The sequence below is a fragment of the Cydia amplana genome, chromosome 12 (assembly GCF_948474715.1).
Source record: "Cydia amplana chromosome 12, ilCydAmpl1.1, whole genome shotgun sequence".
NCBI classification, from domain to species: domain Eukaryota; kingdom Metazoa; phylum Arthropoda; class Insecta; order Lepidoptera; family Tortricidae; genus Cydia; species Cydia amplana.
In genome coordinates this window covers 17,824,231-17,968,409 of record NC_086080.1, presented here as the reverse complement: position 1 = coordinate 17,968,409, position 144,179 = coordinate 17,824,231, and the positions used below count along the sequence as shown (strand labels likewise).

The 144,179-nt window shown below is 37.6% G+C and overlaps 3 protein-coding genes across 4 annotated transcripts; 1 reads left to right on the top strand and 2 right to left on the bottom strand.

Moving 5' to 3' along the window:
• Positions 1–50,815: 50,815 nt before the first annotated feature.
• LOC134652772 (ecdysone oxidase-like) lies at positions 50,816–62,069 on the bottom strand. Its single transcript, XM_063507933.1, has 4 exons — positions 62,065–62,069; positions 53,643–53,706; positions 52,869–53,051; positions 50,816–52,450 (listed from the first exon to the last, which is right to left on the bottom strand). The coding sequence occupies exons 1-4, from the start codon at positions 62,067–62,069 to the stop codon at positions 50,816–50,818; spliced, it is 1,887 nt and encodes a 628-aa protein (XP_063364003.1).
• Positions 62,070–85,278: 23,209 nt separating this feature from the next.
• LOC134652645 (ras-related protein M-Ras-like) lies at positions 85,279–92,914 on the bottom strand. 2 transcript variants are annotated; one of them, XM_063507809.1, is made up of 6 exons: positions 92,790–92,914; positions 92,577–92,671; positions 88,881–89,034; positions 87,168–87,321; positions 86,190–86,352; positions 85,279–85,424 (listed from the first exon to the last, which is right to left on the bottom strand). In XM_063507809.1, the coding sequence occupies exons 2-6, from the start codon at positions 92,613–92,615 to the stop codon at positions 85,341–85,343; spliced, it is 594 nt and encodes a 197-aa protein (XP_063363879.1). In that variant the 5' UTR covers positions 92,616–92,671; positions 92,790–92,914; the 3' UTR covers positions 85,279–85,340. The 2 variants fall into 2 exon arrangements, with proteins under 2 accessions (XP_063363879.1, XP_063363878.1); XM_063507808.1 differs by having other exon boundaries at positions 92,577–92,908.
• Positions 92,915–103,981: 11,067 nt separating this feature from the next.
• On the top strand, positions 103,982–139,985 carry LOC134653148 (rab9 effector protein with kelch motifs-like). Its single transcript, XM_063508476.1, has 7 exons — positions 103,982–104,061; positions 129,947–130,114; positions 133,785–133,936; positions 135,094–135,286; positions 137,024–137,170; positions 138,048–138,206; positions 138,684–139,985. The coding sequence occupies exons 2-7, from the start codon at positions 129,952–129,954 to the stop codon at positions 139,589–139,591; spliced, it is 1,722 nt and encodes a 573-aa protein (XP_063364546.1). The 5' UTR covers positions 103,982–104,061; positions 129,947–129,951; the 3' UTR covers positions 139,592–139,985.
• The last annotated feature ends 4,194 nt before the right edge of the window (positions 139,986–144,179 follow it).

Genomic DNA, 144,179 nt, shown 5'->3' with positions numbered 1-144,179 from the left:
GATGCGGATGTCAAGATTAGGTACTTAGAAAACGTCAAATATTACATTTTTAGTATTTTTTTATTAAATTGAAACGAAACGTTTAGTATTTGAGCAAGAATATAGGTGCGTTATATTACTTGGCCGACTTTTCTGGATCTAGACGATTTCGTTATAGGTAATTGTAATATCTGTGGTACTAGTATCCGAAACAAACGTTTCAGTATAGAACATTTCCGAACGTACTTTTAAAACATTGAGATGTATTGTCAAATAGGTGACCACACCCTCTTTCCTAGAAGCTTCCCTAACTATCAGTACTTGCTGTAAAAGTAACTTAATTAATATTATAATAAAAACATAAGTGTTCCTCAAAACCTGCGTTTCACTAAACTCCAAATACTACATGGCGCAGTCGTACAAGAGCAAAGCTCCAGTTAAAATAAAATAATAAGAATATAATAAAGACAAAGAAGAAATTGAGTCAAGATGTCGGGCGTCGAGTACCGCATGCCGGCACCACTAAATCTTGAAGTAATCGAAGACCTTTATCCACAATGGCTTAGATTTAAGCAGGCGTTTAGAATATTCGTCTCAGCGGCTGGTTTGGAAAAAATCACGGAGGCCAGAAAAGCATCAGTTCTACTTAACTGTATCGGTCAACCGGCGCAAGAACTGTACTTTAATACTTTAAAGAAAGAAGATACAGAAGATACCGCAAAATTAGAAGAGGTAATAACACTTTTTGAAGAATATTTTAAACCGAAGTCAAGTGAGGTAATGAACACATGGCAGTTCAACAAAAGAATACAAGAAGAAGGAGAAAGCTTTGATTCCTATTACACAGAGCTTCGAAGAATTGCTAAAAATTGCAATTTCGACAAACAACTGGACCGGATGTTAAGGGACAGAATCGTAGTGGGCATCAGAGAGCAGCGAGTTCAACAAAAACTGTTGGAAATAAAAGATCTAACACTTGAAAGAGCAGTTGATGTCTGCAGATCGGCGGAGCTTTCCCGGGAACACGCGCGGGTCTTGGCAAAGCAGACCACAGCGGAGGTGGATGCAGTACAGAGGCGTTCACCAGCGCAGCACTCTAAGCCATCTCAGTCACCACCAAATACTCAAGCTAAGTATAACCTAAGCTCGTTTAATAATAAAAAATATAAATGTAAAAAATGTAACACAGAGCATGGCCCTCGGGCGTGCCCGGCCTATGGCCAGCGTTGTGAAAATTGTAACAGGTTCAATCATTTTAAAGTTGGGTGCAAATTAATCAATCAGATTGAGTGTTTTGAGCAGGAAAATGAGGAAATGATCTGACTAGTTCGGGTGTGTCACTCAAGTAGCGAATGCAATTGTGAGTGGACAGAGTCTTTAAAAGTCAATAACAAGTCTGTAATTAATTTTAAGTGTGACACAGGGGCACAGGCAAATATTTTGTCATTAGAAGATCTTAAAAAAGTTGTCGATGATGAAAATAATATAAAACTGTCTGAGACAAGAAGTATTTTAGTGGCTTTTGGAGGATCACGCATTGTTCCTGAAGGAAAAATAACATTAACACTGACACTTAATGATGTTCAGTATAGTACACAGTTTATAATAGTAAAACAAAATGTAAAAGCCATTTTAGGCCTGTGTTCCCTGTTCAAGCTAAACTTCATTCCAAATAAAAATATAAACACAATTGATAAGTCTCAATGGGATAAAAATTCGATTTTTAAAAAATATGGTAAACTGTTTCAGGGTGTTGGAGAGTTTAAGGAACCTCTGGTGCTCCACACTCAACCGGATGCAGAACCTGTGGTGCGGCCGCCGCGTCGGGTGCCTAACGCAATCAAACCCCGGCTTGCGGAGAAATTAAGATCGTTGGAAGAACGACAGATAATCACCAGGGTCGAACATCCTAAGAATTTTGTGAGTAATCTTGTGATTATCGAAAAGAAAGACAAATCATTGAGAATATGTCTAGATCCTAAGGATCTTAATAGTGTGCTAGTCAGGGAATACTATTTAATACCTACTCTTGAGGAGATTGTCCCCAGACTGTCAAATAAAAAATATTTTTCAGTGCTTGATCTATCGGAAGGATTTTATAACATAAAATTAGATGAAAAATCCAGTGATCTTTGTACTTTTAATAGCCCGTTTGGCTGCTACAAATTTAATCGATTGCCCTTTGGGTTGTCTGTAGCACCTGAAATTTTTCAGAAATATAATGAAAGGGCATTTGGGGACATTCCTGGAGTAATAATTTATTGTGATGATTTATTAATATGTGCTGACAGTGAAGCGGAGCATGATGCAATTTTAACAAAAGTGTTTGAAAGAGCTAAAAAACATAATGTGAGATTCAATAAAAATAAATTTCAATATAAAATGAATGAAGTCAAGTATTTTGGTCACATCTTTTCTCATGAAGGTATGAAAATTGACCCCGACAGAATAAAAGCCATTAACAGTATTAAAAGTCCCAGTAATAAAAAAGAGTTACAAGTGTTTCTAGGAATGGTAAATTACCTAAGAAAATTCGTTCCTAACCTGGCTAAAATTGCATCACCACTCCAATTACTTCTTAAGAAAAATGTAGATTGGTTATGGACAGATGTACATGAAAATTCGTTTAATAAAATAAAATTGCATGTCACCGAGGCACCTGTTCTGCAGAACTTTGATGTAAAACAACCGGTGGTTATACAATGTGATGCCTCAAAGGATGGCCTTGGCTGTTGTTTACTTCAAAATGGAAAACCTGTTTGTTTTGCATCGAGGAGTTTAACAGCATCAGAGAGGAATTTCTCACAAATAGAAAAAGAGCTTTTAAGTGTAGTCTGGTCAACCAGGAAATTCCATTACTATATTTATGGGCAAAAGTGCATTGTTCTTAATGATCACAAGCCACTGGAAACCTTACTTAAAAAATCCATACATGAGGTTCCATCGCCCAGACTTCAAAGATTAAAATTAAAATTACTCAAATATGACATTGAATTTCAGTACCTTAAAGGTAAATTTATGTATATTGCTGACCTGCTGTCACGTGCGTTCATGACCGGTAATGAAACTGATGAACCATACATGTATGATGTCATTCACTGTGTCGGCCTAGCAAATAACTTGCAGTGCACTAATGAATTTAAAAAAGAATTAATTTCTGAAACTAATAAAGATACAGAATTGTCATGTCTTAAAGAATTTACTAAAAATGGATGGCCAGATAAAAAACATATTCCTGATAACATGCAATATTATTTTAAATTCAAAAACGATATTACTGTTGATGATAATTTGTTATTTATGAATCATAGATTATTAATACCTAAATCTTTACGGACACACATAATGGAAAAATTGCATGAAGGCCATCTTGGTATGACTAAAATGAAAAATCTAGCTAGAAGTCTGTATTATTGGCCCAAAATTGATGAACATCTAGATAGTTTTGTAAGACAGTGTTTTGTTTGTCAAACTTACCAAAATAACAACACAAAAGAGCCACTATTATGTCATAACATCCCAGACTTACCTTTCTCAAAGCTAGGAACAGACATAATGGAATATAAAAATAAAAGCTATCTAGTGATATATGACTATTTTTCTAAATGGCTAGAAGTAAAACCAATAAGTAATAAAAGTGCCAAGACTGTCATAAGTAGTCTTATAGATATTTTCTGTATATTTGGTGTACCAAGTGAGATAGTCTGTGATCATATTCCCTTTGACTCACGAGAATGTAAAAATTTTGCTAATATATGGGGATTTAAATTTACCTATACCAGCCCTAGGTACCCACAGTCGAATGGTATGGCGGAAAGAGCTGTACAAATTGCTAAAAAAATACTTATTAAATGCCAGGTGGACAACACAGACTACAGGGTAGCGCTTTTACAATATAGATCTTCTCCTGTTTGTGGCACTAAGTTTTCACCAGCTGAGTTGTTAATGAATAGAAAAATAAAAACTAAATTACCTGTAACATCTACATATTTAAGACCAAGACTGAATATTAATATTAGAAGTGAGTTTCATAAGACTGTATCTAGAAATGTAATTAACTATAATGCTAATACCAAAAGTAAAAATAATTTTGTTGTTGGCCAGAAAGTCTGGTTTAAGAAAGACTGTAATAGTAATAAGTGGCTACAAGGCCAAATTGTTGAAAACAAGGGACTGAGGTCCTATGATATTATAAATAATAATAGTAATGTTAGGTACACTAGGACTTCTTATCATGTTCGACCTGGGTGATTGGTAGTCTTCCGGTGCTCTGCTACTGGTTGAGTGTGGGGCTACATAGATCCTTATAGTGTGTATGGTACTTATCATAGATACATTATTAGTCATAAGGTAGTATGTAAGTACAGTTGCATACTGATTTTTTAAAAATACAACTATGTGTAAATCTAAAACCAAATTTGTAGTATAGTATTTAGTTAAAACTTAGACTTTGTATGTATTTTCATTTATAATGCAGAGTTACTTAAAAAAAAAGGGGAAAGAGAATGTATAATTTTTAAAAAAAGAAAGGGGAAGATGTAATATCTGTGGTACTAGTATCCGAAACAAACGTTTCAGTATAGAACATTTCCGAACGTACTTTTAAAACATTGAGATGTATTGTCAAATAGGTGACCACACCCTCTTTCCTAGAAGCTTCCCTAACTATCAGTACTTGCTGTAAAAGTAACTTAATTAATATTATAATAAAAACATAAGTGTTCCTCAAAACCTGCGTTTCACTAAACTCCAAATACTACAGTAATGACGAAATTACCTAGCACTTACGCCGCCGCTAAGACGATCCATACCGATTGCTCAACATCCGCATCCGCATAAGCTCCGCATCGATTTTATGCGGATGCGGACGCAGATGCGGATGTTGAAAATAATGCGGAAGTTCCGCGGTTGCAGATGCGGATGCGGATGTGCGCAACATCCCTGACTGACATCATAATGATAACTTAATGATGTCATTCAGTCATGAAAAAAAAAACGTATTTTCAATTATCGCAGACGAGCACGATGGCACAAATGTGTGCCCTAGGTCATTGAGGTCATCAGTGGGCCTAACCATAACCTAATAAAACGCCAACCTAAACTGAAATAATGAATGGAAATAATCACGTGACTTTTCGTAGATCCCGATATTTTTTTTCTATTCGTGTAGCGTTTGTCGATGTATGATTGTCATCTTCGCCAGGCTCCCAGGGGCCTTAAGGTCACATTATTTTGGTCCTACCGAGAATTAGACTCGCATCGTCTCGGAAAATAATATGAATACAATTCATATTCGCTCGTTCACTTCAAAATGAGCGTTCCTTCAGTCGTTCACTCAATCCGTCACTCAGCGAACGAAAACGCTCGGGGCTTGAAAGAAATTACACATTTGAAATATGAATTAGGCAATTCCACGATGATGTGGTGCGAATATACCAATGATAACAGTATAAGGTCACATACAGAATGTTGCGGCTCCTACCAACGACTCTACAGACGCATAGCGAACCATTAGGCTCTGAGATACACGCTCATGTGCGCGTCACACACGCAAAATATATTTTTCCATACAATTTAATCTTAAGTAGGTACCTCTGTGGACCAGAATAGAAGCTTTTTAAGTATCTGCGATTTTTATTTAATATTCAAGACTCCAAACTTGAACAAGAATATTCACTACTGATACTTACAATATTCTAATAACTTCACGTTGTATTTGTAAATGGTATTCCAGTCATTATGATATTTCGCAGCGGGTAGTTTAGCTTCAACATGAAGCAATCACGATGCCCCAGACCGCCGTTGCAGCTTGCTAGTGCCTGCCAGAGTTAAATGAGTAGTATCTCTCCACCATATTAGTCTCTCCATCATCATACAATAATCACTAAAGTAGGTACTTGTAGACTTGTCGGCTCAGTCTAGTCTCATTCATTGTACCAAGGAGACGTTTCCAAAGTTAGGTAAGTACCAAATTTCTATAAGAAAAGATCTCACAAATTTAAATTAAGTAAACAATGAAAACATGTCAAGACCTTAATAAATACAGGTTTTATTAGATATTATTTCTGCCTGTCTAATATGTGATATACAATATTCCTAAATTTCCTAATAACTTTTTTGAAAAAATTCCACAAATATTTTTCTATGGAAAATTGCTTTAATTCTCGCGTGTGTGTCCAGAAATTTCAGACAATGTGCCTGCAATTTTGAGAATATCTTGCAGCTTGCAGCTTGCTCCAGCAGCAGTCTAGATGACTTCAAAGTCAAAAGTTCAAATTTGAAATTCACACTACTAGGAAATTTATAAGCACGTACCTATTACTAGGCTATTAGCCATTTAACATAATACAAATCTGATTCATTTAGCCAAACATTTAACCAGTTCTATAATAATTGCCGACTGCGATTAGCTGACTATAATAATTTCCTACCAACCGCCACAGTTAAACGGTAGACCTATAAAAAAAATCATTTTAATAAATATATTACTATGCTTATTTCATAAGATAAAAAAAACATTGAGTAAAAAGCAGCTTAATCGAAGCGAAGATGAACGACTTGTCTTTCCTCCCTACTGTGTCTGTCTCTGACTAATTAAAAGCTGCAGCACTGGCCACAACTGCAACCTCTCTGTCTAATGACAATCACTGCACCGTTGACCCTCCACGCATAACAGACGTAAGTCATTAGAAAATCAGTTCTAATTTGGAATCTATTGCCCGAGGGTACGGTACACAATTGAATGAGTTTACAAATAGTTATTATGTCTGTGTGTGATGACGCAGACGCCCGTCCCGCTTATTTTTTTAGTAAGTAGGAAATATTTTTCATCGTGCACCATAAAGTGCACCAACGACAATGATACAAAATCTATGGAACGACAAGCACGCAGTTGTACTGTAAATACTACAATTATAAAATTAAAATAAGTCATTTTACTACGTCTAAATAACAAGTCTTCATTGAAGATCCACTTAGGCATTCCTGTATTACCTGGAAAGGAGCCTAGACCTCAACAATAATAGATAACGAAACTGCAGTAGCAATAGGCAACTGCATTAAAAGCAACGGTATAGATTTACTCTCTCTGCTTAATGGCAAACACTGCACTGCAGTTTTAATGAGTAGCTCGGAAAAGAGCGACTCGCTCCTCATTATCTATTGTTACAGACAAAAGAATAAGAAAGGCAGACATTAATACGGTACGAATGGCATGATTAATATTGATATTCTTTGGTTCTACTTATTCCAACTTTCAAGTTATAAGTAATTACATTTTCATCACTCTGTGTGTACAACGTGTACAATGTACAACCCCGAAAAGTACCTGATTCTTTACTTAACGTCCAACTACGGCAAGTTAAGCCGCTTCTTATGGGTATGGAAATGCTGTGTATATCTCTATCTTGGCAAGTTATGATAAGATGATGATGGTGTGAAACTAGGAGACTGAAAGCTGGGTAAAATATTTTATAATCCTGTAAAGAAAAAATTCTGACATGAAATCCATATCATCGTGGAATACATATTTCAAATGTGTAATTTCTTTAAATAAAAACAACTTAAAATTACAATTAATCTAAATTAATACAAACATTTAACATGAATGTAGTATTATGATCCCGGGTTTACACTCTTTGATTGTTCTGTTTCTGGCCGTTTTTTATACAGTGTAAGTCTAATACGGGCAATAAATTAAACCAGATATAGAATTTACCCTTCTTATCATTAATTAAAATTTTTTTTAAGTTACACTTAATTATGACCCCGTGATTAATTTTTTCCACATGTACCGAGCAGCAATGTACTGCAAACATTAAGAAACAGAAGATGACATGACATTACTAGATACGAGCTTTTTATAGTAACTGCCAACAAGCGTTGACAGTTACTTTAAAAAGCTCGTATCCCGTAACTTGTGTGGTGTATTACATTGCGGGCCGAATTATTTTGTATGGTTAAAATTTTCAATGCATTTCTAAGTAAAATCTATCTCAATATACTTTTTAGGTCCTATGCTAACCACCGTTTAAATATTCGCCCGTATTGGATTTACACACTGTATAGAGAACTGTCAGACAGCGTTTGAGGGACTACTAATTCTTATGATTAATTGCGAACGTTATTACTTACAATAATAAACGCAAGTTCATTAATTCAGAATAATAATTCATTAAAGTTTTGCGTGAAATTTTAGGTAATTATACGAAGCGATTTAACAATTACAAGGTGATTAAGTATTAATATACACTCATAATTACGATAAATAACTTTTACTTTCACTCAAAGTGAAATTTTAAACGTTGCGAGAGTTTCAATGTACAAGGACTAAACGAACATTGCTACCGAAAAAAACACAACATTTTGTTTTTGTTAAAAGGAGACACAATTTTACGAGGTTTCAGGTCACGTTTACGCTGGTTCGAACAATGGATGCTCGGTAAGCGTTGAGAACCAAAATAATGCCAATGGGCTGGAAGTTACTATTATCGTTATACCATTACAATACTTTGTTTCATGTCCTGTTGTAATTGAGCCCCATTTACCCACCATTGGCCACCCGCATTACCCCCTTTTATGTGTAAAATTAACACTGACCGTGAATAGACGTTGTTTCCTTGAAATAGGATCTAGAATGAACCAAAACTGTATCGAAGTATGTATACCTGATCAATGTAGCGATTCGTGGTGGTTTTGAGACGATTACTAGTACCGTCTGTATCAAAATATTTGGGATGGGTCACTGATGTAATTTAGATTAACATGTTTCGATCCATTAGGAGGGTCTTCATCAGCGAGTTTCATCTGCTACTTGACACGGTGATCCCTCTATTTCAAGGCAATTATTTTTTTACACGTAGGTATAGTCGGTCAAGCCGGATATGTCAGTAGCAATGTAAAGCAAACTAAAGTATGGTATCCCTAGGAAACGAACAAAAAGCAGCAATGTACATTGAACAACGATAAAATGTGAACAAAACAGTTCCACAGATAAGATATAAATGACACACGATTTTTGAATAATTCAAACGTAGTGTTGCTAACCCGCGATTTTTCAAATTTTCCGCCTTTTTCTACTGACAAGATTTGGTTGACCCAGTATATCTAATGTTTTCGTAGTTAGGAGTCAATGTAACACGAACCCGTCACCAAAAAGCGGCTATAAATGATTTATTATTATTATTCTAAAAAGAAATTAAGAGAGAGATAGAGAGAGAGAGTAGTTTTATTTAACACCACAAACATTAATGAACAATGAATTTGTGTTACTTATGTAATTTTGTTGTGCTAATAAATATTTCTTATTCTTATTCCGAGATTCATTATTGGTAGGTAGGTACATTCGAGTAGGCAGTAGTACTAAGTAGGTACCTAATTAAGTTGACATTGACATTCATTAAAAAACAACATGATGTTAAAAAAAGGGTCACGACTCAGCATAAGTAATGTTACAATTTTACTGCAACGCTGGTTTTCAGTCGGACCTCGACACATAACTGAACACTGGACCGTGGTTCAAATCACAGAACAAGTGGAATGGCGATGCGAGCAGGGTACGTGTCGCCGCGGGGTTTTGAGCAAACGCTCGCATGCTACTCGCCCGCGCTGACCGAAAATGAAGTAATCATGCCTTTTTGCGCCACAATAACGTTCAGATTAAGAAGCCAGACGTCAAATCTGTTTAAAGGAGGCGTATCCATTCACCACGCACACAAGGCGCTAGCTAGTTTTTACTACAGTTGCGCGAGTGTTAGTAAATGTGGAGAGGAACGAGCGGCGACACCGGTTCCGATACTAACTGTGCGCGATAGCCATTCTAACCTCTTTAATATGTTCTGTGGTTCAAATCTTCGGACTGGTCCCCGGTGCGCGGATAGAGTGAGTGTGGTGTGTTGTGCCGTAAACAATAAATTGAATAAACATTAAACATAAACGGATGGTCGCAATTTCTTTGTCTACCCCGAAAAAAAAATAAACTTTTTTTGGTAGTTAAGTGTTGTTTACCCATATCCCCGTTTACATTTTGCAGGGACGTCAGAATTAAGGTAAGAATTATAAAATTAAATCGCGGTAGATTTTATCGCATTTATATCACTAGGTTAGCTGGAAGAGATCCCTTATATACAAAGAGTATAAGGACAAAGAAGAAGAAGATACAAACGAAAACAATTTGTCTGAGAAATTAAACAACGCTTGAGGCTTGTAGGGCATATATTATTATTCGCGGCTGGCGCATGACATAGCTGAGTCTTCTGTCTGTAGGTATATTACATAGCTGAGTCTTCCCTATACCTACATAACAAAAACAACATGCTTAAATTACATGGAATTTAGCATTCAGAACATTTAGCTGGCCACCTACAACTTACACGACACGACAACTAGCGGAGAAAATTATATCGCAGTCTTTACGGTTTACTGGTCGCTGTCGGTAACAATTCGCATATCGCAGGTATTATAACCCCACGGATGGTGTAAAAGGGGTCCGCATCCCAAACATGAGCTGACACAAGCACGACCTTTGCCCTGAAAATTAATTCCAAATCAGATCCTTTATAAGCGATATCAGACCTTCATAAGCGGGTTATCATAGCGGGCCACAGATATTATTTAAACAGGTCACGCAATGGTCACAAAAAAATTGGAGTGAAACTCCCTAGTGTCAGAAAAGAGATTTAAATTTTCAACCAGGCTATATATTGTATGTACCCACATAGTTATTAAAAGTGAACTGTATAAATAGGAGAGCACGAAAAATTGAAGACAGTGTTAAGGCTGTATGAATAAGATTGTGTATGATGTATGATATTATAGCAAATTGCAAGAGGCGGAATAAAAAAGTAAACTTTCACTTCTCATGCTCGTTGGTGTTTAAAGGCCCGATTCGGATTTTGTAATAAGTAGACATCTATTAGATATCTTTTAGACATCGCCAAGATACGATAACAATATCTTTAAGATCTAACCTGTCAAATTTGACATTTCCGCGATTCTGGAGATACTCTTGAACGATTTCCACAAGATATTAGGTACTTAGAGATCTAATTCACATCTAATAGATATCTAACACGATCTGTCGTAAAAATGACATTGGTTGAGCGAATTGCGCTGCAAATTAGAACTAGTTGAAATCTAAACTATAACGTATCTAGAATGGATCTAGTACGTGTCGTCTCTTGTGAATATCTTGAAGTTCGAATACGGCAGTAAGTCGCGTGTAAGCGGCATAAAGTTGCATTTTATGTTCTTGTGCATAAAGTAAAATCATCTACCCTTATTAACTTAGTAATAAAGTCTAAAACCACTGCCACCACTGCAGCTAGCTAAAACATGAGTGAATTAATACACAGGTACCAAAATGTCACGTTTTCCTTGCATTTCATAAAGTAATTCATCTTTTCCTGATTGCATTACACATGCCATCTATTCATACACATATCTGCACAGTAAGGGTGGGGGTGGGAGGGTCAATTAACGTCCGAAACACAATGCCCCATCATCATTGAACGAATGAATTGAATGGAATAAAATACCATTCACGTCTGAATGATAGCCCCATTATTGTGGAAATCGCAATAACATTTTCATTTGAATCACTGGCCTTATTCAATGTTTGGACAGAGATTTTGAAATACTATTATTACTGTTATCTCAGTTACGATATATACCATGACAGCAAAATAAATCATATTAAAAAAGGAGGCCAATTCAAACGTACATTTTGACATCAAATGATACTGATCGTATGTACTGGTGCGGTGCGAATGAGACGTACTTACTAATGTCAAAATGTAAGTTTAAATTACCCTCGAGAATTATTTTAGATATAGGAAAAAGTAGCTGTTTATTTGTTACTAAGGCAACTTTTGAGAATTACATACAACTAGAATTTTCCCAGAACTTTTAAGTGATTAATATTAAAGGAGGAAGCATTGAAAACATTTATTTCAAGCTACAAGGCTCATAATCAGTTGTCTTATTGCTACATCACAAGATACATAAAAAAAGAGACAATGGAGGACGAAAATTAAAAAAAAAATACTTCTACTTAAATCAAAATTTTCTGTCGGAATACCAATCCACATTCTCCGTCATTCTCTCTCATTTATCAAGTTGCTTTGTTTCAATCCTCTTAAATAAGCTCAGAGTCGTTAATTCTACCCAAAATCCGCCTTTAATAAGCCAGCCTTTCTTCCCAGTTCGCTGTCACGAGAATTGGGATCAGTTTTTCTTTGTTTCATACTTAGGTAGGTACTTCAGGTAGACTTATCATCATTATTACTATAATATACAATTATAATAGGCGTCATGAAAGTCATGAATGGCAAACGTACTCGAGGTGAGAATACGAAAAAAAATAAAGAATATTTAGACACACCTACAAACTTCGACTCGAATTCCAAAACGACCATTCGACCAAAATTACGCCTTAACAAAACGTAGTAAATAAGAAAAAAAACAATCTGACGCCGGTATTTCTATCAGTATTAGTTTCTGAGATACAGAAAGCTGCCTAGAACCTAGAGTATCTACCTTATCTAGATAAGGTCACATTTGAAGATTTTATATATTTCCCTATAAGCTTAATTAGATACCTAATAGTGTTATGATGCTACGCTAAACTTCAGCACTATTTTATAGTGTTTAATTAAAAAAATCGAAACCAAAAACTTTAGGCACTCTGAGTGTTGCACTCAGTTCTCGCCCGTATACGAAAGTTTTGAACACATAAGCACTATGCCAATAGTAGGGGATATACGATCGCCGCGCCGTAGTCTGATGGGCTTAGTTTTATACACGTTTCTGGTAAAATTGGACAAGGATTTTCCTATTTGAGCAGTGATTTTGTAACATGAACTGAGGTTAAATATTTAAATAAAAAAAGTTCTTAGCAGTTTACATTAAAAAGACATAGACAACAAAAGGATGCATTCACTCACGCCTGGTCATCCGGCGATGGATAGAAAAAAGTGTAATTAACAAAATAAACAAACAAAAGAACAATAAACAAAAGAATTCTAAAACCTATCAGCGGGCTGAGCGCGGTCGCATTTTTACCGCATGTCACCATGCCTGTCACGTTCTAACAAGTATGTAAGTGTGAAAGCGACAGGCATAGTGACAGGCAATAAAAATGCAACCATGCTGCAACCGCAGATCTGCAGAGCTGTGAGATAGAAGCTCCAGTCTTTTTCGTTTTTTGCGTCCGTCTCTGCTCCATATCCAATATTGTTAGGGATACTACAGAGCTTCTCGTACAGACTACGCATTACAAAATGCGATAAAAATCATTTTAAAAAGAAAGAATTGCAGATGATCAGCACAAATTTAGCTCATATTTCACTACCCCTGGAATTATATGTTTGGTGATATGTATTGTGTAGTACATTAAATAACCACACATGTTAAATAAGGAGGTGACAGAAAAAAGCAGTTTACCCTCTAACTATTGCGACCACTTAGCTGAGTGGTCTTCCAACCGAAGCTGTCTTACATATTTTATGTGGCGTCTTCTCTGGTCTCCTCAGGGAACAGATGGCGTTAGTAGGGCTATTTCTATTCTAAGCGCCATATATTCCGTACATCGCAAGCATAAAGTTCCAAATGTTAGTGGCGATGATATTGTTATGCAACTCCTAACCAACTCTCATTGGACTTCAGTCCCCAGGCACAACACCCGCCTAGAGAGAGTACTCCCTTTTACCCTCTTTCTTCTTCCTACACATGTATGCTTCTTCTGGTATGTGACCTGTGGCAGTACCCGTATAGTTGGTCGAAAACGGCGTGTTTTGTGGCCGCTGGCTACGGATAGTTAATTGAGCCTGTAGTCTCTATCAAACCGATTCCGCAAATATATACCATCGTTTAATAATATTTGTACGTGTTGCCTAGCAATGTGCAAGTTGCAAAACATTCTCTTAATTTCCAGAATTTATGGAAACATGTGCCTATGAGAAAATTCTCATGCAAGTTTTCAATTAGAAAATTCCCGTTCAGATTAAGGATTATTACTCAATGTTCTTAACTGTTGACGACTGCTTCATTTAATATTTACGTTACTCGTTGGCGTCTATTTCAAACGGCATAGAAACCGAAACTAACTATAAGAAGGTTTGGCAATAAGCGTGCAAAAAAATACCGAAAACATTTTCATGGGAAGTTTGTAATGTAGGAAAATTCTCTTTATCACATTGCTAGTATTGCCTGATAGTTAATTGCCTAATTATTCTTCGTAGTTTTTTTAATTAAATTTGTAATAGATTGTCTTTATTTCAATAATATAAATACGTACAAAACTTAAGAACTAAAACCCGTTCTGAGCCATGCCGGGTCCAAAGGTCCCCATCACACTAGCAGCGTTACCCCGCTGTATGGCGATGGAGACCTGTTTTTAGGGTTCCGTAGCCAAATGGTAAAAAACGGAACCCTTATAGATTCGTCATGTCTGTCTGTCTGTCTGTCCGTCTGTCCGTCTGTCTGTCCGTCCGTATGTCACAGCCACTTTTCTCCGAAACTATAAGAACTATACTGTTGAAACTTGGTAAGTAGATGTATTCTGTAAACCGCATTAAGATTTTCACACAAAAATAGAAAAAAAACAATAAATTTTTGGGGTTCCCCATACTTCGAACTGAAACTCAAACATTTTTTTTTTCATCAAACCCATACGTGTGGGGTATCTATGGATAGGTCTTCAAAAATGATATTGAGGTTTCTAATATCATTTTTTTTCTAAACTGAATAGTTTGCGCGAGAGATACTTCCAAAGTGGTAAAATGTGTGTGTCCCCCCCCCCCTGTAACTTCTAAAATAAGAGAATGATAAAACTAAAAAAAATATATGATAGTTTTTTTATACGTCATAAATCGCCTAAATACGGAACCCTTCATGGGCGAGTCCGACTCGCACTTGGCCGCTTTTTTTTGATTTCCATTAGGTAACTACGGTACCTATAATGTATAAATCATAAATTGTCACGAATAAACTACAGTGGGGTCTGAGAGGCAGCATGTTAAATATTCCTATAAAAATAAATAAAAAAAGCCGTTCAATTCCATATCACTTAAAGCACATAGACAGTAAAAGTAGGTAGGTATTGAACAATGTGAAGTTCCGCAACGGCAAACACACAGTATTTAATGTCCGTCCATATTTGCAGTAATAAAGTACCTACGTCTCGCCGCTCGCCGCTAATATTTGATCAGTTTATGATTCAGACTAGACGACAGACAATCTTCGTCTCGATGACGTTTAGATAAGTTGACAGACATTTAGAAGAGAGGCAAAGTGCAGTGACCAGTACGGATATGATGGTCGTTCTTGTCTACGTGACAGCGTGATAAAACGGTGTCCGTCACTTTCTTTCCCACGGTGTTAAACAGTGACAGTTATTTTATCACGTGGATAAAGATGGATAAAGCTATCCATAATAGGCTGGCTGTTCGTTCCACAGTTTAGCACATAGAGTCTGGCTAGCCAAAATTGTTGACAGTTATTTCGTTGTTGTATCACCAATTGCCTATGATTTCAAAGAAAGCTAAAAGTCAGTTGTCAATTTATGTCATTCATTCAAATTGTTTGCGGTTTATAAGGGGTTTATTTTAAATATTATTAATAATGTCTATACTGAGTGACGTCCGCATAGTATTATTTAAGCTCGTAAATAATTACGACAATGTGCGAAGTCGACGTGTTGCGTTGTATAACGAAAAACTGCAATGTTTACAAGTCCTAAACAAATTGAAACAAATTGGGAGGTTGGTGCTCTATAAACATTTTGATACTTAGCATTTAGCATATTTGGCATAGTACTTATGTAATTTTTTTGGTGATGGATTAATATTATGGTATTATCGAGCTAGGTCTTATTTACACTACATTTCATTTTCGCCTTGTTACACTAGTATATGGTGAGAAAGTGTAAACATATGTGTTTATCGTTGACAGTACTTTACACAGTGGTAGAAATTATGTGAGCTGACTTTGAGTGCACGTCATCGTATATTTAACTTATATCCGTAGGTACCTTACGTATGCACAGAAAATCAAAAATATTTTCTAATATCGAAACTATAACTCCTACTACACATCAAAGTGTGACCAGCCCAAGATTTTTTGAATTTCCCGCCAAACATTTGTGTAATATTTCAGTAGCCAGACTCTACACGAAAATGATTGTTTTTAAATGAACCCCCGGCACATACCCCCCGAAAAGGAGTTTGGACGCCTAAATTTTGATAGGACTCGGCAGATCCTCATTTCTAGTGCCAAGATAAAGGTCATAAACAAAGTTTCACGGATGTACATATTTTGCCGCCAAAATACACTACTTTTCTTGTGCTATAACTGTGCGAGGCATTCTTGCCTTGTTTCTGGAGAAACGCACAGCTAGGCCATTTTAAGTTGTCCCCTACACTTTTTTTTTTTAAATTTGTGATTATCTATGTTATTTCTACTCAGAATCACGAGCTCTTTCTATCATAATAGGAGGAAAAAAGTGTCCCAAGGTTTTTATTTCCATTCCGTTGCCATTTTTCATAGACTTTGTATGGCGGTCACGGAATGGAAAGATCGAAAAATGGATGGAATATTTCGGACACTTTTTTTCTCCTATTAGGGTCAAAAGAGGTCGTAATTCTGAGTAGAAATAACATAAAAAATCCCAAATTTGAAAAAAAAAGTGGAGGGGACAACTTTAAATAAAATGGCCCACCTGAGGATTGTCAACCGTCAAAGTGATGAAGATGGAAATGTGGTTTTACTGAACGCCGTTTTATTATTTCCTCTTATTGGCCAGGATTTTAGTGTCGAAACAAAGCGAAGGTGATAAATGGGCATCCGAAGCGTCGCAATTAATGGATTTTGTTGGAAAAGTAATTCGATTCAGTTTGACTCTCGCTGTCAATCCAAGAGGGATAATTAAGAATTGCTGACAAAGGCCGGTTTTGTCTTGATGGCAGTATAAAAGTGAAAAGAGGGGTCTTTTTTGCATTTGGCAAGCAATTATATGGATTAAACTTACTCGAAATGCGATACGTACCAACTACATACATATTTTAAGGCAACATCGTTTCAACAATTATTTTCGATATCTTTCTTGACTCTAAAAATGTGACGGAATGGACTTTTGTTTTTAATTTTTATCGTGTAAAGTACATGCAAAATGACATTGAGTTGTAAGTCCGTTATGGGTATTTTTTAAATGCCGCGACCTACAAGTAAATGGCGTAGAGGGTGTGCTACGAAACTCTGTAGCTCGAGCTACAACGCCACGTAGAATTTGCTACGAACGTAGCCACTATATTATCGTACTTACTAATATTTTATTAGCTAATAAGTTTGCTATAGTAGGAATATCAACGAAAACATATCCTGTAGGTGACAGGTTAAATAAAAGACGTAATTTCGCAAAATCTGAGGCCAAAACTATGGTACGAGCGAGGAGCCAACGCGGCGGGTGTGAATTTTGGAAATGTACTACTACCTAACAGTTACATATAGGTGCAGCGCATGACTTGGGCTCGCTACCTTCCATTGTTTTTATGTAGCTTTAATTAGAATAATTTACACTAGATGGCATTGCATGTACCAAATTTAACCAATTAAAATTAAAGTAATAAATCTAGGATACAGTCTACATTACATACATTCGTCGCCTACAATCCCACCCCCTTAGTGATGACTAGTCATCACGAGCCATCTCTGGTGCAAGTAAGGCGACGCAAAATTCCCGTGCGCGTGCGGACATCGACTACGCGAGTACGCCCATCGTTACCGGGGTGTGTCGCACTCACTATTCCGTGCCGCCATGATCCACGATCTAAGTTAGGTTCGACTAAAATAACATAATCTCCTACCTGTAAGGAACGCCTTTCGCGCGTCCACTTCTGTCACGGAAGAAGTGTTGGCAAGTACTCCTTAAGCCAACGTGCCCAGAACATATCAGTTAGACGTTGTGCTATCCGCCACTGCCGTTTCAGCTGGAGATCCTCGTTGTCGTACTTACCAAAAGCTGGTCCATTTGATGACGTACCAATCAAAAAATGATTGGGTGTCAGAGCTTCCGGATAATTAGGGTCCGTCGATACGTACGTGATTGGACGGCTGTTGACCAGGGCTTCAACCTCTGCCATCAATGTTGAGAGCGTCTCTGGGCGTGGTGCGCGTTCCTTGAGTACTGCTCGCAGGGCTGATTTTACAGTGCGCACCATGCGCTCCCACGCGCCTCCCATCTCTGGAGCGCCTGGCGGAATAAACTTCCACTCGATTCCTCTCACGAGTCCATCATTGCGCAGTGCGTCGCGGTCTAGTTCAGCGATGCTGCGTTTCAATTCTAAATCGGCACCTTTCAGATTTGTCCCATTATCGCAGTATATCACGGTAGGGGTACCTCTGCGTGCTATCATCCGTCTTAAACCCATTATGGTCGAGTCGGTGGTAAGGCTTTCCGTTATTTCAACGTGAACAGCTCGAACTGTCAGTTTAAAATTAAAGTAATAAATCTAGGATACAGTCTACATTACATACATGCGTCGCCTACATATCCGTTGGAATGTAAGTTGTTAGTGACAACTTATACTTTGGCTTTCAACCAATAACAGACGTTGAAAATTATGAATTAAGTGTTTTACATAACTACATTATTATACAAGGTAAATAAAACTGGCTAGACATGATATTTAAATATTTATGAAATGTAAGTAAATTCTCGCGATACCTATACGAGCACCTTACCTTCTCTTCCAACAAAATAAACTTTACGAAAAAATAATTCAAGTACTTAATTTAGAAAGTAAACAAAAAGTTCAATTATTTGGCGTAAGTGCGCCGTAACTGAAACAGATTTACGTCGCGATTTTATCAAATAAACTTTTATTGCATCGTAAAATTGGAAACATTCTTCAAACCACAATAGAGTTTGATAAGCTGTAGCGGTGGAGTAGCGGGTGTAATGCATATAGGGTGGAATTTAAATCGTAAATGAGGTTCGTTTATTTTTTTAGGGTTCCGTACCCAAAGGGTAAAAACGGGACCCTATTACTAAGACTCCGCTGTCCGTCCGTCCGTCCGTCCGTCCGTCCGTCCGTCCGTCCGTCCGTCCGTCCGTCCGTCCGTCCGTCCGTCCGTCCGTCCGTCCGTCCGTCTGTCACCAGGCTGTATCTCACGAACCGTGATAGCTAGACAGTTGAAATTTTCACAGATGATGTATTTCTGTTGCCGCTATAACAACAAATACTAAAAACAGAATAAAATAAAGATTTAAGAGGGGCTCCCATACAACAAACGTGATTTTTGACCGAAGTTAAGCAACGTCGGGCGGGGTCAGTACTTGGATGCGTGACCGTTTTGCTTGTTTTGCTCTATTTTTTGTTGATGGTGCGGAACCCTCCGTGCGCGAGTCCGACTCGCACTTGGCCGGTTTTTTAAGAGCCGGACGAATCTAGCCGCCGCCACACAATCAAAGTTACGCTCTCATTTTAGCACTTTACATTCTGATTTTGAATTTGACATGAAAATTCAAGTCAAAAATACTCGTTTTCGTTGCTAGAAATTGTAATACAAAGAAATTAGAGCGAGTACAAGTTTTACATACAAAACTACTACTTGATCTAATTTCTTGGTATTCGGATTTTTGACGGCGGGTTCGTATGATTCTTAATTGGCAGATTATAAATGAGCTAATTCAGTGTGAATTGTACTAAAAACTCTATTCTCTATTCATTCATTTTAGAAAGCTTTAGCGGAAAATGTTGAACGGGTTTGATTCACTACTTTAAATTATCCTGTATAATTAGATACATGTGTAAGTATAGGTACTTTACGGTTTCACTTTGTAAATGGTGTTTTTATATTGTAGCGGGCTTGCGAAGACAGCTTATGTTATTAGTTATCTCTTTTGATTAGATTCTCCTTTATTTTGTACATCACTGCTACAACCGTCACTAAAAATAATTTGAGTGTATTTTTCATAGCTGAGATAGGTATAACTCTGAAAGAACGTTACAAAATTATGAATACATCTCTCGCAAATTCATATTCGAACTAATTGTATATTCCGTATACCACCTGGTACAGAATATAAAAAATCCGCGTTATATTGATGTACATTTTTGGATGTAGGTATGTACAAACCATTACAAATTCAAATTGGCTTTCTGAAGCGTATTGGTTCGATGAGCTTGAACCGACAGAAATCGGATTAAGGGCTGTTTCCTCTCATCGCCTTGCCGAACTGAGCCGGAGGCCGGTTCTGATTGTGCCATTTTATATGGTTTATTTTAAATCTTAACTATAAAACTCCCAAAAAACTCAAACGTATTAAAATTATTTTGAACGGATTAATCACGTAAGTATCCGAACTAATATTATAAATGCGAAGGTGTGTCTGTTTGTCTGTTACCTCTTCACGCTTAAACCGCTGAACTGATTTAGTTGAAATTTGGTATGGATATAATTTGAGTCCCGGAGAAGGACAAAGGGTAGTTTTTATCCCAGAAATCACTCGCAGTACTTACAGTCAAGGTCGTATCATCATATGGAATTCAGTTATATGGAATTGATAAAACAAACAGGATCGGCCATCGGGTTAAGTTTTCGAACTACTTACTTTAGATTCAATTATTAATTTTGGATTACTCCAAAGATTGTATTACGCGTTAAGCCGCAAATTTAAATCTTGCCAGTTTTAAAGGCAGCCTTTATTTTCAGAATGGCTATTATGTAGATTTTTTTCAGTTCCCATAAACTTAAGGATAGGTAAGGTGCCTAATATTTAGTTGTTACTTATTTTGCCTGTACGGCTAATCAAATCAAATTAAATAATCGGCACAATTGTTAGAGTTTCCAAAGAATATTCCAAAACTTTATACAGAATTACAGATATTGAAGATGCCAATATTCAGTGGCTTATACAATACGAAGAATCATACCAGCGAAATAATATCATCAATTTGCGTCGCTCGCAACTGACGGTAAATTTATTTCCCTCCAGGTAGCGTTCTTGTAGATAATCAGTAACAAAGTGGCTCGCTGTAGGTAAACAAGGGGATATTCCAATTGTTAGACGCACGGTTAAGGCTGAAAGTTACAAACCAGTGTAAAATGCGCTCTTGTCTTCAAAATAATTCATGCTAGTAGAGTTTATATAAAATCGAAATGAATGAGAGTCAGTTCATTGAGAACAGTAATTGCTGCTGCATTCATCATCCGAATGTCACCTTTAAGGTCGCGTCACATCAATAATGAATCAAGCAGAATCAGGGAGGTAAAATAAACGTGGTAACGAGGCTACTGTGATGGGCACCTTTGTATTCGGTTCAACTCGCCGTGGTCTTTGATTAAAATGTTATATTTAGGGCCACATGCGCCATCCAGGGTTAGCCACTACCTCGGGGTTACCCGCAGTTACCCGTACAATTTAACCCTGTGTTAACAGTTAACTCCGATATATACAAATACAAAAATACATAGAAAACACCTACGACTCAGGAACAAATATCTGTGCTCATCACACAAATATTATATGCCCTTAGCGGGATTCGAACCCAGGACCGCGGCTTCACAGGCAGGGTCACTACCCACTAGGCTAGACCAGTCGTCGTATTTATTAATTGATACGTCTCAAGGTCCCTTCTCACTGGTTCTTGTAGTGACATGACTGCAAGTTAGCGCAACACTCTTCTGTGTACCGGTAAGCAGGTCAGAGAGCAATTTATGCCGAGGGTCGTCCACTCCGAGCTTTATTTAATTCTTCGCTAGCTTTGTTCACAATTCACAAAAGACTTCAAAGTATAAGCTCGTCCTCTTTAAGTTGGCCTCCCAAAGCCTAAAAACTGTTAAGGTTCCGTCACACAGGCGCGTTTTCCGGGCGGGGCGTGAGCGGGGCGCGCTGCGCTATTTATTGTTACGCACTGTCGACTAGTCGCCGCGCCGGCGACTCGGACGACTTAATTTCATGTAATCATAGTGCTACAAGACATTTGTAGAAACTAAATTAAATGGAATTGTGGCTACACCAATTTGACATAACGATTACATTTTTGTAAGAATTTTGTTCATTTAAAAATACCTACTCCTGTGTTAAACCAGTTATTTTTAGAAGAAAAAAATAGTACCCTACTCGATATTAAACTTTCGTGAGACATATTTTAAACTGTTTATACGACAACGGTTTCACTTACTTGAATTTTTAGTCGCTATTGGCGACATGCTTCGGGCCCTTCGGGGGTCCTTCCTCAGGCTCGAGTACCCTACTATTTTTATGCATAAATAAAACAAAACGTAGGTAGTTAAACTCGGAAAAATATTAACGTGTTGTTTTAAAGGCGGTTGGCCATAACAATGTCTAACATATGTCCGTACCATAATCAAGGTTCACAGTTACGCCGGTTCTTTTAAGGAACGGTGCACTAAATGTGTAAAGAACAGTAATGGTTACAATGGTGGAATATCGTATAATAAAACGTTCGGTCGCACGCGACGCTCAATCTTGATTTGACTCGGGTGCCATTCGGTGTTGTATTTTACGGTTTGTGCATGACAACGCCCATGAATCTTGCTTGTTATTTCCACTAAATACTTACTTATAGGGATTTGATAACATGTACGGAAATTAAAATAGCATCACCTGTTTATAATAATTTTTTAAACAGATCATAAATGCATTCATAAAGAGAAATTACTTAAATCGAATTGTTCACAAATTCACCTAAGCCCATCTCGCCTTAAACTTAACTAAAGGTTTAATTTATTCCTTTCTTGGAACTTGTAACTCGCCGAATTAAGTTAGGTCTGAATTCGTGAAGAATTCAGTAGTTCCGTGGAACAAATGGAAAGCACGTGTGGAACTCGGCACTTGACGGCACTTAACCAACTGTAAGTGCAGCTAGGGTTGCCAATTACTAATTTTAAAATTTCTAGGTAGGTACTTTATTTATATATGGTTTTTTTGTTATTTTGCAGTGCGTTCCCATTTCTGATTTCTGATAAAATAGTTATAAAGATCTTAATATGGAACAATAAGTAACAAAAATATAAAATGGAATTATCTTAAAAACAGTGAGAATACAGCGCTAAATATTCTTTTCTACCAATCATCCTCTCTATAATTTCTCTATCTTTTTAATTCGCTTTATCTTTGTAATCTTTTCAAAAATATAAAAAACGGTCTTAAAATTCGTTTTACTAGCGTTTTACCTTTAAAAATGCTTGGTTTTAACATAATATGTCAGACCATGTCCAGAAAAACTTAAAGTGTGTCAACCCTGCATGCAGCCGGTGCATCGCATAAAACCACTCGCTCTTAATCCAGCCACAACGGGCGCACTAAGTACTTAAAAGCCGAGAAGTATGTAGGTACCATAAACTCAGGTAACTTTAGTTCACAACGCACAACTGGTTCTGGCCTCGAATGTCCAATTTTCCAAATGTCCAGTCCCCGTGCGTCCAATTCCTTGAACGACCAATCCCCGTATGTCTAATTACCTGAACGTCCGATCCCTGTATGTCTAATTACCTGAACGTCCAATCCCCGTATGTCCAATTCCTTGAATGCCTCCTCCTCGTACGTCCAATTACCCGAATGTCTAATATCTGATTCCCTGTACGTCCAATCTTTGTATGTCTAATGACCCAATTGACCGTTTCGTCTGTGATGAAACATCAGAACCTGGCTGGACGTCTAGTAGAGTAACAAATAGTCCGTTTGCCTACGAAATTCGCCACATATTGTTGGCCTACTATTCAGGTGACACTAAAAACCGTTTATTTACGAAATTGTAGAAAATTAAGAAATAAAATCTTTTTACGAAAATAAAACATGGCTTTTATCTATATTTTCTGAATTTTTATAATAAGTAGATGCATTTTTTCAAAGCATTGATATAGAATAAGAGAACAGGATACACAATCAGCCCAAAAAAGTGGGGCCCAGCTGCCCGGGCAGCTTACTGTCGCATTATTTTGTGGCATGGCTCAAACTGATACGAAAATATTGCTGTGTATAGATCCCATATCAAGCAGACGCACTAATAATAGTTATACCTACATATATTAATAGGTAAGAGTCGTACCCGACATGCAATTCTTATCGCTATTCTAATGATCAGTAAGATAAAAAGTAAGTTAAATGAGTGGTAAATGTACATTTCCATGAACGCATAAGACCGTGAAGTACCGTAAAATGGGGTGAGTAGGGTCAAAACTGAAATTCAAACCTCGATAACGTTTTATTTTTACATATGAAAACTGAATGGAGTATATAATTAGTGTTCCGGACGTTTGTATTTTAGTTTTTATTTTATTTTGGGTAGTTCCATTTCATAACTTTGGCGATAAAGAGGAAAACCCACCTTACCCCGTAGTGCCTCGTATTTGGGGTTAGAGGGGTTTTCATACAAAGGTGATTTTGGAAGATTGTTGGATCGATGTTTTTTTATTATGCGTATTACTATAGCTCCATTTTAAATTGGAATACATTATTTTTGTAGCAGTAGCCTTAAAATCCCTTCTCACCCCCCTCTCAAACCTTCTCTCCCCATCCATAACCCACCTCTCCCCGCGAAACCTACTCACCCCGTTTTACGGTAAGTAAAATAAAGGTATCAACTAAAAAGGTATCCGTTGGTAATGGTACACAAATGAATAAAATTCAATACTAGGTATATTTTTGAAACGGTACCGTTAGAGTAGTTTCGCACTACGTCCGATCCGACTCCGTGAAACCCAGTACCCGTTGTTGTAGCCGTAGATCTATTTCCATGGTGATATGGACATTCAGGGAATTGGACATTCGATAAACGGACATTCGGGAATTAGACATTCGAAGAAAATGGACATTTAAGGAATTGGACCTTCGAGCAAATGGACATTCCGGGAATTGGACCTTCGAGCAAATGGACATTCCGGGAATTGGACCTTCGAGCAAATGGACATTCGGGAAATTAGACATTCGAGGAAAATGGACATTTAAGGAATTGGACATTCGAGGCCAGAACCGCACAACTGTGGTCCAAATTCAAGTCCGTTTAAAATAGGGTATTTGACTACTAGTCAAGACAGTTTCCTTTTTCGAACTGTCTATACGATTTTGCTACTATGGAATTTATATGAAACACTAGCATGATATTGATATGTGACATCACAGTCAAATTACCTAGGTACTCTTTATAGTTTTATACGGGTTTTACAATAGAAGTTTTGTCCAAAAATAACTACTGTCCACGTCTCTCTATTAATCTTCTGGTGCTTTATTTCATGTATGTTGTAAAATAATTTAATTTAAATACAGTCAAATACCCTACATGTAGATACATATTTCGTCATACATTTTCTATGTTAAAATCTAGGGAGGAACGTAGTCCCCGCGTTTGTATGGAGAAGCATCACGTGACGTCATCCCTTTTCGTCCTTATCAACCATTGAAATGTAGTGAGGCCACACAGCTGATCACAGCTGATCAGCTGACAAATAGATAAATTATAATTCTTTTCACGCTTCAATAATAATCGGTATTCCAATGTAACTCGAGACGACACAATTATGATTCATTGCGATTTTCCACATGATTGAACTCAGACAAAGGATGTAAATTAGTATATAAGGCCAACAGTTTCTATTAAAGTATTCATTATTTACCCGACTATAGTGGTGTTACTTTCTGCCCTTCATCCTCATATTTCATGGCGACCCTGCCAGTTGGGCTGCTCGAGGCAGCCCCGGCTTAGACGTCACCTAGCCAGCCAGCCAGCCAGCCAGCCAGCCAGCCAGCCAGCCAGCCAGCCAGCCAGCCAGCCAGCCAGCTAGCCAGCCAGCCAGCCAGCCAGCCAGCTAGCCCAGCAGCATAAAATAAATACACGAACGAAGATCGCGCCGACCAGCCCAGCCAAGCCGAACCAAGCACCAACCCGAGGTCATGAACAGCCAGCCCGCAAAACCTACCAAAAAGGAAAGGTCATCATCGCTCCGAAGGAGGCGTCCAACAGCGCAAGCACTAGCCAAGCTGACAGCTGCACAGGGACAATGATAACGATAACGATAACGGTAGATACCACGGGACAGAAAACCGCAACAAGATCAGTCCAGTGGGCCACAAAACAACCTGGTTTTCAACGTCGACCCCAACTACCAACTCGGCCGGACCATCAACCGCCTCATGGACATAGCAGAGTCAACACTTCCAGGAAGCAGAACCGAAGCCGATACGCATGCCGCAGCCAAGCGAACATGACGACCAAAACAGCATCGAAAACCATAGAAGACGAAGGAAAAGAATATGAAAACTAACAAGTAAGCAAGCACACCAACTACTTAAGATTATTATTTTTTCTCGCCTTATTAAAATTATCAGTTTAAATTATCATTAAGTATAATATTAATCAAATCCATAATTTATCTATCTATGGGAAGATAGATCTATAATCTTAATAATGTATAATCTATTCTTTAAATATGCAGATTCGTCTGCGAGCGATATTCCAAATTCTACTATCTATTTATCTATTAATACAATTTTAATTAATTTACGATTACTACTTTATGACGAAAAACAAAACATGAATACATGTCAAAAAAAAAATATACATATAAATACATATTCACCAGTAAACCACAAGTAATTAATTTTAAAGTAAACAAAAAACAAAAATATATTTTTCACAGTAAAAAAAAAAATGGTTATATACATACATATAGATAAAATCAAATATCAACAACTTATTAAAATAAAACAAGTAATAAAACATACATATAGATAAAATTAAATATCAACAACTTATTAAAACAAAACAAGTAATAAAACATACATATAGATAAAATTAAATATCAACAACTAATTAAAATAAAACAGCTAATAAAACAAAAACATTTTCTAGTATCCATCAATAATTACACATATAACGCGTCGCATGGTTAACTCAAAAAACTTTACACAATCAGCAACATTAAATAATTAACACGGGGGTGCATTCCATTATTCCCATCTTTGCAATTAACTTAAGTATATTATATATTTTAAAGACCACAATATAAAAAAAAACCACCTCAACAATAACACTAACATTGACGTCATAATAACATCATTTAGCTTCAGTAAAAACGAAACAAATCACTAACCCACCACCACCCACCACTAACACTAACACTAACAAACTAACCTAACATTTCAAAACAAAACCCATTTCCCAAGACAAGGACAAAACCACTAACAAACTAACCTAACATTAACTTTGACTAGCTGACAAACACTAGAATCTACTATTCCACACATTAAACAACATCACTTATGGTCTTTTCAAATTATTATCCAATTTAACATAAAAAAAAGTAGCTTTCACACCATTTGGTTTTCAATAGGTAACATATTAATATATTTTTGCAAAGGCCCTCTTAACCAGTTACAAATTAATTTCGTGTTTTCAAAAAAAAAAAACCCCAATCAAATCATATCACTATTGCAATTAATCAATCAAACTTTTATTGGTAAAATAGAAGTATTTTATATGTCAGCACTTCATTACTATTCCAAAACACATTATTATTTTATACATGAAAACATTACTTACACAGAATATTATTATTATTTTAGGTCAAATAATTTCAGCTTACATATACTTTAATATCTTTAATGCGAATTATAATCTATTTTTTTTAATATTATCTGTTCAATTTAATAATTTGATTTCATTTTTTTTATTGATTAACGATATAACTTATTTCTATGACATGTAGTCAATCTGAGTAAATATTGTGTTTTTAAATCTAAAGTGGATAAATAACAATCTTACATTAACATACATTAACTTACATTTATATATCAATAATATTCAATCCGCGAATCTACTACATAACTAATGAATTATTGCATAAAAATAAGAAAATGCCATCACCCACTCACCACTCTCATATAAGTACTTATAACAACCAAATATAAGGAATAATACAAAAATTTAATTAGAAAAACAATATTCACATCCAACAAATTACCAATAACAACAAAACATACAAAGTAACACAAACATATCAACACTAACTACTAATCAACTTAAACATATGATTAATGGAATGCACCAGACTTGTGAAGGCCGCGTCACGCGTGCTCGTCACACGTCAACCAATACGGAAGCACATGCAACATATGCTATGTCATCTAAAATTTCGAGTACATAGAAACAAGAAAAATAAATAACCACACAAAAAAAAATATATACATTTGACGCATTAAAAAAAAATATATAAAACTAGAAATTATTCACAACACGTAATGTGATGATAAAAGCAAAATTTAGGTATTATACGAGTAGCTATAAAAAAAAATATAATGAAAGAAATAAAATAAAAAGAAAGGAAAAATATAAATAACACATTGAGAGAGCTAAATCAGATAAGTGTTGCAAACAAACAATTAGCCTGATCACCTAAAAGTTATTGCGACTCTTATATGCTTTAAGTTTTCAAAATGATGGTTTCCTTTCAAAACTGGGAAGCTCGTGGAAATAAATAATGTAAGCAAGGTACACCAAGATACAACCAGGCAATAACCCTTGAAACCTAGACAATTCGAGCGAGCTCTCAATTGCAGCGGTCCTTGGGCACACGGAAAGTTTTTTACAGCTGTTCCGATGTGTGAAAACAACTGTCTGGCAATACATATTAACGCGTAATATGTATTAGCGCGCTATAATAAATAATAAATAATGAATTTTTGTATCCTTAATAAATATATTGTATGTAAACAAAGGGTCGGCCGACCGAGAGCGCTATTAAAAGGCGCTGTGTACTTTTTAAAAGACAGGTGACAAGAATCACGAAGTCAGCTTACATTATTAGGTCACAATGCAGACATTACAAAATGGCTCATTGGCAATCGATTCTTAGAATAATAAACAATTTCCCACAAATACCGAGCAAGAATTATGATTTAAAAAAAAAAAAAAAAAGAAGAAAAAAAAACCCAGGAAAATAATAGACACTATAACACTATTAGGTTAGATTTTTTTTTTACTACCAAACACTGAATCCTTGAGACATCATACGGTCGAGTTACCTAGCATGAATGTCTTTGGACACATAGTATGTTTATTAATATAAACATGTGTTAAAAAACAGCCTGTAAAAAAAAAAAATCATATAAAAATCTAAATATAACATTACACTAAATAAATAAATAAATAACAACTCAAACAATACAGAAAAGAAAATAAATATATAATTAAATAAATTATGAACTAAATATATTTAAGAATAAAACTAAATTAAAACAAAGAACATTAACCATATCTAAATTAAACGTAATACTTACATTAAATAAATACCTAAAATTACAGTGATAATGATAAATAAATCAAGTAAACAACAATATAAATACATACTTAATTAAATAATTAATAATAATAATTTTATATTTTACTTTTATATTCATATTAAAAAAAAACCTAACCTAAGATGAAAGATAAATAAAGTATAAAATAATAATCACATAAAATACCTTACATGTAAAATATGAATACAATACACGTTGTATTGTGTCAAGAATATAATAATAAATTAGTGAATTAATGAATAGTTTACATGTCGAAGAGAATTAGCAAAAATAAGTACCTAACAATCTACTTGCCATACCTACAATAGGTCCATATAAAAAAAAATATAAAAAAATGAATAAAACAAAATAAAATAAAACCCACTTAATTTAAAAGTTAGAGTTTGTTCGTCATCAATGTAGAAAAATTCTTTGTAACCACATAGTTATAACTACCCAATGTATAAAGGAGCCATTTACTGTTATTCAAAATCAGGGTACAAATATTAGCATTCAGTAAAGCATACACACACACATTTTTATGAAACCTTTATATTGTCAATGACATATTATCAAAAGTATTATTTAATACTTTTCGGCATCTAAAAAAAAAAAAAAAAAGTCTAAATTAAACCGTAATCATATATAACAAATATTGTAAAACAAATAGACCCATTATAATTTTAACTCTTATCCCATAGACCTTAAGTATAGATTACAAAAATCCCAAGAGGATGCTAGAAATAATTTAATTAAGTCAAAATTATCAAGAAAAACTAATTATGATGTAAAAACCAATCCCATAAATTATAAAACAGGAGATTTAGTATTAGTGAAAAAGGAAAATAGAGATAAAATGGACCCAGTGTATACGGGACTATTAACGGTAATTCAAGATCAAGGTGAAAATGTTAAAATGTTAGTTTCAGAAAAAAAGAATATTTGATGCATAAAAACCGAACAAAACCCTACCATGTATAAATAAAAAAAAAATACAAACAAAAAACAGATAAAACCTAAGATCTAAGCACATGCCGCCATCCAAATAAGGAACCATAAGTAAAAGAGTGTCCTATAACGCATAACATGTAGGTAAAGATAAACACATATAGTAGAATTATAGTAAAATTACCTACTTATAGTAAAATTATTACATTCATGTTATTTATTTCCTCAATATATACTATATTACCCAAGTATTTATTTAGCCTAAACATTAAACCTATCTTCACATATGTCATAGTATCATACAGTATAATATTATAAATACATACACAAACATGAACATATATATATATATATATACACATACCTATATTATTTTCTACACAAACTAAAATAGTCTTAGCCGTAGAGTGTTAAATAAAAAAAATAAAAAAAAATCTATGTCTACATGTTAGTGCAACAATGCATTCAATAGCTATCTTAAAAATATAATGTTAGAAATAGGCATGTAAGCAAATTATGTATCCAGGTAGCAGTAAGATTTGTTAATTTAATCTTTAAGAACCAATATGTATACCATAGAATTAAGTACATATATTTGTAAACCAAAAATAGTTCTATAAATGTACTATTTTTGTCTCAAAAAAAAGGAGAGAGTTGTAGTGAGGCCACACAGCTGATCACAGCTGATCAGCTGACACATAGATAAATTATAATTCTTTTCACGCTTCAATAATAATCGGTATTCCAATGTAACTCGAGACGACACAATTATGATTCATTGCGATTTTCCACATGATTGAACTCAGACAAAGGATGTAAATTAGTATATAAGGCCAACAGTTTCTATTAAAGTATTCATTATTTACCCGACTATAGTGGTGTTACTTTCTGCCCTTCATCCTCATATTTCAGAAAAACCAGATTGAATTTGAAATTTGTTCCTCAGAATATAAATATTTTAAATACCTGAGTTTTCCAAAAGCCGTTACGGCTGATATTTGATAGGGTAGTAGTAATAAAAAAGGGATTTTTGTTCCACCGCGGCTTAACCTGCCGAAAAAAAACCTTTTTTCAGCACAATAGGAAGGCAATTTTTAGCGAGCTTATTCAGCCAGGATTACATACGGCATGGCAGGAAGTAAAAAGGCTTCCGGTTAACCGGACACCGGCTGGCCACGTATTAACATCCCTCCGGATCTACAGGCGTGTTCATATTTGCGTGTTGATGTTTATTTAATTTTAAGCTCTAAATATGTCCGATCTATGCCACTTCATTTATTACAGTGCAATAATAACGTTAATATCGATTTAATAATAATAACATTTTTTCGAACATCTCTGAAAAAGACAGACAATTTGATTTGACCTACTGATCTGCTGATTTGACCTGCAACCCGACTGCAATTTGTATGAGAAATGCAACGTCGGCGGGCAGTTCCCAATACAAGTTGCAGTCGGGTTGCAGTCTGTCTGTACCGGCCCATAATTTAAAAAAATGGAATAAATTATTGGTGGAAATATTTATGAACTAACATTTTTATACACAATAAGTGGTATGGCACATAATAAATTACATTTTATTTTTGACAATATACCAGCCATGTTAATTACCTCAGACACGTAGATTGTGACGTAGACGACGTGTTAAAAAACAATAAATAATTTAAAATAACAACACATTCCACCAAACCTACACCCAGTAAATATGAAAGGAAAAGAAAGAGGAAAAGTTACATCGTTAAAGGTTCCATTGGTCGGTGTCCCGACGGGACGAGTTTCATTATCGAGGTTGGTTACCACTGACAATCCAACCTCTAGACTGAGCTTAGGTCAATTCTTTCATGAAACCGATGCTGCCAAAAATACGGGGGTGCGGGGGGACGAGGTGAGCGAATCCCGTGCCGTGATTGGTCCGTTCAAAGACACGGACCAATCACGGCACGGGATTGACTCGAAGATGGAGTAACGCTACCGTATGTGTGGCAGAGGGGGTAGCGCGACTATGCTATGTCTAGAGGTTGGATTGTCTGTGTTGGTTACATTCCATATTGTGTACAAATACTACACTCTAAATCAAAGTTATACATATAAGTACAATCATGGTCGGCGTCAATAACGTATTCTTAATTCAATTTTGGATATTTCAAATTAGTCATGTTTTCGGAATTTGATGAATATTAACCAATGCTATTTCCTTTGATTTTTTATTTTATTTATAATAAGTTTTTTTTAAATTTGTATCTACTTGTTTCTCGGCCGTAAATCTTAAAATAATCAAAAAATCGAAAACAGTCGAAGGGGTATTGCTATGGTTAATATTATGCAATAAATTTTGTACAAATAATTAATAACATAATGACAATATCCAAGGACAAAAATAGGGATTACGTTAGTATAATAGAGAAGCGGTTGTCTACGTATAGTAGATCCTACTCTTAAAGTGCAATATTACTTTGTGGGTAATTTTCATTTATGGTTAGGTCTCAAAGGATCGGAATAATTGAATTGACAACCTATTTGTAGGAATTTAGTTTCATTTCGCTTGTACATTAACCCTAATAAATTATTTATAAAGATTCAGTCTGTAACACAACCCACCTTAGCAATATCACCCACGCACCGAGCAATAATATTACAGGCAGCCAATTCAGGTTTTACCTATTGTTATAGTTATCTACCTATCTACTTATTACCATAACATATTAAGCAATCAGAATTAGCCTTAGAATTAGACCTTGAAGATTACTCACGCTGATTGGTGCATGCCCAATGAAGTCAAATTCGTGCGTGAGATGTGCGCCAATCACCAACGCGATCGTTAAGGTCGTATCAAAACTAGGTGAAAGCCGTTAGAAATTGCTAAATCAGAATCGACCTCGAGAATTAATTTTCAGATGACTGTTACTGCTTTAGGATAGGGCAGTTTGCACAGTGATGTCAAAATATGATCATTTAATAAAGTTACCATATCTGTCAAAGCCCTCAACTTTCATAATTCAGCCATATCTCTAGACTATCTGGCTCGAGGCGTCGTTGAAACTGTAATATAACTTGAAAAGGGTTCATTAACGTAAATGGCTGTTCGTATAAACTCTGAGCTTGTCATTTTGCATTGCCATTGTTCTACGATGAGTTTTAATTTTAAACTTTTTAAAATCAGTGATTGATAATCAGCGTTTGTACAAAAAATTGTTACCAACTCTGCTCCATCAAGCATAAAAGTTTTACCCAGTCTGAATTTTGAATTTGTTGTGCAAAACAATTGAATGTAGGTATTGTTTTTCTTTTATATTCGCGTTGGGGCAACACCACACTCGATATTAATTATGAAAATCAAATGTTTTAGTGACATAGGCAGTAAGTACCTATTATGTAGGTAGCTAATTATTACTCGTATTTATCCGACCCAGTTATGTCAACTGCAGGTTTTAACAAACATATCAACAGTAACGCTCCAAGTTACCCGTGACTTATTAACTCATCACGCACACGGCTTGAGTGTATTTACTCGAGATACTTCACGTAATATAGAGGAAACGATGCAGTGAATGGATATCATTATGAGGTCGTAACATACATAAATAAGTAGGGGGGAAATAGGCCTAATGCATTATAATTATACCATTTGTGTCAGTCGATACAAAACGGTGATGAGCCAATGCCCAAAGCCTCCTATATCATTACATAAATTTAATTTATTGTTTAATATATTTTTGCTCCAATTCCAATCCCCTGGCGGATGGGCCGCGCGCTGGTGTGGGACGCCACCTGCGCAGATACGCTGGCGGCGTCCTACATTTCAGCCACCAGCAAACAGGCCGGGGCGGCGGCTGACGCCCGAGAACGCTTCAAGGCGAATAAATGTAGTTGTCTCGGCGCACACTACGAATTTGTAGCCTTTAGCGTCGAGACACTAGGTCCGTGGGGAAGGGGGGCTCGGGGGCTCCACAAGGCGCTCAGCAAACGCCTAAGGCAGGCCACAGGTGACCCTCGCGCAGGCAGCTTTCTCGCGCAAAGATTGGCCATAGCAATCCAGCGCGGGAACGCTGCCTGCGTGATGGGCACCTTACCAAAGGCGCAAAATTTTGATAGGTATTTTTAATTTTTTAGCTTTAGTATTAGTTGTACTTAATTCTAGTTTTATATTCCTTCTTTTCCAAGTTTTTATATTTTCCAATGTCAATTACGGTGCCCCAGTTGTCTAATGAATAAGTCGCACCATATAGGTTCTTTTTGTACCTTTTTGGTACGGAACCCTAAAAAGAAACATATTTATTAGTACCATATTCCAATACAAATAGCCACCGATACCGATTACCTGTCATTCTGTCGAGGTAAACAAGCTTCCAGATAGACAAGACATGCCGCCTGGAGCGTAAGTGCAAATTGATACCTACGTTTGATATTTTTTCACACATAAGAGTATTGTGAATTAAGTGCTATGCGATGTAGTTAAATACGATTTGTTTAGAAAAAAATACTCGCAACTCTTTTTCAGTACCCACGTTATGAATTGATAAATCTTATATCTGATTTACTAGCACGTTATTATTTCGCGGTTTCTTTTCTACTTCTTCTTCTTTTCATTCATTCTTTTAAAATAAATGGCTTGAGTGGGACTATTTCGCCAGTATCAAGGTATTGGGAGGCTTAAGTACGACTAATATTGAACGATTAGGTAGTACAAGACAGTGTACGGTGATTTTAATAGCTCTTGTAAAGCGATACTGGACTTTACAAGTATACAAGTAGCACGTGGACTATTGGCCGTTGACTCTAAAATGGCGGTTAAACGCCTTTCAAGATCAATTCAAAAACTCGAATGATACAGCTAATTCTTCGAATTAAATCTGATTTGATGTGTCTATAAAAGATTTACAAAACCAATTGTCTCTACATAAAATATATGAGTTTGGTTCACATCATTTATCAATAACGTCTATTTTCTTTGATGTTCATTAAAATTATATACTTGCAAAATTGTTGACTTTATTAATCCGGAGGCTAAAAGACTTAATAAAGGAATCGACTCGGGCCTTAAACGACTCCGAAGTTTTAAGCACAGAGTCGGTTAAAAACGTGTCCAGTTCTTCAAATTTAGATTCAAAATATGATTTGATGTGTCTATAAAAGATTTACAAAACCAATTGTCTCTACATAAAATATATGAGTTTGGTTCACATCATTTATCAATAACGTCTATTTTCTTTGATGTTCATTAAAATTATATACTTGCAAAATTGTTGATTTTATTAATCCGGAGGCTAAAAGACTTAATAAAGGAATCGACTCGGGCCTTAAACGACTCCAAAGTTTTAAGCACAGAGTCGGTTAAAAACGTGTCCAGTTCTTCAAATTTAGATTCAAAATATTCCACATTCTACCTATATCAGTCTCTCTTTTTCACACATCTTTTTCATGAATATTTATCAGCCCGTGTTTACGGCAAAGAATTATTAAAATGCAAGAAATCTCACGGGCGCGAAGTATAAATAAACACAATTAAGCTTCGCAACGACTTGCTTTGAGATGAACAGCTCGAATAATCGTCGGTTTATTATCATAATTAATGCAAAACTTTAACGGGAAGACTGTAGAAGCAAATTCAACTTGTATTATACATATTATAAATTATAACTAAGAGATAAATACAGTTATCTATCTGCGACCACCTCGGAATAGTCGGAATCCTCTTCGACGGTGTTCAAATCTCTATTATTTGTTTCTTATTTTTAAAAGTAGGTAATTGGTCTAATCAAGATAATGAATTGAAATATTTCAAATCAGATTTACCTTTTGGCAGAATTCTTTAAATGTGCCCTTAAAGCGCGTATAATCCTCACCTATTTAGGTAGGTACAGTTTTGCGCACAAGTAGCACACGCTACTTTTGTTCGGTTTGGAGATAGACTACTGCAATATCTTTAAATTCTGCTTACCTAGTGGAGTAATTATTAATAAGGGCAAGTTTAATACAGATTCCGGTATTCAACTCTATGTAGGTACTCATTCAAGCAAATTCACGTACAGATTAAAGTTTAACTGGTGTAATTAAAAACTTAACAGGTTATTTCGTGGGAGCTACGGCCATAAAGTTTAATGTGTTAATAGTTTTCTCCTTACTTAAGCTTCGCTTTTTTTTTTAAAGGGGAGAAGTATTTAAAGACAGTTAAAAATAGATAGAATGTTTCTCTACAAATTTCATAGCTGATAGGATAGGATAGCTGTTGTACCAAAACGCCAATGTACTCCGCAGAAGCTACGCGTAAGAGGATCAGACGGACTATTATTCAATCGAGTGGAATTAGAGCCTTCGGCGATCCGAGCCAAATGAGGCGGCGAATGAACGGAAATAGACTCTGTTTGTCTTACTTTCATTGTTTAATTCTAACTTAATTAATTTGAAATCAGGATTAATGACTGGTAAGAGTGGTAAGTTTATTTAAAAGCGTTAATTATCGCCAGTGCTGATACTGTCCAATAGCGCCTCACATACAAATAATATTTTACAGTACATATGGGGCTACTTTTCCACACTAGTGCATAAAATAGCACTTTTCGTGCGTATGTCGAAACTTTAATGTGCCATATGTACTGTAAAACATTGTTCGATACACGTGCGAAGGTAATTCGCAACTCGTGTCGATTTAAAACACTCCCTTCGGTCGTGTATTAATTTATCGCCACTCGTTTTTAATTTCCTCTTTTTCGCACTTGTATCGAAAATAAATATTTTATCTGTAATCATTTAAAAAAGTAAGGCTACAAATATAATGATCACCAAAAAATACTTTGGTACCCTAAATAAAAAAATCATGCTTACCAAAAAAAATTACTGAACACCAAAAAACTAAGGCCTAAAATTACAAAAGTACCACCGTTTTAATTACAACTGCACTTCAAATTGTATTCAAATACCAAAAATATTGAATGATTACCAAAAATCATTAATGATCACCAAATCTTTAAGACCAAATTAATGCGATATTTTCACCTAAATAAACCACTACACTATGATTACCAAAAAATGTATACATATTATTACCAAATAAAGTAATATGATGCCAAAATTACTAGGTTTTAACTGCGACCTCTACAGAAAAGAAATGCTACTAGAAATGTGAGTTAGGTTAGGTTTCAACTGCGACCTTTACAGAAAAAAAATGCAACTAGAAAAATGGGTTAGGTTAGGTTTGAACTGCAACCCATACACATAAGAAATGCTACTAGAAAAGTGGGTTAGGTTCTTACAGAAAATAAATGGTACTAGAAAAGTGGGTTTGGCTAGGTTTGAACTGCGACCTATAAAGCAAAGAAATACTACTAGGAAAGTGGGTTAGGTTAGGTTTGAACTGCGACCCTTACAGAAAAGAAATGCTACTAGAAAAGTGGGTTAGGTTAGGTTTGAACTGCGACCCTTACGGAAACGAAATGCTACTAGAAAAGTGGGTTAGGTTAGGTTTGAACTGCGACCCTTAGAGAAGAGAAATGGTACTAGAAAAGTGGGTTAGGTTAGGTTTGAACTGCGACCCATACAGAAAATAAATGCTACTAGAAAAGTGGGTTAGGTTAGGTTTGAACTGCGACCCTTACAGAAAATAAATGCTAGTAGAAAAGTGGGTTAGGTTAGGTTTCAACTGCGACCCATACAGAAAATAAATGCTACTAGAAAAGTGGGTTAGGTTAGGTTAGGTTAGGTTTGAACTGCGACCCTTACAGAAAAGAAATGGTACAAGAAAAGTGGGTTAGGTTAGGTTTGAACTGCGACCCATACAGAAACGAAATGCTACTAGAAAAGTGGGTTAGGTTAGGTTTGAACTGCGACCCTTACAGAAAATAAATGCTACTAGAAAAGTGGGTTAGGTTAGGTTAGGTTAGGTTTGAACTGCGACCCTTACAGAAAAGAAATGGTACAAGAAAAGTGGGTTAGGTTAGGTTTGAACTGCGACCCATACAGAAACGAAATGCTACTAGAAAAGTGGGTTACGTTAGGTTAGAACTGCGATTGTTACAGAAATAAAATGCTACTAGAAAAAGGTGACGAAGTGGATTAATTAATTTAATAGGATAACGATATAAATATTAAATATTTGCCTCTTTTTAATTAAAACGTGGTTCAAATTTCGGTGGTCATTTACTATTTTTGGGTTTACAATGATTATTTTGGAGTCATTTGCTAGGATAGCAAGATTAAAAAATTTGGTTATAATTTTACATTAAAATGGAGTTCTAATTCTGGTGGTTATTTACTATATTTGGGTTTACAATGATTATTTTGGTGTCATTTTCTTTAATAGGATAGCAAGATTTAAAAATTTGGTTATCATTTCACATTAAAATGGGGTTTGAAATTTGGTAATCATTTACTATTTTTGGGTTAATAATGATTAGTTTGGTGTCATTTGCTTTAATAGGATAGTAAAATGTAATAAAATTGGTGATTACCAATTTTTCACATTAAAATGGAGTTACATTTTTGGTAATCATTTATTATTTTAGGGTGGTAAAATATTTTTTTTTTGGTATTAAATTTTACTAAATCTGGTGATCAGTTAAATAGCAGCCAAAAAGTAACTTTACCTACCGCCGCGTTTGTCTGTCTGTAAGTTTGTGGTAGGTAAACTAATAAACTACTGAACGGATTTGTCAGGATTTGTACTCATCCGAACGAAAAGTCATGTGATCATTTTTATAGGTACATTATTAAAGTTTCGATCGGCGTTGCCGCGATAGCAAATGCAGCTGTTGATAAATATCAATTTCCTTGCAGTAAGCCCAATAAATGGCTAATATGGTTTATACTGTAGGTACTAGACGAAGATATTCTTAAGTAATATATATACATAAAAATCAAATTAAGGTCAATTTGTAATGTTGCGCTCCTGCAGAGGGCTCAATCTCGGCATATGAATAGTTAATGCGTACGCGCTGGTGGCGCCGCGCTTGTTCTATAACGGCGGCGGGATAACCCCCGGCCATGATTAAATATTTCTGTGCTTGACTCAAAGAAAATCATCATTTTCATTATTAAACTCTGAACGTTATGGACTCACATATCGTATCTTAGGATTTTTTAATTCATTTTGAGAATACAATATACAAGACATTAGACAAAATTGTGAGTTTTTGCAGGTAAAGTGTGGAACTCTCTTCCACAGTTTCACTCTAAACATTTGATATTCTTCGTTACCGGAACTGTAGGACTATCTGCTCTAGTCTCCTAGACAGTTCAATGATTTAACAAACTAGTAAATTTTGTTATCTATCTATCTATCTATCTATCTATCTAATCTAATACCTTTAAACGAGCAATTCTTGTTTATTTATTTATATATATATTTCGGGGATCTCGGAAACGGCTCCAACGATTTCGATGAAATTTACTATATGGGGGTTTTCGGGGGCGAAAAATCGATCTAGCTAGGTCTTATCTCTGGGAAAACGCGAATTTAGAGTTTTTATATGTTTTTTGAGCAAAGCTCGGTCTCCCAGATATTAGTTTCTGGTTTGAGCAATGCACATAAGATTTCGGAGCCTGTTTTCCACCGCTCAACTTTATAGAAATTTATGCTTGCCTGAAATGTAATAAAATTCCTTGCCTGCCTCATATTTGCTATCTGAACGTTACAGTATATGGTACCGACGTGAAATTGCATCGATGGTCGAAGCACATCGATGAGATATCGAGTTATCGGTCGTTTGTGTCAGGTTTTAACGTTAAAAGTCTTCGAGGGGCTTCAAATTACAGATGGAGAATCTATCACGTATATCAATATTTCATGAGTGGAAAAGAGGCAGACAACAAATGAAAAAAAACGTGACCGTTTTCAAGCCTCATAGCGGTCGCTAACGGCCGCTTGAATGTTCTAAAATGTAAGGTTAGCCGACCGGAAAATACGGAAAGCTGTATTCAGGAGATACGACGACGATATCGTGGAATAATTGTATCGGCTAAGCAGTTTTTAAATTTTTCTCAAAAAGTGTTCCCTTCTTAGTAAAAAGACGTAGTTATAAGTGCTGCTGAGAAGGTACTTACTTTTGTTTATTATGATACCAATTCGGTGAATGGGTATCATGCACGTACCAAGCAAAAGTAAGTGCCCGTTCACCGAATTCGTATCATGTACATAATTTATACCAATTCAAAGAACGCAGATTTTTGTAACGGATGGGTAGGTAACTACGGAACCCTACACTGATGAGCATGGCCCGACATGCTCTTTTTTCTCTTGCCCGTTTTTCATTATTTTTAATATCTGGGAGACCGAGCTTTGCTCGGAAAACATAAAAAACTCAAAAATTAGCGTTTTTCCAGAGATAAGACCTAGATCTAGATCGATTTTACGCCCCCGAGAAACCCCATCACCAAATTTCATCGAAATCGTTAGAGCCGTTTCCGAGATCCCCCCGAAATATATATATAAATAAACAAACAAACAAGAATTGCTAATTTAAAGGTATAAGATAAAATAAGATACATTATCTTATAGATTCTATTGCCCAATCTTATGTCAATGTAAAGAACAAGCCAGCTAATTTGTTTGTTGCTAATCTCAAGTCGCAAAGGCTATTGAATTGCCGTAGCTATACTAATGGCCAAAAAAATTGGTATTATATTGAACAATCATGTATTTTAATTGTTGACCCATTTAGAGTTAGACCCATTTAGTATTAAAGAACCAAAATTAGTTTGCACACTAATTAGTTAAACAGTTAAAGCCCGCCAGCCCACGGCTGACGTTAACAATAATTAATATGAAATGTGGTTTGCAAAATGTGCTAGTTACATATTATTACTTAACAATTCTGTATCTGATTTATTTCATGAGCATTTGATACAGTCAGATGCAGACAGAATTGTCCCGCTTCCCCTACACAGAAGTAAAAAAAAAATTTTCTCAAACATACTCCGAAATGTATGCGTTAATGTCACGAAATGAAGACATGGAGTTGCTCATTTATGGCTCCTTACATTACTTCTTGACCTAAGCCAAGAAGTAATGTAGGGAGTTATTATGAAAAGTTATTTATAAAGAAACTTAAATAAACTTCGCCCACGCAAGGTATTCATTACATAGATTGAATAATTCATTAAAACTTGTTTTGGTACTAAACTTTACATGAATACAATGAACTTGGTTTTACTTAAAGTAATTAATTGTTGTGAATGAGTTTACGTCGTTCTTGACTTTGAACCCTGATTCCAAAATAATTTAAGTAAGCTCCAGTAGCGTATAACTGTGGCTCTAAAGATTTGTAGGAATTCGTTAATTACAGGTTGATTCGTGAGTGAGCAGGACCAATCCTACACACTCACAATTAATGAAATGTTTTCGATAAGTATCGGAGCGGCCATGGTGCTACTTTAGCGTCTTGATAAGAGAGACTTTGTGCAGATATTTGTGAACACCTTGGCCGCTCCGATATATCTGATGGCGACTGGATTGTAAATGAATTAAATGAAAACAAGCACAGTTATCTTAGAAAGATAACATAATACATATGATGATGATGATTATGGTATCCTGTTATCCCTCATCAGGGACAATATCTGGGAGACCGAGCAACAAAACAAAAAAAACTCAAAAATGCGCGTTTTCCTCGAGATAAGACCAAGCTAGATCGATTTTTCGCCCCGGAAAACCCCCATATACCTAGCAAATTTCATCAAAATCGTTAAAGCCGTTGCCGAGATCCCCAAAATATACATATAAATATGTATATTCATATAAATACATTAATAAATATACAAGAATGGCTCGTTTAAAGGTATACATTAGGGCTCTCAGAAGGGATTTCCATTCATTGCGGAATACATAATACATATAAAATACATCACTTTCCTACTAGTAAAATTTAATTTATCAAAAAAGTAAAGTTATTCGGGCATTTTCTATACCAGACTAATTACTGTATTCGTTTAAAGTCATTTGCAAAATGGTTAAAAATGCTGGCGATTTATTTAAACGGACGCCAATCCGAACTTCCATTCCGATATCAAAATGATGTCAATTTGTTATCATTCGCCCGTGAGGTTTGCTCACGCCAATACATGTACGAAACGAACACATAAAATCGAAATGCAAGCGCGAATGATAACAAAATGAAAATCAATTTGATATCGGAATTTATATGTTCGAATTGGCCTGCAGAAGGAAACATTTTTACTTAAGTATTTTTTTATTGTAATAAGGCTATTCATTATTCCATTAAAACAGCAGTCAAATATTTGTTTTCTGTATTTTTTTGCTCTCTTTTACTTCTTGCGTAAACAGTATCGTGAATTGTTTGTGTAAAAGAAATTAAAACAAATATTTGAGAAGTTATCTAGATATTAAAATTCCGTCGGACGAAAAATAAAATTTAAAACAAAAGATTAATTCAAATTGCTGTACCTACTTATCCTTATATTACTTATTAATTCAGAATATATTCAGCAAATAGATCGTTAGTATTGCTGCCATGCATGCATCAAAGTACTACAACGTCAAATCTCTTACCTGGCCAATATCGTAGAAATTTTATTCCTCAGACTGGAGACTGTTTGATTTTACTTCCATAAATATTTAAACCCGTCCAGACTTTACATCTCCCTAGAGTACTTTACCTAGATTATCCGCCGTACGCGCATTTCAAATCTTATTCAAATTTTAACTTTAAAGCTATGCAATAAGATACACAATTGAATGAGTTTTAAAATTTACATACAACATATATTTTAGTATGCTAAACGCGATAGAATCCTGGAGGAAAATTCTAACTAACACAATTTTATGAAATTAATTTAATTTTGTTCCAATTGCGTCTTGCTGCAAAATGTCTTGTTATATTGATACTGCAATTTGTCTAGAAAACGAACCATAAGTAGAGACTCACATAAGTTTAAGGACACCAAGATAATGCTGTCCAAAAACTTAAAATTATCTACAGGTTTCATACCCAAAATCTTAATACTATCTACAAGCTTACTGACGTCCGAATTTATATGAACAATGACTCAAGCCTATTGAGCTTACGAGGGGTCCAGGAGTGATCACCTACAAAATGGCTACACGGCAGTAAAACTAAAACGCAAATTGTCTATAAGGGCCTAGGCTAGGTCGATAGGTAGGTATGTGTAAAATTGCCCTATAATATTAATTTATTTAATAGGTAACAGTTTTCTTGTTTCGAATGCCGCCTCGGTATGCGCGCAATCGTCTCTTACACTTTGAGTGCACATTACACAATAAGTTTTCAGGCTTCATTGGCGTGAAGTCATATTGTATTTAATTTCCCAGTGGATGGAAAGGTTATATTTTTATAAGGAAAAAGTTTAGACGACTATAGTAGGTAGGTAGGTAGGTAGTAGGTAGGTAGAGGTAGGTAGGTAGGTGTTAAGTTCTTTTTAACTGACTTCAAAATTTCAAAGGGACTTGACTTAAAGTCCTATGTCTCCTAAGTGGGGCAGACGGCCGCCACAGAGCGCCGCCATCTAGTTCTGCCTTGGGCTGCGTGCTTCGCCTCGGGCCATGAATCAACTCGGCTGCCACTGAGCTTCGTGAACGAGAAGTGAGAAGTTCAAGATTTCAAAAGTGCAAAAAATGCAAAATGAAATTACTTATGCGTATAATTGGTTGCGAAATGGCATTCGTCAAAATAATTTTCGGCAATGATTTAGAGAACCATTAATATTGAATCAGTACGTAGCTAGAGACTGCAGGACAAAGATAACAAAGTCTTAAACAGGTTAGTTAGGCAAACACGCTAACTATTAAACCAACACCGCCGGCGTTTTGAGTCGAGTGTGTTTGATCAAGCGTTAAACCGTCACGCAGTGTTTTGATTACATTTGACTAACTAATAATTATGTAGGTACCTAGTTATAGCTACAAGTAACTAACTTAATAAGTTAAGTTGTAAGTACTTAACTTTCGTGCTACCCAAAGGTTGTCTGGAACAGATCGCTTTTTAGCGATAAGACCGCCTCTTGTTTTGTTACCTAGTCTTAAGATTGTATTTCGCTTTCTGTATATTTTTTTAACTTTATGGTGCACAATAAAGAATGTTTATTTAATTAATAAGTGCAACCGAGTGTTAAGGCTTGGTCACACGAACGCGGGTCCGCTGTGTGAGCGAAACAGCTCTATGAACATTTTATAGCGATGGGACATTTGGGATTTGCACACCGCCGCGGCGCGCGGATCCGCGTCCGTGTGACCGAGAGGTGTCAGACGAACCCTCCGCCTCAAAGGCGCTCTCGTACAATCGAAATTGCGCTCTCATTTTAAAACAAGCTGAAACATATTATAGTGCTCTATTTTCATTCGAAATAATTGGTATTTACAATTGAGCCTATTGATTACACATGTGGGCCATATTAGTTGTAGTAGGTACCTACGACTCGTATAATTAATATCCACGTATCGACACAGTTTGCAGACAATGCAGCCCAGCTTGTGAACGGATTGATATAGATAGAACAATGACAATAGCCTAGGGACAACATTCATGCGGTCGAGTGCCCGAGGCAAAGGCTCAATTTCCGGCTGTACCGCCATGTTCGTCGGTTTTGTTTTATTAATTTCGATAGTATTATTAAATAAATAAATAAAATTGGTTTTTTCACATACCATACCTATACCTACACCTAGTCCCACAGTAAGCCCAATAAGGCCCAATAAAGCCCAGTAAGGCTTGTATTGTGGCTAGACGATACGACGACATATTTGTTCCCGAGTTATGGATTCTATACATGTGTAGTATATAGGTATTAAATTTGTATGCATGTTCAAGAACACTGTTTTTATTCAGCAAAGGAATGTATGGAAATATGATTTTAATAAATAAGGATTAGATAAGTAGATTTTTGAAGTGAAAACTTCTTTAGCGGCACTGTGCACTTTTTGAGGTGGGGAAAAAATGTTAAACTCGAGACAGATCACGTGACCGTAAGAGGATCACGTGACCGTAAGACGGACACGTGACCTGATCGAAAAACTGTTACATGTAATGTCATTGAGTTTTTCTTTATTGATTTAAATGCCATCTAGTAAGTTTCTCTCTAACTGGTATTAATATAACTCGAGTACTAACAGTGATTTGCTTCAACTCATCATCATCTTCCTCGCGTTGTCCCGGCATCGGCATTTTGCCACGGCTCATGGGAGCCTGGGGTCCGCTTGGCAACTAATCCCAGTAATGGCGTGGGCACTAGTTTTTACGAAAGCGACTGCCATCTGACCTTCCAACCCAGAGGGTAAACTAGGCCCGTTTTGGGATTAGTCCGGATTCCTCACGATGTTTTCCTTCACCGAAAAGCGACCGGTAAATATCAAAATGACGTACATAAGTTCCGAAAAACTCATTGGTACGAACCGGGGTTCGAACCCGCGACCTCCGGATTGCAAGTCGCACGCTCTTACCCCTAGGCTACCAGCGCTTCTTAGGGGTTTCAACTAATGCGACGAAATAACGCTAGATGGCGTTAACCTCAATTATACATAGTGCATTTTGCACTGTTAGTCATTGAGTTTTCAGTTCTGCCGGCACTCCCTGAGTGCAACCCGTTGTTTTTTTTTCAACATTTGCGTGCTGTTTCGGGTGTATACTGGGATTACCTTCTAGCTGTTACATTGTTTGTGATATGCTTATTCAGGTCAAATCTTGCAAGCTAAATTAGACCCACTTCCCATTGTTCGATTGAGCTGAAACTTTACATTATGTAAGCAATGCAGTTACATTGGTACCATCGATCTGATCTTATGATGTACACCGGTGGTGGTCATAGGAAATCTATGATAAAATAACGCAACCCCGTTGTGTTTGGGTTTGTTAGAAATGTATCGATTGTTGAAAGAAAAGTACAGTCGGTGATAAAAGATTGTATCAAAAATGAAATTTAAGACAAAAAACGTATTAATATTATGTAACACCTTGTACCTTTCGTATGCATGCAAATAAACTTTCTACTCTATTATTTGCTGCACGGTTGTGGTTAGCTTATTATAGCTGCATCTCACCCATTTCACATGCATTCAAGTTATAATAAGTAACTCATTGTTTGTTGAAACCCTCGCTTCATAAGCAGACATGTCACACCCACATCTAGATTAGTTTAACTCCAACTGGCCATAGGAAACATCCAGGAAAGTAATTTAGTCGGTAGCTCAGCTCATTCTAACTTGAAACGAAACTCGTTTAATATGAATGCATTCTCTGCAAGCTGAATACCTGGAGCTGGAGCACGATTCAAAAGTAACAACTTGATATGGTTTTGAACTTATTTTGATAATAGTTTTAAATATTATAATTTTGGTAACTCGTGTTGACCTTGACCCCGCACTAGGCATATCAATGTTGTACATTGCAGTGAACTCCGCACTAGGCATGGCCTATATGGCGGGGGTGAAGGTCAATACGAGTTACCAAAATTATAATATTTAAAATTATTATCAAAACAAGTTCAAAACCATATCAAGTTGTTACATTTGAATCGTGCTCCAGCTCCGGGTATTCAGCTTGCAGAGAATGCATTCACATTAAACGAGTAATACGTTCAAGTCTGTTAAACTTTTATTGTCAAATAAAGATATTGTTATCTTGCAGATCGTCTCGGTGAGTGGCGCGTTACTCGCGCCGACTTTTGATATCAGTAACAAATGAAGTTGAATTTTGAATCTGAAATTCTGAATCTGAATAGCGCTTCTAGGCAGTGAGCTTGAAACACCTTTCCATTCCATCTTCAGCTTACCGTGAAGTTACGTGCGACATTTTCCATTCCTCACTACAATCTGATGCAGTTTTCTTACACTTATACCATAATCCTGACAATAGGTATACTGACAATTTTGAACAATCTTTAAATTATATTACAATATTCATAATTAAGTCATTATGCCAATTAATTAATTCAAGCCTATTTGCTCCACCTAAATAATATTATACCTGTAACCAAATTACTTAGAAACGATTTATTTTATTTTTGCAAACATATTTATCTTCAAACACACAGCGCATATAAAAAGAATAATATTATTAAACATTTAATCCTTTGTCGGTTTTCTATTTTTTAATCCTTGATCATTTCAAAGCTGAGAGGAATGGCAACAAAAATTAGAAATAAAAAATTATTTTTCCAACGTAAAATAAGTAAATTGCTATAAGACAAATAATGGAAGGCGTTGACGTCAAATTACTTCACGAAGATGGATTATATATTTCCGCACCCGAATCCTTCGGTGTTATATTACCTATATTTCCACATGCGAATATCTCCACATATCACATTTCCAAAACAAATTGGCTTGTCAGAGTTCCTGTTTGGCTTAAGTGCGTTACGCTTCTACCTTTATTACTTAAGGTGTCAATCCATTTCCGACTGCGAGCAGCAACCACCGCGCCGCGCTTCAAATTAAACCTTTTTTTAAAAAGTGTCCCACTGCTGGGCAAAGGCTTCAAATTTCTCCGATTAATTGCAGTATCCGGTATCCGTCCAGTTGATGAATACTTGGCTTGCCCAGTCCCACTTTAGCCTGGCGGTTTTAACCCCAACGCCGACAATGCCTGTTTTGGCGTGCAAGGTAGTGCTTCGGATCAGGTCAATCCTTTTCACTCCAACCTCAAATTATACCTAAATTCGCTTTATTCATAAAAGTCTGAAAATAAAATCCAACAAGCTGTTGTTAATCGTTAGCTACCTAAGTACCGCTGGTAATCTGGATGTTGTATTTTGTTTAAAACGGAGTTGAAAGTTTTAAATGACATAATATAAGCAGTGAATGAGTCATCACTGATGACCGTCGGATAATTATGGGAACAGACTCTTATTTACTATGATGGATATTTTGGGTGATTTTCATCTGTTTTTCGAAATTATCTATATAAAAAGAGGACGTAATTTCAAATGATAGAAGTGACGGAACGGCAATCTAGGATAAATTTAGAATGATGCGATGCAGTTTCTGCTTGCTGTCAGAAATGGAAGAACACTTTATCAATTTTATTTTGCACCGGGACGTTGATTTGACAGCATTTCATATGAGCTCTTCTTGTTTTTTTACCGAGAATGTAAAACTCATTAGGAAAGTTTCCATTTCGTATTTTGTGGATAATCTACATATATGCTCTTTAGAGTACAAGCCTTTATCCAATAGGTACTGAAATAAATGTTTGCATAACAGTAACAGAATAATTATTTCGTTAGGTACTACTTACACAAAAAATATAACATGCAAACTATGTGTTACCTGTTACAAAATCGGTGTAAAGTTATTGAGCATTTTTTTATGTATTATTAATGCCAGGTATTTTTTGAATTCATCTCTAGGTTCGACAATTTTCTTCAGTGGAATTTGATTAATAACATGATGGCGATGTGTTCAATCTCATCTGACGAATTTTATACTTAAGTGTTCAAATTTCTGGCTAGTATAGTATAGTCCTAAGTCACATAGGGCCATAGGGCATAATGTTTGCGTAAGTATGTAATAGGTATATATACATATAGGAGACCTGCAGCACCAGAGAAAGTAGGTACTTTCTCTGGTGCTTATTACAATCAGGCGATTTGTCGGTTTGTTGGCCTCCTATATGATTAAAAAAAATATTTTTACAGTGCCTAGGATTATTATAATCTGGGACCTAGGTACACTAGACCTACTATGTATTTGTAAATGTTGAGGTGCGAACTGCATTGACACCGCAAGATAGTCCAATACACCGTGTGTGCAGATGCAGATGCAGTGTACACAACAATATAATAGACAATAATGGCTCTAACGCTATCAAAGCGGAATAATATTTGCACAGGGTTTGGCACCGTTAATGCCGATTGCCGATATTATAAATATAAATGTGATTTTGTGTAGAATAGATGAAACCTACAAGCGTATTCTGATTTTAATAACAAGTCACGAATTAGATTTGGATCAGTAATGGTTTTGTAAAGAAGTCTTCTATATAGAAAAAAACCTTAGATCACCTAAAGTTTCTTCAACCTTTAAACATTTATGAAATAGTAATCCATATTTCCTAACCAACTGATTACCTAACCCCCGTCGGTCAAAGGTTGGCTATCTCTGACCTGATTAAAACAAATGGTTCCCGGAGGAGCAATAACGGCTTATCAAAAGCATCCCAATCTTTTCCTGTAATTTGCCCAAATCCCGCTAGATGGCGGTGGTTGAAGGTACTTTATTTTACGTGGATTTAATTCAAGTGGTGCCATTCCTATTGCTTGTAGAACGTGGCCAAGTTTGATAGCTCGAACCAGGAGCCGCCGTATCTGTCAATTCTCTTGATAAAACGACTGACGGTATGAACGTCATAATCGCGGCAGTGATTCAGCTGCAGTTGATATCGGAACGCTACCTTAAGAGTGTTCTCCCTGTGTTTGTTTTTGGTGTCATAAGGCTTTTCTAACAAAACAAATAAAAAATATTAAGTATAAATGTAAATTTAGTCTCTAGCACGTTACTGATAATTTGCCTGTTTTTAAATTGTGCAGTGCGTAAAGCAGCTACAACCCTTGGTGTCACTTAAACAGATTGCAGAATAACACGATTCGCTCTCGCTCGCGTAACCAATAACAACAGGAAAACAGCAGTTACCGAGGCTTGGATTGCCAGGAATTTCATTATTGCTGGCCTGATGAATGGCCCAGCAGTGGGACGGCAATACGGCTTTATAAAGGGAGATAATAAAAATGCTATTTTGGAAAGTCTCCCCATTTTTCGTAAGTATACTTTCAAACTCCATTATTTAATCGTAAGGAAATGAAACATTTTGAAACAATAAATGCCTTAACATTTTTAAAACTATATTGTGAGGCAGAGAGGCGATCATATAAATAAAAGAGGGTCAAACACAAAACTGTTTTCGCGTCTTTCCTGTAGACATACCCAAAAGTTAAGGGCTATAAAGGTAAATTTTCTTACCCATTTTATTGCGGTATACGTTTGTTCTATAGTCTTGTCTGTGATTCAGTTCTTTACCTCACTATATGTATAATTAAAAACAAAATTGTATCTAAATTAAATATTGAAATTGAGTTGACTTTTGAAGGCTGTTTGCCTTTCCGTACTTAGTTCGTTTGTTCATTCCAGTTTGTTACCAAGTCGTAATCGTAACGTTAACGATTCCACGGATATGTAAATCAGGCGCAAGTTCAGTCGAAATGAGACACGGGATTATTTCGACAAAGCTTACCTTACCTGCGAGATTGAGGATTTTCTTTCTCTTTATAAAAGAGTTGATTTGCAAAACGTACATACTTAGTAATCGTATTTTCTTTTTTGTTCCCAAGTTGGATTGGTGTATATTTAACTAGAAGTTGGCATTCACGTTAAAGCCCGCAGATCTCTCCTTAGACAGTGTAGCCACACATTTCGAAGGGTTAAAACTTCAAATAAAGTGTTACCGACATAATGCATGAATGAGTTAATTGATACCTAACCTTGTTAATGGGTAACCCTAAAGGTGGAAACATACCACTTATATGATACCTTGATACCTTACAAGTATTTTTTCTTTCATGACTGAAAGCGATATAAGGAAGCAGTGGATTGAAAATATTAAAGAATTAAAAGAGTTTTTATCAGACAATTTTATTAAGTTACTCGTGTGAGCAGTCGCCATTCAAGATGAAGTCAGCGACGCGTTCGCCAATGGCAATGGCGGAGGCAGCGGTATTGGCTCGCGGCAGCTCAGGCAGCGCGCTGAGGTCGGCCACGCGCAGCCGGTCTACCCCTCGCACGCGTAGCTGTTCATCTAATACAGCTCCTAGTCGCGCAGTTCCCACTGCGTGGAACACCGAGTACGTCATATGCCTGCAGTAGCACGTCCAGTACCCTTCGCGGTCATCTTCATACTCTGGGCATCCATCAAACTTCAAGTGCAGAAGAGACGCGTTGTGCGCCTTATATTCCGGCGTTTCAACCAGATGCTCTAGAATCGTAATGCTACGCAGCATTTCCTCTATATCTCTTTCGTCGCTTAGGTAATTTGGGAATATAGCAGGATCATCAGTAGGATCCGTGCTCTTGAGTCGTACAGTGCCACGGGAATACGGTTGTAGTACCACAGGCGATACAACGAGTAGGGCTTTGTGTACGTTGGCGGCACTGAGCTGACGAACGACATCTAATTTCAAACCGATCGCTTGTTGAACGATTAGCTCGATGCTTTGTAGGAGATTGCGGTCTATAAAGGCGTTAATTATTTGCAGTGATGGGAGGTCGCAGTCAGAACTGTTATGGGTGAGCTTTCGCTGCTCAAAGTCGTAGCATTTGGTGTTTATCAGCGCGGTGGCGTCGGTGAGCCCGTTGGAGGCGAGAGGTCCATCTTTTGTTGCCAGCCACTGCACGCCCTGCACGCCTTTCATTCCTATCACGAAGGGATTTAGCACGGGGATGCCGAGACCCGGATCAGCTTGTACTATACAGAGTGGTAAAACGTGGTCACTCATATTATCGCCGACAGGCAGGTCTACGCGCACGGGGATGCCCAAGCTTTTCAAATGGGCGGCGTGTCCTATACCAGACAACATTAGTATCTGAGGGGTACCGATCGTCCCCGCGGAGAGGATTACTTCTTTCCTTGCGTAAAGACTAAGTTCCTTTTTGAACAATCCGAGCAAATCAAGTTTGTTTTGTGTTATGACCGTAATTCCGGTCACGCTATTGTTCTCATCCAGGATGACGCTGGTGCAACGAGTGCGTTTCGCCACTTTCAGCACTTTCTTGACGTCTTTGAGTGTAAGATATCCACGCGCAGTGCTCATACGTTCGCCTTTGTATACATACCCCTCCACTTGAGTCACCCCAATTTGCGATACAGCATTTACATCTGGATTGAAGGGGATATCTAAAAGTTGGAGACTTTTAATTATTCTCGAATGCCACGAGTTTTGGGAGTCGGCGAAGAGGCCTACTTTCATAGGCCCGTTGGTGTTGTGATAGGGAATAGAAGTAGGTGGTAGCTCGTCCAAATCTTGCAAGCCCTCGTATTTAAGGAAGTATGGTTCGACGTCTTTCCAGGCCCAGCCATCAATGCCGAGGTCGTCGTAATCTCTTGGATTTCCTCGAGTGTACATCATGTAATTGATGCTTGTGGAGCCGCCGAGGCACTTGCCGCGGCTGAAGCGACACGCGTTATTGTCTCGTGCAGAGAGGCAGGACACGTTATTCGGGATAGTTGGGTATTGCCAGTCTATGTTTGAACCGAGCAGCGCCATGGCACCACCGGGGATCTAAAAGGGTGTTGGAAAATAAGTAGCTATTCAAATATGACTTGATGTGATATTGTATTATGTGGTAGCTAATGGTAATGACCATAGCTGTTTGAGATACCTTAAATAAATAAATAAATAATGTTTTAAGATCATAGAGGTAATAAGTGTCTGGCTAAGCTGTTCCCACCTGGGTGCGGTAGCAGGCTAAGCCCCCAATATATGAAGGCTGGACGTTAAGGATGCGACATCATTGCGAACCATTGGTCGTTATTGAACATGCTATTAAAGAGGAAATGTCATGTTTTTATATATAATTTAGTAGGTATGGGAGCGCGCACAAAGAATGAATGAAGCAAAGACTTCAGTAGCGTCAACTGGGATGGGATGAGATGTACATGGAATATTAAGATGTCGTGACAAATGGTTGTAAACTTACGTCGCTGAAGAGATTGGGGTCATCACCAGCTTCCACCAGCAGGACGTCGTAGCCAGCCAAAGCCAGCCGCGACGCTGCCGGTACACCGCCTCCGCCCGCGCCAACAACGATGTAGTCAAACTTCTGCCCATCTGTAAGAAAGGAATATTTTAGCTCATTGTCTACGAATGAATTCCTGGGGGCCTAGCCAAGATGACAACGCCTAATGAAAAGAAAAATGTATCGAGATGACAGATGGTACGAAAAGTCACGTGACTGTTTCTATACATTATTTACTCCAGAGATACTCTCTCCAGGCGAGTGTGGTGCCTCGGGACTGAAGTCCTATGAGAGTTTTGTTTAGGAGTTGTATTTATTACAATTGACATTCGGAACTCCGTTAGTGCAATGTAAATGAATGGCGCTTCATACAAGTTTGCACTCTTTGTATGGAAGTCGGTCCACTAACGCCATCTGTTAGAATGTTTAGACGACAACGGTTTCACTCACTTGAAGTTTTAGTCGCTATTGGCGACATGTGATGTGAGGCGGGCGCCGCGATCAGTGCACGAGTTGCAGTCGCCGCGAACACTCGAGCCTGAGGAAGGACCCCGAAGTTCCCGAAAGATGTCCCTAATAGCGACTAAAATGCAAGTGAGTGAAACCGTTGTCGTCTAAATAGTTTAAAATATGTCTCACGAAAGTTTAATATATCCATCTGTTAGAATGTTGACAGACACAGAGGAGATGCTACATACCCTTTAGGTTAACGGAACGAGGCAGATCGGTAGCGACCAGCGCCAGGCTGTCCCCCACCAGAGCCAGGAGGAACCACGGCAGCGGATGCAGCATGATGACCCTGAAGGAAACAATATTGAGAACACTACATTCTAATTCTAATTTTTAACAAGCAGAAACGTCTGCCCACGCACCCAAGAACCCAACCCAGTAACCCCAACACACTCAAGACGGTAAATTTTCCACTTTTAAATTTATTCTATAAGTAGGTCACATAGGTTCTATAGGTTTATTCTATAGGGTCCATTCTGACAACCGCAACGCGTTAATGGCTGGACCTATGTCAGGCGTGGCTCACTCCGCGATTTCGTCGCTTTGCTACAGGCACAGAATAAATAATAGTACTAAGTACAGAAGACTCACTTTCTAACAAAACGCGTCTGTTACGATCAGCACAGATATGGCCGCTAGGTGGCGACAGCGCCACGCGCGGCTTATGGCTTTCCCCAAAATTGGGGCTGAACGGATCAACGGATGTACTTTTAGCTACCTGTAGCAAAGCGACGAAATCGCGGAGTGAGACACGCCTGCTACAGGTAGCTAAAAGTACATCCGTTCCGCCCCAATTTTGGAGAAAGCCATAAGCCGCGCGTGGCGCTGTCGCCACCTAGCGGCCATATCTGTGCTGGGGGCCGATTTTAGAAATTCGACCGCTCGATTTCATTTATTTCGTTCAGTAATATCTCCAATTCTCCACTACTAGGCATGTAAATTCTACTAATAGAATTGAAAACGGGTGGCCAACACAACTAGATTCCCAATTTCTATCGCTCGTATTTCAAAAATCAGCATTCCCCCGTTTTCCACCGATTTTCGAGTGCCGAAATCGAGCGATCGAAATCCAAAAATCGGCCCCCTGATCGTAACAGACGCGTTTTGTTAGAGAGTGAGTCTTCTGTACTTAGTACTATTATTTATTCTGTGCCTATGTCTTAAGAGACGAGGACCCGCCGCCAAAAAGCCGCTCTCAAACAATCCACGTTACGCTCTTATTTTAAGACGACGTAACATATATCGACGCGGTACGAGATTTCGTTTCTAAAAAAATTTATATACTTACACAGAAAATAGAGCGAGTAAAAGCTTTGTGTTGTGTGTGAAACGTCGACTCGCTCTAAAAAAATTAGGTACAATTTCTACTAAATTCAACTTTGTAGATAGTTATAATAACTGCTATTAAATAAGTAAGTAAGTACATTAAAAGTTCCATTGGTACCTAACTCAGACAAATGATTACCGACTTAAGTATAAAACTTTTAGAAAAATCGTCTTTCGGCCGCGTAAATCTCGAGTCCATTAACGCGCCCCTTTTCAGTGACTTGACTAAAAAAAAAGGGGTTAACCTAAGGCTAATTCTACTTACAATTACATCTAAAAGCTTCTGGCTTCCATATCTAAATTACAATCAGAGTTATACAAACTGAACTTTCCAAGTCCCCAAACAATATGGAAAGAATCTTTAAACCTGAACAAAGAAGGGTCAGACATGAAAAGGTTAAGTTTGTTTGAGATAAGATCCATGAGGCTCGGGATTTTTAGGGTTCCGTACCCAAAGGGTAAAAACGGGACCCTATTACTAAGACTCCGCTGTCCGTCCGTCCGTCCGTCCGTCTGTCACCAGGCTGTATCTCACGAACCGTGATAGCTAGACAGTTGAAATTTTCACAGATGATGTATTTCTGTTGCCGCTGTAACAACAAATACTAAAAATAGAATAAAATAAAGATTTAAGTGGGGCTCCCATACAACAAACGTGATTTTTGACCGAAGTTAAGCAACGTCGGGCGGGGTCAGTACTTGGATGGGTGACCGTTTTTTTTTGTTTTTGCTTGTTTTGCTCTATTTTTTGTTGATGGTGCGGAAACCTCCGTGCGCGAGTCCGATTCACACTTGGCTTGAAAAGTTAACTTTTTCACAACGCCATATTAGGGGAGCCATACGTCTTATTTGCCTTAGACACTGCACCGCAGCGTTTCGTGGCAGTTTTAAATACTCTGCCACGAAGTGCTGGAACAATATACCTCCACCTATAAGGAACTCGCCATCAATTGGTTCATTTAAAATTTAAATGTAAATTTAAAAAACACATTTTAACCTTACAAAAAATATAATTATTGGGTATACTCTTGTGCCATATATCCCTACTAGAACGAACGCCTGCTAAATAATTTATTTCACCTTGTAAGCCAGATAAACCAGATTAATGATTGTTTAGGTACCGTAGTTTGTTATTTTAGTTTTTAATTGAATAATAATTATAGCCTTATTAAATTTACTTGAAACTTTTGCACTTATATAAAATTTGTACCTTAGCGTGTAGTTGCGCTCTCTCGGAAGGGTTTCCACGGAAGACCAGCGTCGAGATCCTTAGATGGTGTCTTGACATTACGCTGAGTGGAGACCTTTTCAGTGACGCTTAATAATAAATTAGTTCTGTTGTCTCATGTAATACCTAAATTTAAGCGTTTTCTGAATACATTTCTTCTATTCTATTCTAAATGACGGATAAGAATTAACGCGCGATACGATAAGGTACGAGTATCAAACGGCATTTTCAATTTGACAGACGATTAAGTATGCTACGACAGACTAAAACAATATTAAAGCTATAACAATATTGTATGGAATTATTATATTCCGAAATAAAGATATTTTATTTTTAATTTTTTTTATAAAATAGACGTAGGGAATGGATAAATAATCTTCCTACCACAAGTTATAATATAGTTAGTTACAATGATACATTTTATATCTTAGTTTTGGACATTTTTTATACTTCCTTCATGACTCTGTATGTTGTATTGGTCTAGCCATTTAAAGGTCGAATAAGGAATTACGCTCACAGTTGTAAAAACATTGTAAAAAGTATGTAATGGAAGTGAGAATTCTAAATTTAAAATTACACTAATATTTTCATATCTTTGCACGTGGCCGCTGGGTGTAAAGAGAACGTAGTGGTTATAAATGTTATAATGCTCTTAGGTGTAAATTGGGTCGTCCTTTAGCGGGGGCTCAAGGTATCATTCGAATCCCGCCGGTGTGAGGCATTAGTAAAGACCTCACGAGGGCGTTATGAGGCCCTTTATTTTACGGCCGGTTAATGCAGACAATATTTATTGCGGAGCTGAAAATGTCCTCAGTAAATTATCGCATGCTCGTTATGTTGCTGTGAAGTTTGGACGAGTCATGCAAGAGGGGTCACGGATACTTAGCGAATATTCACAACAACACACTTAGGGCCGACACAGATGGACTGTAACTCTACTGCAATTTGTATGAGAACTGCACGCCGACTGTACGCCAACTGCAACGTCGGCGTGCAGTTCCTATACAAGTTGCAATCGGGTTACAGTCCGTCTGTATCCGCCTCATAGGACTTAGTTCTGTGACAGTCTCATAGGACTTCTATAGTTACTTTAAAATTTTCAAACGAGACAGACCTTATACAAAAGTTCAATTTGAAATAATAAGTACCGTAAAACGGGGTGAGTAGGTTTCGCGGGGAGAGGTGGGTTATGAATGGGGAGAGAAGGTTTGAGAGGGGGGTGAAAAGGGATTTTAAGGCTACTACTACAAAAATAATGTATTCCAATTTAAAATGGAGCTATAGTAATACGCATAATAAAAAAAAATCGATCCAACAATCTTCCAAAATCACCTTCGTATACTATACTACTACGGGGTGAGGTGGGTTTTCCTCTTTATCGTCATAGTTATGAAATGGAACTACCCAAAATAAAATAAAAACCAAAATACAAACGTCCGGAACACTTATTATATACACCATTCAGTTTTCATATGTAAAAATAAAATGTTATCGAGGTTTGAATTTCAGTTTTGACCCGACTCACCCCATTTTACGGTACCTAGCTTGGTAGAAAAAAAATCTATTAATTTTGTTTGACCCACTCTCCCGTTTCAAAGATAAGTAGAGAAAATTTTCGCTGCTAAGACGTTATATCTCATGTTCACTTGAATGGTTTTAGTTAGGCTCTGTAGAGAATAAAGAAAACTACTTATAAAAACGTCACAATACTCACAATCTTGGGCTTAAGAATTCGAGAAAAATTAAAGCTATAAAAATGACACATTTTTGGTCCTAAGAATGGCCACTTTTTTACACTTCAGCGCACCACTAAAAGTGATCAATAAGGCAGCTGATAACAGTGATAATAAATATGATCCTGTTTTGACGTAGATACCTAATATACTTAAATAATTATCTAACTTACCTACACTGTCTTTTCTAAAATGCCATTAAAAATAAAAATAAAACAATATATGTTCTTCAAAATAGTTTAATTGTAAAATTATCAACAATATGCAAAAAAATATTGACAACGTATTTCTGTGTCTGTATAAATAGGACATCGATTGCTAGTGTATATATACTTTTGCCCTTTGTCTCGTCTTAGCGGGGGCACGGCCGTGCCCCCAGATATTTAAATTAAATTTAGAATTAGATTAAGAAAACCCAAATATTTTTATTTTTAGCAAACTTTCTGTAATTTTACTTTGAAACAGGTGCGTTCAGCATTTAACAAAATAAGAACTTAAAAGGGTTTCGTAATTGTAACTGATACCTTCAAGTTCTTCTGAAGCAATCCTGCAAAATGATCCTAAGACTTAGGCACTAAACTTTGGACCTTAGTTCATAATGAGTGTCTAGATAAATGAGTTCATTAAGGAACGCTGGAGCGGAGGTGACCTTTTAGTCTCGTCATTTTCTAGTGTCTCGATTTAATCTCGTCTTATAATCAAGGCGCCTCGAAATGTATTTAAACAAAGTTCTATGCTACTGAAAAATAATCTTGAAAGGGTTTAGTTGATTTTGCTGCTAAACCCGGTGATTTATATTTCAATTTTACTTTATCCAATATTTATTGACATGCCAATTATCCTTATCCCATCAACGTGAGGTCACATAACGAAATAGGTCACAATATTTTCCGTTTCCTTTGTTGAGTCTTTCGTCTTGGGTCATAATAATATGTCACGTTTTCTACATCAATCCTGCGGGCCGATTCTGATTTCACAATTTGTTATTGATGTTATTAGGCATCCCACATTCATTATAAATATTGATAATATCCATAACAAATAAATGCCCTTACCAGCATTCGAACCCCGGAATTCCTGCTTCGTAAGGTCACTGTCACTACCGACTATTAGGATAGGAGGCCGTCATGACAAAAGGTAAATAAACGTTACACTCCCGTTTACGTCGAAAACATTTTAAGAATCGACTATTGTGACCCAAGCTCACTGTCAATTTGGGACAGCTAGGGTGACAAATTGGATTGTCCCCACGGAAACTGTCTCCCGAATAAAGTTGTCACTTGTTTTCGTTTAAGAGGGCTATTTGCTGTGATGTGATGTGGCTATCATATGGCTAATATGTATTAAAGATACGGCGTGCCGTCCACTATGGGGCATTAAATGTAGGGCTCAATTCTAGTCGTTAAACCGACCTACTTTTACTACGGGACGAACCCCGAAATATTTTTTTAAACAACGTGTAAGTAAGAAATAAAATCCTGAAAATTCATTTCAATGTATTTTTGAGCCATGCTGTATAGATATATACACCTCCATATATATAATACTATACACACAAGTCATATTAGGCAGGTGGTAATTATTGTTACATAGTAAGCTAACGTATAGATAGGTACTTCTGTATGTTTCAATACTCACCTTATTAAACGTTATTTGAGGACGAAAAATTATGAACTATGCATTTAATAAAATATCTAACACAAACAGTTAACAGTTTTGAATGATTCACGGTTAGTTTCACTAGACTTATATCGACCGGGATATGAACCGTGATTACCTTTTGTATTGTTTTCGAGCTCCCGATATTTCGACGCAGTTACATATATTATGCATCTTGTTCACGGGTAACTGAACCCGTCGGGAGCTCGAAAACAATACAAAAGGTAATCAATCACAGCTCATATCCCGGTCTATATAAATCAACCTCTTAATTATTATAACTACACTTTTAACGAATGCGATGACAACCACTAATTTTACGAAACGAGAGCTAAATGCAGCAACATATGGCAACATACATCTTTTGTACTATTTATGTCGTGTGACAGTCGTCTTCCGGGGGTCGGTACGAGTATAAAAGACTGACCATTTTGAAGAAATCAATGGGACTGCCTTGAGCTTGTTGTTCAACAAACTAACAGGCCAATTCGAACGTACACTGAGATTTATATTTGAATCATGTTAATAAGTTAGGTATGACATGCTAGGTATAACACATATGTATGTTAGTCTGTAAGGTATTTGTACCTAATATGGGCTATTGCCTGATTTAAATTTCTAAATAAATAACATACCGACACGACGGGAAGTCGATAACTCCAGATATAAAATGGAAGAAATTTGGACCTCATGTAATAATATTTTAAGTTCAATTTTTTTCAATTTTATATCTCGAGTTATCAACTTCTTACCGCAGTGGACCGAATACTTGGTTTGTCAAATTTAGACCTTGAAATGATGTAGGTATACCTATGTATGAAAGGGGTATTGAAAACTTTAGTAGGGTTCAATCGAGATTAGACACTTAATATGGATTCCAGCCCTAATAGCACGGTCGCATTTTTATCGTTTGCCTGTCACGTTCTAACAAGTATGTAAGTGCGAAAGTGACGGGCATAGTGATAGTCGATAAAAATGGAACCGTGCTGAGCCCGCTGAGGGCCGCTCTGGGATAGCGATCTTGATTTAATGACCTCTAACGCATGTTAATCAACCTTTACAGGGTCCTGTGATTCCCACTTCAGAGCACTTTGGCGAGATTCTATTCTATGAATATATTTTGGGTAACATCGCCCACACTGTTAACTGTACATACATCGGTGGACCTTATGCCTTTTGTAATAAGGTCCACCGATGTACAGTAGGAGTGTTGCTGTTTATACCTATCTTATACAGTCACAATACAAAGTCATAATTTCCCTGGGGGTGTCACGGCTTATGGGACTCCCGGGAAAAATTGGCATGGGCACTAGTTTTTGCGAAAGAGCTTGCGATTTGACCTCCCAAAGCAGAGAGGAAACTAGGCCTCAATGGAATTATTCCAATTTACTGGTAAAATATCTAATAATATATTGTACATAACGAAAAACTCATAGGTACGAGCCAGGGTTTGAACCCGCGACCTCCAGATTGAAAGTCGCTAGGCTACAAACGCTAATAGAAAATAAAATTATGAAATCTTAATTACAAAGTTATATATACGTGGGATAAATGTGTTAAATTGTATTTGCTACAAAGAACTAGACATTTCAAGTTATAAATATGCTTAAATTTAAGTAATTCGTTTATTAGATATTAAATAATAAAAGTTCTAGAAGTCCGATTATTAGAAATTAGAACTCGGATCCCGACAATTTTTGATTTGTATTACTCGGTGTATGTTAATTTTGAAAGCTATTTCCAATCCTTTAAAATTCCAGTTCCAATAGCCGACATTTTGTAAACCCGTCACGTCCGGCTCTGGAATATCGCAAATCTTCCCGACATATTTGCACAGATGAAACTTGTGCCGTGTCACGTCCACGGTCCGAGGGAATACAGAATAGCGCAGCTTTGAGGGGCGTGAGATTGCAAATCACATACTTAGGGAGGCATTTGGAAGAGAGATTACTTAACTGTACTGTTACATTGGGCAACCTGCGGGCGTGCCTAAGTATATTGATTTGATATCGATATCATAAAGATCTCAACCCTGAGTACCTACTGAACGGCTTCATTAGGTACTTTGACTATCTTATATGATATATATTTCTTAGAGGGACGAATACGGTCGGCCTAAGGCGCGAAATAACCTCAGAAAATACTTATATTGATGGTGTAAAATTACAAGAAAAATAAGATAATTTACATACAAATATGTTTTCAGGCGAAGTTTTGGAGCCAGGTTTTGAAAGAATACGTGGCATTTTACGTAGGTAGGTATGTAAACAAACATATTAATATTCTAATACTTACCGTAAAATGGGGTGAGTAGGGTTCGTGGGGAGAGTTGGGTTATGAATGGGGAGAGAAGGGATGAAAGGGGGGTGAGATGGATTTTTAAGGCTACTGCTACAAAAATAATGTACCTATTCCAATTTAAAATGGAGCTATAGTAATACTCATAATTAAAAAAAATCGATCCATCAATCTTCCAAAATCACCTTTGTATGAAAACCCAACTCACCCCAAATACGAGGGACTACGGGGTGAGGTGGGATTTCCTGTTTATCGTCAAAGTTATGAAATGGAACTACCCAAAATAAAATAAAAACTAAAATACAGACGTCCGGAACACTTATTATATACACCATTCAGTTTGCATATGTAAAAATAAAATGTTACTTATCGAGGTTTGAATGTCAGTTTTGCACCTACTCACCCCATTTTACGGTAACGGAAATACGGAATGTTATTTAACGCTAAATAACTTGTGTGCACAGGTGATGTTTGAAAGATCGGGATGCCTACTTAATGTTAGTTTTTAAACGGTTAATTTAAATTTAGTCAAGGTTTCTGAAACGTCACGACCGGCACACGTGTAGTCTATTGTAATGTGCTACCTGTTTTGTGACAGCAAATAATTTGTATTTGCTCTTACTACTAATTAATATAGTATAATTTATTTTCTTTCTTTAAATTAACCTTGACTTATTTATAAAAGTATTAACATAATTATGTAGGTATTTAATTTGATATTTGTTCCGATACACCTTACAATATTATAATATCTGATATTTCAATACTTATGCATTATGGTAATGCTTTTGATATTTACCTAACGGGTTTCAGAAATCCGTACGAATAATCCGTAGAGAAAAACGAATTCATATTTTTAAACACGGGTATTGTCCTGTGTCATTTTACTATAAGCAGTATTTTCATAGATACAATACAGTAAAGTTATTCTCAAGATACTCCCCTGTTGAGTAGCAATGCGCCAAAGATATTTTTCAAAGATTGCAAATTCTTCAGAGAAAGTTCCCGGTATTTTTTCTGCACGATTATTGCCAATCGTTCTGATGGATAGTCTCGATTTCGATGCCAAACAGAATTGAAACAGATTTATGACGTAAATTTCAGATGAAACAGTCGTTAAATGTTTAGGGCCACTTGCACCATTCACTAACCCGGTTAAACCTGCTGTTACCATGGTTACCAGTACAATTTGACACTGGGTTAGCGGTTTAACCGGTTAACCCAGTGTCAAACCGGCGCAAGTGGCGCTTAGCTTAGTGCATTAAGTAGTAACCCCAAATCTGGAAGAGAATTGTCCAAGTTGAAACTTGCATAATAACTTTCTCCTGAAAGGAATTTGCGGCTATTTTGAGAATGTTCTGCAACTTGCCAATTGCTACCGTTTGTGTGACGGACGGACGGACAGAGGCCGACACCCATATCTTTACGCAAATATTTTAGCATTTTTATCAGGGCTCGGTTTATTTAATAGAATAAAAACGGAGTTATTCGGCCCCGATCCATCATCCGCAACCCTTTGCCGTGCAATTTATCAATTCTCCGTGTCAGACAGTTTTTACTGGAATAAATAACGCTAATCACCGCGAAAACGACATCTTTCGCGTACAAATTAATCCAGTACCCATAGTACAAGCTTTGCTTAGTTTGGGGCTAGGTTTATCTGTATAAAATTATCTCCAGATATTTTTTATTACAAACCGTTCCGTTGTCTTTGTAATTTGACTTCTGCATTAATAAAAGTTTAGTCTAACAAAATCGGCCTGACCAGAAATAGAAATATATGATCAATGTCAAGAGGCCGCTGTTATTCTCATGTATAGGGTGACAGTTCAGTATAGTACGAAAACATTCGTTCCAGTGAAATTCCGCAACATGGCACGTGATCATATATTCCTGGTAAGCTTTAGATTATATTTGACACAAGATACAATAATACACATATACTTGTAATTCCAATGCAAGGAAACATTAGTAGGTACATAAAGAATACTACTTCTCTCAGAAGATAAATTATCCTGTAAGAACGTAGCACTCAAACCTTCAGCATTTTGTCACCTGACGCAGATAGATGGGCCTCAAACCGAACCCTTATTCTAATTGTCTTCATCTGATATAAATTTTAACTAGTTTGCAGGGGCAGACTTCATCCAAAACCTTAAAAGATTAAAATGGACTCGGTAGAAAAAAAAAACGTTTTATTTTCATTTAAGTACTTACTTTCAGTTATATATACCTACCATAACCCTTACCTTGCATAATATAGCAGTAAAATTTTAGAATAAATGGCTATAGATAGCCGAATCATCTGGGCATCAAAATTTTAATCAGAAATATATTTTCAGAGTAATATTAAAAGTTAAAAACCACGCGATGGCCATTTCTTCCGTCGCAAGATTCGTACGGTGCGCCATATCTTTTATCCTCTTCTAATTTCCTGGCTTCACTCCCCCTCTCAACTGGAAACAGGCGCACCAATCAACCCGATACGATCTGCATCGTTTACGAACGAATCCTGAAACTGTTATTTTCAGGCCATTTCCCAACTCTATTATTTGCGGCCACAAATCGCCTTATTTCGTAATCAGTGGCCGCTATCACATGCGCTCCCGTTTCCCCTTTTGGCGGAGATTAAATAACTTATAAACCAGATACACCACTCTCTCTTAGTTATAAATAATTTTGGCAAAAATGTAATTTTTGGTACTAGCTTTTATCGCTGACTGTAACTTTCTTGTATCTAATATAGGTTGAAAAGTTAACAGTCGCTTTTGTAAACAGATTATAAAAGGAAATGTCTGTGGTTTCAAACAGAGCCCGTAAAATTCAGGTTATATGTATGTACACGTTTAACTAAAGCGCTAATCAATTGGAGTAAAGCATAGTTTCCCAAAGTGGGCAATACCGCCCCCCAGAGGGCGCTGGAGAGTTTCAGGGGGGCAGTCGGGGCCGCGGAAGCGATTGGGGGGGCGTTCATGCTGCCCAGGGGGGCGCTTCCGCAAGTGAAAAAAAAACTAAAATTTTAGATAATACAAATAGATTTATAGGACCAAATGAATGTTTTAAAATGGGTTCCAGCTTGCTGGGAATTAATTCCTCGTAATGTTTTTTTGGTAGGAATCACAAATAAACTGTATGCTTAGGAATACATCTATTCGTATTGTCTAAAATTCTAATTTAATATAATTTTAACAAGTTGAAAAAGTTATTAAATTAGATCTTCTTTAAGTCTTTCAAGCCAATTCGAACGTGCCCCTGACATCAAACCGTAATAAGTATCGGTAGACATTCACGGTTATTTCGTGAATTAAAAATAAGTACGTTAATTCCGCTTTTATTCTGTGATGGTGGGCGATGAATTTTTATTTGACTCCTAAGTGGGCGGTGGCCCAAAAAAGTTTGGGAACATATGGAGTAAAGGCACAGAATAAATAATAGTATGGTAAAGGAACCTTACAGATTCAGACTACGCGATGTAACGATGTACTCGTAGGATATAGGTAGGTGCCCTGATTTTTGACACTTGCGGCAGCAATGCAGTCCGCATTATAATTTGAGATACCACTAATTGGTTTAGCAAGGCAGTGGAGTGTCTGAAATATGTAGTATTACCTTATCTTCAGTTTTACCCCCTAGGGCCGGAAGGAAATGATTGTGTGGCGTCTGGGGAGGCCAGGATTGTTTACATTGCTGCTCGGCTGATGCAGTCGGTGAGTAACAGGTAACTTTATATACGAGTATCGAAAGGTAGGTGTTATGTTTGTTTATATAGAGTGTGCTTACTAGTTATTTTAACTAAGTTTACAAATATTACTAAGTACCTCTATTGTAATTCTTCGTATAATATCCATACTATATTTAATATTATAAATGCGAAAGTATGTCTGATTTCCTATCTAAAACGGTTCAGCGGCTTAAATAGTGTGGAGTCCCTGGGGACCTAGCCAATATAACAATCGTTAGGAACTTAAGTAGGTAATCCGATCCCGACACATTTTTACTTTTCGTTTCTCGTTTTTCGATATACGATTGTCACCTTGGCTAGACTTAAGTTTATGTTCTTCATAGGATAGTTTCATCACGGAAAAATATAATTATCTGTGCGGACGAAATACAATATAAATATAAAAAGGTGGCAAAGTCCTTGAACCTAGCTCTCAGTTTATTGAATGAAACGTTTCATCGCTCGGCAATTTTGTCTTGATGGATTCGAGGCAGATAATTAACGAAATATTTCTCGTCTAATGTAACAAGGGCGACTATTGGCATGCCTTATCTCGATTTTAACAAAATTTAAGGAATTCCGCCTTGGATTAATCAAATTGCTTGGAATAATTAATGGTAAGACAAAAGCTGTCTAAATAAGAACCTATTGGATCTAGAAATGTGATAAAGAGTATTTTCAAAACTTGCAGTTCTTATGAAATGTTCTTGGTAGTTTTCTGAAGAAAGTAGGCAGTACCTAGCTAAAATTTTTGGTGCATTAAATATTAAGTTTACAGGTGTAATCGTTAAGTGTTTACATGCAATTCACCCATAAATATCATATCAAAGAATATTAAACTGACATCAAAAGTATGTTATGCAATGAGCAAAATTACATTAATAACTTTTTTTAAATCTTCTTCTTCTCTCCTTGCCTTTATCCCTATTCGGGGTCGGCCCCCCTAATACATTGTCGCCATAGTTGGCGGTTTTGCGTCGTTTCTGGGTTTATTCCCAACGTCTTCATATCGTTGGCAACGGTTCTGATCCAGGTGGCAGGAGGGCGTCCTCTGCCTCGTCCACCCTCTTCGATGGCCATTACTTTACGGGTCAAATGTTGTTCGTCACGCCGCATAACGTGCCCGTACCATCGCAGCCGCGTTTCCCTCAGTTTAGAGGCTACATCAACAACTTTGAAGGAACCCCGGATATACTCGTTTCTCACTTTGTCCATGCGTGTGACTCCTCCGGCCCATCGGAGCATTTTTAACTCGTTTACGTGCAACTTCTGGGTATCGTCTTTTCGCATGGGCCAGCACTCCGAGCCATACAGCATAGCGGGCCTTACAGCTGTTTTGTATATCCTGCCCTTGGTTTTGATTGGCATTGTTGAGTCACAAAGAACACCGGAAAGAGATCTCCATTTCAGCCAGCCAGTTCTAATCCTAGACTCGATGTCTTTCTGAATATTGCCATTGGCATCTATTACTGAGCCTAAGTATTTAAAACATTCTACTCTTTTTAGCGGAATGTCGTATATTGAGGCCGTGCCAGTTTGTGCAGCAGTAGAGAAGTTACAACACATATACTCCGTCTTTGGCTTGCTTACTCTGAGTCCACTTCCTTCCAAAGCGTTACACCACTTTGTAAGATCAGCCTGTAGCTCTGGTAACGACTCCGCTATTAAGACAATGTCGTCGGCATATAATAAATTCCAAGGCGCTGGTTTTTGTATATGTTCAGTTACAAAGTTTATAACGATGTTAAACAATATCGGACTTAACGCTGAGCCCTGGTGTACGCCCACTCCGACTTCAAACTGGCTGCTCGTACCTACAGGTGTAATAATTTGGGTTTTTATGTTTGTGTACATGTCCCGTATGAGGTCTATGTAGTATTCGGGCACATTCTGAGCCCTCAGTGCTTTCCAGATTAGCTGACGCGGTACACGGTCAAAAGCCTTTTCAAGATCGATGAAGACTAGGTGAAGATCTTTTTTTAGTGTCTTGTACTTTCCACTGAGTATCCTGATTGAATGGATCGCGTCCGTTGTACTGGCACCACTTCTAAAGCCGCACTGGTTGGGTGTGATGTTAGTTATCCTACTAAGCCTCTTTACAAGAACACGTTCCCACATCTTAAGAGCATGAGATGTTAGTTTTATAGCCCTGTAATTTCCACATTCCGCAACGTTACCCTTATTCTTGTAGAAAGGGACAAGATTACTAAGTCTCCACATGTCTGGCATTTTTTTGGAATATAAGATTTTGTTAAAGAGTTTGGTCAGCCACGCTATGCCACTGGGTCCAAGTTTTTTCCAATATTCGGCTGGGATTTCATCGGGACCTGTGGCTTTTCCGTTCTTCATACCGGAAAGGGCCGCCCTAACTTCCTCAAGTGATATTTCTTCAACTGGGCCCAGAGTATACGGTAAAGGACTCGATGTTTCCTGGGGAAATTCTTCATTAAACAAAGTCCTATAATATTCATGCCACCTGCTTAGTATGTCTTTATCATCTGTTAAAAGCTTGCCTGTGGAATCGTTTATAAACTTTATCTGCTTGAAATCTTGAGTTTGTTTATGTCGCGCTCTTGCAATTTGAAAAATGTCTTTTTCATTTGTACAGTTTTCTAAACGGCAAATAAGTTCTTCTTGTGCCTCTGCGCGGGCAACGGCAACACTACGTTTTGCAATTTTCTTAGAAAGTATATAAGTTTCTTTGTCTTGATCTGAGCCAGACTTTTGCCACTTTTTGAAATTTTCCTTTTTTGCTTCTAGGTTTTTCTTAATCGATTCGTTCCACCAGCTTGCTTCTTTTCCAATATTAAGTTTTCCTTTTGTGATACCTAGATGTTTAGCAGCTATTTTTACAGTTGACCTTTGAAAGTGATTCCAAGCATTATTCGCGTTATCTTGACATTCTATAGAGTCACAGAGGTGTTTATCTGCTTCCGACCTGACATTCTCTCCCACTGGTTTATTGAGATTGTACCATTTAATTCGGGGACGAGGCTTTATTTTGGGCCTTTTGTTCCAGTTTGGCATTTTCAGGCCGGCGACTAGTATACGGTGTTGTGATGTTAACGGCTCTAAATAACTTTTTTTAAATAAAACTAGAAATATCCAAAATATTAAGTTTAAAACGGCCCCTTATATTTAATACGACGTTCCTTAACTGATTTCATTGAATTGAAAATTATTAGGTAAGTACTTACAGCTAATATGGCAGCGGTCAGAATGTAAGTACAACGTCGTCGAAGGCAGAAAACGAAATGCTGAAAATTACTAACACTTTAAATTTAATTAACTTGATGTAACTAAATTATTATAATTTACTCTGTTTGTAGATTGTAAACGTGTTACTAAATTAAATTTGCACAAGTGCAAAGCACGGAATACGTCTGTACTCAAATACTCGTATACCTGTCTTACGAGAATAATTATTTGTGAACATAATTTACATTATTATCAATACCTAGTTGTTATTGAGAAGTAGGTATCGTTTGTGTTACGTTTCGGGTTTGTAGCGAATCGAAAAGTTATCACTACACCTTATAAAACAAAGTCCCCCGCTGCGTCTATCTGTCTATATGTCTGTATACGAGTATTCGCGATAAAATCAAAAACTACTGAACGGCACAACAGTATTTTTGTGAGTTATTTCTACAATAGTTTTTTTGCATTATAAAATACCTTTGTGCGTATAAATACTGCACGTCAGCACGTCACTCATTATCAGTAAGTATCCAAATTTAGAAGTACGTCTTACCGCTAGATTACCAAGGCTTTAAAGGCTTAAACCAGAAACATTGTCTTCAAGCAAATTCAGCCGCAAATGCTCGTCGGTCGAGTCTCGAGTACCACGAACAAAAATTTGAAATTTTCTGTCTTAGTCACTCGAATAATGTTAGATAAAGATGGATATTTCGGATTCAATCATAAATCCGGCGGTCTTAGCGGGCGGCTACTGGTAATGCTAAGGGATTAGAACTTTGTTAGTTTACTTTAGAGTTTCCCTAAATGTTGATTCTACTGTGTTCTGCATACAAGTTTAGGGTTGTTAGCGCTAAATATAGACAGAGACAAACTTATCCGTGGATTTATAACGTTTTGTTTAGTTTCGGGGTCGTGCAGAGATTTCGGTCTTATCTTAGTTAAGTAGTTAGTTAATTTTACTGGGCATTTTCCGTAACTACGGCCGTGTGTCTTGTTGGTGGTGACCCCCGTAATCCTGTTTATGAAGCCGATGATCCTGGGTTCGAATCTCGGCAAGGGCATTTATTTGTGTGATGAGCAGGATGAATCTGTTTGTTACTGACTCATGGGTGTTTTTTCTATGTAGGTATTTATATATTATATAGTATTCTGATTACCCACAAACACAACAATGCTTCGCTTGCAACGCCTACTGGTGTGTGTGGCTCCTGTGATGTTGCTTATATCCATGGGCGACGATGACCGCTTCCCACCAGGTGGCCCTACTCTACTTGTTCGCTAACTAAGTATATCACATAAAAAACACAACCCCTTATTATGGGGCTTAGTCAATTTGTGTAAGGATGTCCTATCATATAATTTAATAACATCAAAATAAAACTGTGACATCTTCTGATGTGTTATTTTAAATGCTACCATTGACGCTGACTGTACTTTGAGAATTTACACAATATAACGGATTCTCAATACGAGGGCACTCGATAAACTTTTTTATATGGGACTCCGCAGTTCAAAAAGGAATAAAATAAATAAGTACCGGAGGAAATTGAAAAGCTTTTGTTATTTAAATGAATCGATTATACGGATGCTATCGAAATCATTGTATTTCAACACCACAATGATTCGAATTCTGTCGTAGCGTTCGAGGTCGCAAGGATTAAATAATTATATGTTTAGATATTTTTGGCAGAATAACTAGAAATGCACATGATCCAGAAGGACTAAGATGGCCGGCTCTTTGTTATTTGTCACCACGCCTGTCACGTTCTAACAAGTTTGTAAGTGCGAAAGTGACGAATGACATGTCAGGTGATAAAAACGCGACCATAATAGGTACCGCTACTGTAGTCCAAATTTTATCTTGATCGGTTCAACGGTTTAGGTTTTTTTTTTTCAATGTACTGCCTTTTTATGGAACCTAATACTAGCTTCTGCCCGCAACTTTCTGTGCGTGGAATGATGATGATCAAACTACTAAATTTCATCTAAATCTGACTGACAGACAGACAGTTACTTTCGCATTTATCATATTAATAGGGATTTATTAACGGAAATGGTAAATTCGTGCGATTCCTTGCGTAACTCAAATGTCATGGCATGTCAAACTGCAACGATATATCAAGATATTCAATATTCAAAGATAAAATTACACAAGCGGGACTGAGGTTCTACCACCAACATCGAAAAACGTTATCTGCCTCTCTGTCGCTCGAATATGCAAGTACGATAGAGAGGCAGATAACGATTTTCTATTTATCCCGAAAATCTCTTCAACTCGAGTGAGCTTGGCAAACGACGAGAGATTTAACATTTTATTTCCTTCGGTATAATATTAAATACAATTGAGACGTAGCTGTGTGTACTTAAGATCATTTTAGCTGTCTTCTGTTTGTTATTAAAATTAATGAGATCATTAAGCAGTTTTGTTGAATAAATATTTTTATAATACTTCAAGAGCTATTCCAAAATAAATAAGGGCTCCAATAGGATTAAGCAGTTACTATGCGTCGTGAGTCGGACCACGAAAAGTGTTCTTTCCAAGTGTTGCGTCTGGTTGCGTCAAGCATGGAGTTTATAGGGATATCTATGGCATTCTTAATACTGCCAAGTTTGTGCAAAGTTAGCATGGTTAGAGTCTAGAAGAACAGACAATTTTAATATTTTCACCTTATTTTGTTTTTTGCTTATTAAACTTTATTTTGTTTGTGTACTTACTTAAAAGGTAAATAAACGTCAAAACACGAAACTTCGGGGCCTTAAGAGTATTTTACAGCCTCTGTACAATGTCTTTTAGGTGCTGAGAGTAGATCTCGTCTACTAGTAAGTATCTTCACAACAACTGACAGATCGTGCATGTGCTGTGATTTTGTCCAGATCAGCGATGCGCCTTTTTAAAGGGAATAAAATGCTATGTAATCTTCTAATTCTTCTTCCTCGTTTTCTCATGATTCGCGACTACATAAGGTCTTTTTTTTGTGCACCAAGGCTCTCCATTCTGCACGTATTCCGCCGTCCTAATAATAGGCCTGGCAGGCCTTCTTCACTATACCCACCCAACGGGTCGGTAGATGTCCACTACTCCGTCCTGCATTTACTATGTCAAACACAATGCGCTTTTCCCAATATAAGGTAAAGGGCCCCTGTTTCGGCAGGTTAAGGCTCTTGAGAGTTTGTATATTACCAAGCATTTTTTTTAAATATTACTAAGCATATCAACACGTTGAAAGCTTTTGAGTAAGTTATATTAGTTCTTTGTTAATAATTTAATGTATAAACTATAGGGTTTTAGTTGAAACTTTTTTTTATATGAATTTTTTCGTGAACCTCTTATTTGGCTCCCATTTCGTGATACAAATTTAGCTCAGCTCCTAAGTTCGTGAATTCGTGTCCCCTGTTTCGTAATAAAGTTTTCTTAGAGTAATTGGTGATAATTTGCTGATAATCATTTTAAATTACCTACTTACGAGTAATTGTAAGGTCAAATTAAAAATAATATTGAAAAAAAAAAATTAAATTGAGAGCTAAGTAGCAGCTTTTTGTACCTACTCGTCGACTTTAATGGTTGAATTAAGACTTCGTAAACCATATGGGTACTTTAATACTTGATTAAAAGCCGAAACTACTTACATAAAAAAAAAAAAAAAAAAAAAAATTTGACCAAAAAATTTTTTTTTACAAAAAAAAAATTAACTATCTCATACGTTAAATATAAACATACACAAAAATAAATCAAATAAATTGAATTATAAATAAAATTGTGCTAGTAGTTAATATGAGAAATTGAGAATATAGGGTAATTGTGTCTGTTTGCCGTCCAGTGCCTGTTTCCGTCCACTTGGCGGAGTTGCTACAAAGAATTGCGGAAAATTTGAATATAAACAAGCCTTCTCACACATGTTTGGATTTGTTGCAATCCATAATGTCTAAGCAATATTTTTACCAAAATAAAAGTGTTATTTGACAAATAGCGGCTTTAAAAAAAATTATGTAAGTGGCGGCCTTGCATCCAGAGCTTGAAAACGTCATTTTGCAAGAAAAAAAAAGTGTTGGCGGCAAATGTTCACGGTAAGTTTATTAATTAATTTAACTAGTTTAAGTTACGTTATTGGCACATACTGCAACTTAAAAGTATAGTAAACGCAATTTTAAGTGTTTTTTATAGTTTTTTCATAATAATCTTTGATAAATTTAGTGGACGAGTACTGACATACTAATTTTGAAAAATATTTAGTTTCCGACCACACGGACGGTAACTGGAACAGCTAGGTGAGTATTTGTTATGATCGTTTTACTTCAAAAGACTTATAAACTACTATATATTTTCTCTTAAAATGATGTTTCTTGCTTATAAGATTATACATTTTAGTTTTCGTCCACGATTTTGTCAGTGTTGCTTGATTAAAATCATGTTTAAAATACGTGGTCGAAAACTAAAAATAGCTTTAAATATTGTTTCAGTTTTCGTCCATGTACTATGAGTGGTGTAGACGAGATTTATTATTACATGATTACTGAGGGCGAAAATAGCAATTCGTGGATGAGTTTCGATTTTGTTCGACGAAATGAAAGAATTGAACTGAGTCCGACAATGAGACGATTCCACGAATTGCTATTCCCACCGGAGCATAGTGGTTTGCCCCAAATATGCGAGGAAATAAGTTAAAATAGGCAATTAATTATTTAAGCATCAAGCATTACTCGAATCTTAATATAAAAAATGTCAAATCTTACGATTTTCCCTCCTTAATATCTCGCGCACGAGTGTGGAGCGGGCTTTAAAATAATTGAAATGTCTATGATTATTAAGCAGTATTTACACGATGTTACAAAATAGTCCTGCAAGAATGAGACATATAATTGTCTCCCTATCTCGCTCTATATCCTACAGCATGAACTGATAGCTGTACCAGGCCGTGTGGATGCTGGTTTAATAAGTATCTGTTTTTCGCTCTCACTTAAGCCCCGCATTCACACTCCTACCTTGTAGGCCGCCTCGTAGTCCGCCTCGTTGGGTAGGATTGTGTATGGGGGTTGTAGACTACGAGCCGTCCTACCGTTTAGCCGTTTGTAGGACGGCTCGTAGTCCACAACCCCCATACACAATCCTACCCAACGAGGCGGACTACGAGGCGGCCTACACGGTAGGAGTGTGAATGTGGGGCTTTATAAAACTGCGTCCTTAAAAGCCATCTCTTTCTCGCTCTCACTCATGGGTGCGGTTGTCTGTTACACGGCTTTAATGGACGTACATACGGCGGATCACCTTACACACGATCGAACGTGCGCCGGACCGCAAAGTCACGGTCCGGGCGTCTGTAAGGCCAAGCGCGCACCACGATTTTAATTTTTGCGAGACGATTTTAGAATCGCGCTGTAATTTATCGCAGAAAATTCACTGCGCGCACTGCGATGAAAAGTCGACGATTTGTTCATTCTCGACATGGATTTCGTACCAGTCGCCAGGCGTGAAACAATATGCAATCGCTGTATGACAGTATTTATACCACAAAGGTGATCTCCTTCTATTTCTATAATTAAACGGTCAACATCTAGCGTCTCATCTTGTGACTCCATTGGAGAAGCAGGTTCCGATATGTTGACTCTTGGAGAGCGAAATGCCGACTGAGGTCCGGGGTGCGATTTTATTATCGCAGTGCGCGCGGGGCCATACAACTCCGTATGCTGCAATTCACTTTGTGACAATGGCGTCGCGAGCAGTCGCGGAAAAATGTGACAAATCACAATTTTAAAATCGCTGCGATTTTTTTGTCGCATATGCAAAACAAAACTAAGTCGGTACTAGTAACGTACATAGCTTAAAAATAAATGATTCCTTATTATATTGATATTATATATTATAAATGCGAATGTAACACTGTTTGTCGGTCTGAGTCCTGAGGAAGGAAATATATATAAATATTTATCACGAAAATAACCATTCTACGCGGTCGAAGTCACGGGCAGAAGCTAGTAACTAACTAAGAATTATCTATATAACATAAAAACAAAAAATAAAGATAGGTATAATTGATTTTCAATGCAATAATGCACCCTACAGTACTTTTTCATACAGTGGACGAAAACTGACTCATACGTGGACGAAAAGTAGCTCACAGGCGGACGGAAACTGAAATAACCCTACTTTTTCAAAATATATTTTTTATAAAATAAACCGTAAATATTATTTAAGGTCACGTAATATTAACCTAAAATAGACAATATGAGCAATACAAACAAATATAGCACATTTAAGTAAGACTACTTAAATATTTTTTTTTAGCATTTCAAAGTAGACATCTCCTATAATTGGACGGTATCTGACACAATTACCCTACGTGGAATATATCTTAAAAATTTAAACTCGGGTCACATTCAAACTCGTTTTATGAGAATTCTAGTGAAAAAAACATATACCGAATTTCGCTCATACGAAACTTCATGAAATACATTAATTGTTTTCTAATTTATTTTTTTAATTATCTTCGTTCTTATATTTAAAAACAAGCACTCAAAATGTATCTAGAAAATTCTTGATTCGTTAGTGGCACGAAACAGGAGACACACGAAAAATATAATGACCGCTATTTCGTGAGTCGATTTATTGCAATTTTAAGGTATTTCTATGCATATATTCAATCTTTTTTCTTATCAAATCAATTACTAAGGAACCCACAGACACACTCCCAAAAACTTTTTTTCGAATGGGTTTAGCTTTTCCTTCCTATAAGCTTAACAAGTGAGAGCGCGCACCTTACGCCTAAAAAAAGTGCACGCATACAACACAGCTGTTCGCGACCGTCTGACAGTTTCGACCGTCGTATTACTCTCAGTTTAATCACTAAAATATTGGTTATTATTTTATTGAAGAGATTAAATAATACAGATTTTTTTCATATGTATAATTTGAATAAAAAATATTTGTATTCCTTATTATTTGCGCCAGAAACAAAACTAACGAAATAACGTACTAACACGAACTTGGGGCCCTTTACCTTATAATACATATGTGGTGTTTTTTTGCTCCTATATACATACATGCTTTTAAAAGGCACCGAACGGAACCGCCTAGAGTTAGACCGATACGTGTTATTTTTACGTCATAATTTCATGGAAGTTTACCTTATATTGGTCTTACTCTAATTAAGAGATCCTTCCCACGTTAAACACAGAATATAAATAAGATGAAGTCCCTCTAACTGTAAACAATCCTTTGTTTTAAACTTTACATTTTAAACACGTTTTTGTACCCAGAATTATTTCTTTAATTAAGTTGTGTATCATCTGCCCCACGCATACCAAGTGACGTTGGTAAAGCATTGAATTTGGGCTTTATTGCATGGAAATACAGTACACAATCAAATTATTTTAGAATGTTACTTCCGCTTGTTATGTGAGGTGAGGTAGGTAGCTCTAGATACAGGAGATTCTTGCTAGTGTTGGGCAACACTCCGGGTCCTTTGAGTTGAGTCCTCTGCTAAGACTTGCCTGTGTTTTTCAGACTCATATTATAATTAAGTCGAATTTCGAGTTATTTTCGTTAATGCCAAAATGTAAACTCAGCGCGTAAGAGCTGGGTTCTCTTAACACAAGTGTCTTCTTCATTTATTTAAAAAGAGGCACTAGCGCAGATACTTGTTAAGCAAAATTTTATTTTTATTTATGCTGTCATTTATTTTATTTTCAACTTGTTACAGACACGGGTCTTTTGTAGAGACTTTCGTCCTTTTTAGGGTTCCGTACCCAAATGGTAAAAACGGGACCCTATTACTAAGACTCCGCTGTCCGTCCGTCCGTCCGTCTGTCACCAGGCTGTATCTCACGAACCGTGATAGCTAGACAGTTGAAATTTTCACAGATGATGTATTTCTGTTGCCGCTATAACAACAAATATTAAAAACAGAATAAAATAAAGATTTAAGTGGGGCTCCCACAGGGCCGGATTAACCCTAAGGCAGAGTAGGCAACTGCCTATGGGCCCCGCCTCGGCTAGGGGGCCCCGCCTCGGCTCGGGGGCCCCGGCGGCCCCGCGCGCCAAAAAAAAATGTGTTTCATATGGCCAAAATTCATAAATAATTTTTTATGGGACCTACTTATACCTAATGTCCAATATCAGTTTCTCAGATCAAATGATTATGTAAATTATGTTATTTTATAGCTTTTAAAGACTGTAAATCGAGCTCGAATTTCAGGCTCCCTAAAACCTCATTAATGAAACTTCGGCCCTCCGAGTAACTCTTGTATGACACAATATATATAGGTATTATTGTTGAGTAACATTTGACGATTGGTTCGTATCAGAGCGCTGCTTTCTTACAGCTCGACCTTCGGCGTAGCTTTTTAACAAATATAAACATTGATTTCAGAAGCTTAGCCTTTTGCCTCGCATGAAAGCTCACCTCGCTGGTTATAAGTACGCTTCGGGCTTGTTAAGTATGTGGAGATTGCTGAGCTCGACCTTCAGCCTCACTTTTTACCTCAATTTTTGGTTCCTCTACCAAATCTCTTCTTCAGCTTAGCCTTTGGCCTCGCTGCGCCAAGCTCGGCCTGCGGTCTCGCTTTTTAATACAATGGACATTGGTTGGCGTCTGTGATCTAGCTGAGCTTATCCTGAAGCACGGCTTTGACCTCGCATGAAAGCTCGTCTCACTGGGTAACTTCGGATTTTTAGGCTTTTTTAACACGCTTTCACAATTTTTTCACAAAAAATTTCGCGCTCGCTACGCTCGCGATTTTTATTGCTTTTCCGAATTACCCTGTGCTTACATGCTAGTTTGACTGTACATTTAAACACGTGTAAATTATTTATTATTAAGGTTAATTTTAATCATGTGGCTCGTATGGTCGGACAATCGCTCTTCAGCCTCGCAAAATATTTAACTACTTATTGAAAAAAAAAGAGCTCTCCCCACACTGGACGCAAGGAGGAATCGGCAAAAACTAATATAAAAAACCTTTATGTCCACGCAAGAGCGAAAAAAACATCGTTCGGCATGTTCGGATCGGTTCAACCGACACCTGAAGGTTCTCATTACGCAACCGCAAACTTACTTCCCTGTACTGAACAACTGAACTTATGTATGCAGAATTAACTGTAAGGGGGCCCCGAGCATTGCACTGCCTAGGGGCCCCGACATGCTTGCCCCGAGCGATTGTCCGACCATACGAGCCACATGATTAAAATTAACCTTAATAATAAACAATTTACACGTGTTTAAATGTACAGTCAAACTAGCATGTAAGCACAGGGTAAATCGGAAAAGCAATAAAAATCGCGAGCGTAGCGAGCGCGAAATTTTTTGTGAAAAAATTGTGAAAGCGTGTTAAAAAAGCCTAAAAATCCGAAGTTACCCAGTGAGACGAGCTTTCATGCGAGGTCAAAGCCGTGCTTCAGGATAAGCTCAGCTAGATCACAGACGCCAACCAATGTCCATTGTATTAAAAAGCGAGACCGCAGGCCGAGCTTGGCGCAGCGAGGCCAAAGGCTAAGCTGAAGAAGAGATTTGGTAGAGGAACCAAAAATTGAGGTAAAAAGTGAGGCTGAAGGTCGAGCTCAGCAATCTCCACATACTTAACAAGCCCGAAGCGTACTTATAACCAGCGAGGTGAGCTTTCATGCGAGGCAAAAGGCTAAGCTTCTGAAATCAATGTTTATATTTGTTAAAAAGCTACGCCGAAGGTCGAGCTGTAAGAAAGCAGCGCTCTGATACGAACCAATCGTCAAATGTTACTCAACAATAATACCTATATATATTGTGTCATACAAGAGTTACTCGGAGGGCCGAAGTTTCATTAATGAGGTTTTAGGGAGCCTGAAATTCGAGCTCGATTTACAGTCTTTAAAAGCTATAAAATAACATAATTTACATAATCATTTGATCTGAGAAACTGATATTGGACATTAGGTATAAGTAGGTCCCATAAAAAATTATTTATGAATTTTGGCCATATGAAACACATTTTTTTTTTGGCGCGCGAAGCCGCCGGGGCCCCCGAGCCGAGGCGGGGCCCCCTAGCCGAGGCGGGGCCCATAGGCAGTTGCCTACTCTGCCTTAGGGTTAATCCGGCCCTGACTATAAGTGCCTACATCCACTTCAGCTGACCTATAAAACCGCATACCTAATGTAATAAAATTCGCATGCGAGTTCTCGCACCGTCTAAATGAGTCATTAGACTCAAAAGACTCGAGTTCCTACAACACTATCTACCATTCTTACCGTAGGCAGGTCACGAGTGGACCCTGGATTACGGGTAAACCTGACTGACTAATTGTCACGGGACCTGGACATTGCCTTAATCTCGACTTAACGGACAGATATAAGCTGCGGCAAGATAGTTAAGCTGAAAATGTGTAGGTAAATAGGTAGGTATATATTATTACAACATATTTTTATATGCTCTAACTTGACTTAGGTTAGGGGAACAAATAAAATCATTTTAATATTTTGATTTATAAATATTATATAAGAGATAATGAACTGAAATAGATGTCATATAGTATAGACAAAAGCGCGTAAGTCCTCCAGTGATCCAGCCTTCGCCGCCGGTGGGCCTTGGTCACTCTTTGTTAGTGACATCTGTATATCAGTTAAAATATTATTTAATTTCCAATATTACTGCCTACTTTTTACTTAACATGCGGTATACGTAGTTTACGATCATTGACGTATAATATCTAAGGGCGGGCTAATGGGGCACTAAACATCGTACTAGTTCAGCGGTGCTACCCACGAATTCCAATCGTGCAGTCTAGTCTAACGCGACTAGTTGCGACCAATAGCGCGCGTAATGCGAACTCGTCAACCAATCGCGCGCGTGATGCGAACTCATCAACCAATGGCGTTGTAGCGATTTCACACCGCTGTACTGGCCCCTGTCATGCCTCATTATTATTGCCCGTAAAGCCAGTGCCTAGATATGTCAATGTTTACGATTAGTTTAAAGTTTTGATATTGTTATGATTTTACCTTGACAGGATCGCAGTGCATTTCGATCACATCAATAAAAACAAGCGAACGAGCAATATGAAAAATCGCCCGATCGCCCGAAAATCGAGACGTTTAATATAAAATAAGTACCCATACGTCCGTCCCTTCATCCCTTCCTGTCGCCGCAACAGGTTCCCGCTTTATGTAGGTAAATAAAATAGTCAAAACGATCGGATGCATAAGCATACAATAAGTACAGGTTGCCCCAAAAATACATTGATAATTACGATTTAAATTCATCATACTTGTAAGTTTTTACTTGACTACCACCGCTGACGAGACGGCGACTGAGGTGATCAAGAGATCCCAAAAGTCATCATTTGTTTTGAAATAATTGAACTGTACTTGGTCAACCAGATCTTACAGTAGAAAAAGGCGGCAAATTTGAAAAATGTAGGCGCGAAGGGATATCGTCCCATAGAAAATTTGAATTTCGCGCCTTTTTTTACTGACAAGATTTGGTTGACCAGCTATACTTATGCATCAAAGAATTGACAGTGGCATTGCCGGCATCAACGCTGCAGCAGACCGTTACAACAGTAGGTAATGCAGCTGCATTCGCCATTCTATTGATTAAATGTGTAACTAGTAGCGCCATCTATGGGTGAGTAGTGCCGGCAGAATAACTACAATGATTTATAACTCAAGATAGGTTATAGGCGTTCCAAAATTGAAGCTCTTAACTTGTGACAAATTGGACAAGTTGCCTTTAGTCGCGGCTGGACAAGCGAGAAATGTGCACGTGCTAACGAGCTCCCGCACACCGAAAGAGAAAGAGATGACCTTATATTTAACAACAAGTGTGACAAAGACAGGTGGAATGAGAAAATTAATCAAAGATAACCGATTTCTTCGTAGGCACAGAAATAAAATATGGAAGTATTTTTTGTGCTCCTCAAGTATGAGTATAACCTATCTATGGTTATATAATATCATTGAATAACAATCAAGTATCAGCTGCATTGCCTGCATTACTTTTGCGTCATTACTGATGCTGAGGTCGCTGTCACTGTGATGGATTGAAAGTTCTGATCGTGGTATTAATACGGCTACAAACATAACACTCGTCTTTTTATCAAGGGAATTTACAGTGAGAGCGCGCGCTTGGACGCCTCAGCAGTAATGACGCAACTGTAAAGCAGCTGCAGTTGCCATTTGGATGTCACCTTTAGCTGATCAGTGATCACTTATTTCCATTGAATAAATATTATGTAACTATTAGCGACATCTGTGGGCGAGTAGCAAAAGCTATTGGCCAATGCCGTGTAGCTACACGTGAACGCTACGAGGTAGCTACGAAACAAAATAAAATCTAACACACGCTACGCCGTTGGACTACCATATTTTAGAAGTTAAAATTTCATATTTTACCAAAAGTATATTTAGTTAGAGTGACATTTATCAAATCTTTAAAAAGCGATGTAGGTTATGATAAAAAGTTCCCAGTTTGAAATAAAACAACTGATACATTTCTACATTTATTGTATGTTACAACATATAAAACATAGATTAACAACAATGTACAATATTTGTGTACTACGCTACTTGCCTAAATACAGGGGTTATGCGTTGCCATTCAATCTACATCCCTATTACAACGGGATAAGTCTTGAAATGGCATTTGTGCAACGTACTAACATTAAGCCGGCCTTTGAGCTAATTGACAAATCTAAAGGACGCAGTTATGGGTTAAAACTGTTGGTACAACACTGCCACAAAACAAACAACAACAACAAATTAACAACAACAATAGCAAAAAACTTTTTACAGTACATATGGCTACTTTTCCGCACTAGTGCGCAAAATAGCACTTTGCGTGCGTATGTCGAAGCTTTAAAGTGCCATATGTACTGTAAAACGTTGTTCGATACACGTGCGAATAGGTAATTCGCAACTCGTGTCGATTTAAAACACTCCCTTCGGTCGTGTTTTAATTTATCGCCACTCGTTTCGAATTTCCTCTTTTTCGCACTTGTATCGAAAATAACTATTACAGTACATATGATGCTACTTTCCCGAAGTAGTGCGGGAAAGAGCACTTTCCGTGCGTATGTCGAAAGTTTAAAATGCCATATGTACCTACTGTAAAACATTGTACGATACACGTGCAAATTCCTCTTTTGCGCACTTGTATCGTAAATAACTATTGGAACATTGTCTTCGGAAAAATGGATATGCATGGTTGCGTCCCTTAGATTGGCCAGCTTTGGCCCAATATGTACAGGCTTTTAGCCCACGAGTCCCACAGAGTTTAAAACTTGTTAGTCAAAAAACGACCTTAAAGTTTACAGTTTAGATTCGAATTTTGAATCTCTTCGTTGACTCTTTGGGCCTCAAGGTTAGTAAAGCTATGTGCAATGGGGTGTCGCGGCCTCTACCCTATATATGCGATAAGAGTCCGTCCAAGCTAACTTTGCACTTTGTTCTATACAAAGTGACAAGTGAAAGTGTCATTATAAATTTCATATTTTCATAGAAATTTGACACTAATGATGACATCACTATTAGCCACACTTTGTCAAATGCCATGCACCGTTAGCTCGGTCCGACTCTAGCACACCGATGCGCCCGCTACGGTGTGTGATACGTAAGTATATTAGCGTCCCGCTCGCACACCAGAGTGGATCCGTATCGAATGTCACCTTAAATAAAACACTTATTAACAATTTCAATTCCTTTTCGTTTTAATTACGTGCTACATCTACCGTGCGTGGGCTTTAGTTACCTTCAGGAATGTTTCTATATATTTTTCATCCGTTTTATGTGTCGAAAAAACATTAGACTTTGTTTTTTCAGTGTATTTGGGTGAATCAACTTCTTCTCACTCGTCGCCATGGTGACGTGACGGTCGCCTGGTTCACTTTAAAAATAAGCAAACATACAGGCTGCTTCCTGTAACAGGAGCAATAAATTAAACTGTAGGCTGGACTCCTCAAACTGACCAACATTTGTTCAGCAACTTTTAAAAATAACTCATGTTTTGATTTTGATTACACTTTAAAGTTTATTCTAAGACGCAATGTATTGCAAATTTAGTTATGTTTAAAGCGTGACAAGCAACGTCAAACACACTGATGTCAGCGTACATTGAAGGCAATATTCATTTTGTATGAAAAAGAGGAAATCTAAAGGATTCATAATTTTTAAAAGTTGCTGAACAAATGTTGGTCAGTTTGAGAAGTACAGCCTTTAGTTTAATTTATTGCTCCTGTTACAGGAAGCACCCTGTATATTTTATGGCAGTTATAAGCTTGTTGCGTTGTCATCTACTTAGCCGTTGACCTACTTATATTATTATGACTTCGTAAAGACGGGCCTTACGGGCACCAAGAATGGTGTCAGCACAGCGACACCGCTGCATGAATGCGAGCCAAGCGTGCAGTCCAACGGAACTAGTTGCGACCAATCGCATGCGTGATGCGAACTTATCAACCATTCGCGTTGTCGCAGAGGCACATCAAACGAGAATGTTCGGTCAAAATTAAATGAACGGGCCTATCTTTACTTTATAAATCTTTGTACTTGGCATAATTAATAGAACGTACGTACGTACATGACTATGAGCGTACCATCTACTATTATTGTCCCCTGGCTGACAGGACCGAATAACAACAACAAAAATTGATCCACCCATATCGGTAAATTTTATTTCATGACATTAGTGAAACAATGTATCTAGATAATGTATTTATACGAAACAACACTATTGATAAACAAAAAATAATCGGTGAAAAACAGTTGTATAACGCTTTTAGAACAGTTATAACAACAACTACCTATATTTAACTGATTTTCGGTGAACCTTATGTCTTAGCGATTAAGGTTGCGAATCGTCAGTTAAAACTGGACGATGGTCTGACCCACGCACGTTTAGAAAATGCTCCCAATTTAATCCTAAGCTTAGCAAATACTTCGGTGTCTACGCGTCTACTGAAAAAAAGTGTTAGTCATTTGTTTGTTAGTTAATAAATTAGTTAGTAGTGCTCGCTACTCGCTGCTAGATGTCGCTTATTCAAAGTTGTACACACCACTAGTTAAATTTGAAAATAAACATGTTATTTCTCTCCAGAATCACAAGCTCATCCGATCCTAATAAGAGAACAAAAGTGTCCTAAGATTTTTCCAATCCGTTACCAATTCTCATAGATTTTGTATAATAGATTTTTTTTATTGTGATGTGTAGATACAACTTAAAATAAATAACCCCTATAATAGGCATTACAGTTTGAGACATAACGAAAATCTAATTTTGTATTTTTTTATAAAACATACCAGCAGAAGTGTAGACATCTAAGTTTTGCTTGTTATCTCTTTCACTCTCGCAGCTCCTAGCTTTAGAGCGAAAGAGCAACACTCTAACTATTTACTCGAATGATTTGTCAGAGATCATGATTACATATTTTTGGTAATTTCAGCCTTGTGGTATTGCGAATGTGATGTCATTTAATTTAAAAGTTAATAACATACATAAGTTATTCCATAATAATAACATTTTCAAAATCAAATTCTAAAAGGTGGATTCTGGTGAACCTGGAAATAAAAACTAGGTTTTAAAGTAAGAATTTGCTTTGGTCTGACATCTACTACCTACACCTACATACAAACCAATTTGCTCTTATACATTAATAATAAATTATAATAAAGAAACTGTATAAATGCAATAAATATCTAAAAAATAAATTTTCAATAAATCCTTTATGTAGCTTACAGACTAGACTTTGGACAGAGACAAGCAAAAAATAAGGATTGGCAATTTCCACATTACAAATTTTCTGTATAAAAGATTAGCAACTGTGTATAGAAATGCAGTCTTTATTATTTACTCGTCTCTGCTCTGGATAAATAAATGCTTGGCATTTGTAACTACAATAACCAACAAATAGAACTACAGCGGTTTTACGTCTCTCCGACTCTCTTACATAAATATACATCCACATATTTAACAAACTCTTATTTGTGTGCAGTTTCATTTTTTAAAAACTGTTCAAAATAAGGGACCTTGATTCTTTATTCAATACAAAAACCGACCTTACGACTTAGCGAATTAGGTCTAGTTTCAAATACAGGTTTCAAGAACATTTTCAACCAAGTTTTTTATCCTATTAAGGTTACTTCATATTAAAGGTCTGACATAGGCCACTTAATAGGACAGTTGAACTGTCGTGAGCCTCGAAATTAAAATTATTACCGGTTACTCACGTTAATTTAGTCGAATAATTTCTAAACATCTCATGTTATCTATATATATTTATTAACGTCATGTTGAAATATGTTAAAATTTGAGGTAAAATAACTCCCAACGAATGAAAGTTTCCAAAATTGCGTAATTACATCTTAATATTCGGAAATGTCTAAATTATTATTCCGTGGGAAAGGAACATTTCCACTCCCACTACTTTATTTCTTTTGCAATTTTCGTATAATTTCCGAGAATGAGACAGTTTTCTTTTTGTTTTCCGCGACTTGCACATTTGTTCTGTTCTCGCCTTGGAGGATATAATCAAACGGAGACGCCATGTCTGTAATTTTCTGTACAAAACAGTCTGCCGATTTTTGCGGGGGAGGGGAACGTCAAATGTATGCGTAACGTAAAAATAGCCATGTCAGATAAACGTCAGTCCATACATTGTGTATGACCGTTGGCCGCCTATTTTCGACAGAGGGGAAAGCCTGTTAATGGCTACTCCGTTTAGTTGTATCCTCCAAGGTTCTCGCAACTCACAGCTTGAAAGTAGCAGCGAATGGTATCTGCGTGAAGTTAGCCGCGTATGGACCTCAGAGCAGCGCACACTTGCCGAACTTCCGGCGGCGGCGGTCTTTCTCTTCCTGCTGAGGGTGCTTTCGGATTATTCGGACGAGCTGTGGACAAGATTCTTTCTTTAACTCACAAATAATTTGTCAAAAGGCTCGTGAGGCTCGTAAGGCTCACGGTATTTAAGTACTTATTCATTTCAATAAAATTTAAATCATATCTAATCATAATATTGTTTCGTTTCGTACAATTTTCACCCTATAGAAACCGACAACACCTCGCCTCAACCATAGAGAAAAAAATACATAGAGTGCTCACTCCATACATCAGGTTTAGTACCAAAAAGACTATTAGCATCTAGCATCGAGTAGCGGAACTATCAGTACTCCTACTTGACAATAGATGTAGCACCGACCGGAAAGTCTTATCTCAACAGCATAAGACTTTCCGGTCGGTGCTACATCTATTGTCAAGTAGCAGTACTGATAGTTCCGCTACTCGATGCTAGATGTAGACACTGAAATTAATAGTCTGAACTGATGTATGGAGTGAGCACTCTATGTATTTTTTTCTCTATGCCTCAACTTAATGATTGATTTTAAATACAAATACAAATAATTTTATTGAGAAAAGTATAGTACAGTGGTTGCTCTTAAAGACTAATAATTTATAAAGACAAGTGATTTACAAATGCCTGAACTAGGATTCCCTGTGTTTCAGGCAGCAAAGGACTATATTAATTATTTATTACTTATTCACTGAATTAGTAACTATAGGTATGGTACACAATATAAGTCTTATTACTGATATAAATGATAGCGCGATGTAGGAATCATCCGGCGACATCTAGCGGACGTGTGAGTAAAGTTTACCTCGTGGAAGGCCCGCTCGATGTTGAGCGGCGGTTCCTTGGCGCTGGTCTCGATGTAGGGCACGCTGAGCGAGCGGGCGAGGTCCCGGCCGGCCTCCTCGCTGACGGCGCGCACGTGCACCAGGTCCACCTTGTTAGCGGCCAGCAGCATTGGGTACGAGTCCCTGACATTTACATTAACTGTGTTATTATAGCTGGTCAACCAAATCTTGTCAGTAAAAAAAAAGGCGCGAAATTCAAATTTTCTATGGGACGATATCCCTTCGAGCCTACATTTTTCAAATTTGCCGCCTTTTTCTACTGTCGAGATCTGGTTGACCAAGTATATCTGCTCCTCTGTCGCTCTTACATTTCTGAGCCATAAAAATTACGCGACTTGGATCCAGGGGATAGTAACGTAGGTAATAATCGCAGTGTACAGATTAAAAATAATTCTGAACGAGGGCAGTTACAATATGGTGCCGTGACCAGGATTTTCAATAGTCTTTAGCCGTTTGTACGATGTGTTTTCTGGTGATGATTTGTGCAAATAAGATAAAATCAATTGTAACCAAGTACCAATACTTTCACTGACATATTTATAATGAAATTGTGACTCTGCTGATAAGACCAGACCAGTCCTAAGGAATATGTGGCTTCTTTTCGATTTTAATATCCGGCTACATATTCAAACTGTTTTGTATTTTTCTGTATTTTGAATGCTACGATATATACCTACTCTTAAGTGGAGCTAGTTCTGTAAACTTTTTATCACTACACCTTATAAATCAAAGTCCCCCGCCGCGTCTGTCTGTTTATGTGTTTGTATGTTTGCGATAGACTCAAAAACTACTGAAAGGATTTTCTTGCAGTTTTCGCCTATTGATAGAGTGATTCTTGAGGAAGGTTTGTGTATAATTTGTTAACCCGTGCGAAGCCGCGGCGGGTCGCTAGTGTGCAATAAAGAAATGTTTATTGTTATCTTTGAGTACTGTGTTACCTGTCCTTAACGCGCAGGATCTGTGTGTGGAACCGCCGTAGATTACGGAAGGACTGCGGATCCGTGACCGAATACACGAGGAGGAACCCGTCGCCCTTCCGCATGTACTGCTCGCGCATCGCGCTGAACTCCTCTTGGCCCGCTGTGTCCAGTACTGGAAAATAATGGAGTTGTATAGTTTTGCTAGAAACTATCTCATTTCAAACATAGACAGAGAAAATCATACTGCCTTGTCTGCCTTTGTCTTATGCTACTAGCACCAAAAAGAAAGGAGTATAGTTTTTTATTTTCTTATTTACTGACAAATTTGGTTTGCCAGACTACATCTCGGACATTATCCTCTTTAAATGGTCCATAACATTACTTGTCGCAAAATATCGGACTAAGCTCACTCTACACAGCAGATGAATTGTGGATTGTCACCCAATTTCTTCTACTTTTTGTTACGACAAACTCGCTGCAGGGTTAGTTTAGACGGATTTGGATACCACTTTGCTATAACTCCTTTGGTTCAACACAAGGATATAACTCGGTCGGCACAGACTACGATGTACGGTTTATTTACACGCGATGAAGTCCTGTTTTGTTATTAAAACTAAAGAAGTTAAGCCCTTGCTACACGGTCGCCGACAAGCCCCCAGACCGCGTGGCCTTGGTCCGTCCCGGACCGTGTAGACAGTTGTTTCCAACAAAATTTCGTTTGACCTCCGGACGCCCTTGGCATGCGAACGCGCGCCAGCGACCGCGGTCTGAGCGGTCGGTCCGGAACCGTGTAGCCCGTCGCCAACCACACTAGGCCATTTCGCTTGGAGGACGCGCCGTGTGCGCTCGTGTGGTTAATAGCCATGCCATGGGTACTCAGTAGCAATAATTCATCAAATACTTTCCTCTTCATTCTTAGAAAGTTATGTATGTCCCAGTAGCGTAGTCCAGCAAATTCATTAAGTTGAAATGACTCAACAAATGCCGTTTTCTGAGCCAGCGTTTCATTCATATACCCTTTTCTTTTTTTACAAGCTTTTTATTAACTTGCAATATACCTAATGTAAGTATGTAAATATGTTTGTACGGGTCAAATCTTGCAAGTTAAATTAGACCCACTTTCTAGTTTCCGATGGAGCTGAAAATTTGCATACATATGTCGGGTGACAATGCATTATTATGGTACCATAGAGCCGATCTGATGATGGAGACAGGAGGTGGCCATAGCAACCCTGTGATAGAACAACGCGACCTAATTGTGTTTGGGGTTTTTAGAATTGTCTCGACGAGTATTAGTTGCCTGTGGAAAGAAAAGTACAGTCAGCGATAAAAGCTTGTACCAAAAATGAAATTTTTGACAAAAACTTATTTTTTTGTCATTGCACTAGTATGAGTAGGTTATGAAATTTGGCGCACCGGCCAATAAGTTTTGCCGCCCCAGAAGTCAAGGAAGAAAAACAAAATGCAATCCGCCAGGAGTGGCATACGCCGCCCTTAGGGCCATACACCACTGAGTAAGTGAGTAGGTACTAATGCCACGCTAACTTTCTGAAAGGTTACGGGCCATTTTGTGCGCTTGCAATACGTGTTGTCCGTCCGCGAGTTCTGAACACACTGTGGTCTGCCACCGTCTAGCCAGACAACTCAGACGGACCCACATACCAAGGGCAGACCAAGGTCAGACGGTTAGTAGGCTTGTCGGCGACCGTGTAGCAAGGGCTTTAGTCTCACCATCGAGGATGCACCACTGCCCGTCGACCTCCGTATGTTGTATGTAGGAGTCCTCGATTGTGGGGTCGTAATCCGTCACAAATAGCTTCTGGAAGAACTGGATGGTGATGGCACTCTTGCCCACACCACCATCGCCTACCACCACCAATTTTACCTGGAAAATTAAATACATAATTAAAAACAAAGTTGCATTGTAAAACAGTTGACTGATGTATTTCATACCGCAATTATGGCAAAGAGAAAATTCTACCAAATGCCAGTTAAGGGCAAGTTGCGCCAAACACATTTAGCGGAGTGATCAACGTCGCTCAGGAGTGAACTACATAGATGATTTAGATTATTATTGAAGAGCAAACAGTTTAATTATGGACAATGGCTTAAAAATATACAACACTAACATTATTTTATTATTGGACGGAAGATACATAATTACTTATTAAGTGTACAGTTTTCATGCGAATGTGACAGCATCTAATGCAACATCCTTCGAGATTAGGGTTATTGAATCTAAATTTAGGAAAGGTTTTGAAATTTCGCCTGTCGTGAGTGTTATATTTTCAAATGCATATTGCTCAAGGGTTAACTGGAAGAGATCCCTGAAAGGGATAAGTTCGCCTTTGTACTAATGATGTGTGTTCTTTCATGTTTTATGTTTCTTTTTGTACAATAAAGTTTTTTACTACTACTACTACTAAGAAGGAAAAATAAAATTACAAGGGTACTGGCAAGTCACAAGTATTTTGATGATAATACTGGCTCTAAGTACTAAGGGCTTTCATTTTTGTAGTAAATGCATTGAGAATGTTAAGACTTTACAGGCTAGACAATGCTACATTAGTGAGGGCTATTTCCTGAAGAATTTGACTAATAAAAAAATATAAGTTTGCCACCCAAAGACGTATAAAATGGTTTCCTATTCTATTTTAATTTTAATCTTTATTTTGACAAATCATAATTGCATTGGTCTTGGCAAGTTTTGATGTCTGGGCGACTAGAGGATATAGGTAAAGTAGTTAACAAAAGCCCCCGTTGCATGTGATATCAAAGCGTTCAGATTTATATTCCATATTATTATTAACTAAACAGATATAATTGCATATCAATAAACTTGAATATATGGAAATGACATGTAATAATCCAAATTGAATGTAATTCATTTTTCTATTGACCTGTTATTCATTTTATTTTATTTTAATTTGACGATCATTATGAGATATCCGTGCTTAGCTTAGCCATATTGACATTGTTTTTTTATTTTATATTACAGTAGAGTCCGGTTATAACGACGCCTAAGGGACCGCTGGTATTACGTCGTACTAACCGGACGTCGCACTAAACGAACTGCCAATTTTAATAATTTTTTTAATCAAAATAATGACATCATTTTGTATTTATTAATACTTATGCGACAATCAACGAAAAAAAAAACATTTTAATTAAAATATTCATTTACGTTAGTATTATAACACTTTGTCTTAAATGCAGAGACTTGTGTGTTTAGAAGAAGCCACTTTTGTAGGTTCACACTCATCATCCGCAAATTACTCGAATCCCGTAAAATAAAAAGTCGTAATTTTTAGGGATCTAATCAAGGTGACAATCGTACATCGACAATCAAAAAATAAATAAGTTTTTTGTCAAACATTTCAATTTTGACTCAAGCCTTTATCGCGGACTGTTTACTTTTGTTTCAACAAGCAACCTATACTCAATTGAGACAATTCTTACAAACCCAAACTCAATTAGGATGCGTTGTTTTATCAAACAGTTCCTATGGCCACCTCCAGCTCGAAGGTACCAAAATATTGCATTGTCACCCAACTTACATAATTATGTATGTGAAGTTTAAGCTCAGTTGAATAATGCGAATTGGGTTTTATTTAGTTTGCAAGATTACGAAAAGTCACAGTTTTTCATCTTGCTGCGTATAGGCAAAGGGGGGAGGGGAGTTGGGTGCGCGGGACGGAGTAAGCTTCTTACCAACAATTTATTTGTAAAAATTACGTCGCTCGTCGTTGTAACCGGACTTGACGGATGGATTTTGTGTCAATTTCCGTCGTTAAAAGCGGTCGGTCGTTATAAGCGGAGTCGTAATAAACGGTTGTACTTTCATAGTAGCTCATACTAAAACCAAACAAGTGCTTATACTTACGTCGCTATAAGCGGTTGGTTGTTATATGTGAAGTCGTACTAATCGGACTCTACTGTATTTGACATTGTTAATAATTTAGTTAATTAATCGATTGCTTATAATGGTTTTTAAATTGTGTATTGCTTGACATTTGTATGACTATAATCAATTGTTATTTTCCTACTTGACGATCATAATATAAATTCGTATAGATTAGTGTAAAATAATTTATAGTAATTTCATATTATGAAATAAATATGTAAATCTAAATCTAAAATCTTATTCCTGAAAATTACTTTAAAATTTTTGGCATTCAAATTAATCTTGTGGTCCCAGAGACAACTGACAACTTTAGACACCAACATTCAATATAGATGTAGCAATAATACCCAAAGATTAATTATGATCAGAGGTCGGATAGGGTGAGCTATTTACCTTATAATTTGACAAGTCTTACGTCATATTATAAGGAAAATAGCTCACCCTATCCGACCTCTGATTATGATTGACACCAAAATTTAACTGTCATCAATATTAAATTTCCAATGATAATAATTTATTATAACTAAGCCTTGATTTAAACTACACACGTGCAATACAGACTTTATGTAATTTTTTTATCATCACATCCGTCAGGAGAGACCCTCACACTAACATATTAATAGTCCACATACACTGTCACTTCCCAGGAATATCGACATGGCCTACGAGCGCTGAAAACAGATGACATACTGCAGCCAACAGACAACTGTCACCGATCACTCGGTGATTCATGTTGATATTGTTTTATTTATAAATTATTGTCCTTTGTGTTGTGGCTTGATTGTTAATGTTGAATAATAATGATAACCAAATATAGAAACAAACGTGAGAATAGGCATTGTGACATATAGGTGTAGTCTATAAATGTAGGTGGTCTAAGTACAGTCAAACCCGCTTAACACATTCACTGCCGAGAACAGAATGTGTGTTCATTTTGTACTGGAAATGGGGCGCCCGGCACCGAAAGTGTTAATCTGATCACTTCTAATACTTTTGCTCATGTAATATGTTACTTAAACTGGTTCCTGAAACTTATTTTATGACAGTTAAGACGTTTTTCACTTTAGACACGGTTTTAGAGTATTACCTGGAGAGAATTCTTAAGCAGGTTGTATTGTATAATGTATGAAAAAGATTAATAATACCTACTTATTTTTAAGAATACAATTTAATTTAACAAGAAAACTGTAATAAATTCTGGACTCACAAGCGTTTAACTGTATAACAATAAGACACCTAATACATACTACTGTTAATTCTTAATCTTTTTTGCTGTCATAAATAGGAATACCCATTAGTCATCAAGAGGAAATATCTCTCATTTGTTTCTTATTTCTTCAGTACTTGCTTCTGCGTATAAACACGCAACATGGTCAAATACAGAGTTTTGGACGAGAACTGTGAGTAGAATATTATCTATTAGAGATAAGATAGCGTTGTTTTTGTCGGACGCGTAAAGTAATAATTAAAAAAGATATTATAGCGTCCGATTTTTGTTATTATTAATCAAAACGCGTACGTACCGTGGGCAAGTTCTCATTAGGAGGGCCTGGGCGCGTCATGGTCGAGCGCGCGCCGCCGATTCCAGCCTCCGACTCCGATGCTCATGGGATATTATCTGAAACGCACCACGGTATAAACAACTATTTCCTATTGGCAAGTCGCAGTGACCCCACGCCCGTGGCCCAAGCACGGGTCCCGTGACGCGTTTTCATATTAAATTATGATATAATCACCTCATTGTTGCTAAAAGCTTTTAATGTGCGCGCCGGTGGAATTATAAGCAGTGCTAGTGATGAGGATAACGTAACTCAAGTCAACGCAAAAGGTAAAGCTGTTTGTCCATTTTTCCTTCCCCCGACCCCGTACGTACACTGACAGATCGATATCACAAACGAAGTGTACGAACTGTACGAAGTTGACAAGATTTTTGACATTGACAGCTGTCAGTGTCGTCATGAGTCTGTTCAAGTCATATCTTTAAAAGCTGGATTTTATTTCGGTTTTCAATCCTTGCATGTTTACAGGGGATTTCCCTGCATGTTTTGTTTATCTGAGATGGTCTGAGGCAAGTCTGAGGTCTGAGACGTCCAATAAATAATGAGGAAGCATATCTTTTGATTGATTGATTGTGCAAAAAAGCCAAACGCTTATACTAAAAATAATTGTAATTATGTTTAAACGTGATAACCTGATAAGTGATAACAGTCGGCGTACTATAGTGTGTCAAAGGTCTGTTTGATTTCAAACATAGACAGAGAGAATCATACTATCTTTGTCTAACACTAGTACTAGCACCCAAAAGAAAAGGATGAGTATAGTTTTTTTTTGTTCCTATTTACTGACAAGATTTGGTTGACCCAGGCGGCGTAGCACGGTCGCGTTTTTATCGCTTGTCACCATGCCTGTCACGTTCTAACAAGTATGTAAGTGCGAAAGGGACGCGCATAGTGATATGCGATAAAAATGGAACCGTGCTGCGCCCGCAGTATACAATATATTTGTCGTGTTTACTAAGTCCTCTTCCTTTTTTATAAGCTTTTATTTACTTTCACCTGTCCCGTTGTCTGTCAGTTTGTAATCAAATCTTGCAAGTTAAATTTGATCCACTTCCCGGTTTCCGATTGAGCTGAAATTTTGCATACCTACAGATGTAAGTCGGGTGACAAATTGACAATGCAATATTATGGTACCATCGAGCTGATCTGATGATGGAAACAGGAGGTGGCCATAAGAACTCTGAGATGAAACAACGCAACCTACTTGTGTTAGTTAGGGGTTTTTAGAATTTTATCGATGAGTATTAGTTGTCTGTCGTAAGAAAAGTACAGTCAGCGATAAAAGCTTGTCCAAAAATTATTTTTTTGCCAAAAACGTTATTATCTTGTCAAGTAAGGAAACTATTAATATTTATAGTTTGGCAAGTCATTTCCGTCGACAGATAATGCGGCAAATTAAAAAAAATGGTTTTGAAATGGAAATGAACTTAGATATTTGTTTTTAGCACTAGTTTTATTATAGTAACCCAAGTTTCTGATATTTTTATCCGGATTTATTAATACATACATATAATTTAACACCATAAACCTTTTGAATATTAAACACCAAATATTTATCTTAGTTGCATTTCCTCCCTACATAATGTACTTATTGCTATAGCATCAATCGCATATCACGTCGTTAACTTACCTTACCTGTCACAGCAACCTCCCCTGGGGTACACCGGCACTCAGCTGGGGACTTCGGGACGACGTGTGAATTTATGAGCGAGCTCCATCCATCACGAGGGGCTGGAACAAATTTTATTGCACGGTGCATGCTTTAGTTAGGAGCGATTTCAGAAAAAATATCGGTGTAGATAAAAATGTCTGAGCGTTTTCCAAAAAAAGTGTACATTTCATTCATGTCTTCAAAATATTGACTTCTTGGGCTCACTTTACTCAGAATCATTTGTACATTCACGCCTCATACATAAAAAAATGTGTCCAAAAAATTCCTTTCCAGATCGTCACATTCTTGTATGATATTTTTTTTATTTGTATGAACGTGACGCGCTGGAAAAAAAAAATTTCATACAAAATTTTGGGACACATTTTTTCATGTATGAGGCGTGAATGTACAAATGATTCTGAGTAAAATGAGCCCAAGAAGTCAATATTTTGAAGACATGAATGAAATGTACACTTTTTTTGGAAAACGCTCGTCTATCCATGAGGAATAAAAAAAAATAGTATCAGTTGAGTATTGGTATTGAAAATATAGTCCGTCAACCAAATCTTGTCAGTAGCAATGTAAAGCAAACTAAAGTAGGGCAACACTCAAAGAGCAGTATTGCGCTAAGAATAGCAGCAATGTACATCGAACCAAAAGATTTTTTTTTTCCGCTGAGCGCGCCCTGCGTACGTCAATTCAAATTGTCACTCGCGGTTTATTGAAAAAATTTGAAACATGGACGGACAATTTAAAAGCGATGTTAAAACAATGTTAATCAAAATGATGAACAAATTTGAAGATATCAAAAACAACTCCCTATGGTAGTGCTTATATTCTCTTTGTTCCCTATCTATGTCTTCTATGTTTACTAAAATAAAATCATATCAAAATGCAGATAATTAGATAGTGCATATATTTGTTATTTACAATATAATATGCCACTTGTTAATGTAAATTAGTGTACTCTTCTGGATGAATATGACATACCTGTGTAATTTTTTTGATTGGTATATATTGTACATTAGGATTACATATTAAAAATAAAACAACTGATATTTGGGTGTTTATTTAATTTAAAGGTAAATAAGATAAGGGTCACTTTAGCTTACACTATAATTCAGGTCATTAATTGAAAAAATATAATGAAGTTACCAATGTTACCGGGTCACTTCAACCAAGCATAATACTCTGTAGTATTCTATTGCATCTTTGTAAATAGTCACAACTGATTGAGTTAGACATGTGGGCCTATGGACGGTTTCCAGGACACAATTTATGGTCTTGTTGGATAGATTTAGGCATACGTTTTAATTTTATTTATGCCTTTTAACCCTAAAACAAAAAAACTGAACATAATCTTAAAAGTTCGAAAGAGTTCTTCCAGTATGTACTTGTCATAACCTCAATTTTTAGTAATGTTTACCATCAACGAGCATGATTGTACATTGTAGGCCCCTTAGCTTTGCTTATTCTTATTTAATGTATTGGTATTTAATGGTGACAGCAGAAATATCTCTTGAAACAGAAACGATTCAGAATGAAAACCAAATGAAAACAATTATAAGGTGACGGCTGTCGTTCACGATCCACATTCCACAGATAAAACACAGATGACACGCATTTTGGAATTATTCGAACACAGTGTTGCTAACCCGCGATTTTTCAAATTTGCCGCCTTTTACTACTGACAAGATTTGGTTGACGGACTTTAGTAGACAATTTCAAAATTTAGGATAAATATCTTATAAGGTCAGATCTAGGTCAGATAGATAGAATCCTATTAGGGGTTATTAAATCTATATTAATTTTTCGAGACAATTACTTTCTGCATAAGAGTGGCAGACGTGACAGTGAAGGTATTTGTTTTATACCTACTTGTCCTTCTTCTGCAAGATAGGTTTAGGTAAGTACTATTTTTTTTTTTGACAAAGATACCTACTAGATAAACAATTAAATATATTTAATAATAAGATTTTTATTAAAATTAAAACTTCCCGGTAAGTGATGATGATTAATAACTGATAGTACTCGTAATTATAATGTTTACGTCAACTTGCCTTCGTTTTCTTGTTGCTCCTAAATTGTGCAACTTTTATTCCATCATGGTCTCACCGCTGACGATGAACTAAAACTGGCCATTATCATTCAGCAATCACAGCTCGGTCAATTAAGTCCAGCAAATCATACGAGCGAATGATTTCGCTAGATCAAAGGCCGCGCCGTTATCTACGAGGGGTATTCAAAATATTCTCGGTATGAGAATGAAAACAAACAAGTACGAAAAGTTTGATATTTTTATTTTTCAATATACTCCCCCCCTATGTTCATACACTTAAAAGATCGATCAATTATTTTTTTTAATCCTGCATAAAAATATTTTTTATCTTTGGTGTAAAAATGCTCCTCCACTGCCGCCTTCAATGCTTTATCATCGGAAAATTTATTTCCACGCAGATCCTTTTTAAGATTGGGGAACAAAAAGAAGTCGCTGGGGGCTAAGTCCGGACTATACGGTGGGTGAGTAACAGTTTCAAACCCACATTCAACAATAGCTGCCTTGGCAATATGAGCAGTATGGACGGGGGCGTTGTCATGCAGAAGCATAACACCTTTGGTTAACTTTCCTCGCCTCTTTTCTTTGATTACATCCTTTAATTGACGTAGAATGTTAGCGTAGTACTGTCCTGTGATATTTACACCTTTTTCTTTATAATCGATCAGTAATACTCCTTCACAATCCCAAAATATCGTGGCCATGACCTTGCCAGCTGAAGGGATGACCTTGAACTTCTTGGGATGAGCTGAACCCTTAATGTGCCACTGCATGGACTCTTGTTTACTCTCTGGGTCATAATGATGAACCCAGGTTTCATCTCCAGTAACTATTCTTTGCAGCACCTCATCAGGATTTTCACCGCACAGGTCAATAAAATCGGAACAACAAGCTACACGCATGTCTTTTTGAAGCCGAGTCAGCATTCGCGGAACCCATCTTGCACTTACTTTTGACATATTAAGATGGTCATGGATAATATCATGTACGGTACCAATAGAGAGATTGGTTACTTGTGCTATAGATTTTACCTTCACTCGACCATCTTTCAATATAAGTTTTTCCACTTTATCAATATTTTCTTGTGAAGTAGCTACTACAGGCCGGCCAGGTCTAGGGTCGTCTTCAACACTCTCCCTTCCACGTTTAAACTCGCTTGACCACTTTTGAATGATAGATAAAGAAGGAGCAGACTCACGGTAAACACAATCCATTTCCTCTTTTATGGTTTTTTGATTTTTACCCTGTTTTGTCAAGAATTTTATCACGCATCGATGTTCTAATTTAGTTAACATTGTCAATTCCCACATGATGTTCATGTTTGTTCAGCAATTGCAGAAAAACAAAAGAACATCTCGGTTCGAATTATACTTTTTTTTAATGTCAATGAATAAACCTTAGCGGCCAGTAACGAAAGAAATTTTAGAAGAGGTTGTAAGATATCAATACCGAGAATATTTTGAACGCCCCTCGTACTCGATAGTACGAGTAGTTCACTTCACTCACAAAATGTTTCCTATAGACTCGACTGCGACCCGTCAAATCGGGTAACTGGATGGACGAGAAGCTAATTAATGTTGTGTTAAATATATGTGCTAAAGACTGTAATCAGGAGGTCTGTATTCTTAGAATTGCCTCAAAAAGCCCTTTCATATATGATACCACACAACACACAAGTAGGTTTCTAAAAAAATAAAAATAAATCCCATACAAAAAAAAATACTCAACAGTCAACAACACTCCTCTCTTAGGGGATTTTTTTAGAAACTTCGGGTCAAAATTTTTGTTTTCACCTCTAGTATGCAAACGGCTAAACTGTAACAAGTACATCGATTTGCGGTTTTTTATACGGCTTCAACTATGGGAGTATTTCCCTTGTCTAATGTTACCCCTCATGTGGCCCGAGTTTACCCCATTGTTCCCATTATACAACAATATTTCCTACACAATCCGTGCGTGCCTTTAACCACCATGCCGCACCTTGCATTCTGCGTGATCAAATACACAATCACTTCCGTTTCCGGAGGCATTCGGACTTTTAAACATCTGACTTTGATGTAATAATATGATTCTTGAAATAGGAAATCTCGTTTGAAAGTCAAAGTCTAATAATAACATCATCTTCCTAGCGTTTCCCGGTAGGTATGTTTGCCACGGCTCACTTAGGGCGCCTGGGGTCCGTTCGGCCATCCAACCCCAAGAATTAGCACTGGCACTATGCACTATTACGGCAAACAAGACCTTATTGCGACTAGTCCGGTTTAATCGCGATCGCGATGTATTTCTTCATGGACTAATGTCTTAATACTCTTAATCTTAACAATATAGGTACTAATACCTTAAAGTTTCAGTATTATAGATTACTTTATACATACCTACAATAAATCAATAAATAAATATCAGGGATGTCCAACCAACAGATCAACCTAGCCCCAAACTAAGCAAAGCTTGTACTATGGGCTGTAGGCGACGATATACCTACATACTTATATAGAGAAATAAATAGTTATATACATAGGAAACACCCATGACTCAGGAACAAATATCTGTGCTTATCACACAAATAAATGCCGATACCGAGATTCGAACCCAGGCTTCACTGGCAGGTTAACTACCCACTAGGCCAGACCGGTCGTCAATATTCGCTATATTATTATATATTGCTGTGCAAATTTCTCTTGTACCCAATAGTATATTGTCATGGGAAATGTCAAATCAAACGCGTATTTTTAAGCTCTAATCCCCCACCTGGACTTATTACGCAACCACCTCTTTCAGCATCAGCTGTTAGAAAGAGCTGGCAATCGTGAATGGGTATGGTTGTAGGTGTGTTATTGTATTGACCAGTCTGTGTCATTCACCTCAAGCTATTCGGGGCTTTCCGATTCTAATGCTTGTATTAACAGACGGCGGTCAAGCGATGAACTTGACTGTGTGGTCTGTCTCTTATATGCAGTTTATTAATACCAAAAATAGTTAGTTTCTACTAGAGTCTGTGCGGAAAGAGAAGAGTCGTGGAATGAATTTCAAACACAATGTTAATTGTTATATGAATAAATAAATATGAAATAAATATGAAATGTATGGGGCCCAATACATTTCACGACTCTTCTCTTTCCGAACAGACTCTAACCAAATAACCTACATAGATAATAATAGCTTCTGCCCGTGACTTCGTCTTCGTGGAATGATAATGATGATGAATAAAAACTGTAATATAATAACAGGCCAATTTGAACGTACAATGACATCAGAACTATATCTAAATGATGTCATCTAGTTATCGTGCGTCTCGCTCGCGGCAGTACCTACGTGGCTACGTGTACGGACTTGTAGTAGCGAAAGCCACGTTATTTTAATGACATCATTTAGATGTACATATTTAATTCTGATATCAGTGTACGAATTGTCCTGTATATCCTTTTCCGGGTCTCAAACTATCTCCATACCAAACTTCATCTATAAATCGATTCAGCGGTTTGAGCGTGAAGAGGTAACAGACAGACAGACGGACGGACGGACAGCTGCCCAGGCAGACTTTCACATTTATAATATCAGTAGGGATAAGTTATTCCCAATTCACCTGTTTCACAAATCGTAAAAAGATCCAACAATTCATCATGAATCTCATCACCTAAGTGACACCCCATAGGACGATCCCCTAGGCGCCCGGCGGCAGGTACTAACCGGAATACGTTCAGGTACGCATTAAATCAAGAGGGCTCACGACTTTCCCTCATAGATTCCACTTTATAAAGTGTTTACATAAACAACGAGGTCACCTCACTTAGTCTCTGTTACTGTCACGCCTACCTGTTATCTAATTATTAGGTACGCGGTAGCATGTGCAGCTCGTACCCTACACGACCTGCATCCTCTCAGTTGCATCGTCCATATTATACCACAACCTATCCTCACATTAGTTACACCTCAAAACGAATATTCTTATTAGCAGACATGGGAATCCGTGGGGCAAATTTTCTTGACAGGTAGGGACTTCCTATATCGATAAACTCAATTATCGATGCTCGTTCTATATACTAGTGATCACTCAATTGTTTGCTTGTAAAAATATGTTATTATTAAAAGTGTAAAAATCAAATAAAATAATAACTCAATTCGCTTTGATTGATAATCAATCAATAAAGAGGTTGAGATAATATTAACTATTTCATAGTGCAATTAATGTAATGGACCCTATAATGGACGTGGAATCGGTAATGGGACATAAAACCACAAATCCTCTAAAATAAGTATGTAAAAGTAGTTTATAAACACTGGCAATATTTTACCATAAATAAGAGTCATAGAGCTGTTTAAGTTTGACTTTTTATTAATTTCGGTTACTTTTTAAGAAATTGGCGCCAACCCAAAAGTTGTCGTGTCACTGGAAAAAATAACCAGTAAGAATTCTTAACAACTTCGCTAAGAGAAGTGAGTTCATATATTAAATTGTAATTAATTATTACTTGGTGTAAACTAGAATGTGTTTTGTTAATTGCATTTACCATGAGATGAGGTATACAACACACTATGTTGTAACTCTAGAGATGTATAAAAATAGTGGTATTTTGCCCAATCCCATTATAGGAGCTGTAAAACTGCATACCTCCTATGATGGGACAATTTACATAATGCTTGCCATGGCGTAATTTCATGTTTAAACAATACAGAAGTATAATGTAGTTACGAACTATGTCAGGAGGTCTCCTCGGAATTCGGATAATTTAATATTTTTATTTAACTTGCTCTGTTAGTTTGTATGTTAGTTAGTGTGGCTCAAATCTTGGAAATGGCATTTGAGCCACTTTCGGATTTCCGATTAAGTTGAAATTTTGGATACGTATGCAAATTGGATGACGATGCAATATTATAATAACATGGACCTGATCTCATGATGGAGACAGGAGGTGGCCATAGGAACTCTTGTGATAAACGCAACCTAATTGTGTTCGGGTTTGTTAGAGTTGTCTCGATGAGTATTAGTTGGCTGTCGTAAGAAAAATACATTCTTACATAAAAGCTTATACCCAAAATGACTAATAACTAGTTTTTTGCCAAAAACTTATTCCCTATTCCAATATCTTAAACTGATAGGGTATGTCCATTATAGGGGGCCCATTACTGGATCCACGTCCATTACCGGGGTTCCATTACTGGAGCTTTGGTGTCCATGACTGGAGAAAAAAATCATATTTTTAATTTATTAATTATGTGGAAACTAATTGCAGTATCTTTGATACGAAACGCCTCAAACTTGAAAGAAGGTTAGGAAGTATCAGGGAAATATCACAATTACTCCAAATTTCCTCTTAAATGTCCCATGACTGGTGCCGTTACTATAGTAAATTAATGCTGTGTGAATTTCATACTTGTCTTCAAAACAATAGTTACAAAAAACACACAATGTTGGGGGCGATCACTAGTATATAGAACGAGCGTCGATAATTGAGTTTATCGATATAGGAAGTCCCTACCTGTCAAGAAAATTTTCCCCACGGATTCCTATGTCTGCTTATTAGTATTTCTAATTAAATTGGCCTGATAGACTCGTCTTGTATACTCTAGTATAGCATACAACGCCGTGATATCGCATCCCCATTGCACCGTAACGCACGATGTCAATTAGAAATCAAGTTTAGTTGAGCGCATCGCATCGCCAACAAACTGTTTTACAGTTTGGCGAAACTTTAATTATAAGTACTTAAATAACGAGCTATTTACACATAAAATTTACAACAGATGTGCAAAAACAATCATTTGTCGCTCATTTACAGCACGCGCAGTAAAAAGGTTGGGAGGTTCCGTCGCCTACACTGTACTTTGTGTTTTGTTAAATAAAAAAATTGGAAGCCCCTATTTTGGCAGGCAAGTGATCTGTGGAACACGTTAAGCAGAGCACGTGTCGTGTGAGGTGCAACATTAATACTGGATCGTTCCATATGGAACAAGCAAAGAATAAGTGCTCACGTATTACTGAATCGCGATTAGAAAGGGATTGAGATAGCTGTCAATCCATATTGATTTTGACGTAAGTGTATGGAAATCTGTTATTTGTAATCCCTTTCTGATCGCGGCATGATAATAATAGTGAATTGGGATTCGATGTGGCGCGAATTCTCGCAGCTATAAGGAGTTAAGTGGAATAATTATTGATTTTAGAATATGCTGGAGGCGAATGATGAAGCGATAATAAAATTACTAGAACTGAAAATGAAAAGAACTATTAATGGACCGAAGCATAGAAGAAATATTAGCCAGTAGGTATAGTAATAAATAGTTAAATTTCATTGCTTATTAATTATTATAGTACATATTTATAGATAGTTATAATAATGAGCAATTTAATATTGCATCCAATCCAGTCAAAGCTTTAGTCCAACATAATTTAACTTGCAATTAGTGCGTAATGGAGGCTTGCCCGTCGTCATGGCGACGCCCCGGCTTCCCGCGTTCCCGGTTCCCGCGCTTTTGGATCGATACCGGGGCGCGTTCTGAAACCCGCTCCTGAGCCCTTTGTGCTCTGGATATCAATACGTAAACATCCATTTAATTTTTACTTAGCAGGGACCTCGCCAAGATGACAATCGTTGATAGAAAACGCAAATCGAAACATAAATGCGAAAAGTCGTGGGACTATTTCCGTACAGTGACCCGACTTTCCGTATCATCTGTCATCCCGTTACATTTTTTCGTTTCGTTTGGTGTTTGTTTATGTACTTGTACGATTGCCATCTTGGCTAGGCGTCTGATGACGAAATTATGATATTAGAAAAAAAATTACGAAAAAATTATGGGCTTTAGCGAGAGTTGAACTTGCAGCTCTGAATAACTCATAGAAAATCCTAGATTTAATCTAGTCTGAGGTAGGTAATCAATATTTCGATAGCTCCTTTATTTTGTAAATCAGTTATAAAAACATATGAATCCTACGATAGGAATAGGATAACCCTTATATAAAACATATTTAATATCGCACATACGGCGAGCTGCAATATTGCATGGACACTTTATGAATTCATAAGGTGGCCATGCAATTTTGCGGTTGAAGTAAATTAGGGTTATTTTTAGCATGTAAGTATAGAACTCTGTAACAACACTGGTAGTGTGTCAAATGTTCTTTTCTTATGTGAAATTTTTCACTTCGTTTTTGACTTCACCTAAATCACGCAATTAAGTGTCTCCCACTATATTTTACAAGCATCTATTAAACATTTTTCACATTAAATTAAGTCTACCGGTACAAAAAATATAGGTACCTACCCATTTGGAAGCTAAAATCAGTTCTCTAATTTCTCTAAAGACGGTAACACATGACGTCACATCATTAATATTCATTTAGAATCGTCATTTCGCGAAGAAACAACGGGTTTGAGAGCATATCTACAGTTCGTTGACCGCGCGATGACCGCGACCTTTTTATTACGTAAGCGCTGATCAATTGTCTAGACTTTTTAATTTGTTTTTTTTTTACACTGATGAAAGCTAGGTACCTACAGTACACGTCATATAAGTGACTCCTTTAATTTATTGTCAATTCGTGTTCCGATATAGTAGTAGGATTCGCGAAGCAGACGACATAAATTTCAGTAGTAAATATTTTACGTAACTGAACGCGTGGGGATCGTTCCGAACGCATCACGCCAGTACGCTTCCGACCGCCGCGCAGGCCGCGTGCGTCCGCCACTCTTCCCGGTTCAACGCACTTGCTCAAAACAATAGATACTGTGCTTTTGCATACGGTGAGTTCGGTGAACGAGTGTTTTAGTTTTGGTGGTGTGTCGGCAAATAGAGGGTGGAGTGAGGGATCGGCACGTGCCGGGGTTTGGGAGCTGTCGACGAATTTAGAAAAACAGGGGTGATTCCTGTTTACCTACTAATCGTTTCTTGTACTAATGGCTTGGATATATTGGTTTCGCATTGTGGTAAAACACTTCTGGTTGTTGTTTTGTGACTACTATAATTTTTACGAGTATGAGTTCATTTCATTGTAAATATTTAACGATGTCTTGGAAACATAAAAGTAGACATTAAGCAGCGTACGTTCATGTTAAGACATCTAATTGTATTCCCCACGTATTCCCGCTTATATTTCATTGAAGGTTCAGTGCCTTTTATTTAATTATATGTGTGCTAAAATAACTTCATGCAATAAAATGACACAATTGAATAATACCTACCTACTTACGATTGTCAATAAATTATTTGAATGGAAAATTGTATTAAACTGGCGCCCAAACGTGGGGCCAAAACAAACCACAGATGTAATGTTTGACATCAAATTATGACCAGTATTGCCAGTATCGAAAACGGGCAATCACTAAATCCTGTTAAGTGATTGTTTGACACGGTCAATACTGGTAATCCCAGCGGGGAGTCTCTTACTCTGATTAACACTAACTCGTAGATTGCGAGAATCATCTCCAGCTTGATTCATTGGTAGGGTGCGATCACTCCAATTGTTAGTATGTTGTTCGAAATATTGAGTGTATTATGCAAACATCACGATTTTTTATGGCTCTATTTATTACTAGCCTCCGCTTTTCTGCTAATTATTTAATATTTTCAACCCAGTTTTTACATTCCTTGGGGTTGAATTTTTAAAAATCTCATCTCTGCGGAGCTTTATCATTTGAACAATATTTATTGTTTTCAATAATTACCCAAAACCTTCCTATTTATAGTTTAAGGCTTTTTAAGCTTTCATTTGTGAAATTATATACTATTTTGGGAGTATAATACAGGGTAGCACAGAAGAAAGCGGTTTTCTTTAATACAGTTGTTCCAACACACTTAATCCTCACAAAAATAACTTTTCTATTGAGATTAATAAAAATTGACACTAACCAATAGGTTAAAAATATCTAAAAGGTTCCAATCCAACACACTTAATCTTCACAAAAAACAACTGTTCTATTGAGACTAATAAAAATTAACACTAAACAATAGGTTAAAAATATCAAAAACCCATTTTGGAAGATTCCGGGGTTCTTTAGGATCCAAGAATGAAGATTCATCCTAATATTTCAATTATTCTCAAATACGACCTCTTTACTCTTCAACGCCCATAGATGCGTAAAAGGATAGGCTGTTAAGGGTCGAGTCTCGTAACTCAGTGAATGCCGGAGGGTCGGCGTCTTGTAGAAAGGTTACCCTAAAGTTCTCAAGTCAAATCCGATTGTAGATATTATTTACCAAATCTGTAGATACAACTGTACTTTTACTGTATGAATTTGGTTCATGGTTCGAATTTTAGAATCTTAGGCGGCCCAGATAGTAGTGTTAGTATAATATTTATACGTACTTGTGTGAGATATATCAAGAATAACACGAACAATATCGTCATCTTTTGTTTTATTTTAAATATTCCACTTTTCTTATTAATGTTTATTATTGAATCAATTCTTACAAATGTCATTACAGTACATATTTGGTGACAGTATTTGCCCTGCATTTATATTTAGTTAGCCATTGGCTGCCATTGACTGTTAGAAAGTTATTTATTTTGGCAATAGTGTAAATAGGTTTCATACATTTTCATCATATAAACCTTTACAAAAACGTTAAAACGGAGCACCAACCATCCAGTTTTTCACTTCCATATAAATGAACACGTACCCTTTGGGTAAAGCCCAACAGCCGGGCTGGGGAATCTACGTGACACTAAATAACAGTATTGAATTGAGGATTATCTATTGGTTGTAATTACTGCCCCTAACCTCTTGTTTCGCTATCCTCTCAACAATTAAATAATATAAGACACACAGACAGCCAGACATATACCGTATCCCTATTCGAAATCCCGGGACAAAAGTCTATCCGACCGACAATCGATTCGTTACAGGCATCAGGCAAGTCTAGTCTCCCATGATATACGTAGGTACCTGTACTTACGCTGGGTTACGACATCGACTACTGTGTTATCTGTGGAAGGTTTTGTGAACAGACAGGAGGATGACAGTCCTCCATTGTGGCTCACGCTTGATTGCCTCTAATCAGGCCGTGTAATTCTTATTGCTAACCGCGATCAAGTTTAGTTTAGTTTAGTTTCTTTATTGGTAAAAAGTATTTTACAGGTCACACAGGTACAATTGAAATAAGATAGGGTAACAGCACCAGTGGCCAGCCAGGTACCAGTAGTCAGCCTTTTGAGTCGTTTATTGGTCATAAATATCTGGTATATTCGTTTAAACAAATCACGAGTACTCAAATAGGAGCTTTGATTCCTTATTGGTTAATACGTCACCCGACAGGTGCGGTGAGGGAACGGGGGGAAGAAATATACTCGTTCATACAGGTGCTGTTTGTCGACGAGTGCAATAGTGTCATGTCCGCCATATTTTTTACTGCACGTGGTGTTCTCTTAACAGGCAAGAAAAACTATGTTTTAATGTTGAAAGTTATTGTTTTTGTTAATTATTGGTTTATTTATTAGTTTATCTATTAAATTGCATTATATTTGAATGAAAATATCAATATTTCATTTATAAATTGAGGGGGCTGGCCACTGGATAACACTTTTTTCCAAAGAATCCAGTGCCCAGCCCCCCACGGCTGACCTTTGGGTTATTCGTTTATTTTATTATTTTCAAGCCAATGCGACCGTTAGGACCGTTAAATTTACATTTTCAAATTTAGTTAGGCATGTCCTAGTCAATTTAAAGTAAAACCCAGTAGTCAGCCGCATTTGAAATAACGTTTTAATGCGGCTGACCACTGGGTTTCACTGATCCAGTACTCAGCCATTGACCTTGCTTGGTACGTCGCCGCCAAAAATATGTCCAAATTTTTAAACCCTATCTCATTGAAATAAGGTTCAAAAGTGTATACATGTTTTTGACGTTAACTATACATAACTATCATTTTGCTTTTTCCTGGTCGGTATAATATGACTTTGTTTATTAATGATAAAATGATAATTAGATCTGAATAGTCTCGTTTAATTATTTTTTACCGAATACCTACTAGGAACATAATTATATATTAGGATTTACCTCGTTAATTTTGACGGATTAATTATTAGAAAATAAATAATGCGATTCTTAGTTTGCAAGAATAGTGTTATTTAAGTACCTATGGCCAACAAATTTCGTGTCATAAGAATTGTATGTACCTATAAGAAATTTTCTTTTTTAAATATTTAAACAAGTAATACATATAAGCAAAAAAAAAATAAACTAAAATTAAAAACTACAACTAACTACAATAACAATAACTAAAATTATAAATAAAAAATAGATATTATAATATCGTTGATTTTGATATACGCAAAAAATTATAAACTAAAATTAAAAACTACAACTACAATAGCAATGACAAAAATCATAAAGAAAAAATAAATATTATAATATCGTTGATTTTGATATAAAAATGTAGTGTTTTGATCTAATTATTATGAATAGTTTATATAGGCTGACTACTGGGTACACAGAGGCTGCTTACTGGATTTTGGAGGCTGACTACTGGAGAAAAGTGCCACTTTTTGTTTAAACTTAATTAGAGGTATTATAAAGAGGATTGTTATTTTTTTAAATATTTTGTTTTAAAACTATGATAAACAATTGATCTAACCATGTCATTTGTTTAATTATCCGACTAATCCTGTAGAAATGCCGAACGTTCAAACTTAAAAAAGTCGTTATAAGGCTGACTACTGGTGCCTTTACCCTAGTTATTTACAGTTTCCTAGAGTTAGACCAAGAAAAGTCTGTAACAATTTTGATAGCAAACGCAGTGCAAGTTTTATTTATAGGTACATCACAATTTCATAGAAGTTTGACGTTTAAAATAACACTTGCACTGCGTATGCTATCAAAATCTTTGCAGACTTTTCTTGGTCTATCTTTAGCCGTAACAATCGTTGATAGGAAACGGGCTTTTTCTAAAATAAATATCGAAAACCCGATTCTTTCAAATCTGGACGTTCTTGGGCTCATTCTACTCAGAATCGACAGCACTCTCCATCCTACCATTAAAAAAAGATGTCCCAAAATGTCCATTCCATTACGTCCCGTTTTTAGTATGAGAAAAATTTTCACTTGTATGTAACGTAACGTAGTGGAATGTACAATTTTCATACAAAATTTTGGGACATCTTTTTTTAATGGTACGATGGAGAGTGCTGTCGATTCTGAGTAGAATGAGCCCAAGAACGTCCAGATTTGAAAGAATCGGGTTTTCGATATTTATTTTAGAAAAAGCCCTACGCCTATCGAAACTTAAATAATAGGTATATGAAAATAGTCACGTGACTTTTCGTAGCGACTGTCACATATTTTCTGGCTTTCGTCGATATACGATTGTCATCTTGGCTCCCTTCACTCAAGTCCTTTAGTATAATGTAATTTGTCACCACAAATCTTTAATATTGATAATAACTAAATTTGTTCACTATTATTTGAAGTCAAAAGATGAAGGCATAAAATTGTTCATGTTTTAAGACTAAGTAATCTATTATCTAACTTCGGAGCCATCAGAATATTTCATCCAATAATACATTGTACAGCCACGGACTTCAAAATCAATATAAAAAATAAACATATAATTTACGTTACGTATAAGCACTATATGCAAAACGGGGTCGTCTGATCGTCTGCCAAGCCAATTCTCTACAACGGAACCATTCTGGCAAAATATCGGGTTTTTGAACCACTAACGTAACAGCACTAACAGTGCAAGTCACAGACTACAAATTGAACTAGATACCAGAAACAATCTCAATGTCGAACTGTCGACACAATATAACGAGAGCCCTATTCACATTTTACAACTTGTTACGATTTTGATACGATCTTGAGGATCACTCACGCTTATTGGTGCATACGAAATTTTAACAAAAGGTTGCGTTTGTGTACCAAACCCAAAGGAGTTTTTTTTTACATACCTACCTACCTAAATAAAGTTTGGGTCTCCCATAAAGTAGGTACGGACATTGAATGCATCTAGGCTAGCAATGTGCCAAAGAGAATTTTCAAAAATTGCAAAGTTCCCATGAAATAATCTCGGTAATTTTTTCTGCACGTTTATTGCCAAACCTTACAGTGAGTTTTCGATTTATATGACACTTGTAATAGATACCAACGGGTGACGCAGGTAAATGTTAAATGCAACATGAGCAGTTTAATAATCCCTAATCTAAACGGGAACTTTCTAAGTGGAAACTTGCATGAGAATTTTCACATGAAAGTTTCCAGAAGATGTCGGGAATTTTGAGAATGTTGTGCAACTAGCACATTGCAAGTCTAGTCAGTAGTTGGTCTATGTCTTCAGCAATTACTTACGTCGAACGTTTGACCCAAAAGCGAGGTTAAGTCGGATCATCGAATGCTTTTCAACATATTACTATGTATTTACTTTGATTTTATATTGAACTCTATACCCCGATAATAAGGGCGGTGGTAACTTAAGCTGCCAAAAGTGAGTGAGTGTGAGTGTCGTGTGTAACCTACTTTATTTTCATTGTTGCTTAGGTTACACGTGTCGTTTAACCCTCGCAAAATGCAGTTTTAATGTTACGACTGTTACGAGTTCCTAGTACACAATTTAATAGGTAACATTAGTAACAGTTAAACATTGAAAAATACGTATACTATAGAATATTAACAATGTTTATTCCTATTTAACCGTCTTTCAATAAAAAAAATTAAAATGAAAACTATAATCATTGCAAAACAGAAAAGATAAATTATTATAAATTTCCTTCTAACTCATACACAAATCACACGTTTGTGATGCTTTTATAATACGGTATAGTATATTTGACATTGCCAAAAATCCCTCATACTGCAGCATAAAAAAAATACAGCGGGTAATTCGGCTACAAAAACTAACTCAGTTAATAAAACTAAGAAATATATGCATCATAAATACATATAATGGTTATATATAATATGTCTAGTTATATAATATTATTTTCACCTCAGCAGCTCGAACAAGGGTACTTTGCTACTTAAAAACAGTGAGCAAAATCGCATTTTGCTCACTGATAAGACAAAATGAGCAAAAAGCGATTTTGCTCACTCAGTGAGCAAAATGCGATTTTGCTCACTGTGTTTAAGTAACAAAGTACCCTTGTTTGAGCTGCTGAGGTGAAAACTTAATTGTTGGTATATCTTAAGAAAACATGAGTGAATAAGTAAGTGATGAAGAAGGAATACATTTCTCGGGTTCTCTAATATGTTCTCACTGCTGAGGTGAAAAGTTTTGTGAACTACACGAGATCAAAGTTATTTACATCTCGTGCGCTTTTGAGTCCCTTACTACGCTCAAGATTCTAAATTAGATTCACTCGCTACGCTCGTGAATCTATTATAGAATCTTTCGCTTGCACGGGACTCAAAATAAGCACTCGAAGAAATATCAAACTTTGATCTCTTGTTGTACAAATAACTATTTATTCAATTTCTTGTGTTTACCTTCCGATGTTTTATTGATTAAGGCGAAATCTACATATCATCAACCGTAATCAAAACCTCCATTTCATACCTGTAACCAATAAATACAGCCAATGTCCAATTACAGTCAAAACCATTAGCACCCTGGCTTGCCGACTGCGCCGAGGGTCGTTCACCCCCTCCCCTACACACTATAATATACTTTAACATACTATTAATAAAGCATAATTTCCCCTGTGCCATCCACACTGTAACTAAAAAGAGACCTAATTGCAAAGACATAAGATTCATCTATGGTAAGTTAAAAATTGCTGTTACTACATAGGGGCCAGTTCTATAAGTACAACTAGATCCTTTAAGAAGACGCATAAAGTCCGGAAATTAGAGAGGAACAGTTTTTCCTCAATATCTCTAAAAGTATACTTCCGTTTTAGATTTTGCTGGTCAAATCTCTCGGTTATATGATTAGCTATTTTATTATAAAATTATGCTATAGTATGCCTATATACAGGTAACGATATATAGGTACAATTAAAAGTACCTAAATGATAATTAGACATGTTTCCGTGTTTTTTTCCTTCGAGCCAACTGTAACCTTTTAAGGAGAGTCTGCCCTCGCAAATGTAGTCTAATTTACGAGTGAATTTTTTCATGTTTTACCCTTGATTAAATCGTGTAAAAACAAATCCAATATAAAAACTGCAATTTCGCGGGAGTCCTCTTAAATGGTCAATAAAGCATAGTTTCCCCTGTAGCCAGTAATCAAGCATGTTTGAATAAACCGGTGTAGGGGAGTTTCGTTTGAGGGATGGTTCAGGGTGGTTGGTTGGTGGACGTAAAAGTTTGATTTACGGGGGCTTGCAGGCCGGTCGGTGTTTGTTGTGGAAAATTGCGTGGCCATTGTACTAGGCTGCCATTTTAACAAACTGCTTTGTAAGCGAAAATGGAGAAGTAACAATAAAATGTGTAAAATATAATACAAAACTTATTTAAATCAAATACTTGCATGAGCTTGATTATATTCTTTCAGTTTAACATTTTGTTACATGCCGTTAAAAACGAAATTTTGTTTCGTTTTTAATCATTTCAAAGCTCGTTAATCATTTTAATCATACACTCGCTTTGTAGTTATACTACAAACACAACGAATAACACTACGCCGCAGTGTATAATTTATTTTGAAAATATTTTATAAACCTTAACGAATAATTAAATTGTATGTATACACTTAATTAACAATTTACAATTAATTCTCCATTAGTCCTCTGCACCTTACTGTTTTCCCGTGTAAATATTTTTACTTTAATTAAATACAGCTTTGTTTTTTTTTAACAAAAAACTCTAAATCAAAATAAAACATGAATTATTTATTTCAGCACCGATTTATCGCATTTTCCCCTTTTCACAGACATTATTCAGGTCAACCTACACTCCGACGGCCCAGGGATTGCCACAAACGTGAATTGAATAATAATATCTTCCTTTCTACGTTTGTGTAAACGCCACTTTAAAGGCACCAATGAAATAAAATAACAGTTCCAAGTTATCATTGTCGTTCACAAAAATTTATTTTATTATAAGTACTTATATAAGAAAAACGTCCCAGATACCGCTGGAGTGACGAAACCCAAAAAGACCTGTCCGCCCGTGGAATACCCAACTGGCGCGAAGTGGCACAGAATAGGGTAGAGTGGCGCTCTCTTGTGTCAGAGGCCAAGATCCTCTTTGGGTCTCTGAGCCAGTGATGATGTATGATGTATATAAGAAAAATCTTATATTTATATGAAACTTACATAAAAAAACCGGCCAAGTGCAAGTCGGCCTCGCGTACATTAAGTCCGACTCACGCTTGACTGCACATTTCTAATAGGTTTTCCTGTCATCTATAGGTAAAGAATTATTATGTGTATTTTTTTCAAAACTTTAGACCCAGTAGTTTCGGAGATAAAGGGGAGAGAATGGTCAGACAAATAGACAGACAGATGCAAGAGTGATCCTATAAGGATCCCGTTTTTTTCCTTTTGAGGTACGGAACCCTAAAAACTTTGAAAAGAAGCAATGAAAGAAAAAATTTGAAAGTTGTCCTTGCTCATTATGTTGTTAAAACTCGTCAACTCCCATTTCAGTTGAAACATTCCCATTCGGAAATAAAGGAATCATTCACGGCTTATTGCCTGTTGAAATCTTTGGAATCTTCAGTAATCATCAAGAAAATTTTCACTCTCTAAGTAGCTTGTAAAGTTCTTCAATGTAAGAATCATTGTGTAGGTTTTACCTTATAAGACCCTGACTCATTTTTGCAGTTTTATAAATTTGAAACCTTCTATTCTATTAGGTACCTACCTTATTATATTCTTTTTTTTTTTTTTTTTTTTTATTTATTGTTATATAAAAACACATACATAAACAGTAACAAAAATTTCGCCAAACTGTAGAACAGTTTGTTGGCGGTGCGCTCTTATCTTTTATCTTAAATTAAAAGTTAGTAAGTACCTAAATCTAAAACAAGCTCAAATAGAAGTGTACAGAAATACAAACAAGTATAACTAGTTAACAGTTCACCTCGATTTAACTGCACTAAAAGTAATAATAATGCTATGTAGTGTACATATACCTATACTAACAGTGGTTTTTAGAATAATTATTTAACAATATTTCTTTAAGCTTTGCCTTAAGACTACCTATTTTTAATTTATTTTGCTCCAGTAAGAGAGGATATTTATTACAAATCTTGGGTGTTACATATTCTTTAGTTCGTTTACCGTAATAATTTTTAGCCGTGATTTGACATTCCTTAGGTGCTTTAAATGCCTTTTCTAAAATACATCATGTCTAAGTTACTAGATAATACTCGTACGTTTATCCAGACTTCCAAAAGGAAAGTAAAAGCTTTCAAATCCATCTACTTCAAGCCTTAATAGTGTTATGATCAAAAATAAAGATTAAGGGAGGCTGCCCGTCCCTCCCCCTAGAGGCGAATTCAAACATACATTTTGATATCAAATTGATGTCATTTTGTTATCATTCGTACGTGTATTTCGCTCGAGTACTTGTTTGTACATGCGGCGCGAACGAGACGCACGGGTGAATGATAACAAAATGGCATCATATTGATATCAAGTTGGAATTGGCCTCCCGGTCTGATACCTCTCTCCATTGCACAGTCCACACCCCCTTCTATTGTCCGGTTTTCTCAATATATCAAAGCCAGGAAAATCTTTTATATCCATAAAGTAGAGAAAATCGAATATCTTGAAAGAAATGTATTGTAATGGAGCTTTTATAGCTACTTTATGATTTTGCAGCGTTTTTTAAGAGTCACGCGAACCCGCCGCCAAAAAGCCGCTCCCATTTTAAAAAGACTTGCTTTAATTAGATGAAACGGCATGAACGATTGTATGGAAGTGCCTTTTTGGTGTCGGATTCGCGAGACTTTTAAGTGGTTAATGTAGCCTACAGACGCTTGCACTAACTTCAATGTCACACAAGTATGTCACACATGTAGGGGCTGTTTAAAAAATACTGTTCGAGCAAGTCGCGAACTGGAGGGCTATGATGCTTTGTCACCAAATCATTAATCATTTATTGCGTGATATGTGAAATACCTGATAAGTGATTAAATTGGGTTAAAAGACGCGAGGATAAAGTACAAGTGACTAATGATAGCGTGACATGATTTGAGCTTTTGAAAAATCAATTTTAATCTCGATGACTTAAGGCCTATTTTAAAGAATAGATTACTTAATCACATTCCACCACTTATCTACTTTTGCCATTGACTGATAAAAATCATCCGTGGTTTGAGCTTTTGAAAAATCAATTCTAAACAAGTTTACTTAAAGCGTATTTTAATGAATGACATCCTATCACCACTTATCCACATGTGACGTTGATAGTTAAAAGTTATCCACGGTTAAAGCTTTTGAAGCTTTATTTCTAAGTACTTAGAGTTTATAGTCTTTGAAATAAGCTACCTTATCGAATTAAGGTAGAACCGGCTGCAATACTTAATTAACGAAGGCTCATATTTGCTTGTAAATTCATACAAAATTTTAAGGACAGTAGACCTTATTAACCTCAAATACGGTGAATTTTATACGTCAAACCATCTGTCAAAATCAACTAAATTATGCCAACCCCACCAATGCATCTACGGTTCCACTGTGGGGAGCAACGGCCACCATGTCTTGAGCTGCTGCCGTTGCGCTGGGAGGTTCCCACGGCACCATGTTCTTAATGACATCGTTAGGAGAGCCTTATTGTCAGAGTTACCTAATATCCCATGTATGCTTCAGCCGCCAGGCTTTAGCCGATCGGACGGCATAAGGCCTGACGGCTAGACCCTGGTGCCGTGGGAAAGAAGTAAGTGCTTCCTGTGGGACGCCACGTGCGTCAGTACTTTTGCCGCCCCGCATCTTAGTCGTACAATGCGGTCGGCAGGAGCGGCTGCTGAGCATGCGGCGTCTCTTAAAAACCGGCCAAGTGCGAGTCGGACTCGCGCACGAAGGGTTCCGTACCATTAGGTACGCAAAAAACGGCAACAAAATCACGTTTGTTGTATGGGAGCTCCACTTAAATATTTATTTTATTTTGTTGTTAGTACTTATTATTTGTTGTTGGCAACAGAAATATATCATCTAAATAGACAGACAGACTAACGGACAGCGGAGTCTTAGTAATAGGGTCCCGTTTTTCCTGAAACCCTAAAAAGATAAATACTCGGCGCTGAGCGGGTATTTATTCGTCTCCCTCGGTGTCGAGACTTCGGGATGCTCCGGGAGCTGGGACCTCGCCTGTTTGAAAGGGGCCTTGACCCCCGCTCCGGATTTTTCCTGATGCAAAGACTGTCCATCGCAATCTAAGGCGGTCCTAGGTCCTTGCTACTCGTAAAGTATGCAGCGATATTGATAGCCCACGCAGTGCAAGTGTTATACTTGGTCAACCAGATCTTGACAGTAGAAAAAGGCGGCAAATTTGAAAAATGTAGGCGTGAAGGGATATCGTTCCATAGAAAATTTGAATTTCGCGCCTTTTTTTACTGACAAGATTTGGTTGACCAGCTATATTTACCCGTCATAAATTCATAGAAGTTTGACGTTTAAAATGACGCTTGCACTGCGTGGGCTATCAAAATCGCTGCAGACTTTTCTCGGTCTGACTCTATTAACTACTCTATACAGGGTGGTACAAACCTCGAATCGAAAATCGTTAGAATAGAAAGTGAAGTTTAGATTTACTGCTAATCATCTGCACCTTCAAAAAGGGTATAACAATCGTTATTATTTGAAGTCGGTTATAAAGGTTAATATCTTAATTATGTCTTGTGAAGAAATGATTACATAGTTATTAATATACCGACAAGTTATCGATACTGTCATCTGAACATTTTGTCAAGCCCTCGTAAAGTAACAGTTTATTATGTTTTTACACAAAATATTTTAAATTATTGAGTAATATGATAAAATATTAGCACACAAAGGAAGAAAAACTTATAATCAACTGTATAAACCGGCTTCTTACACTTTTTATGCTGTTAATTTGACAAAATATCGTTAAGAAAATTTCGCTCGGAATATCATTATTCCTCTGAAATGAGTATTTGCTAGGTTTATTTGGCCCCGTGACACTGAAATCCGGTACACTACAAGACACTATCTTCATTGTATTACTTTATCAAATAGTTTTCTTCCGAATTTGTGTATATTTTTCAAATTGAAAATTACGGTGATACGCTCTTGGCCGTCCGCGGCCGTCGTCAAACTCAAAAAAAGCGGCCAATTGCGAGTCGGACTCGCCCATGAAGGGTTCCGTATTTAGGCGATTTATGACGTATAAAAAAAACTACTTACTAGATCTCGTTCAAACCAATTTTCGGTGGAAGTTTACATGGTAATGTACATCATATATTTTTTTTAGTTTTATCATTCTCTTATTTTAGAAGTTACAGGCGGGGGGGACACACATTTTACCACTTTGGAAGTGTCTCTCGCGCAAACTATTCAGTTTAGAAAAAAATGATATTAGAAACCTCAATATCATTTTTGAAGACCTATCCATAGATACCCCACACGTATGGGTTTGATAAAAAAAATATTTTTGAGTTTCAGTTCGAAGTATGGGGAACCCCAAAAATTTATTGTTTTTTTTTCCTATTTTTGTGTGAAAATCTTAATGCGGTTTACAGAATACATCTACTTACCAAGTTTCATCAGTATAGTTCTTATAGTTTCGGAGAAAAGTGGCTGTGACATACGGACGGACAGACAGACGGACAGACGGACAGACAGAGAGACAGACATGACGAATCTATAAGGGTTCCGTTTTTTGCCATTTGGCTACGGAACCCTAAAAATGGTCACGTTTTCTCATTTGTAGTCTGACTCTTTCGCACTCATGCGATGTTCATATACGTGATGGCTTCCCTTTCGCACACTTCAGCTGACGTCAAGCGCGAGCGCGAGAATGACAAGTCTGTGGTTGGATTGCAACTAAATTAGTACGACGCTGTCATTTTCTATTACGCGATTACGTCGGATTTTACCAGAAAAACGAAGTGCATTCTTGTAAGTATAGTTGGTCAAACCAATTTGTCATTAAATAAGAACAATACAAACTATACTCATCCTTTTCTTTTGGGTGCTAGTACTAGTGTAAGACAAAGATAGTATGACGTATGACTCTCTCTGTCTATGTTTGAAATGAGACAGTGCTTTGACAAACGATATAACCTATTTGTAGTTTCGCATTTTAAATATACTTGGTCAACCAGATCTTGTCAGAGGAAAAAGGCGGCAAATTTTAAAAATGTAGGCGCGAAGGGATATCGTCCCATAGAAAATTTGAATTTCGCGCCTTTTTCTACTGACAAGGTTTGGTTGACCATCTATAGAAAAAAAATCAGCGATGTCAAATAGATTTTCATTGTCAGTCAGGCTAAAAGTACAATGTAATATTAATTTAAAAATTCATTGCGTAACCTATACCTATAGGAAGAAAACAAACAAATAAATTGCATTAAATATATGCAGAACATGAGAACTATGAGAGTATGGATCACTCCATACGCAGAAGTGATTGATGGCTGAACATATATTCTGAAATTCGGCAACGCTATGAAGAAAAAGTCCTTGGACGCCTATTCTCCACAGGTGACACGAGAGGAAATATTGTCTGAAAAAAAAAAACTGCAAGAGCTGATTTTATACGCAGATAAAAAAGACTAACAGAGTTTATGGAGACATGACAGAAGACGCGGTATGCTGAAGAATATGTTGTCACAAAAGGGGCGACAGTCCGTTTAATTAAATGTAAATATGTTGGAATGACCTTCAACTGGTGTCAGCGAGCTTGCCGTGATACCTTCACGGGTTGGACTGTAGCAAAGGGGGGGCTGGGACTTAGATTTTTTTTGACAAAGTGGTGTCATTATGACACTATTTTTAAATGATTGTAATGTGTATATCACGTCAAAATAAGCATCTTTTATTGGAAAAACTTTTCTCTAAAATAAAAAATGGCTGAGTTAGACGCCTCCAAAGATTGATATTTTTAAAGGGAGCTGGGACTTTTTCATTGAGAGTGGTGTCATTATGACATATATTTTAAATGATTTTAATGTATAGAACACATCGAAATAAGCAACTTTTACTTGGAAAACTTTTTACTAAAACTGAAAATGGCGGAGATAGAGCTTAAGGCAGGCCAGGCTTTTAAGGCAGGTCGGAGTAGGTACGACGACGAGCGAAGCGAGGAGGAGTGTTAGGTAGAAAAGCGACCATACAGCGCGCGAGCCGAGCGAGCGAAGCGAGCGTGCCGCGGCAGCGGCCGGCGAAGCGCCAGAACCGACGTTTTTATAATAATACAATTTTACAAGTCCCAGCTCCCTTTAAAAACATCAATCTTTGGTCGCGTCTAACTCGGCCATTTTTTATTTTAGAGAAAAGTTTTTCCAATAAAAGATGCTTATTTTGACGTGATCTACACATTACAATCATTTAAAAATAGTGTCATAATGATACCACTTTGTCAAAAAAAATTCTAAGTCCCAGCCTCCCCTTTCGTACAGTCTGACCCCTTCACGAGCTAATCACAGCGGCGTATGATAAAATCATGGTTCCTACTGTGCGAAACATTTAGGGCGCGTGTACACGGTGCCGCCTCCGCGCCGCCGCCGCGCCGCCGCCGCACCTTCGCGCTATGTACACGAGACGCGTAAAGCCCGCCGCCGCGCCGCCGCTGCGCCGCCGCTGCACCTTCGCGCTATGTACACGAGACAAGTATAGTCCGCTGCCGCGCCGCCGCCGCGGGTTTTACGCGTCTCGTGTACATAGCGCGAAGGAGCGGCGGCGGCGCGGAGGCAGCACCGTGTACAACTGTACACGCGCCCTTATGTGTATGGAATCGAAGCTGTTTCCGGCCTAACTCCAATCTGTGGCTAAATGTTTTGGTGCTTGTAGTTTTTAAGTATTCTGAATTAAATACTCTGATTTAAACATAATTAGATTGTTTTTTTATTATTATTAATCTCTCTATTTTCACTTTATTGCACGAAACATAGGACGTTTTGCCAAATGGAATTCTCTACCAGTCAGGCGTAAGGCAAACAGAGATTGGTGTTGGTATGTATGTAGGATACAAAAGCGACCGTATGTCGAACAGGTAATCTGGTTGCTGGCATTACATACATCTTTCGTGCTGGTATTTTATACTGTTAAATCGTACCTATGCTAAAAAAGTGACGAACTCCAAATGTGACGTCCTCAGAAAGTGGCGTTCTCAGAAAGTGACGTCCTCAGTGCTACATTATATCTTTAATTAAGTAGGTACTTTAAGATGTGCCGGCAATCCGTCGCCATGTTGAGTTTGAGGTCGGCGTCTAGGTCGGCACACAAATAGAGTGCCAAGTCTTTGAGCACTCTATATATGTGCCGGAACTCCTCGTTGGGCATATCAAAAGGGTTCCATGTATCCCTTATGGCACGTCGTTGAATTTTTCTTTGTTGATGCTTTTCTTACATGGCAGCAGCTGCCAAGAAGAAATGATATCTTTGCCATCCCTACAAATAATAAATGTAATGATATTCTTATATGAATTACAAATGGAGTTCAAATAGTATATATTATATTTGAAAAAAAAAAACTATACCGGCCAAGTGCGAGTCCAAAATTTTAGACCCAGTAATTTCGGAGATAAAGGTGGGGGGAGGGGGTAATTTATTGGCTATTTTCTTAAATAACTTCTAACCTATTTATTGTACTTAAAAAAATCGCTGGTAGCCTAGCGGTAAGAGCGTGCGACTTGTAATCCAGAGGTCGCGGGTACAAACCCCGGCTCGTACCAATGAGTTTTTCGGAACTTATGTACGAAATATCGTTTGATATTTACCAGTCCCTTTTCGGAGAAGGAAAACATCGTGAGGAAACCGGACTAATCCCACAATACGGGCCTAGTTTACCCTCTGGGTTGGAAGGTCAGATGGCAGTCGCTCTCGTAAAAACTAGTGCCCACGCCAGTTCCTGGGATTAGCTGCCAAGCTGCCCAGGCTCCCATGAGCTGTGGCAAAATTCCGGGACAACGCGAGGAAGCCATGTCCGTCTTTGGGTGAGGGGTCACTAATTTACATATGTGTACTAAATTTCAACTTAATTGGTCTAGTCGTTTCCGTGAAAATAGGCTGTGACAGACGGACAGACAGACGCACGAGTGAGCCCTAAAAATTGTATTTTTCACCACTTCTATACCATGAGAGCACCTTATCGTCCTTATCGTGCCCAGTGAGCACCACGATAAATTAATCAAAGGCTAGCCGTCAAAAATCGACTATATGTCTAACTATCCAACAAACGTAGCCATTTACCATCTATCGCTGTCAAAGTGGACAAAACGGTATGAATGTTATAAAAATGTATAAATCTAGACAAGTGACTTTTATATCATTTAACTTATCCACTTATCAACTAAGTTTAAGTTGGAAAAGTAGACAAGTGACATATTATCCAACGAGCATGTTATGCAGTTAATCGTTTAACGACTATCGCTGTCAAAAGTGGAAAAGACGACAAATCAATAAGAACTGGATAAAATGTCAGTTTTATCATCATTTATACAACTATATCATTTATACAGTCGACCATCATAGCCCTACTGAATTCAATTTGCTCCCCTCGTCTATCCCCGTATGTATTGAATTTAGAATCATGTACAATTTGCAAGCTAAGATGCATGGTGCGGTGAGACATAAGGAGCTTACCTCCCTAGGGGTGTACTCGCAAATTTGACAACCAGTTGCTTGAACTTGAAAAATCTATCAATATTTTACCGTTGCTGTTCGATCCAACAGCCAATTTACCTGTGGAACAGTTAAAAATGTGTAGCCGTGAATTCTAAATTTAAAATGATACTAATCATTATTTTTATAAAAAATCCTGGTTCAAATCTTTCTCCATTTGGATTTGTATATCGCATTTTCAGCAGCATTTAGTTTCGCGTATTTAGAGTTGAATCGTAGCACGTAATGTATTGTTGTAGCATAAATAATATTTGCTACGCGCTACGACGTACTCGTAGCGCTACGTACGTGTAGATTTGCGTCATGAATGCTCAGCAGTATTGGGTAAAACGTATGGAAAACGCGTAGTCTTAAACTAAATGCGATGATCTTGCTTGCTCCACGATACAAAATGAGAATTTGCATGGGTTTTTCATACAATTTCATCTGACAAATAGCCGACAAGCGATATCGACACAGTCAAAAGTTTAAAGGGGAGCGACCATTTCAATTGAATCAAATATTTCTATATATAATTATTCTTTATTGAATCACTATAAGTAGTACAACGGATGTATGACTCAAAAAAGCTGGAATCGCTTGGCAACCAGGCACCCACCACAAACTTGAAGGCAAATGTAAGTTCAGTGAAGACGGTCGATTTGCATGCAACGCCGGCTTTATGCAATGTATGCAGGCCGGCTCGCCATTAGGCAGATCAGCCGAGATATGGCGGGGATATACAGGGTATCATTCAACTTTGAGCCATATATTGTGCGAGGTGAATATAAAGTACTGAAACGGCAACTCTGTCCAGAAGCTGCACACTAGTTCCTTACCGTATTAGGACACCAGGCAGTTCCTTACCCTTAGTTTTACGGATAAAAATTAAATAAGTGTCGGGTTAGGTACCTACTGACGATGACGGTTCCCTGACGGTCACTGGTGCCACTACGTTAGTATTATTTTCTGATTTCTTTTTTGTTAAGTCTAAATAAATTGCCCATCATCTTTCGCTCTATAACAAAACACTCTAACTTTATCTAGATTTATAAAACTCTATATGTATAAATAAACGTGTTAGCTTGACCGTCGCAGATTTTTGAGACCTAAAAAAAGTAAGTGACCCGGTTTATACTTAAAGGATGACTCAGGCTAGGCCGGACCGGAGTTTCCGGCACTTCGTTTTCTATGGAAAGCATCACGTGATCACCGATCACCCGTCATAGAAAATGACGTGTCGGACGTCTCGGCCCGGGCTCGGCCCGGTCTAGCGTGAGTCATCCTTAATATAGGTAAACGCACCTCACGAAAATTTTGTTATTATTTACTTTGGACCCCTGGCGCGCTTAGCCACTTCTACTGACTGATGTACTCTATCTTACTATTCATCGTACTTGTAGTTCGGCAGTATTCGGCCACAAAATTTGCATCTAAGCGGGCCAAAGCATCAGTATGCATGACGGAAGTTCAGCAATCATACGCCACGTCTCCGTAATGGCGGTTCGTTTGACTTCATTACTCTAGCTGTGGGGAAACGAGACGGCAATACTCAAGAGAATTGGCAAGGTGCGAAGTCGGTGGAGGGGGAAGTGGCGCTGATCGTCACAAACACAGGTAATCTTATGGAATGTCCGCCATTAGTACTAGCGGCAGCCGCTTGAACTAATTTTACTCCATAAGATTTAACGTAGAAAGTCCGCCAAAATGAGGGCAGCACCAGTCGTGCACCTAGCGAATAGTTCCCCTACCTACCCCATCACTACCCGTCCACCTACCTTCGACCACAATTTGTAAAAGGGGGTTACTACTTTCTTATTCAATTATTAGGCCTTATTAATTATTGGGCTGTTGCTGGTTAACAAATGAATAATAAGGTAGGTGGTAGGTATTAGTAGGTAGGCTACAAATATGAACAGGAACGGAATTTACTACGAACTATCGCCCAAAAGGGCGACTACATGGTAACCTTTTCGTACCTAATCAAGTAATCATAGTAAAATAATACTTAGGTACCGGGCCTAATAAAATAAAATGTTTATTTAACGTAAATAATACAAACTTAATACTTAAGTACCTTATAAAATAAAATAACTAATTTAATTTAATTTTCATTAATTTATACGGGCCCAGAGACGAGTCTTTAAAGACAGTAATCAGCTAGAGTTTACAAAATCGAGGTCCTTAACACACTCATCTGCATTCTTAAGTGTGAAGTCCAGACGGGATGATCAAATCGACCGATTTGATCTGAAAAGAAATTGGCGTCGATCTCCAATTTAATCACTAATTATAGTTTTATGGTGATATTTGAGCATTCTAAATTAAAAAAAGTGCCCCCAAACGCGAATACTGGAATCACAAATTGGTATTCTTGCCTCCGCACCTCCGTTTTATCGGTAATATTGGTCATAATTGCGAGCCAAATTGGCGTTTGCGTCCCGCACGGCCTGATTTGATCGGACAATTTAATCAAATTGGCGGGAAATTGTCCTCGTCTGGACAGGCCTGTAGCGCTTACGTACGACTTTAGTCTCCCTAGATTACCATGCAAGGGTTAAAAGCTGATCCATTCCAGCCAGCCAGCAGACCTCTGTGTCAAGTGACAAACACGCTAAATTACCAAACACTCGTGCCTCGAGCCGCTCGAGACGATAACTGCCTCCCTCCCCCTGCACCCCCTACACCCCCTTATTCAACACTTGTCTATTCACGAAGCGACTCGTCTCACATCTAGAATAACTTGAGCCCTGGATAAGTTACAACCGGATAAGTCCGAACCGACAAGGAGACAACACTTGTCACCTTGGCTACACGCTTTTGATTGTGACTTTATCTTTACATAAATTGAGTTGGTTTCATAGAACTGACCTATATGTAGGTGCCTAAGTATCTCTTGTTTACTGTAACGTAATTATGGAGTAAATAGCGATAAGTGGCTTCACTAATAATACTCCTCATGACTCAACTTCTAAGCTTTAACACCATTGACACCAAAAAATGCTACAAGCTATCTTATCTTATACCTTTAAACGAGCAATTATTGTTTGTTTATTTATTTATATATATTCATTCGGCGATCTCGGAAACGGCTTTAACGATTTCGATGAAATTTGCTATATGGGGGTTTTAGGGGGCAAAAAATAAGGTCTTATCTCTGGGAAAACGCTCATTTTTGAGTTTTTATATGTTTACGGAGCAAAGCTTGATCTCCCAGATATTGTAATAAATATGCCACAGTTGGCTGGTCTACAAACAGCGGTCGGTAACCTTCGCGAACTACCCCCTGCTCTGACGACCCCTGTTGTATTCATCCATTCAGGGCCTGGATCTGAAAGGGGTGGATTCTTTGCGCTTTTTCTCGACAATCTAGGTTTCAATTTGAGTCTGTCTAGCGACGTGGAACATTTTCTGGTTATAACGAATAACCTGATTTTTTTAAACATTTTACGAAACCTCTTTTGAATTTTATTTTCACCGATGCTGATTTGCGTTTACATCACTTTTCACTATTTCATTTCGCAGATTTTCGTCTAACACTATATATTTTTCGTTGTTTTAAAACGCAATTAAAATTGCGGTTTCAGTTAAAAAGAGTTTTCTACAAAACCTTTCTTAAATGAAGTGAGTGTATAATTAGAGATACTTAATTCGCAAAAACCAATAGAATGTTTATCTAATCTCATCAATATTTCGATTTTTACCTTCTACATTATTTGTATTGACAAATATTTCCAGTCCAATCTACAAAAGCTAAATCCTTTATTATGACATGAACCTAATCCTTAACCCTTCGCCCCACACTAATAATAAAAGTCAACCCGCACACTGAGTGATGTTTAAACACGACTGAGATAATTGGCCCGTCAGGTCAGCAAACGAAGGGTTGACCGCCAACGAATGAGGGGCACTCTCCGTACTCCCAATTATTAATAAGTTTTTGAGACATTTTTGGCACGATTTTAAACTCTATTTCTTATGAATTCGGGTAAAATGATTTTGAAAAAATGCAAGCCCTAAAGTCGGTGTAAAATTTTGGCTTAGTACAATGACTCTTAAGCTTTTACAACTCTAGCACATGTGGGTACTGTACTGTCGGGTCCCGCAAGCTAAATATTCCCTTCCCTAATGGGGGCATTAATAATAAAGATAGGAAGCGTATAAACGAGTCATAAATTCGGGCCATTTGTCGGTGCTGGGAACGAGACGGGCCAGATCAGTCATGAAGAATGATGCCAGATAGATGCTGAAAACTCCGAAAAAATATACGAAGAAATCTGTAGTGATGGCAAAGTGAGATCGATTTGTAAACTTCGAAAACCCGCCTTTTAGAATTACGTATTTTATCATTTTTAGGGTTCCGTACCCAAAGGGTAAAAACGGGACTCTATTACTAAGACTCCGCTGTCCGTCCGTCCGTCCGTCCGTCTGTCACCAGGCTGTATCTCACGAACCGTGATAGCTAGACAGTTGAAATTTTCACGGATGATGTATTTCTGTTGTCGCTATAACAACAAATACTAAAAACAGAATAAAATAAAGATTTAAGTGGGGCTCCCATACAACAAACGTGATTTTTGACCGAAGTTAAGCAACGTCGGGCGGGGTCAGTACTTGGATGGGTGACCGTTTTTTTTGCTTGTTTTTTTTTGTTGATGGTGCGGAACCCTCCGTGCGTGAGTCCGACTCGCACTTGGCCGGTTTTTTAAGACTCCGCAGCGTCGCGTTACATTACATTTCAATTTAAAATGCTGTAAAGCTAGCAAATAGCTATGAAAGCGTTTTGTACTAGAATTGGCGCAGAAATACGAGCTGTGTGATTAAATACGTCGTGTTTGTATCTCGTAACTGGGTCGGAATCCTCTTGATTGATGACACTAGGTCGCCGGAGCGAGAAAAAACTGCTTTTTATGCTGTGCTGATGATATTAGTAATATAACTTACCGTTTTGTGAGTAACAGAAAAAAAAACCTACTGAGTCTATTCTCCTCTTACAAGCATTATCGCCAAATTATTATCTAATACCTTTAAACGAGCAATTCTTAATATTTATTTATATTATATTTCGGGGATCTCGGAAACGACTCTAACGATTAATTCTTTAACTTACGTATCGGAGAATAAACAAACGCATGATGAATTGACCCATAAATACACACCGCGTCACATGAATAAGACCAGCATATTTTCCTTTGCTATCTAAGATATAAGACAAAATAAATATATAATAATGGTACGTGTAAACATCTTTAGGCATGTGAAGTTTAACTATGAACAATCGAACTTCTTAAGACTCAGCGAGTCTTTGTGACAATGCTGGTAGGTAATTATGACGCGTCACTTGAATACGACCATTAAATAAAACACAAAAAAAAATCTTATTGAATAATATTTATTTAAATAAATGTTGATTAATAATTAATACTTTTTCCCTTCTTTTGAATTAAATCAAAAATCCGAGATGGCATTGACTCATAAAGACTTCTTATGTATTTAATCGGTAGTTTGCTCCAACACTTTTTTATACCCTTCTCGAGTTCTTGCTTGTTGTTATATTGTTTACCATTCTTATAAACTTCACGTGACAACCACCCCCATACATTTTCTAATATATTTAGGTCGGGGGAGAGTGATGGCCAGTCGAGAACGTCGACATTTTTTTGTTGAAACCACTGACGGACATCATGTGCTCTATGAATGCTGGCATTATCATGTTGGAAAATGAAATTTTCATCATCTGTGATACTGCTAAACTTACATATTTCAGTTTTTAGAAGATTAATGTAGCTTTTAGAATTTTGTCTACCTTGTATCACTACTAAATCAATCGGTCCGTTGTATGATATCGCACCCCAGACCATAACTGAGCATGCATCATTTCGCCGACGCGATAAAATTATTTCATTTTTTCGTAAATCATGAAAATAGTAAGAATACCCGTCGGGGCCATCCAAGTTAAATTTTTTTTCATCACTAAATATAACTTTATGCCACTCTTTGGTCCAGTGCATTTTGTTTCGTGCAAACCGAAGACGTTCCGTACAGTGTTGCTTTTTTAAACATGGCTTTCTCTTCATTTTCAAACGTTTTAAATGTGAACAATTGCGTATAACCCTTTGAACAGTCCTCACCGATGCTTCAGTTCCAACATTATGGGCTATTTGTCCGGCTGTTAGCGTAGAATTCGACGCTTCGCGTAATATTGCTCGGCGCTCTCTTTCAGTTGTAGCGAATTTGGTACGGCCTTTGAATTTCTTACCATAATTTTCAGGATCGTCAAGAAAATGACTTATCACCTGGTGTGAACGCCCTATTTTTTTTGCGATTTTTCTTAAGGAATAGCCCTCTTCACAAAGAATTTTTATTTTTCCTATTTCCTCTAGATTCAAACATTTTTTCCGACCCATATTAATAAAAAAAAATATTATATCGTCACTACTTGATGTTGTTCACTTTAAATACGCGTAATACGTGCGCTCTGTGTCGTTTTTGTTTTGCAACTGAGGCCGCGTGGGGAGGGGAGTTATTGGTCGTATTCAAGTGACGCGTCCCAATATTACCAACGTAAGCGTCGCTCGCGGTCACGCTGGGCGGTTAAGTTCAATTGTTTATAATTAAACTTCACGTGCCTAAAGATGTTTATACGTACCATTCTTACATATTTATTTTATCTCGTATCTTAAATAACATCGAAAAATATGCTGGTCCTATTCATGTGACGCGGTGTGTATACCCATTGTAAATTCATGAACAAAACCTACTTATAGGTGAAATTGGATGGTCGGAAGAATTTATATTACCGCGTTACCCCAACGCGTTGTCAAACGAAGTTATCCCAAGTCCTTCCGGCCCAATATGTCACGCCGAAACGATTTCATAATCCTCGGCCGGCATACCTGCTGATATTGATCGTTCTGCACAGTATAGGGACTAGAGACAGAAAGCTACCTCTGAATGTTTTAAGTGCTATCCAGAATGATTTACTTATCCATCATCGTCACTATATTTCAGTGCCTAACTTTAAATGATATATATCGAATACATTTATTTTTTTAAATTCGGACACTTGATTCGCACACTTTACAGCTACGATGATACGATTGATGATACAATTTTTTGGTTCGAATGCTGTTTCTGGCCACTAGCCAACAGTAATGCCTAAGTTTGAGGCACTCTTCGTATTTCAAAACTTCAATTCGTGCTGGAGTTTTCAAAGTGCGGTGGCAACGGTTCAAAATGGATGGATACGCTGGTTAATATCTGAAGTTGAGGCTTCTGCCTGCATCCTTTGCAACTTATACAAGTCTTTTCTTTCACAAACTTTTCCCATAGACCGCCAAACGTGAAGTTTAACCAAAAACACGCTCAATTTGAAAGGTTTCTGAATTTTAGCACAGTTTACAAGCGTTTGGAGCTCCTGATGAAAAAATCGTATTTTCACGAGACCATAGTTTTAATAATAATATAATAATAATAAAATTATTTTATTTCGGACATAAATCCATAGTTGTTAGTTACATTTAAAATTAACTTATAAAATAGTGTTAGTAGAATTACAATGTAATGTTTTAGCAACTAGCGTTTAATTTTCTATATTTTTTCAGTCCACGAAGTTATTTGTTCTACTTCGTTTTCTATGACGAATGTTTTCTATAGAAAACGAAGTGTCGGACGCCTCGGCCTGAACTCGGGTCGTTCTAGCGTGAGTCATCCTTTAACCCTCACATACCCCATTGACAATAATGGCAATCGAACACCCCATAAACAAAAACATCTTCCAAATCATCACTACTCATTACTTATTACCGAAGCCTCCACCAATATTTACATGTTGTAAGCGATAACACGACAAGAGGGAGAGAGCCCCACGAGTAGTTAAGGGAGCATGGGGAGCATTTCATTTACCCCCCTCGCGGACATGCACCCCAGGGGTGCAAGAAAATGCTTTTGATGCCGGGAATTCGTAGAATATTGCAGGGGTTGCATTGCGCTTTATGTGGAGATATTTTTCATTTTTCTGCAGATATTGAGAATGCGATTTGATATCGATTTATTCGAATGCAAGAAAACTGGTACCGTGCAGCAAAATCGTAATAATATAAACGTCCGGATGATACAACCCGTTTTCCTGCTGTTGTCTGTTTATTTCCCGTGGCAAAGACGAGATTTTTGAAATTTGACGAGTGGCGTCGTGGCTAAATTCCAGTTAAGTTTAATTGGTTTAAATAGCTACATAAATATTCAAAATTAAAATAAATAGGTAATATCGAATTGCTCTATCGAGGCATAGAGAAAGTACTTAATTGACGAAAATTTTTCTCCTTTCATTTACAGCTAATACTTAAGATATTTACCGTCTTTATTTTATGACTTTTTTAAATCATTTAGGCAATTGTAGCTCAATTAACAATAATATGTATAATGCTAAAGTAAATTGATGCTCTATCATTGAGGATTATAATCTAGGAATTAGATAAGTTATCTGTATAATATATATGTAGTAGGTATTATCGCTCCCTTACGGTCCCCTTGGTATAAATCTGACAAAGGCCCCATTTCATAACCGGGATAAAACTCTCATGTTCAGCTCACGGCTGAATTTATGCGAACCCACAGCCCACAGAGCAGATTAAGTAGTTTTAAATTGGAGCAGCACGGGGATTTTCGAAACTTATTGGTGTCTTGTAGTTTTCGTATTATTTTTGTTTGTAATACTGTATTTCGTGGTTGGAAGTAGATAAAATATCATCTTAAAATCACTCAAAACACGCTTTTATAAAGTCTGCAAATGTGTTGCTTACATTTACTTATTGTGTGTTTTGTCCAAATTTTCGACTGCAGCAAAACAAACAAAAAAAAATACATTGATTTCATTTGGAACTGATAAACGCTAGCATGAACGTGGAGTCAGTTTTGGCACTCAGTAACTTACGGTGCGGGTCTGATTTTAAATTGGTTTGTTGCAGATGAGATGTGGAGTGCAGTGGAGGGCAGCGGGAGCGGCGGCGCGGGCGCCGCGCCGTGCGCGCGCGGCAAGCATTCCGCCACGTTGCTCGGAGGCTACGTGTACGTGCTCGGCGGAAGAGGGGGAGGGGGCTCGGTGCCGCTGAGGGACTTCTGGAGATACTGCTTGGGTGAGCTTATAAACCACGATTTAGGGAGGCCTTCTGCCTTCCGTGGGAGGAATGTTTGCGTGCTTGGAATCACGTTGCTCGGAGGCTACGTTTACGTGCTCGGGGGAAGAAGGGGAGGGGGCTCTGTACCGCTGAGGGACTTCTGGACATACTGCTTGGGTGAGCTTATAAACCACGATTTAGGGAGGCCTTCTGCCTTCCGTGGGAGGAATGTTTGCGTGCTTGGAATCTGCGATCAAGTAGTAAGGCAAGCACTCTGACACTTTGACTTTTTAAGATAGATTTTAAGGTACAAAGACAAAGGTTCAATCATAGACATATACCTATCTAAAGACGATCCTTAAGGGCACTAATGGTGCTAGTTCAGTGGTGTCACTCACGAATTCGAGCCAATCGAGCAGTCTAACGCAACTAGTGGCGACCAACCGCGCGCGTGATTGGGAACTCAGCAACCAATCGCGTTGTGGCGTTAGACTAGCTCAAATTCGTGTGCATGACACCACTGTACTGGCCCCATTCTTATTACCCGTAAAGCCCGTTTTTAGATAATTCGCCCAATACACTAAGCTCACTCAAGGAAACATTGGGAAGAATGTCTACAAGCTAGCTAGGAAAAATTAAAGGTGAGATAAGGCTTTAGGTAAGAATGAAAGGCATTCACTATGGTTGTCTGGAAATCAAATATAAATTCAGTAAAGTCTACATTCTCCAACAAGATAACAAGCAGCACTTAGGCTCAGGCCGTGCGAGTCGATCGAGTTTAACGAGGCTCGAGCCGACGAGAGCCGACTGGGCCGAGCGCTCCGCTGGCTCGTTAACGTCTACGTTCGGACGTACTTATCCCACCCCGTTTACATGTTTTATACGTGTTCAAATAAAAGCAGAATAAATTTATTTAACACATTTAAAATCCAGCAGATGTATGATCGTTTCGCTACATATAATTATATATCATCGTAGCCATCACCTTCTAACACAACGCAATAGAATGAGCTTCGTCTGCCAACAAAGCACATTTATATTTGGCAGATGTAAGCATGTTTAATTCCTGAATGAACATTTTAATATTAGACATACATATCTAGACATAAAACAGCGCAAACATCCTATTTCTACCTACACTACAACTCCTACACGAGTCCTACAGGCCATATGGAGAGCCTAGGTATATACCTACATAATATACTATGGTATTTGTAAATGCCTTAATAATGAGATCACAGCATATCAGTGAATGAAATAAAAATCTTTCGTACATGAATGATGTCGATGTAATACGTAACTATTAGGTTTATCTAATCTAATACCTTTAAACGAGAAATTCTTGTATATTTGTTTATTTATTTATATTTATAAGTATATATTTCGGGGATCTCGGGAACGGCTCTAAAGATTTTATGAAATTTGCTATATGGGGGTTTTCGGGGCGGAAAAATCGATCTACGTAGGTCTTATATCTGGGGAAACGCGAATATTTTAGTTTTTATATCTGTTCCCGAGCAAAACTCTTTCTCCCGGATCGTATTTGTGTACCTATAAGGTAACTACCTGTTTCATCAGCACTCGACTCTAAAACTTACATTTCTATTATTTTACGTATTCGCTGGCGACGCATAATACAACTTTCGCCTCCAGACATCAGTCATCCCAAAACAATACATTTGCCTGAAGCCGACTTAACCCATTTATAAATACGTCACTCAAGTCACAATACATTCGGGGTAATATATTTAATCCATATTTGCGACACGCTTTGAGCAAATGAGACATATTGACGTTATATTGTTTATTATTATAAGATAAGCTTCTATACTAATTTTCGTTAACCGCTCACCCGCTCCGTGAAACCGGGCCAGGCAGCGGACGCCCTTACTGAGCTTGCTGTGGGGCTCGGTCAATTTTTCCTGTAAAAAAAATTTTTCCCAATAATCGACTGACTCTGCCCGACTGAACCCGTTTAGTTAAAGAGCCATAGACGATCGAAAGCCTTTCATCCCTTCGCTCATTGACGTAAGTCCACAGATCGGTAACCTTAGACGGAGCATCGAAAACTACTCGCGATCATCACGGTTTGATTAGCACTACTATTATTAGTATGAGATCACGAGCGATCATTTTATGCTTATAACGAAAATAAAGGACGTGCGGATAATCCGTAGGTACATTAAGCGTCCGGCGGCTCGGCAGAATTAAGCGGTTCCATGTTGAAACGTGGCAACACTGGCAACTTGACTCAGTTTACTACACATATTAACCAATATACAAATACATTAAAAACACAGTGTCAAAACTTTAATAGTAGTGCAGTGAGTGCAGTGTAAGGTCTCGTAACCACAGGCCATAAAATCCAAAAAAAAACCAGTTTACTACGTTACCTATTTGTATGTCTATACCGTATTGCATGGGTTTCAATGTTACAGTATTTTACGTTGCGATCTTCCTAAATTCTTCATGCGGTGTCTGGGTTTTGTAGTCTGCGAGCCTAATCAGGTCGAGGGCCGCTGCCGAGAGAATCAGCAACTTTTCTGGCGGCTCGGCTGAATTAATCGGCGGTTGCCATCTAGAAACGTGTCTCCTTGAAGTTCTTGACTCAGTTTAGCTTTGCGCTGCCTGTTTGTATGTCTTTTGTATTTGAGAGTTTCAGTTGATAAGACAAAAGGCTATTTTATATGTATAACTAAAGAGATAATTGTCAAAAATCAAAAAGTAAATCTTTAGCGAAAACCTTTGCGTAGTTTTAAAGATCTAAGCATACAGACAGACAGACAGACAGCCTGAAGCGACTTTGTTTTATACTATGTAGTTTATAAATGACTAGCGACCCGCCCCGGCTTCGCACGGATAAGCAAATTATATATACCTAAACCTTCCTCTTGAATCACTCTGTCTATTAAAAAAAACCGCATCAAAATCCGTTGCGTAAAGATCTAAGCATTACAGACAGCGGGAAGCGACTTTGTTTTATACTATGTAGTGAAGACATCACACGAGTCCGCGGAGCCTCAAATCCTAACGATGTCATTAGTAACGGCGACTGAACCGAGATGCCGGCTTCGCAATTATATTTTTGCTTTAGAAAACGAGAGTCGTATAAATTAAATTATGTTGTTGTTGGTTCATAAGTGGTTCATAAAGAGCTGTAGTTCAGAATGCTATTCTTTCATATTAACAGATTCTTGATTGAGTTAGGTAGCAATGTGCAAGTTGCACAACATTGTCAAAATTTCCGTAATTTCTAGAAACCTTCATAACAAAATTCTCATGCAAGTTTCAGAATCAGAATCAGAATCAAGTATTTTATTCGTGATAAACTTAAAACTAAAATTACATACAAGAGTATAAGTAAAAACTACAAATATTCATAAAATTGGTAAGCGTTAAAGTTTACCACGAAATGGGCTCGCCTCAGCATAATACTGACCCGAAAGTCAGCGCTGGTCTTCCGGCGAGACCATTTGTGGGCCACGAACGCAGTCGTACGACACGGCCCTATCATAATAGAAAGTTTCCAGAATAGAAAGCTCCCGTTCTTCGGGATTAGTATTACCTACTCAATGTTCTTAAATGTTTCCGAACTCTTTCTATCAAGGTGCACAATAGTAGGTATAGAGAAATTCTAAATCATTAGAGATTATCGCAATATTTTTACAGTGATTATGTTTTGTTACAGCGACAGGAGAATGGGAGCGTCTAGCGTGCCGCGGCGAGCCGCCTCCATCTTTACAAGAACACTCATGTACCGCACACGGGAACAAACTGTATGTGTTCGGCGGCGAAGCTGGTGCGCTTGGCGATACGCCACTTTGGGTGTATGACACAGAGGTAACTAATTAATACAGAATTTACGTAAACCACAATTACATTCCTTCCTAATATCTGATATAGTGGAAAACTTCCCGGGGCTTTGAGCTCTTGATTTCAGATTTCAAATTCAAGCCAGCTTTTCAGTACGAAATACTCGTATTGTAGCTAGCTGCCGTATTCGAACTTCAAGATATTCACAAGAGACGACACGTACTAGATCCATTCTAGATACGTTATAGTTTAGATTTCAACTAGTTCTCTTTTGCAGCGCAATTCGGGCAACCAATGTCACTTTTACGATAGATCGTGTTAGATATCTATTAGATGTGAATTAGATCTCTAAGTAATATCTTGTGGAAATCGTTCAAGAGTATCTCCAGAATCGCGGAAATGTCAAATTTTACAGGTTAGATCTTAAACATATCGTTATCGTATCTGATGTCTAAAAGATATCTTATAGATATATGTCTATTTCAAAATCCGAAATGGGCCGTAGGTAGCTAATACCGTCCGATCTAATACAGTCCGTAAAGTATGACTCACGCTAGACCGGGCTGGGCCCGGGCCGAGGCGTCCGATATGTCATTTTCTATGACGGCTGATCGGTGATCACGTGGTGCTTTCCATAAAAAACGAAGCGCCGGAAGCTCATCCGGTCCGGCCCCGGCCCGGCCTAGCGTGAGTCATCCTTCAAGGAACCTGGCTCACAACACAATGGCATCCACATGCCGCTCTGTCAGCTTGCCGCCTGCTGCGTTGCTCGCCGCAGGGCGCAGCACACCCTTCCTTGACTCGCATAATGCTGACTTAGTAGAAAATGCCTTATGGCATTAAGTCCGCCTTTTCTACTATAAGGCTTTTATTTTGTGCAATAAAGATTAAATAAATAAGTAAAATGCTAATGGTCCGAGTGCTATGCATAAAAGTAATAGATGCAGACACATTAATCACATATTAAGCGACTGCGCCACTTTTCATTGCATCCAGGGGGCTCAGCACGGTTTCATTTTTATCGACTATCACTATGCCCATCACTTTCGCACGTACATACTTGTTAGAACGTGACAGGCATGGTGATAAACGATAAAAATGCGACCGTGCTACTAGAGCAGTTTCGGGACCTTACACATTCTACGGGTTTTTAAAGACGTTTCACGTATATTTCGTCCTTCCAGCTCGGTTCATGGCGCAAGCTGCCCGGCCAGCCGGTGCCCCCTGGCCGCCGAGGCCCGCGGGCCCGCGGCGGCGGCGCCGGGCCGAGGGGACGGCGAGGACATTCTGCGCATGCGCTGAAGGATTGTCTGCTGGTCTTTGGCGGTTATAAGGATCTGAGGGGATCTACTAATGAGCTGTGGGCTTTTCATTATGGTAAGCTTAAAGCGGGCATTACATTATAGAATTTGCAGAGCGCTAATTAAGTGTCACTAGGCGAGATAAAAAAGAGCTTGTTCATTACATTACAGTAGCTAGCGACGCTAGTTAGTGTCTTATTTTCATTTCGGCAGTGATCATCGTTCGAATCGAACCTCATCTTCCGAACAGAGCTAGTATATCATGGCACCATCAAAACATCAAAAAGTTGGCATTGTTTTAACACTGTTGTCTAGTTCAATTTGCACGAATAATAGTAGTTTATGCAACAGTGATATAATAAGGGTTCTTAAAATTCAAGGGTCGAAGTTACAAAACGAGACGTAGTCGAGTTTTGTAAAAAAAGACCCGAGAATTTTAAGAACCAATTATGAGCTGTTGCATACATTACTTTTTCTATGACAGCTGCAGCAAAAAAAAAAAAAAAAAAAGAGTTATTATTAAAAAAAAAGAGTTATTATTAAAAAAAAATTGAGTTATTATTAAAAAAAAAAAAAGAGTTATTATTGTAAATGAAAACATACCTCTTTCAATCAAGATGATCGGAACTTGTATCTTTAAAAAAAATAAAGCAGTTGTATTATACTCATAAGATGACTGCTAGCAGTCATCTTATGAGCCTATAGACAAATCATTCAAATGACATTGCTTTAGATATCACTGTCAGTCATTTAATTGACACATTTAAGTGCTGGAGTAGAAAAAAATCTTTAATTGTAATCTTTATGTTTTTTATCCCATAAAAATGGCATGTCTTCGAACGAGCGAGCGAAGCGAAGCGAAGTTCTTACATTCAACTTTGATCACGCGGCTGGCTAGCGGCACGTCCCGGCATTTCGATGTTTTTAAGCTGAACTGTCAGAAGATAGTTTGATACACAATAACTTAAGTAAATTTGTTCTAATTTAAATGAAATTGGGTAAACGTGTAGTCGAGGGCATTATATTTAGGTCATTAAATTATGAGCAGGATCGATCAAGGGGTTATTGAGCTAGAAGAGCTTAGAAGGCCAAAAAGCTGTTTGTGAGGTGTCTTGCTATTCTGGTCATTTTATTTGCAAGAAAGTATGGTCGAGTTTGGTATCAAATGAAAGTGCTCGGCTTACACTTTTATGATATCGTTTTTAAATTTACCATTTTGAAATAATTAGCAAGATAAAAATAAAATAAAATAAACATAATATATAGGTATTTGACATTTGACAGGAAATATTTCGGCTTACCACAGATACAGTATCAGTTAAGGGCTCCACAGACCTTGCAATAAATCGTACGCGGTTTTCGATCCTTTGACGACTGCATTTAATTGATATTTTTGGCGAACCGCGAGTTCTCAGTTCGGGGCGAACTACTAGTTATAAAGTTCAATCATGTTTAGCAGTACTTCCTTTTCCCTAGTCTGCGGCTGCGTCATTTTGAACTGAAATACAATAAATAAAACATCCATACGTTCGAGTGCGTCGGTGGCGTGCCGACAACTGACCTTGCACAGTAAGCGCGCTAAAACCATTTACACTGATGCGTTCTAGTGCGCTAGTTAGCGTTAGTGCGGCAGAGCACATGCGATCGCACTAGATTGGGTCACTAACTGGCTAGCTGCCTTTACACTATGCTAAATTAGTGCACTAACTGAGCTAGCGCTCTGCAAATTGTATAATGTAATGCCCGCTTTAAACATAAGCACAGATGGGCAAAAACTTCTGTAACTTACGGTATTCACCATTATTTGTTACAGAATCGGAATCCTGGCACCAAGTCCGAACAGCCAACGCGGGCCCGGCTCGGCACCGGCATGCGGCCGCCCTGCATGATGCGAGGCTCTACGTGCACGGAGGACAGAGCGATTTGAGAGCGTGTGCTGATTTGTGGCACTATGACACTAGTAAGAAACAACATCTACCTCTCCTCCATTAATATGTAGCCACACGATGGCATAATAAATAATAAATAAATATTATAGAACATTCTTACACAGATTGACTAAGTCCCACAGTAAGCTCAAGAAGGCTTGTGTTGTGGGTACTCAGACAACGATATATATAATATACAAAATACATAGAAAACACCCAAGACTCGGAAACAAATATCTGTGCTCATCACATAAATAAATGCCCTTACTGGGATTCGAACCCAGGACCGCGGCTTTACAGGCAGGGTCACTACCCACTAGGCCAGACCAGTCGTCAAACTAGCATAGCCGACGATATTTTTTTTAATTCTTGTCCGTTTCTTCATCTTAGCGTTTATTTCGATAGTAGCCTCTGTTACTGCTTTTAGAGTTGTTTACGATTATTCCTCCTCTAATTCGCACGGTCTTCGGCATCCCTTTTATAAATCTTATTTAGTATTTCCCGATCCATATTAATTTTCAAACCTGTTCACAATATTTCACAAGAATCGGTTGATAAATGCGATGTAATTTTAGAAGTTTTTTTTTTCAAACTGAAATAGAGTTCTCACAGACCTCGCGTTCGCTCTCCTTCGGTCTTGGAGGATATAATCAAACGGAGACGCCATGTCTGTAATTTTCTGTACAAAACAGTCTGCCGATTTTTGCGGGGGAGGGGAACGTCAAATGTATGCGTAACGTAAAAATAGCCATGTCAGATAAACGTCAGTCCATACATTGTGTATGACCGTTGGCCGCCTATTTTCGACAGAGGGGAAAGCCTGTTAATGGCTACTCCGTTTAGTTGTATCCTCCAAGCCTTCGGTAAATAAAACTGATGAAGTTTTTTAAGAAATCATTTGTTTTCCAGTGTCCCGAGTATGGACAGCAGTGCGTCCCGTCCGCGGTTCCCGCGGCTGGCCGGGCGCGCGCGTCGGCCACGCGGGGCTCCGCGCCGGGGCCCATTTCTACATCTTTGGAGGGGAAGCTGATGGCCACGCTTGTAATGAGCTGTGGAGGTTTCACTTTGGTATGTATTAGACGTAGGTATTCACCGTAGAATAAGCTTCTTTTAGACCTAGACTATACCAGTTTGGTATGTCGCATACTTCCAGTCTAGTCTAGGTCAGAAATATAGAAATATGTACTTATAGGTAATAGGTACAATTCTCCCGGTAAATTCTTCAATACTTTAATGAATCATACATTTATCAAGACAATATTCCAGGATTTAGCGGGAGGAAAACTTGAGCCCAGAACTTTCCGTAATCCCGATGTATGTAGAGCAGCTTTAGAGGCCAGAGCTGCTGCAGTTTAATACGTTAGTACAGTCTGTTCGGAAAGCGAAGAGTCGTGGAATGTGTTGGGCGCCACATACGTTTCACTACTCTTCTCTTTCCGCACAGACTCTACCTTATTTTTGTGTGATGGCATATTAATCGCAAACAATAGAAGAGCGCCATGACAAGGTTCAAATGATAACTAATTTATCATTCTCATTTTCCAGCGACGGAGACATGGGAGCGCATCGTCCAAAGCGTAAACTGGCCGTCACCGCGCGTAGATTGCTGCGCTCTCCTCGTACCGGGCGCCCCGCGTCGAATCCGTTCCGCCCCCGCACCCACCCCGGTCGCACCCCGTCCAGACCCGCCCGCAAGTCTTCTCAAAGAACTTTCCCGACTATCTTCCATACATATGCGACGAGCCGCCCGCTGTAGTTATTCCGCCCTGGGCCAAGATTCCACGGAGAGTTTAGCTAACTCCCAGCTATCGAAATCCCACTCCTCGTACGTCATAGAACGCTCGAGCGACGCCGGCCCGAAGGAAGCCGACGAGGCCGAACGCTTCCGTTCTGATATCTCTCGGGAACCCATCTCGGTCCCAGATTTCGCCGATATGGTCCTTCCGACCCCGGTTTTATCCCCGATCGAGGCGGCTAAGCTAGTCTATCTAGACTCCGATGAAGAGGAAGATATGAAGCGCGAAATAGAGAGTATGCGCAGGAAAGATGACGTTCAAATGCGTCGACTCGATACGCCGAAAGTTGTGGCGATTCCAAAGTCCGCCTCGGTCAGATTTAGTAAAGACGTGACTACTACAGAAGAGGAAGGGGAATTGTCAACGTCAGATTACGCGAGCGCTGAGCGCGTGAATAGACTATCGGGGGCATCGCTAGGGTTTTGTAACCCTCACTACTTAGGTCCTGACGTTCGAGCGTTGGCAGCGTTGACACCAGATTCAGGAGTAGGCGCGGGGGATATAGAGCTGCACGATTTAGGGGAACGCCGCGCCCGGAGCGCTCAACGCAACGGCGGAGATGCACATCTACATTTACTACTGGTTGGGGGTCGAGAACCTCCCCACGTAGCTCGACTCCAAAGCCCCCTGTCCCTTTGGACGTACAGGCTGTTGTAGATTCGTCCGTTCTTTGTACTAGACTTAAATATATTTTTCTCGTAAGTGAAGTTTTTGAGATGTACCTATCGAGTGCAAGCATTGGAGTTGTTATTTTTGATGTCTGTTGCGTCATTAACCTTTTGGCCGCCGGACCTAGTCGGCAAAGACGCTCACTCGCACGCCAGAGCAAATTTTAAGTAAACAACTAATAAAAAGTTTAGGGATTGCAAATAGTGATATCGATATTTACAATTTATGGTAAAAAATCTTTTCAATTTAGCTTTGTTCTTATCCAGCTTTAATTTCCTTCCAAATTTCCAAAATTAAACATATGTTTTACACCCGCAAATGTTTAAAATATAGGGATTTATCATAAAAGACAACCACTAAACAATGTCGATTCAAGACGTAATATCGCCGCACTAGGCTGTACGAGAAGTCTTTTATACATGACAACGGCGCTCACGGATTGACCGGAGTGCAGACCGACAAGGACCGTTTCCGCGCGGATTAAGTAATAATAGTCTCTAGGTCAACGGCGTAAGCGCTTGTCGGTACGTAAACTTTATTAGCGTAACGTTAAAGCCGCGCATCATGTGTCGATAACGTCAGTATACCGGAACTATTTTAGTGAAAATTACACGGGGTTGAATTTTCAATGAGTGAAGAAATTATTCCGGAATTAGAATCATTCATTATAATTTCAGTTTGGTATACATTAATCTACTAAACTCTTATCAAATTAACGTTCAACGACTTGTGAAAATAACACATTAATTTAAATGTTACTTATAACAAAAAACTAGTCTGATAAATAGGTATGTCCATCTGTACCACTCTTGTGCGAAGCGGTCGCGCTGTATCCCTTCCCACTACGCTATCATCTCAAAATAAAATCAACTTTTTTTTATTTATCTCTTCTGCAATTAGTCAACAATCCACAAGGGGAAATTTACTTGTCTGGCCTTACTTTTTACAGCTATCTAAAGAAGCTGCCTAAACTTTACATATAGTTATGCCTATCTGTCTCTCGTTTTACGTATTCTGGTAAGTAGTTACCTACTCGTTACCAACAATTGGCGATTAACAAGTGTTCAAATACTTAATTAAAAACATATTTCTGACTTTATATTTACTTTGAAAATTCCCATATCGAGTTAACATTCCCATCCCTAGCTGTCTTTTATACAAGACAACGGCGACGAGGAATTGAAATTTCGAGCAGTTTTTTAAAATGCTTTATTATAAAAGAATAGATTTATATAACAGTTTAAAAAGCAAATAAATGAAAAAACCAGGACCTAAAATATGAACACGAGTGTAAAAGAAATTGCAATTGTTATTATTTTCACATTAAATGAGTGGTTGAATTTGTGTCTTGTATACAAGACGACGGCGCCAGCGTATCGTTCTATCGTTGTCTTGTATACCGGACAACGGCGGTCAAAGGGTTAACATAAGGTGTAAAACGGGTGCACGACGGTTTCATGGTTTCCAAAAGAACTACCAAAACCATTATTCCACCAAACCCATTGACCGCCACAGTCGGCTGTGGCCGTCGTCGAAGTCTTGCCACGGACACCTACAGCCGACAACTTCGCCAATGTAATAGGGATTTACGCGGGACTCCGTAAAGTTCAATTTCGCTTAAATAATTGCGATCGCCTGGCGTCGGGAGCACGGTATATTACTTCAGCGTCTGGCGGTTAAAAGGTTAAAAGCGAGCTAGCCGTCAAAAAAGCAACTCATGTGCTGAATCACTGTAATATACGTACTTCTAACGACTCAGAAGCGTAAAACGCGTTTTCTATGACGTATATTGTACTTAATGTCCTAACTGTTAACTGGCAGGCATAAAGATCCACTGATATAGTCAGTTAATTGTTGTTGAGTACTTTCTTAAGTAGGTACCTATAGTGTTAATTTTCTTAAAGGTTGTAGGGTATTTGAACGCGTGTTACGCTCTTGAGTACTTCTAGCGTTGGCAGTAGCCTCGTCGTAGGATAACTTAGGGATCTGTAACGTCCAATTCTTCTATCGATTAATTACAATCAAGAAGCTTATATTAAGACTGGAGCTTACAGACGTAAAGCATTTGAGGAATTTATTTTGTTTTAATGGCTCATACTATCACTGCGGCTTTGACAGTTTCCGACCGTGTAGAAACTAGAAGACAGTTGACAACCAAATTGTTTTGTGCCCCTACCAAGGTCAGATTGTCCTTGGACAAACTTGGAACTTTGGACCTTCTGAGGTTTGGTTGCTAACTGTATAATACAGCCTTCTATTTTGTGTTATTTTTGACAGTCTTATACCGGTCTAAGAGTTAGGAAAATCACACACAGCAGAGACGGAAAATGAGTTTGTTTTTCTTTACCTGAAATATTAGTTCTAACTTCTAAATATAAGTACAAAGCTCCATCAGACTTATTATAAGCTTCTCGATAATACGCTACAGGCGTAGCCAACTCAAGTATTATAAGGAATACCTCTGTACATTAAGTTGTTCGTTGCTTCCGTTGTTTTTATACTGTTTTATTTGTAGATCAATATTGTTTTTACTCGGTAAGCTTGACTATGTTTCATTGTATGTTTGTATTCAGTCAACAGGGGATTAGTGATCCTGACGATAATTTTCGCGAACTCGTCGGACATCTTTAAAAAAGGCATGATATGCTTACTGTTCTATTTCGTTTCAGACAAACGGATAGGTATTATAAGGCATGGAAGAAAGACTTGCTGCACCGACCCAAAAACACAATTTTATATAGATAAATCATGTCATTTCAGTGCCATACTGTAACATATTCAGCCAAGTTTGAAGCAGGAGAATTATTGCTAGTCTCAGCACCCTCGTTGACTAGACTAACGGTGGCCGCACGTCAACCGCAAGACTGATAGCGTAGTGTAAAGTGTGGTACTGTTTCTGTTCTGTTGTCCGTACATTTATAAACTTCGTGCATGAGCTTCGAGGATATCCGCTTGTTGGCTGTAGAATGTAGGTACCTATTCGCCATAAGATATAATTATTAGAGCGGCCAAGGTGCTCAAAAATATCTGAACACTAACGCGTTAACACTTGGCACATATTATGAGCGCCTTGACGCTCCAATACATGTTATGGCGACTGTACACTGGACGCGGCCCAAGCAATGGGGTTTGCATAGATGGCGCCATCATAACTTGCCCCTTTTTCTTTGAGATTTGGCTTTAAGGGCTGGCATCCAGGGCATTAAAAAACAAAAATTTGACGCAATTCTAGGGATTGACAGGGCAAGCTATGATGGCGCCATCTGCTAAATACTTCGACCGGCCAACCCCATTCCGTTAGATTACTCGAAGCTCGTGAATGGATTAAGATGTATGGCTGTCTGTTCTGTTCCGTACTTAGATGTATCCACATTTGTGATGACTTGTCCATTAAGTACAATTTGAGGTTATTAAACGTATGATGTCCACAGTTTGGTTTTATTTATTCACTACCTTCGGCTAGTGATTCATAGCGCCTATACAGTCCAACAATAGTGCCAAATGAACTCTGCTTCCCCGTAAGGTTGCTAAAAACAGTTAATCGTTTATAAAAGTTCGTCTTGTACACACACAACTTATGTGATGTGTAAACCTACGTTGGCTTTTGCCACCAAGTAAATAACATATTTATCTTGGAAAATATTTGAGAAAAAAAACTGGTTCTCCAACCATCAATATTTTAGTTCCTTACTTTCTATACAAATACGACTTTTTATGGCCGGAATTACTGTCTAATGCCTGTCCAGACGAAGACAATTATTCGCCAATCTGATTAAATTGTCCGATCAAATCAGGCCGTGCAGGCGCAGAAGCCAATGTGGCTACTTTCACCAATTTTAACCTTATCGACGCCATGTCAAACACAAAAGCTGTCACCACGCTGTCACGCTGACGCCACGTCACCGAAGTGAAATTGAACTTTATGCATGTGGACGTAGGTCTATGTTGCTCTGTGGTCTGTGACCGATTAATCGGTCTTTGGCGTTGAACCTACGGTGCGGATATATCGGTCGTTGGCGTCCAAAAGGTTGAATTTATGGTGATATTTGAGCGCTCAAAATTAAAAAAATGTGTCCGCACCTAATTTTAATGGTAATGTCGGTCATAATTGGGTGTCGAATTCGGCGAGCCAAATTGGCGTTTGCGTCCGCACGGCCTTATATTCGATCGGTCAATTTAATCAGATTGGCGAAAAATTGTCCTCGTCTGGACAAGGTGTTAGCTACTAAATCCGTGGGTAACAGATGGTAAGTGGGTGCAAGTAAAACAAGGTCTTGAATACATTCATTTATTTCCATGTACTCATTACAAGTTTTAACACATTTCCGGGCGTTATACTTAACACTAACCATTTCAAAACCGAACATGCAGTCGCAAAAGTAACTTTCATGCTTATACGACTTAAGTTATTTATTATGCGAGTGTCATTTTTATGTCACATGGCGATGAAAAGGCTAAGAAATAGACGTCACTAGCCCACAATGTGTTAAATATAACAGCTACTTTTGGGAAGATGAACTAGCTAGTCTAAAATAGCTATCTAACGATTTTACGTAGATTTATTTCGTCTACCTTA

Excerpts from the sequence above, each read along its gene's own strand:
- LOC134652645 (XM_063507809.1), bottom strand. The coding sequence starts at position 92,615 with ATGACGCGCCCAGGCCCTCCTAATGAGAACTTGCCCACG. Across the intron at positions 86,353-87,167 it reads ATCCTGCGCGTTAAGGACAG|GGACTCGTACCCAATGCTGC; the intron begins GTAACACAGTAC and ends TGTAAATGTCAG. Across the intron at positions 85,425-86,189 it reads TCGAGCGGGCCTTCCACGAG|CTCGTCCGAATAATCCGAAA; the intron begins GTAAACTTTACT and ends TCTTGTCCACAG.
- LOC134653148 (XM_063508476.1), top strand. The coding sequence starts at position 129,952 with ATGTGGAGTGCAGTGGAGGGCAGCGGGAGCGGCGGCGCGGGCGCCGCG. Across the intron at positions 133,937-135,093 it reads TTTGGGTGTATGACACAGAG|CTCGGTTCATGGCGCAAGCT; the intron begins GTAACTAATTAA and ends TCGTCCTTCCAG. Across the intron at positions 137,171-138,047 it reads TTTGTGGCACTATGACACTA|TGTCCCGAGTATGGACAGCA; the intron begins GTAAGAAACAAC and ends TTTGTTTTCCAG.
- LOC134652772 (XM_063507933.1), bottom strand. Across the intron at positions 53,052-53,642 it reads TGGGGGACAGCCTGGCGCTG|GCCCCCAGGAATTCATTCGT; the intron begins GTCGCTACCGAT and ends CATCTTGGCTAG. Across the intron at positions 52,451-52,868 it reads ACCCCAATCTCTTCAGCGAC|ATCCCCGGTGGTGCCATGGC; the intron begins GTAAGTTTACAA and ends ACACCCTTTTAG.